This window comes from Accipiter gentilis, chromosome 28, assembly GCF_929443795.1.
Source record: "Accipiter gentilis chromosome 28, bAccGen1.1, whole genome shotgun sequence".
Lineage (NCBI taxonomy): Eukaryota > Metazoa > Chordata > Aves > Accipitriformes > Accipitridae > Astur > Astur gentilis.
The window spans coordinates 1052053-1193489 of record NC_064907.1 but is presented as its reverse complement, the minus strand read 5'-3'; the positions used below and the strand labels follow the sequence as shown (position 1 = coordinate 1193489).

At 44.1% G+C, this 141437-nt stretch overlaps 5 protein-coding genes across 14 annotated transcripts in view; 2 read left to right on the top strand and 3 right to left on the bottom strand.

Annotated features, from left to right (window-relative positions):
- RASGRP3 (RAS guanyl releasing protein 3) overlaps positions 1-36486 on the top strand; it is a 50254-nt gene extending 13768 nt beyond the window's left edge. The window contains exons 2-17 of one of the 3 annotated variants that reach the window (XM_049830822.1): positions 4712-4902; positions 6433-6535; positions 7184-7246; positions 8437-8568; positions 9848-9995; positions 12647-12820; positions 13239-13355; positions 13684-13959; positions 20708-20785; positions 24837-24953; positions 27244-27359; positions 28158-28305; positions 31797-31833; positions 34281-34406; positions 34937-35301; positions 35814-36486. In XM_049830822.1, the coding sequence (XP_049686779.1) occupies positions 4833-4902; positions 6433-6535; positions 7184-7246; positions 8437-8568; positions 9848-9995; positions 12647-12820; positions 13239-13355; positions 13684-13959; positions 20708-20785; positions 24837-24953; positions 27244-27359; positions 28158-28305; positions 31797-31833; positions 34281-34406; positions 34937-35301; positions 35814-35822 (2079 nt within the window). In that variant the 5' untranslated portion in view covers positions 4712-4832 and the 3' untranslated portion in view covers positions 35823-36486. Of the gene's footprint in view, positions 1-4711; positions 4903-6432; positions 6536-7183; positions 7247-8436; positions 8569-9847; positions 9996-12646; positions 12821-13238; positions 13356-13683; positions 13960-20707; positions 20786-24836; positions 24954-27243; positions 27360-28157; positions 28306-31796; positions 31834-34280; positions 34407-34936; positions 35302-35813 lie in introns of those variants that run through there. The other 2 variants (XM_049830819.1, XM_049830821.1) reach the window with 2 other exon arrangements.
- A 7216-nt stretch (positions 36487-43702) lies between these two features.
- FAM98A (family with sequence similarity 98 member A) lies at positions 43703-62321 on the bottom strand. 5 transcript variants are annotated; one of them, XM_049830929.1, is made up of 9 exons: positions 62212-62303; positions 61897-61975; positions 58727-58875; positions 56999-57133; positions 53937-54121; positions 51470-51550; positions 49983-50099; positions 47145-47312; positions 43703-45581 (listed from the first exon to the last, which is right to left on the bottom strand). In XM_049830929.1, exons 2-9 carry the CDS (start codon positions 61947-61949, stop codon positions 44820-44822), a joined length of 1650 nt encoding a protein of 549 aa, XP_049686886.1. In that variant the 5' UTR covers positions 61950-61975; positions 62212-62303; the 3' UTR covers positions 43703-44819. The 5 variants fall into 5 exon arrangements, with proteins under 5 accessions (XP_049686886.1, XP_049686885.1, XP_049686887.1 ...); XM_049830928.1 differs by having other exon boundaries at positions 62203-62296; XM_049830930.1 differs by lacking the exon at positions 62212-62303 and adding an exon at positions 62090-62156.
- A 10259-nt stretch (positions 62322-72580) lies between these two features.
- On the bottom strand, positions 72581-101588 carry ZNF318 (zinc finger protein 318). Of its 2 annotated transcripts, XR_007509875.1 has the most exons (11): positions 101115-101588; positions 94817-94962; positions 89282-89915; positions 86738-88162; positions 83632-83731; positions 82583-82869; positions 79475-79678; positions 78894-78993; positions 77738-77856; positions 73188-77290; positions 72581-73071 (listed from the first exon to the last, which is right to left on the bottom strand). XR_007509875.1 is itself a non-coding variant. In XM_049831599.1 (10 exons), the coding sequence occupies exons 1-10, from the start codon at positions 101478-101480 to the stop codon at positions 73862-73864; spliced, it is 6810 nt and encodes a 2269-aa protein (XP_049687556.1). In that variant the 5' UTR covers positions 101481-101588; the 3' UTR covers positions 72581-73861. The 2 variants fall into 2 exon arrangements, 1 of the variants encoding a protein (XP_049687556.1); XM_049831599.1 differs by having other exon boundaries at positions 72581-77290.
- Positions 101589-101649: 61 nt separating this feature from the next.
- ABCC10 (ATP binding cassette subfamily C member 10) lies at positions 101650-126349 on the top strand. 2 transcript variants are annotated; one of them, XM_049831600.1, is made up of 22 exons: positions 101653-101836; positions 109969-110165; positions 111145-112513; positions 113777-114004; positions 114215-114371; positions 115079-115218; positions 115700-115779; positions 115928-116099; positions 117104-117202; positions 117422-117611; positions 117999-118076; positions 118471-118662; positions 119094-119229; positions 119630-119825; positions 120619-120962; positions 121122-121291; positions 121600-121760; positions 122183-122436; positions 122764-122909; positions 123391-123488; positions 123686-123798; positions 125854-126349. In XM_049831600.1, the coding sequence occupies exons 1-22, from the start codon at positions 101711-101713 to the stop codon at positions 125987-125989; spliced, it is 4782 nt and encodes a 1593-aa protein (XP_049687557.1). In that variant the 5' UTR covers positions 101653-101710; the 3' UTR covers positions 125990-126349. The 2 variants fall into 2 exon arrangements, 1 of the variants encoding a protein (XP_049687557.1); XR_007509876.1 differs by lacking the exons at positions 122764-122909; positions 123391-123488; positions 123686-123798; positions 125854-126349 and having other exon boundaries at positions 101650-101836; positions 121122-121386; positions 122183-122322.
- Positions 126350-126909: 560 nt separating this feature from the next.
- On the bottom strand, positions 126910-140478 carry DLK2 (delta like non-canonical Notch ligand 2). 2 transcript variants are annotated; one of them, XM_049830900.1, is made up of 6 exons: positions 140376-140478; positions 135065-135166; positions 133388-133451; positions 130635-130765; positions 129816-129960; positions 126910-129313 (listed from the first exon to the last, which is right to left on the bottom strand). In XM_049830900.1, exons 1-6 carry the CDS (start codon positions 140446-140448, stop codon positions 128536-128538), a joined length of 1293 nt encoding a protein of 430 aa, XP_049686857.1. In that variant the 5' UTR covers positions 140449-140478; the 3' UTR covers positions 126910-128535. The 2 variants fall into 2 exon arrangements, with proteins under 2 accessions (XP_049686857.1, XP_049686858.1); XM_049830901.1 differs by lacking the exon at positions 140376-140478 and adding an exon at positions 137324-137377.
- Between the last annotated feature and the right edge of the window lie 959 nt (positions 140479-141437).

Here is a 141437-nt window from a genome sequence, read left to right as displayed (position 1 = left end):
TTCATTTAGTTAAATAAATATTACTCTGTATGTCAAATTTAATCCTATTTAAACCCAACTTATTGGTTTAGCTTGCACCTGTAACCAATATAACTTGCTTGAAATCCATGTGAAAGTGCACACGCAGGGATTTGTGCTGCCTTGACATTTTAATATTAGTTAAACTGCTGTAACTTGTAGGTGTGGACCTCCCCTTAGTAGCCTCCAGCAGTAAAAATGATGTCTTTTGGTTTTACTAACGACAGTAGCCAACACTGAAAACTTGACTGCATGCTGCCTCACTCTGTTCTCACCATTTAATTCTTTTGCATAAGACCACAAGTTTACTGGCAGGGTATCCAGTTTCTTTTAAAATCTAATGTATTACACCTGACCACATCTATCTCAGGAGCTCACAGTTTACACACTGGTTTTAAATACATCTATCAAGACAGTCCACAACAGCGCCATCTCAAGACTCCCAAAATGTTGAACACAAAATGCAATTACACTGCACAAGAGTGCTAAGGAAAGCCATCTGCTTAAAGTAACTGTGTGCATGTGGCTGTCAGAGTGAAAGCAAGACTTGGAAGAGACTCTGTGTCCTGTAGTTCAGTCCATCAGGGACTTCTTACCTCTGGGCACATCACTGCAGATGTTTCTGCTTTTCCCCTAAGTAGGAAGTGTGCATCCCATAATGGTAAAATGTCATGAAATAAAGCATGACATGCCTGATACCGTGACTTGGTTCATAGGAATATTATGGTTGTATCTGTTACCTAAATGAAGGGCTTTAGACAAAGCTGTAAGCTTTGAGGGAACACTAAGGCTTATATTGATCATTTTCCTCCCATCCTTCACCCATTCCTGACTATTGCCCTGAAGACCCTTCCCATCATGTGCCAGGTTCCCAGCAACACTCATAGTGGAGTCTGTCATTTCAAGTGACCTGATTAAGAAATGAGAATGGATAGCTGTGGAGGACTCTGTGTCTCCTGTGTCCTTAATGACCTCTGTTAACCACAGTAAACTCAATAGGATTTATAATTTCATTATAAGGCAAAAATACTTTTTTTTTTAGTTTCAGTGTAGTAGGCAGTCATTCACTAACTGTGTCATCTCATTGGGTGAGCTCTGTTTTTCTTATCCAGCTTTCCTGAATCCTGAAACAGCTGGATGGCAATGAGATGTCTCAGAGTTACATTAGGAAGCACCTGGGGGCAGAGATTCTCTAGGTTATCTTTATTTGGAAGTCCAACTGCACCTTTGGCAATCAATTTTTTGTAACCACTTCCTTCAAAGTTTTTAACTCTTTACATGTATTATATATGTGTATTATATACATATATGATACATTTTTATATACACATTATTATACACGTATATATAAATGTATTATTACATGTATGTTTTTTTGTGCTTCTCATTGAGCCATTGACTATCAAAATATAATTTATTGAAATTATGTAGACAAAATTCATAATTGTATTTTACTCATCCATCTCTAGAGGTGTTGGTGTGTTTGGATACCATTGTGGCATGATATAGACAAGACATTTATTGTTCTAGTAGAACAGCAGTGCTTAATGATGTAATGGTTGTGGTTGTTGGAGTCTGCAGTCAAGAGATGTGATATCAGGTTTTGGGTCAGCTGTGGATATGTGGTTTAGCCCCAGTCAGCCACTCCTTCCTCCAGTGGAAATGTTTTATTCTTCTTTTAAAAGCATTATGAGAATAAAGCCATTTAGTGGTCCGATAGGCTGTTTGGGCGGATGGTACTCTAACATCAGGATCTAGGTATCTACAGGTTAATTAGTGTCATGTAATTAAAAATAATCCTGCAATTTTACATGGAGAATTATTTATTGATTACTATATGGCTGCCTTAATTGTTGCCAACAGAAGATAGGAATGATACTCTCCTATGCTGTATATTATAGAGGATGGTAACACTAACAAAACTGAAAAGGTGGATCAAATCTCTTCCTCTCCTACATTTCATGCTTAGCAGTTTTCAATGGATAGGCAGAAAATGCAATAGCTTTTCTCAATTCTATATTTTAAAGAGCTGACTAAAAAATATTTTGAAATAGCCAGTGTAAAATTGATTTTATTTTTCTCCTCTTGAAAAAAAATACTAAGTCAGATGAAGTTGGAAGAACTAGATAGCTGGATCTGTAAAAAAACAAGCCAGTAATTTAAGCACTTAGGGAAGGACTTTGGGGTAGTCAAAAAGGACAAACATGCCCAAAGTGGGATTCTAGCAAAAGTTAGGTGCCAAAGTACAAAGTCATGATCTTGAAAAACACTGATCAGCTGCTGGCTAATTCTCAAAGCAAAGAAATCAAGCAAATGCTCTACTTTGGGTTTTTTTTCCTTTAAATACATAAACAGTCTTGGGAAGAAAGACTGAACCTGGGGTGACCCTGGCTCATGTGTGGCCTGACCAGCAGGTCAGAGAGCCACCTTACCTCCCTGTGTTCTCTCTCTGGTCCACTTCAGACAGCTTTGGTTTTTGTGCAATGACATAGCTATAGCAGGAAGGGTTGAGGCTACCCAGCCTAAACCCAGACCTAACTGTTAGGACGCCTTCTGCTACAATGCCAAGCGTGGGTTCAAAGCCAAGGACCACTGTGTACCCACCTTCCCATTTTTCTTAGGCGAGTGCTCTGACTGCTTACTGTTGTGTGAAAGGACTAGTTTTTCCCCAGTTCGTTGCAAATAGGAGCTCTCTTCGACTCCTGGAAAAACAGATGTGTGTGCCTTCAAGAGAGGGTTCTACACTACCAAACTCAGAGGAAAGTGCTTTCTTCCAGCTAGGAGGAAGGCACTGGCAGAGCAGGACTCACACTTGTATCTCTCTGCTCATGTTTCCTGTTGGCTGACCTGGGATGCTGCAGCATTGTGTCTGCACTGACATATAGAAACTCAGTGAGCTGTGCTTATTTCCTGCAGGCTTCTTCTCTCAGCTTCAGGGAAAAGTGTGTCATGTCTAAATCCTTTGTTGGCCGGGACTGGAAAGAACCTGGCTGTAGGCACCCATCTAAAAGTAATAGTATCTCTGGCTGAACGGTACATTTTGAAGGTCTTCCAAGCAAAACACTGCTGTATGCTTAAAGCAGCCTGGGGACCACAGGACTCCAAAGCCAGGTCTATAGAGAATTATCCAGTGCAGGACACTTTTCCAGGTGCTGGGATGCAATGCGCCTTGCTGCTAGAAGGTCCCTAACCAGTCAGTGGTCTCCTAAGTGGATCTGAGGTGCAGGTAGGAGGTAGCACAGGCCGGCAATGAGCAGCTTCCACATGCCAACTCTGGGAGGTTGAGAGACTTCACTGATGTAGATAACAGGCCAACCTCTGCTAGCTGGCCCTTGTACCTGGGAGCCGGTCTGGGCATGGTCAGTTCAGTAGTGCAGACCTAGCCTTTATTAGCAGCATTTTCTTTTCTTTCTAGGAAGCGGGAGTTGCGTCAGGATACATTGGCTTTGCATTTCGCTGAGAAAGGAGCATACCTGCCTGCGCCATGCATGTGAGCTGGCTGGCTGAGGTAGCACCAGCAGGGCCAGCAAAGCTGCCACTGCCTGGTGTCCCTTGGGTGGCTGGCCAACAGTGATGTCTGAAGGGCTGCAAGCTCACAGGGACCTGGCTCAGAGCACTCTTGTGCTCATTGTAACAGTGGCACTGGGGAGTGGGCCGGGGTGGGTTACTAAAAAGGGTGAAGGACGCCAGTCCCACCAGCACTGAGTGTGCAGTACAAGGTCTGTAATGTGGTAGGTTTGAAAAACATGGTATTTGTGGGTGAATTAAAGCAGGCATATATTTCATCAGAGCTTTGCATGACCAACATTGAAAGGTTATGTTACATGCAACAACTTCTGAAAATAAATTTCCCAAATTCCTGCATTGTTTTGCTTCAAGTATTGTTGTAGCTCTACTCTTGGCTTTTTTTCTAGAAAATTTGCTGGATGTACTTTGTTATTGTTTGTCACATTTCAAACACTTGTTATGGTCAGGCAGTAGTGGGGCTTAGTCACAGATAGAAAATAAAATACTGATTTCTTCTGTTCTTTAAATATAACCTGTAAAATTATTTCTGAAAGCTTGTAACAGGGTATTTTGTGCATCTTCCTGTAAATGGATGTTTGATAATTGAATGCATAGTAGATGTATGGTACAATTTAGAAGTTTCTCTATGTGTTCCGCTTTCTGTGAGTGTTCAGCTACTGTGAGAAGATTTAACTAACAAAGCTGTAGGGACTGATCTTAAGGTTCTCTGAAAAACTCCCTCCTAGTTTAACGTTTGCTATGAACTTAATTAAACATTTTATGTGGTCTGTGCCAATTAAGATCATTAGCATTACTATGAACTGGTAAGCTTAGGGAAAAAAAAATGGTTATGCTTAAAAACATAAAAGCAGGGTTATTAACAAAAAGTGACTTATCAAGTGTAAATAAAATGACCTGAACAAAATGTGCATCATTGTACGTGCATATCCTCATTTACCATCTGGTTTCTCTTTTATGACCCTAGCAGTGGATTTATTTTGTGCTGGTGGACAAACAATTAGACAACACTTAAAGACCCAAGCTGGAATATAGGGAAAGTCTTTCACAATCTTTTTATTGTGTGGTGAAAAAACAGTTTATAGAAAAGATGAGTTGAACTGTAACATTGCATCCTGGTAAGTCTTCCATATAGTCATATGATTATGATTTCTTTTACTTTCTTCAGATTTTTCCCTGAAGTCCAGCTAAGAATGCAACCAACAATAAAGTGAAAAACTGAGCAACTGAAGAAACATCCTTCTACATGGTGAAAATGTCTCTTATTTTTTGACAACGCTTAAAGGACAATGGGGTCAAACACACTTGGGAAGGCTGCAACATTAGATGAGCTTTTGAACACTTGTATTGAAATGTTTGGTATGTTTTTTCAATATTTTACTTTACTGTTCTTGAAATTCATCTTATAGTATAACCCCTGCTGTTCTCTGATTTAGCCAGTCTTTCCCTTGGCAAACAACATTTCTGCTCTGTAAAATTTTCCATGTTTCATTTTGGCCCAGAATCACACAGGCCAGAATTTTAATCACATGCATACCGTATTAAATTTTATTAATATAGATAATGCAAAATGGTGGGTATAGCGATTTTTAAAATGCTGGCCTTCACCAAGAGAAGTGTTTAGTTGAATTACTCAAGGAGTTATTTCTGGCATTGATCTTTGTCTTGAGTGGTTACACAGCTGCATTTCTGACCAGTCATTTTTTGGAAAGGTTTTCCAAATCATCATGCAATAATTGGCAAGAATATGACTTAAGGCTCATGTAATCTTTTTACTTTTATTAAAATGTGATATACCAGGTCTGAGGGAAAGAAGTGATGAAAGAGACTTTGATCCATAACACCATTAATCATGACGTGTGTCACATTGCAATCAGATGAGTTCATGGGTAGGCTTAAATGCTTTGAAATGGGGCCTTAATTCACAAAGCTACATTTCGATTCTCTTGAAATGGAGGACAGCTTTTGATTGGAATGAGGTATTAATTTTTTTTCCCTTGTGGAGACAAAAAAGTATCTAAAGGTGAGAGAGTATTAAATAAATAATTGAGGGACGGACGGATGTTGCTACTGACTGTAGTGAATCGCCATATATCCATTTCTGTAGACCACCATCAAACCTGTTGTTCTAAGACCTAATGAAAGTATTAGCAGAGCTAATTTGTTGTCTGTTGGAAATCATGCCTCTCTTCCTTGTATACACACTCTCTTGACAAGTGTAGTCCATGTGTCATTCCCGTTTCACACATGCATATCATCTACTGTCTTTTAAAAGAGTGACAGACAGAGAATAATCTAAGATTGAAGATGTTGAGGAAGACTGATGGGCAGCCAGCCTGCCATGGAATAACTCTTTCTGCAGTCTCAGCAGCTACATTGCAAACAGGTCTGTAAGGCAGCTGGAGATGGAACCCTGGGCACAGATGTGAGGTGTTGCTTTGACATTGAATTCCTTGAGGCAGATCCTTTTTTTTAACAATCTAATTGTTAACATAAAGCAATAAAGCTGCAATAAAACAAATATTGGCAATGGTCGTACATAAATCATCTCCCAGTCTTTTGGTGGACTAATTTTGGATTTGTTCTTTGGATTACTGGCAGTCTTTTTGTATAATGTTTAGCATAGTGCTGTCCATGCCCCATTCTTTTAGCTATGGCCCGTTATCTACACTGGTTTGGGGTTTTTTGCCTTTAAATACCTAGCACTGCAATCTAGCAATATTGTCGTTAAAGGAGCAGGTTTTGTGCTTTGGTTTTGTTTCCTACCTATTGGGTAGATAATGAGCCAATATTTCCACTTTTGATCCTTTCTATGTGACTCAGCTTGAAGAATAAAAGCTCCTCTCTGTTCATTAATAGTGTGGTTAACTCATTGTTTCTCTTTTGCAGATGACAAAGGAAATCGGTGCTCCAGCCATTTGCCAAGAACCTTTCTTTTAATGCACCGGTGGTATCTGCCTTCCACAGAGCTGGCTGGCAAGCTTCTGTCCACATATCCTTTCACAATGTCTTGCAAATTGACATTCAAAATCCAAAGCAGATTGTTTCTGTAACTGCATGTAAAAATGTGTCAATTAATTAGTGACAATCAAGGTTTAGAGGTGATTTTTTTTTCAACCTAAAAGATGGAATTCTGTGAGCTTCTTTATGCTACTGCTTGTGGAATTTTTTCCATATGTACAAGCGTACTGGGGCATACTTTGCATTAACTTTGAATAAGTGGAGGTATGTGGCCAAGGTAACTTTTCAAATGTATTACGGCAGGCTGGCCTTTGACTACTATGAACTTTCAGTGGTAGCTAAGCACCTACATGTCATTTATACCTCTTAAAGAATTCAGTAATCATAAGTATTATCATATTTGGTTAGCCAAAGCTGGCACGAAACTGTTCAGCAGAATATTCAGAATGGTATAATAGAGGCATTTTTGCTAGTGCAAAAAACAAATTGGCAGCCAGGAATTGGTCTTTGTCCCCTAAGATGCCGTGAAAGTCAGTGAAATATCAGAGCATACTGTGGTTACCTCTAGAAGAAAAGTTTGATACTGTTTTTTATTTAGCTGGTGCAGTGTCAGAGTCTTCTGTAGATAAAAACAACATTACTGAATCCAGGCACACAAAGCTTTCTTTAACTAGTATACGTATAGAGATGCCAATGGGGAGAACTGCAATGAATTCAGACTAAAAATCTGCTATTTCATGAGGTAAGCATGCTTCTGGTCCTCTAGAGTTTTGGTTTTATGCTTCTGAGAATACTATCAATGTAACTTTTTTTTTGTAAAGATTAAAACTAAACCATGGAAGTATAAAGTTTGGGGGTTTGTTTTTTGTTGTTTGTTTTTTTTTTTACTTGATCTCCAGTCCATAGTGGAATTTCTGTGCTTTGAAAACAATCGTTTAAGTTGAGCCATGCAGCATTTAAGACATTTAAATGCATTGAGCTAAAATGCTGATTGAAAACTTGTGCTATGATTTACCTGGTATTTGACATCTCTTAGAGGGAGACTAATTTGTTGCCACACAGAGGAGACACACATTTTGCTTCAAGATGTAATCTAGTGTGGTAGAGGAAGATTGTCTCTGGGCTGTCAGCTTCAGTTCATACAATCCCTACATAGTTTATGATGACAGCAATGTGTTAGTGATGCCAAAGCTATTACAGGTCAAGTATGTCTGATCCTTGCAACAACTGTCTCTTACCTTGTTTCTTGGGAAAGCTTTCATGTATTGGGCTGTGCTTCTGTAGGAACATCTCTCTGTAAAAGAGAAAGCATCAATTTTTAAGCTAACATGATATAACCCACTTCCCTCAGACAAACACTTTATCTTTCTTCCTCTGATTTAAGTAGTATCACTGTGAAGAAAGGGAGGGAGGTATTGAAAGCAGGACTTATAAAGCCTTTTCCGTACCCCTTTAAATAACAGAGGAGACATCTCATTTACATGGTTATCGTGGTAGAACTGCCATTCAAATTAAGATTTTAATTTTTCACTGAAAAATCTTTTCTGACCAGATAAAGTGTCTCACATAGGAAAGGGATAAGTGAAAGTGTCTTTTGGGTGTCCTGGCAGCATGAGTCAGGATGCATGTGTGTGCCTTTTGTGTGTGTCACCTGAGGCATCACTTTAATTTCACATTTCAATAGAATGCTGCTGTGTTGTGCTGTGGTGAGTTAACCAAAGGAAATTACACAATAAAGTGGTTTTTGCCACTTCAGTGTCGCAGATAATCACAGCAACAACAAGTTGGGTTAGTCCACCATCTCTGCCCAAAAGTCATTGGGTCTGAAATATTTATAAGTCCTATTGAATAAAATGTGAGGATATATATGCAGCCACTGAATGTTACACATGAATCCCTGATCATCTCTGAACCACTGTCTGTGGATTTCAGATACTGGATTTTAGAATTTCCTGCAGAGTTTAACTTGGATCTTGGGCTGATTCGTTTGACTGAAGAGTTTCGAGAAGTAGCCATGCAGCTTGGATATGAGGATCACATGCATCTCATTGATATCTCCAGCATGTAAGGATGTTACAAGCTTCAACATCTTTCTCTCTGTCTCTGTAACAGCAGAATTCTAGTTCTGTGCAAAATATGAAAATATTAAGGGCCATCTTGATCTTCAGACAGCAAAAAAGCAGTTACAAAAAGATTATATTGTCTTCTAAATTTGAAGTTACTAAAAATTTGAAATTCTAGTTGTAACGTCACAGTGAAGAGAAGATTCTTAGCTGTATGTAAGTTTTTAATATAAACAGAAAAGAAATAATTTTCCTGACAAAGCTAGTGCCAATTAAGTGATTAATATTACTTTCCTATGATTTTTCATATAGCATGACAAGCAATGCAGTGACTGGTATGTTGTGTAAATTTTGCATTTCCTCATGGAAGATTTTTTGTTCTTTCATCAGTAACCTGTTAATTTTATCTACTGGCTTTCTGTGTACTTCTTTTCTATGATTTAACTGGATAATCTCTAGCATTCATGTTTGTAGTTTTATTCTGTCAAAATGATTACACTACTATTTCCTTGACACTCTGAAATGAAAGTTACCTTTTAAACATCACCAGAGAGGCTCTTGTATCTCACCTGATATTGTAGATTTTCTTCTAAAATATGGCACATGCATAGTGACTTTTCCTTATTTAAAAATGTCATGGTAACCTGGAAGGACAGCACTACTAATCTCAGTGAAGGTTGCAAGACTTCCTGCAAGAACAGTACTAGTGGAATCATATGAATATTGTCTCTTAAATCTTCATTTTAAAATATTGTTAGCAACCTCTTTCTGCTCTCTGAAGTGCTTTTATGGTATATGGGTAGGAATTATTCCATTGCTTGCAAGCAGATGATTTGTCTTTTTGTCCACCCTTGTCTTACTGTTTTGTTAGCTGTTTAACTGTTTCTGCTGTCCCATTATTTCATGGAAATGTGGTCTTACAGAGTAAAAATTAACCCTTGATGTTATTCAAATATTTTTTAATTCTGTATCAGAATTTGGTGTGATCTGTTCTTCTTGTATTCCCAAGGCATTTTTTAAGTATGGCTTCTTCTATCACAGAGAACAGTACGTTGTCCTATTGTTTGGATACAAACCTGCTATTATTTATCATTTGCAGTAGCACCTCCAAAACTCTTCTGTTATGCATCTGAGTGGGTCTTACTCTGAGTGTTTACGTGCTGGATGTCACAGATCAGAAAACTCATAATCTGTCTCTTGCTACAAAACTGTGTGCAAACCTTGGGCTACACTTGCATGTACCCAAACAGAAATGAGTATTGTACCTTTTTCTGTTGCAGTCCTTCCTATGACTGGATGAGAAGAGTTACACAGAGGAAGAGGATTTCCAAGAAGGGAAAAGCCTGCCTGCTCTTTGACCATCTGGAGCCCATTGAGCTAGCTGAACATCTCACTTTTCTGGAGCATAAGTCTTTTAGGAGAATTTCTGTAAGAAGTCTACAACTTTGTCACTTGCAATTAGGAGCCTGTCAGTAAAGAGAATTCATATGGTTTAACATCTATGACTTTTTCCCCTCCATGTTTCAGTGTAGTAAATCTTTATAATCCTTCATATGATGTACATAGCCATGGCTGCACCAGCACTTCCTTGATCTTTTTCATGATTGATGCTTTTAGTCACAGAAGTTAATTCTGTGGAGAAATTCTAGGCAAAAATTACTGCTAAAAGCTACTGCAGCCATGTGTTGCAGCAATTGATTAAACTAATACTATTGTTCAAAATTTCCAGTTGTTTTTTTTCCTCTGAGGAAAATAGTTAATTACCTTTCAGGAAACATCACAGTCTTTACAATGAACAATTTTTGAAGAGACTGAAAAAGATATAGTCCTTCTGTAGTCTCTGTTCACTCCCAACCACCTCTTCAGAAACTGTGCTTTCATTTGCCAACTCAGGATCAGAAGATAATTCAGGTTGGAAGGGATCTCAGGAGGCCTCTAGGCCAACCCCCTGCCCAAAGCAGGTTCATCTGCAAGATAGATCATGTTCCACAGGGACTTAGCCAGCTGGGTCTTGAAAACCTCCAAGAGCAGAGACGGCACAACTTCTCTTTCCTCCTTCTCGCATATTAGCACTGAGGAAAATTTAGATACAATTGCTTCTTTTCACACAGGATTGCACATGAACAAGAGGCAAAAATGGACGAAAATGAAAGTAGAAGCTAAAGCAAAACAAATTAGTAACCCAAATACCAAAAAAAAAAGCTAATTTCACTGGCAAATGTCCATATGAAAAGGTCACATGATGCCACTGTATCTGGTGACAAATGGAAGCAGTAAGTTCTCAAGATGACAAGTTCTCTGAAGCAAAAAAATGAGACTTTAGGAGCATGAAAGAAATCAAACTCCAAAACTAAGAAAAATATATGAAGTTTTTTGTTTATTTCAAGAGGATAAGGAAAAAGAGATCAATGAGGAGCTGAGACCAGTCAAAATAGAATCACTTTTGACGTCATTTAATAACGTTCAAAGGTTTATTACTCTAGACTTCAAATCATGGGAAAACACCCTACCGTGATCTGTGCAATGCTAACCTCAAAGAGGGAGGGAGGGACAAGAAAAAAGGGATGTATTCGTAAATAGACTTAAGATGTATTTTAATGCCTTTGCGAATTCCAGAAAAAAACCCTCAGACCTGCAATGAATTTTATTTTTTTTCCTTGCTGTTTCTAATTTGTCTGTTAATTTGTTGGCTTGAATTTTGCTATATCTCAGATGTTTCTCTGCAGCCAGTTAGACTTAATTAATCTTATACTATCCTGTAATGCAATGAAGAGGTTTGAAAGATGTGTTGTTTGTTTATATGAGAATGGTAACCAAAAAGTTGTAAGAATGGTACATTTCCATGAAATAAAGTGAAGGGCACACCTCAAAACATAGCGATTGAGAAGGGAACCCAGGATCACTAATCTAATTTAAAGAACAATTGAGAAGTGCTACAGAGAAACAAGTAGCATTTATTTGAGATGTCAATGAGACCAGGTGATTTGCTATAAACTGTTCAGAAATGCAAGAGTCCCACTTATTTTTGCAAGGTAGACAAAAGTGTTATCTCAAAGATATGTAATTGTAAAAGATGATTAGCTTGAATCCTGTCTTTGGTTTTACCTATTTTAAAAAATGTGGGGGAGAAGGAAAGTCAGCGTTAATCACAACAGAAAATATTTCAAAGTGTCTGAACACTGAGATACTACTTATCTGCATCTCTGAAATGAGCATCTGCTGTGTGAGAGCATATGCCATCATATGGCCTTCTAGCAGGCAATTTTTGATCAGCTAAGACCAAGAAACCCATGTTGGCTGGTGTTGTTATCAACTCCCTGCACAAGCTAACGCTATGTCATAAGCTTCTGAAAATCCATCTTAAAGGGACAGGTCAAAAATGTTTTCCAAACATTTAGGAAAATCTAATTCTTGGGGGCAGTAGCTCTCCCATGTAGAATTATGTCCATGAACATACAAGGATTGAACAATAACATCAAAAGAAGCAAGATTTAGCAGAAGTAGGTCCTTGTGCTACAGAATTTTTTGACATAGGAGGAAGAAAATGGGTTCATGGTTAGCTTCTTGGGATGCAGTTTAAGCTCCTGTGAAGAGTGACAGAGCTCATATTGATTTCAGTGGGGCCAAGATTTCCCTCTTTACATCAACAATGCAGTTGGTCAGGATATTGGAGTGGGATGAAAGCTCTTATTTACATGCTTCTTGCTTGTAGCACTAGATAATTCCTATAAACTATCATGCCATGAGGGTGTCAAGTAAAACTACACAGAATTAAATGTTGTAAGTGTTAAGTAAATTATGGGAAAGATAACTCCCTGGAAGTAGTAACCATGCGCATCATGCATGCTGCTGTATTATCTAACACACAAACACTGAAGTTTTATGTTGACATTTAAGTAATAAAAACCCCCAACAACAACAAAATTTTAAGAAAGAACTGATGTGCAGCAGGGTCTGCTGACCCTGAGACTTGGTCACTTTCTAAACAAGAGGAGCTTTAAAAGGAAAAAAATTATCAAAGCTTCAATTTGATTCTTAAGTTGTCCACCATTTTACTGAAAATGCCTTTCCTCTGTTAGTTCACAGACTACCAAAGCTATGTGATCCATGGGTGCTTGGAGAACAATCCTACTTTGGAGAGATCTATTGCTTTATTTAATGGTATCTCCAAATGGGTCCAGCTCATGGTTCTCAGCAAACCAACACCTCAGCAAAGGGCAGAAGTAATCACAAAGTTTATCAATGTTGCACAGGTAAGTCTTGCATATGAGTCTTTTTCCTTCAGTGTAAAGCAATAATACAAATAGAGATTGCCATAAACAAATGAACTGGATGCTCTTTGTGCTGTTTCCTCAGTGAACAGCCTGTTCAACACCACTGCAGGTTATTTGTTCAGGTGTAGTATGTCTGTATTTTTTAACTAGCAGACATAACTATAAAATAATTTTTCTTTGTTGTGTTCTGGCTGACAACTGTCACTATTGCATGTTTCTTGTGGAGCTAAGCTAATTAAAAAAAGAAATGCTGAACCATTCTGTTATGTCCCCTGGTTTAGTGATTTCTGCTTTAGCAGTGATAGGTTGTCTCCTTTCACTTGTCATGTGTGACACTGGATAGCTGCCACATGTATTTCCTTGATTTTTAATTATGCATGATCAATCTCTCCTGCAGAAGCTCCTTCACCTCCAGAACTTCAACACACTGATGGCAGTTGTGGGAGGCCTAAGCCACAGCTCTATTTCTCGCCTGAAAGAAACTCATTCTCATCTGTCTTCAGAAGTCACAAAGGTATGGTGAGCTCCACAATATAGACGTGTTGAGCAGAACATCACCTCTTATGAAGATCTGATCATCTCTTATGAGGTCTGATGGGTTCTGCAGTGCAGGTGTCTCACCAGCACACTACTTGGATCATGGCAGGTCATCCTAAAAGGCACTTTGGTTGCATTCCTTTTGGTGAAGAAGGATCAGCTCATAGAGATCCTCTGCTTGATTGCCTGTGCCAGAGAGGAAATTAACACTGTCAACAGCCTGACATGAGTTATGCTCATTTAAAACAGATTAAGGAAATGTTATGAATGCTTTCACAGACGCTTGCTTCTCTGGCTATTTGTAGGACTGGAACGAAATGACAGAGCTGGTCTCTTCCAATGGAAACTACTGCAACTACCGCAAGGCTTTTGCTGACTGTGTTGGCTTCAAAATTCCTATTTTAGGAGTTCATTTGAAAGACTTGATTGCTGTCCATGTCATTTTTCCTGACTGGGTAGATGAGAACAAAGTTAACATAGTGAAAATGCAGCAGCTTTCCATCACCTTGAGTGAATTGGTTTCCCTGCAAACTGCCTCTCATCATTTAGAGCCTAATATGGATTTAATTAACCTTCTAACGGTAAGTATTGACCATGTTTCAATTCACTTCAATTATTCAGATGTTGAATGTCAGTAAGAATATTTATACCTATAGAGATAAGTGCATATTTTTATCCCAGTTTTGTAATAGAAAAGGGAGAGAATACAAAACGGAAACAAGTTCCCATGAAGCATGAATAAAGTCAAAGAGAATTTCATTACAGTAGCGTGTGATGGCTGGAAGCAGCAACAGGATTGTTTTCAATTAATTATTTTAAGGAAAACAGAAAGAGGGCTGTATCTGTGTTAGGAGAAGTGAAAATTAAGTTCTGACTGCTTAGAATTGAGGCTTACGTCTCCTGTGCAAAGATCAGGTAACGTGTTGACATGGACACACAAGTGAAATTCCAACTTGGCTGTCACTCTGTTCTTGCTCCCCTGTGCTTTGTGTGCAACACAGCACTCTTCCTATCCAGTAAATAAAAATGCTCCTGAACAGTTTTAAAGCGGCTCTGCAACCCCTACTCCTTTCCCTCCCCTTACTCCTTGGCAGTGGCTACATTTGGGGAGGTTTGAAACTTGCACACACAAATTACAGATAAGGATCTGAATGTCCCATTTCAAACCAAAGGAAAGTGAGATTTCAGAAAAACTGAATAAAACATTTTTTTAAAAAAGTTGCAACTGACAATGCTAACAGGAATTAATTTTCAGTCCCCTTTTTGATGTGTAGACAATGACTGTAATTTTAATAAACACTACACTTATTTCAAAACATACTGAAGTGTGGAGCCTGAACCATCAGGCCAAATCCTGTCCCTAGTGAAATTTAGTCATTTCAGCACTGATCTTAACTGCAGTAGTTTGGCCCAACAGCACAGTTTGTTCAAGTCACAGGCAAAACCAATGTCTTAGAATTAAAGATTGAACCTGTGAAACTTGGAAAAAAGGAATGTTGTTTGTTATAAACCGTTGATGTTGCAAGCAAGTAAAAGCCACCTACTCATCTGAGAGTAGTCTGAAATATGCCATGTTAGGTAAAGGACTCTCTTAATATGAAATCATTTTATGCTCTTCCTGTTCTTGTTATTTAACTTTGTCTTTCAGATCTCTAATCCAGACTGAAAGAGAATCTCTTTGCTCTCCTTAAATCAATAAAATTCTTTAAAAAATAAACTTAGAAGTAAGCAAAATCTGTGTGTAACTAGGGCAGATATCAGAATTTTTCCAGTGTTTATTTTGTTGGATAGCATGCACTTCTCAGAATTTACTCCCTGGGGAGGTGGGAACCAAATTCCAGATTTTCCTCAGTCAGGTCACAGACTTGAGATGACTCTCATTACCTAGCTCGTTCTAGGTAAATGCCTTAACTGGGGGGCTACTGGGCAAGAACTTTGGATTTTTTTCCTTTCGTGCTTTACTTTGAAATGCTCAAAAATGTGCATATCTAGAAATTAAGCAGAGGTGGTATTTTGTGTTGGATTTATTCTAGGACTGATCAGGTACAGGCTTTTACACTATGGAGGATGACAAATATGAGGCTAAGTTTGAAGCAACCAAGACAGTGTGGATATACCTGTGGCTTCACTGTAATGAGGAATGGGAAAGTTTGTGGAATTGGAGAACCATCTCCTATTGCACTTTGTGTGGAGCAATCCAGGAACAAGTCCTAATCACGTTTAGTGGGACAAGGAGGAGAAGGGACCGTGTATTGCCCACTGCAACACCCACCTAATTAAAAAATTAGACTATAAAGGCAGATATTTATTACCTTGTTTTGTTTTAGTAGGGATTGAGAGTTGCTTTCTTATCTTGTGCCACTCTTTCCCTCCCTGCTCATTTCTGAAAGTTCATAGTTTCTTACAAGCTTGGCTGTGACTAGGGGGAAGTGGAACCTCAGGTTTTAGAGAACTGAGCAATAAGAAACTGAGCCCAAAAGGGCAGAAATTAGACAATGTGAAGTGAGAGATGGAAGCTGAACCACTGCTGACATTTTCATTACCAGTTCTTCTCTCTTTTGGGTGACAGCCTGCTTTCCAAAAGGAGCAGAAAGCTTCAAATTTTTCTAAGACCTAGCAGGTTCATTCCCATTGTTGTATCAACCTGAGTTTATGTATTTTACCTGTTTTTCAAATTTTTTAATATTTTCCTTGTTTTGTTTGTTTTTAGCAAAATGATACGGATTTTATATATATCTACGTAATACTTCATTCAGTATATTTCATTTACCAGGAAAAGTAATTGAGTACATGACAAGTACTTTTTTGCTTACTATGTTCTGGTGTATTAACTCCTAATATAACTGTGTTGATTTTGGTTACAGCTGAGCCAATTTAATTGTAAATAAATGAAGCTGCATGCTGAAGTGTTGATTCCAGACCTGATCATGGGTTAAAATTGACTTGTGCTGCTTTTTACCTGTTAGAATGACTCCATGGTGGTACCTTTCAGTAATGATGGAGACAGCCATAAGCATGCTAGGTAGAGAGCTGTAGGTGTCCCAAAACCTTTTGAAGGTAATTCTATCTTCATAGTGGTCACTGGAAGTATAGTTGTGAGTCAAATAGGTTTGATAGTGTGGGAGTTTTGAAAAAGGTTTCGGAAAGGGCACAACCAAATTTCTACAAGAGGTTCCTGGACCTGAATTTTGGTACATCTCATAATATTACGAGTATTCTCACTTTTCTTCCAGTATGTAGGTTTTGTCCTCATTTGTACATATGAATACATTACAGTACTTTTTTTACAGTGGTCTCTTAAACAGTAGTAATGAGCTTATATAGTAGGTGAAATGTTTTTGTCAATCTTTTTGTTAATAAGAAAGCTTTAAATTTTAGGCTGGGGTCAGAGAAAGAGGAGAAGAAAGCTAGGATTGCAGCCCAAAGCTGACAAGAGCTGACTAAAAATAGTTGACCTTGCTACGTGCAAATGGTTTTTTAGCAGGTTTAGCCTCCCTTGCTGCCAAAGTCATCCTCAGTTTTCAGAACCTAAAGAAATAACTGTTCTATTTATTGCTAGGTCTTCCCTCTAATGTAAATGGTAAAAATTTTTGTTATCTTTAACTTACTTACAGAAACTCGCTTTCAAAACTAGTAAATGTATATAAACCTGTAAAGTGCTTTTCATCTGCGTGTGAATCAGCTGACCCAACTATTTGTTCACTTCTGCTGTTTTCCCATTAAGCCCCTTGAATCCAGGCAGGCTTTTAGTGGGTGTTTTGTCCTGATAAGCAATGTGTAAATCGCCTGGCCTCCATCCCTTGCAGTATTGTCTTTTACACCACACTTAGCAAATGCTAACAGCCTGGCCCGTACTTGCTTGACAAGTAAATCACTGGGTGCTGGTTTGCTAGTCCAACAACTTGCACAAAAAGATAAAAATGGGTATTTCATGGACTAAGTGGGCACGTGGGAATTTGCCCTGGTCTTTCTTTTCCTCCATGGTGGAGCCCTATCTGCTCTGGGGCAGCTAATACCTTTCAAGTGGTTTGGAAATTATGACCTTTGGGGAGACTGTTAAGAGCTATGAAGTGAGAGCTTGGCTTAAAAGTTGGGGCAAGAGCTTGGTAGTAAACTTCAGCCAACCTGGTCAAGGGACTTTATGGGCATATTTCAGATGTTCTTGTGTGTATGGACCTAAAGGGTGAATGAACAAGAGAACTTAAATCTCTGTGTTTTCAGTGTTAGCTGCTGAATGATCAGCATTTTGGGAACCTAGGGCTCTCTTTTGGTTCAGATGTCTGCACACAAACGTGGAAGTCTGCTTTCCGCCACCCCCCATCTTTTTGTCAGCATAAAAATTCAGCTTCCAGCTCACAGAATTTTAGCTTTGAACAAGTACCTGAAAGAAGCCAATATTTTGCATGGAAGTTAAAATGCCACAAATAAAGGAAAAGTTTGTTTTATGGAAGGCAGTGAGACAAATGCCAGGCCTGCTGGCATAGGAGACTGCAAAAGCTGAGGGAGAGCTTTAGTGATGCAAGTCCTCACCTGGTCATGTGTAAATGAGTCTGGGTTATATGGGCAAGAGAAGTAAATGTACCATGACTCACCAGCTGGTGAGGCAGAGCTTGTTACATGAAGATGGACTCGCACCTTAGTGCACGCTTACTTTTAGTCTGTGTGGTTCTTCCTCCTTTCCTGCCTTATTGACCACACTCAGTCCATATCCACTGACCCTGTACCTGGTTCTGTACCAGTCCCTGGCATCTGAAACCTGGAGCTAAGAAGTAGAAGTAGTAAAAAAGGACCTAGCATGAGCTTGGCAGTGCACCAGAGAGGAATAATAGCTGTAATGACATACTCATCATTAGAAAACTTAACATTTGGTAAGGATGCTTAAGGGATTTCCTTGCCTGTTGTGCAGTATTTCCACATTGTTTTTATTTCACAACGTGAATAAAAGCCTGTGGGTCAATGTTTCATCACTTTTTGTGGATTGGAAGAGGATCTCAGTCTCTCAACTAGTCTACAGTGTATTTATACCAACTGCATTAGAACTTATTTGGTGCCACCATTTTTCCCCCCACTATTTTTAGGTCTTGACAGCTATTTATCTAACCTGTTCTGAGACTGTATGCAAATGACTGGAAAGTCCCAGTCATTTGCACAGTCTAGTGAAGAGAATGAGAAATATCTAAACAACTAAATTGAAAGTCACCCTCCCTAACTTTGGTTCAGTAAGTTCCACTTACAAAAACAAAAAGCCCTACCTTTCTGATCCTTCCTCTACCCTCCTCAATCCCCTGCAAAATTGCTTGGAAAAACAGGGCAGAAATGAAAGTCAAATTAGAATGGAAACTGCTACCTGCTGTAAAGGTTGTCCTAGGAAAACTCTGATTACACTTTATCTGTCAGAGCAAAACTGTAAATAAAATATAAAATGAAAGCTTATGTAACTGCACAGTCATCATGCTTGTAATTTTTTTGCTAGTATTTGAAACTTCTGTACTAGATAATACCTTATCCACTCTGTGCTTACATATTGTGCCTCATGAAATTATAACTGCTTCTTACGATGATAAGGTCAGATAATTCAGGGAAGGGAGATACAAACTTGCTAAATACATACTAATGCATTTTCATCCCCAAATCCACACCCTGCTCATCTGGCCTGCTGAGAAAACTGTGCTTTTCAGTGGGAACGGGACAAGGCCTTCTGAACTAGCAATTCTGCTGTCAGTTCCAGCCTGACCTGATAATATAATTTGCTCGAGCTGAGTTCTGCTTGTTTTATACCACCATGGAACCAAAGAATACAGTCACTGAATAACTAAGCACATGAATGATATTGGTTACAGCAGTTACTGGATCTACATTATCTTTAGGACAGGTCCTTACATTCCTCTGTGACAGCAGCCTGTCAGCTGGGTGAAGGAACCTGCAGGATGCTCAGGCTTTCACTGGTGCCCATAACCAAATCACGAAGTACAAAAATCAGCATAGTGTTACAGCTAGACAAAATGAAAAATGCAAAATCCAGACACCTCCAAAGTTATGTGTTCGCTCTGGGATGCGTACCTGTCTTGAGAAAGGGCACGACTCATGTCTTACTCATTGTACAAAATTATGCCTACAAGAAGGTCGTTCCTAGAGGTGATTCTGCACTACGGTGTCACTGGTCCTGCTTGTTACTAATTCAGCACTTCAGGTTCTCTAAAAATAACCTTCTGTCACAGTCATTTAGTCAGTAGCAATTCTATCTGCCTGCTGGAAAACACCTTTTTAACTGAATCTTAGCTTAACTGGGGATTTGCAAGGTAGATGATAACTTCAAATCATGTCAATTACTCCAAAGCTAATTAAGGTAGGGACATGATCACAGGAAACATGCAATGTTCGTTTCCTCTCATTGCAAAACATTAGCCACAGTGTTGATTACTTTTCCCCTTCATCACTCCAGGCAACGAGGAATTTACTACAGACCTGCATCAGCACAAGACCAGAGCTGCCAAAGTAAAACCAAACAAATTCTTTTTACTTTAAGTGTATTTATGGCCCTTCTTTTCCCTCAATAAATCTTATACAGAAAAAAATAAGTACATGGAAGAAAAAATCTTTCATTTCTCTAAAACCAGAAGCTGAAAAGGAATTTACCTTACTTGGTGAGAGGGTATCGGGAACAGGCCAAGCTGGGCTAAAGTGACTGGGATTGCTCTCCATGGAGCAATTTGCTGCATCAACAGTGGCGCCAAACCTGGATTGCCTCTCCCCAGGCCTGTATCAGTAACCAGGGCTTTCCAGAGAGGATTTTGCTTCATGGGCTGATCTCTGTAGAAGAGCTACAGTGCCCTGACCCTTCTTAAGGAACAAAATTTGACCAGAACGCAATCTGAAGTCCTTCTAACCTAGTCCCTTTACAACTTCTTTCCTGCAGTTTTTGTATTCACCGGGTTATTCCTCTGAGATCTCTCATGACCATTGAGCTGCTGAAAGGAAGTGTTTTGCCTAAGGGTGGTCTTTGGTACCAATGTTCCTCTTCAGAGAAGGTCAACACACAGCCCCTTTCACTCATCATGCTGGGATGTAGGTTGTGACAGCCCTCAAGTACAGCACCTGCTCAGCTCAGTACAGGCGTGAACAACAGCATGTACTCACCAGCATGGGTTATGGTAGCTCTGGGAAAAGCTGCTTTCCCAGTAGCTGCAAGCAACTTTGGTGTATATGCTGAACTTGGAGTAGCAAAACTTTTTGTTTAGCTTCAGTGAGAGGTATATCTGTGCTTACAAGACTGTCATAACCAACCCAGTCTAATAAATATTACTGGTTTTCTCTCTTTCTTACACATAGCTGTCCCTGGACCTCTATCACACTGAGGATGATATCTACAAGCTCTCGCTGGTGCTGGAACCAAGGAACTCCAGATCTGTAGGTCATCTTTTACTGCATTTTCACATATTGCTTATTTTGACTGCATGCAATTAATTAAATTTTTAAATGACAGTTAATGAGTTTCATTATTCCTATTCACTTAAAGCCTTTTAATGTGTATGCTTGTATAGTAAACACACTCACTATTTATAGGTTTTAGTGCATATTGGGAGAAGTAAACAGTGAAAAATGCCAGGCTTCATTATTAATTATTTTTCTACAAAACCTCTCCAAGTCATGAAAAACATAGTTTGCTTTATGTGAAGATATCCTTTGTAAGTTTACATCAATTATTATTATGTGACCATTACTTAATTTTCTGGATGTTGTTGCAGTTGTATAACACAACACTGAGTCCAAAGATTTGTTTTAGGTAAGTCACAGCATTAGCTGTAGTATTTTAAATACTGTTTGCTTATGTAGAATTGGCTATATCTGGGCCTCTCAACCAATGTTTAAACAACTCGGAATAGATATTACTTTTTTTTTAGTATGTGCAACAGAAAAAATGCTGCATTTTTCATGATGCTTTGCAAGTCTGAGGATACAGATGAATCTCCTAATTAATATTTGAATTTCATTTAAAGCATTACTCTCTCTTCTGTTGCCAAAGTTTGGGGAGTCTTCTTCCCTATGAGCATTTCATCAGTGCAGTAATATCCTTACCACCTGTCCTATCCAGCATGTGATTCTCTCAGGCTGAGGCCTCTCAAGTCTGACACGAGCAGAAACTAAGGGTGGCTGGAAATGCTTAGCAGTGTGAGAGCAGAGTCCAGTAGTCTGAGGTGCTTCAATGCAGTGCTTTTTACGTTTCTGAAGTATTCTTAAAAGCAAGCAAGGAAGCAGAACCCCTTAATTTCCAAGTATAGGGCTTCTCTGGGTTTCAAGATAGTTCATCACTCTTGGAGACCAGTTTGAGGACTACGTGTGTGTGCTTTCAGTGGTGGATGATGAGCAGTAGTAAGGAATCTATTGAATAGTCAACACTAATTCAGTTTGAACACCTGTAATTTCATTAGAGTCTCCCGTCCATGTCAGATATGACTTGACAACAACAGGTCCCATTTATCGCAGTCATTCTGGCTCCCTCTTGCTCCCATTACTGCCAGCAAAGCCGATTTGTTACCGTTTTGTATTGTGGAAGGACTAATGGCTCACTGTTGTAACTGAAGAAAATTACCACATTGCTGCTTTGATCTCCAGCCTGAGCTTTAAGAAGGACAAAAAGCAATATAAACAGTGCTGTGAACTTTAATACTACCCAGCAATTGTGAGAGACTTCTGCGTAACAATCAATGAATAACCAGTGACATTGAGCTGTTGCAACACCCTGATGGGTAGAAAGCTACAGCTGAATCGACAGAAGCCAGACCATTTGAGCCATACTTCTCATTGATGGAGTGCCAAAGCACACAAGATATTTTAGAGGGGAAAATTTTTAGAGGTAGAGCTTTTGTATATGGAAAAATTTGTCAAAGGCAACATGATAGCACAGTTATATCATTCCAACTGCTCCTTGATTTATTGTTGTACGGGTACAACTCCCATGCAGGTGCACTGTGGAGGAAGTGCCTCAGGTTGCTGCAGTCGTTTTCGAGGCAAAAGTGGAGCTGATCTGCTAACATACGAGCCTGCTATCAACAGGGACTTGAGCAAGACTTTCATTCTGCTAAAACTGGGACGAGACTCTTCAGTCAATGTAGTAGCCTAAAAAAATACTGAAGACTGACCACCAGTTGTAGTAGAGCATCTCCCTGTCACACTGGGTTTTCCCTGAGCGTTAGTTATCTTCTTGTTGGGAGTTTTTGCAAGTACAGCTATTGGCTAGATGACAAGTTTGCCTGGTGCAGTGATGCCACTGAAGACACACATATTTTTTTTGCTTTTGAGTAGAATTTATTTCAACACCGAAATATGCAGATGTACGCATCCACCTGAAAATGCTTTTTCAGTCTACAATACCATTACCCCTGTGCTAGTGAAAAAGCCCAGAGATAAAGGCTGAATCACAAACAGAGTGATGAGATACACTGTTTCTGAATGTTCAGTAAATTCAGCTAGGTAGTCTCTGGACACTGGTTAGTACCTTTCCTCATAGCAAGCATTTCAAATACATAAGTAAATTTATGATTGTTCATACAAGTCTATGAGTGAAATAGAAGGAACCAACTTTTCCCTTTGGCTAGTGGGAACTAACATGAAGTTTTCATTGCAACTTGTCAAAAAACTATAAAAATTGAATAAGGCTTCAAATGAAATAGCCCAGAAGAAAGAGGAAGGCTTCAGTGGATCCTGTCTCTTTCTGCCATTTTGCACTCAGACCAGCAGGAGTTAAAAGCCCTCTGTGAGGACTTGGGAGTCTAGCACCACTCTGACACTTTGATACTGATGCTTTGAGTCCCTTCAGTCTAAGATTTTTTTTAAGAGAAGGCACATTTCAAATTTCTTCTCTGACCATAGCTGTAAGAATATCACAATACTGACACGTTACATGTTATCACGATATGTCATCTTTAAAAGGCTGCTACATTTCTGCATATTTTTAGAGCACAACCACTTGCCAGCATGTTGATCTATCACTGTGTGGTGACATTAATTTTAGGATTAAAACACTCTGTAAGTGCTTTTGGCATATAGAGCTGGATGTGCAGGTTCACTGTATTTCTTGTTGAAATTGAATTCTGTGGATATAGGGATTTTTTTCTTCCCAAACTTACTTGTGCGGATTTGTATGATGAGTCAAGAGCCACTGAGGAACTGACGAAAGCTGTTCTGACAATTGAATAAGAAAAAGCCAAATTAATAAAGCAACCCACTGACATAGTCTTCTTTTTTTTTCTCCTACTAAACCCAGTAGAGTGTGATCTTGTGACCATTTTTCATCTCAATGGCAAAGCCTACAACACCTTTGTTATACACAATAATAACTATAACATCTTTCCATGGCTTAATTATGTCCCTCTTAACTCACACCAATTTAAAGGGAGACGATGAGACCCAGGTTTCTTGCTCATCAGCTAATACAGGGGCCTTCCGAGGTTGTGGGCCATCTCCTTTCTGATCAAAACCATGCTGAATATTTTTCTGCTTGACACTGCTTCACCTGCTAGACGTCCGGTGGCAGATACAGGAGAAGGCAGGTATGCCTTGCAGCTTTTTTCGTGCTAACTGCTGATTTTTGAAGCTTTACCTGAAACTGTGTTCAGGTTTGTCCTGTATTTTCTACTTGAACAAGCTGAGCTGCGTGCCAGAGCTTCTCCCAAAGCACTGTAGTGGTGTGGAAGGAGTCGGGCTGCATACTCTGTGCATCAAGTGAGCTGTCAGCTACCATTTCATCAAGACCAAGCTGTTTTCAAAATAAAGTAGTCTGGCTGGTGTTGTCTGCAGAGCAAGTCAAAGGTTAACCCCTTTCTGCTCAGGCTGCCTAAATGAATTAAGCTGTGCATCCTGGCCCATCTCAGCTGGAAACCGGTGGGATTGCTGAGCACAATTCTGCCCCCACTTCTGCATCCTACCCTATTCTCGGTGCTGCACAGAGCAGGAGTGTTAACTTATTCAGGCTGGTGCAGTCCCTCTTGTGGCTCCTGGGCACGGTCCCTCCGTCAGGTAATTGGGGCCAGGGTGCACTGTGGTGGAGAGTTCCTCAGGGGCTTTACTGGGAAGGAGAAAAGCAGGTTTCTGGAGTTACCTATTTCTAATGCCTGCTGTGTCCTGAGACCCTCCTTCCTTCCCTCTTCCTCCAAGTCTCATTGCTGTTGAACCCTCTGGAGATGGCAGTGAGGAAACTCTGCCTTGGTTTGCTTCTGAGCTCACTGGGCACTGCTGCTGCCAGTGTAGCTGCAAGGTGCCACAGAGAGCCGAAATGAAGCTGTTAGTGGAGGCAAGCAATCCTTTAAAACCTTGTCTGATGTTTTGCTAAGCACGTTTTAACAGCACGGGGACTCCAGGAGTTTGTGGTTGTTGCTCTGACATATAGAGCTGCTTTTAACAGGAAATTCAACATCATAATTCAGATTTGAAAATTTTTGTGTTCTGATCCATCTCTCAGCAGCCTACCTCCCCAACAACCCCTAACAAGCCAGTAGTGCCACTGGAGTGGGCATCTGGAGTGGTACCAAAACCTGACCCTACAGTCATTAACAAGCATATACGAAAGCTGGTGGATGTAAGTATTTGGAAGAATATACTGGTCAAAGAGAATGATAGCTTTGATATTGTTATCATTATAATTAATTTCAAGCTTTTCATGATATTGTTATGATTGGGATGAATTTCAGACACCCAATAACAAATTTGAGCCTTTACTGATATGTCCAGAAATATTTATTTTATTCCTGCAATCAGTGATGGGATTAGTAAGCAGGTTTCTGGATGCAAAGGAGCAAACTTTCAGAAGCATCCAAAGCCTAGCTGCTGCTCAATAGATTTGATTAGCAAATATAAAATCAGAGGGCAAAGTTGAGTTTTTGCAGCTCTAGCCACCCAGTTCATGTCCGGTAACAGACAGCTAGAAACAAAAATACTCAGAAGCAAGGACTCACACATTACTGGGTCCAGAGGAGGTTTGCAGAAACTCTACTTCTGGTTTTCAACTTGCTGTCATTTGACTGTCCAGAGTATATTATGTATGGTAAAGATAGCACTGTCTTCATAACACTTTAAAAATGTGGGCATGAGGTCATAGGGAGTTATAGCTGGGATCTTCCATCTTCAGTTTGGAAGGTGATGTGTTAGGTAACGCAAGCAAAACTAAACACTGCCAGGTTCCTTTGGAGAGACTGAGCCCTGTTGTGTTGGTGTGTAAGGGAGTTTTAGTGATGTGGGCAGCATGCAGAGGAACCAGGAACGTGTTGTAGATAATGAAGCAAGATTTCCTTCTGCTTTTTACAAATTAATAATTAAGTCTGGGAGGAACTATTAAACTCTGACCTTTTCTGTGTTACAGGTCATTAATTGGGGTTATGTTGTTAAGATAACTTAAGCAAAGTCTTCAGTTCTCTCACTCAGCCTTCAAATGTATCTTCTGGTTTATATTTTGTACATGCTCTTTTTTTTAAAAAAAAATCATTTTGCTCTTAATGTGGGATGCCAGAACTGCCATGCTGTTCCTCTATTGCTTTTCTCAGTGCCATATGTGTTGACAAAAATCACTCCCCATCCAAACCTCTCTTTGATAGCTTGTTTAAATAGGAAGTCTGTCGCAACTCCTTAATCTTCCCAGAATGTGCTGGGAGGAGGGTTGTTTGTGTTCCTGTGGGTGGGAGAGATGCAGTCTCCCATTCCATAATTTTGGCCTGGTTCAGGATGTATGATCTTGAGTTTGACAGGATTAAAACATGGCTCAGAGCTGTTATGGATACAGCTTACCAAGAGGCCCACACCATTCTGTACAGTTGTCTTTGTTTTGCCAATCTTTGTCATTTACTAGCTGCTTTGAGTTGTGCTTTAAGGCATTGTTTTTATTACTAAGTGTTGAATACTACTTGGGTTTGCGTATTGGTTCCTCCTTGATGATGTATTTTTGAGATCTGCCAGTCATCAGTTATAGGTCATTTGACAGGTGCTTAGAAATTGGCTTCATCATGTTCTTGTTAAAATAAGGACAATGCAAACACCTCTCAGAGGTCTCAGTATATTAAATTCTTGTCTTTGTCAACCAAACGTTAATCTAATGAGAGAGTTTGTGCTTCAATATGTGTCTTTCAGATAGCCATGTTGACTCTGACACTCATGTTTTTCCCATCAGCATCACACATAGCTTTAACGCCCCTTGCACATCTCTGCAATCAGTAAGACAGAATATAGTAATTCCTTAGCAGCTAGGGAGGGCTTCCATCACTTTATGCAACCTTTTAAATTTGATCCCATGTCTGTTTTTACTTAGGGGTGAGCTGGGGTGGGTTGTTGGGAGGGAATGGTTGTTAGATACGAAGTGCTCATGTGTGATGTGGATGTCAAAGTATTAATAAACAAATCAAACAGAAACAGTACGGTGGCAGAACAAAGGTGACCAACTAAAAGAGAAGTGAAGCCAAAAACATCTGAAATACACATGGGAAAGCTGCTGTTAAGTTGTTTTTGTTTTATTTATTTTTTTGTGATTAAAAAGAATACTTAATGAAGCAAAGGGAATATGTCACGGGGCAGAATTTTAGTGACATTTCCAATAAAGAATAAAAATAAAGCAAGACTAATTATGTCTGAAGAGGTGTGTAGGACCATCACTAGATAATTACCGAGGTCAAGTTTTCTTCAAAAATTAGCCATTTTTTCCCCAACAGTCCAATAAATATGCATATTGAAGTACCAAGTAGGAATAAAGGGAATAAAACAAGGCAGCAAAGCATCTGATTAGTAATGTTGAACATTAAGTTACATGTAATTATAAAGTTGAAAAGCTGGTATAGATTCAGGATAGGCTGATATTAGGACAATAATTTCTTTCTTTTTCCCAGTCTGTCTTTAGGAACTATGATCATGACCATGATGGCTATATTTCTCAGGAAGACTTCGAAAGTATAGCTGCCAACTTCCCCTTTTTGGACTCTTTCTGTGTGCTGGACAAAGACCAGTAAGTTTGGAGATTTCTTTGTGGTTTTTTTCTTTTCCTCAATTTAAAAACTCATGAAACCAAGTATTGAAGAAACAGTGTCCCCAGGCTTCTTGTGTCTGACATCTTGCTTAAGGCACTGAAGATCACTGAAGGCTGAGTTCTGTTCTCATTTAACTTTTTATGCTGTAGTTGGTTCTATAAGCCCACCCAGGTTGGAGTCCTGTGTTACCTGGTACTTTAAATATCATTTATGTAAAAGCTTAATGAGGAATTCCTGCTGGGACTGAGTCAAAACCCCTACAGTCCCATCAAATTACAGTGGAGATGCTGTATCCAGACCAGGCATCAGCCTGATGAAACAAGTAAGTTGTGTGCGGGACAGGGGAAATTAGTGTATGTAGCAGAGAGAGGGTAACAGATATTCTAGGAAGTATATATAATATGTATTTCCTAGCCAGTTGGGCTTGATAATTCTTGTTGTCCAGAATCTCTTTGGCTGTCAAGGCTGGTGGTCAGCCGGGGGCATAACTGCTTGGTCTGTGGGAGCAGTAGGTCCAGAACCTTCACTTAATGGCGTGGTCTGTGCTCTGATACCATTAACAGGTGAGAAACCGAGGTCCGTGCTGCGAGTCCAGTGTTTGCTGTTTAATGAAGGATAAGAACCACAAAGACTCTAATTTTTTTTTCTGCCAGATCTGTTGCAGCCCTTTCAAAGAATGCATTTTGTGTGCTACATGCTTTTTGCAGTGAGAAAATCCTGCATTGTTCAGTGCTGTGCGTAGTGACAGATCTACTCTACTTTTTTTTCCCAAACAGAGATGGTCTTATAAGCAAAGAAGAAATGATGGCTTACTTTCTGAGAGCTAAATCACAGTTCCAGTGTAAAATGGGACCAGGGTTTATTCATAACTTTCAGGAGATGACCTATCTTAAACCAACTTTCTGCGAGCACTGTGCAGGATTTGTAAGTATGTTTTTAATAACAGTATATCTCAAACACAATTTTTTACCCTTTAACATAGACAGGGTGAAACTGGCTCCATGCATTGCTAAAGTCTCTTGGCCAAATATCTCATTGCATTCAGCAGCACAAAACATTTACTCATGTTGTAGCTCTGCTATCCAGTTTTGTTTTAGTGCTTCCTGAATACTGGCATTTGTAAGAATTACTGTTGCAGGGGGGAAAAAGTAAAATTATGTTAGATAAAGGATTAGAGTCTATATGAATGGCTTTAGTTGGTTTATCTTAAGTTCTTTAATGTGGCTTGATTTCCCATGTAAACAAGCTCAAGGGAAAATGGGTGTCTGGAACAGAGGATGTAGATGAAGCAAAAGCTGTTCTTTCTCAGGAAATTGCACATGGCAACATAGCTACATTCATAATTCTCTGAATGGCCATAATAGCCTTAATCCTTTCTCTATTGAATTAACAGATCTTCTAATTTGATCAAGAAATCAAAAGTGCTTCCAGCAGTTCTGTGCAATAAGAATTTTTAAAATTTATTTGTTGTTTTTTTTTTTTAATTTGCTTTTTCTCTCAGCCATAACTCATCAGATGCCACTTATTAGAGTGCTCTGTACATAGCTGGGAAATGATTGGTTTTGTGAATATTTACATTGCTTGCAAACCTCCTCCAACTTTTCCACTTCAGACCAAGTATAGTAAAGAAAATGGAATTACTCTGATTTAAAAGTTACTTTAATGCACACACTCTGCTGAAATCAGATTTCCACATTTAGACAACTAAAGCAATAAGGGCAGAAGGCCATGTCCTCGGCTTACGTGTGGCCCACATACAGGGTGTAAACTCAGATCATCATCCCTGCTCTCTCCAGTGCAGATCTGCCTCTGCTACCAGCAGCAAGACCTCCAGCTTCTACTACGTGAACTTTTCCACTAAGTAATGTTTCTTCGTGGTTGAAAGTAACAATAACAGCACTGCTAAGCTGAAAAACGTCCCTCCTTTCAGACCAGCTCTGGTGTTCCTGCTCTTGTCCATGCTCCCATCTTCAGGTCGCTTCTGTTGCGACACATCAGTCTTGTTCAGATGCTCATGGTCCCTATCATAACCACTGATCAAGGCCATGGGGAAGAAGGAATTGCACCTATTTCTGCTAGAACTGCAAAAACCTCGGAGGCGACATGGTCAATGCTGATTCAGGAGTGTGCTGGTGGGCTCTTGAGCTGACAGCTCCAGCAGAGTGATGGGGCAGGGGCAGTCACTGGCCTGAGCCTATTGTTTCAGCTGCCTGCAGCCTCAGGAAAATGTCATTGCGTTCGTGACACTCAGTTCATGTTTGGAAGGCTTCCATAGCAAAGCAGAGCCCAAGGACTGTCCTGCAATGTCCTCTCCACCAGATATTTTTCTCCTGCATCAATCTGCTACTTGGCCATTGTTGGATTTTTCACATCTCCCTGATTACATCCAGTGCAGGAATACAAACGAGTAAGGGGTTGTACAGGAAATGGAAATAAGGTCATTTTTCCTGTCAACTCACTGAAGTCATTGGCATTGTCCTGTGGATGAGTTGGGCTGATAGGACAGGAACCAATTACAAAATCTGCTGTGTATTTGTTCTGCATGTCAGTGCTGCTCATCCACGGGTGGAAACCTAATTTCAAACTGATGCACTGCTTCACAGTCAAAATAATGTGCATCAACAGTGCAGCAGGATGAATTGACATGACAGTGCAATGCATGCAGTATTCAATAAAATATCCATTATTAAAACAATACAAACTTTGAAGGTCAAGCTAAAACCTAATGCCATTAAGCAGCATGAAATTTATATGCCCATGGCCACTTACAGTTCCGTCCCACAGCTTGAGTTGCACCACATAGGAGGGTAGGTGACCAGCCATCCTGCCGAGCTTTATAGTCTGAATTTGCACAGATTCTCTTACCTTGGAGCTGGCTCAAGCCAGCTTTGCAGCAAAGCTGTGTTAGACACATGCAAAGCTTTAGGTGAGAATTCATGACAAGGCACTTCAGCTAAGCTTTCATGGCTGTGTGTAACCACAACAGTGATGCCAAATTTGAGTAGGAAGAAGGTACAGAGCTAAGAAGGTGAGGCAAAAGCTCTGCAGTGGGAACAGATTACAGCTTAAATGAAAGATATAACAATCCATGTCTCTTACAGTGATCCTGGCAAAGAAACCTTAGAAAAAAAGTCATTGCTGCTCTTCCAAGGGGGGGCTGGAGGGCTCCACTGTCACTGCTGGACCACAGCAACTACATTCACTGTGCATATATATATATACCACATTAGCAGGAAAAGAGCAAGCAGCAGGCTTTTTGTGGACCCTTCTTCCACTGTTGTCCCTTCTGGTTTTTTATTCACTGTTCTTCCACCTTGTCTAATCTATTTTGCTTTCTCCAAGCCCTCATTTTTCCTTGCAAAGTCTTTTGTGCAGTATATAGGATTTTTTCCCCCAGAACCTTCTTATTCTGTTTATTTTACTCTTTCTTTTGCATGCTGAATGTTGTCCAGCTCTTTCTTTTGAACATTTCTTTAATGACCATATTCAGCCCTTGCACACTGTGCATGGATTCTTATAAATATGGTGAGGAGCTACACTCACCCTCCCTGGTCATGTTTTGAATGAGCTCAGGATAAATAAACACTGGAGTCCCAGATTTTTTTACTTTAATGCTGGAGCTAGAAAAACTTTCCCTTCCTCTCTCTGCCTCTCAGAGTGAAAATGCTTGGTTTTTATAATGCCATGGCTGTAGATAGTTCTTCTGAGTGTATAGATAACAATTTGCTAGGGAATTTTCCTACTTCCAAGCAATCCTGCTCATGTTGCAGTGAAAGCTTCCCAAAAGTGGGACCACACACACTGCCTTCTGTAAATTTAACATTTGGTTGTCATGTGCATCACCAAGAACAGCTTCTGGGAGGAGGCAAATATGGAATTTAGTGGCTTTTCTCCCCCTTCCAGTCTTCAACATTTTTTTTAATGGAAAGAAGTGGACAAAACAGATTGCTGTGGCTAAGTGTGCTAGGGAACAGTATGGAAAGCAAGAACCTAATTTTTATCCCCAGTGGTGTTTTCTTCTGCTGTGTTTGAATGGCATGGGTCATTCAAGTATCTGGAGAATGGATGTACACTGGAAATTCCCCTGCAGATAACATTAAATGAGCCTATAAGCAGAATGTGCTCTGCTGGTTTCAGTAAGCTTGATATGATGGCAATTTTTCACCCATTCCTGGAAGCAAATGTCATCTGTGTCTCCTCTTCTCTGATCATCCCACTGTAAGTAGTAGAAAAAAGGGGGAAGCCACACAAGTCTTATCACAATTAGAGGGGGAAGTCTGCCTAACAGGAAGGGTGTTAAGAGCAGTTGTATCCTGTTTGTGCTTTTGTAGCCATTGGTACTTCCTCATTGTGACCTTGTTTTCCTTCCGGCTTTCTTTTCTAATTCCTTGACGTTCTTTTGTCTTTCTTTGCAGCTCTGGGGTATAATCAAACAAGGCTACAAATGCAAAGGTAAATAAACATTGCATGGATTTTTCAAGCTATAGGTGGTGGGGTTTAGCACAAGTAGGTCAACTGTGTTTTTTACTAAAATGGCATCTGTTCATGTAAACTTTGCTTCTATACTTGGTACCGTCCATGAACAGCGAGTGCTGGTATGCTATGAAGTCTCACTGCATTAGGGGATATAGCACTCAGTAGGAACACACAGGTTCTGTGAGCTAAAGGTCCAAAGCAGCCACTGACTCCATGAGGTGTCACTTTCTACTAGCAAAGACCTTGCATCTTGGAAAACTAAGTGTCCTCATCCTAACACCAAGACATCCTGAAGTATATCTTCTGAAACTTGGGGTCAGGAAAATGTCTGCTGGCAATGCTGTCTGCATGCCTGTAGTGAAGCCTAACTGGCCTTGCAATGCAATAGTGGCTGAGCTAGGAATAGAGAAATACTTAATTCCCAGACTGCCCAGCAGATCTCATTTCAAGATCTTCTCCAGACATTCAACTTAAAAAAAAAATACTAGACCTCTTACAGCCCCCTCTGTTGCTTTCATAAAATGTTTAATTTCTTATGCAGTACTTCTATCATATTGAGCAGGTCAGACCAAGAATGACATTGTAGTGGTCCTTATTGGCTTTAAAGTCCTGGACCTATTTATTTCTGCAGCAGCTCAGCTCTAGCTGAAGGGCACGGTTGATTTTCACAGTTGTAGTTACATCCCAGTTATTCACAGGGGAACATTCATGCTGGGGCTTCATAGTTCTATTTATATGCACTCTTCTCCCTTAGTCTTATACTGGCTCCCAGGAGAAGGGTGAAGAATTAGCAGTATTGTTTTTTAGGATACACCTTACTCCTGCCTCCCTCTGCACCTATGAACATCTCTTCCTTAGAGACAGGTGGGAAAAATGTCCATGACTAAACCATAGTATGTAATTCAGCTATTCCTGATTACTGTCATTTGAGCAGCTACAGAAGGGCTAGTTGTGGTCTATACATTTTCTGGTAGGATGAGGGAAGGAAGACAGGGTTTTGTCACAGCAGCCCTGTAAACTCAATTTGAGATCTAAAAGCTGAGCTCTCTCCTACATCATTGCTTGTAACAGTGGCCCAGTGGAGAAAGAGCAAAAGTGGTTCTGTAGAGTCAAAATCACAGGCAATGGAGCATGAGAGTAAGAGAGCAGAGCTGCTCACTCAGATCTTAAAGTGGTCAACGAGTGTAATTAGTGCCTGCCCTTTGTTGCAGCAGCTACCAGCTGCTCCATATGCCAGCATCACTAGAGTGCTGCACCTGTTATGGATGATTTCTGCCTTTGAGCACGGAGCTGTCACCTTCTGTTTTGAATCTCTGGCACTGCTAGCAGAGGGAGGGAGGGAGTTAATCTGTTCAGGTCTGCTGCTTAACCCAGCACTGTGTATAATGAGGTAAACTGTGTGGTCTACAAGTGATGAAAGAGGTTCTGCACTGCCAAGAGAGATCTTTATTGTATTGGGGGGGGCGGAGGGGGCAGAAATTACCTTTAGGGCAGACAAAACCACAGCTGGGCAGGTACTTCTGTGTTAGTCGTATGAACAAGGTGATGGGAGAGACCAGAACTCTCACCCATCATGCTAGAGCTGCTGCCCTGAGCAGAATGGTTCTTTTAGCAGAGAGATAAACACAATGTTTGACAATGGCTCACCTAGAACAAAATGATAGGTAATGGAGCAGCAACAGAGAAACAAGGGAGATGGAAATTTTCAAACAAGGGCAAGGGACACAGAGGAGAGAGAGCTGTGTTTGGGGCACACACCCTCCACCCTTTGGCCCTTTCTGGCACATAAGATCTGTACTGCAGACACACTTCAGATAAATGTATCTAGCGATGCAAAGCCCAGCAGAGGCTAGGTGTGCAGGCTCTCAGCCAGTTTCATCCAGGTGGATGATACATGTCCACAGAGCTTACTCTGTGCTGATGTTGCTTGCTGAGCTACTTAGACTAGTTTTAACCTACAGTGGTCTACACTGACTTCCAGCTGTCCTTCCAGAGGCTCAGGGTATGGATGCTCCAGTGTGTTTACTACAATGGGCTCAGCTGGGTCAAATGAAAAACAAACCAAAACACAACCCAAACTTTTTTTGGAGACTCAGGCAGTGGAGCAGAAGCTTTATGCATGGCATACACAGGATCATACCACTAATTGCAGGTCTCTTCCTTAAGACTAATTTCTGATGAATCTATCATTCCCCCTTTTCCTTTCTGCTGCCAGATTTCTATTAATGGCTGCCATGGAAATGATCCATTTTTTGTAATGCCCTTCACACCAAATGATCCATTTCTGTAACTCCCTTCACACTTTCTGTCAAAGTACTTGTTCCTTCAAAGTCCCTCTTGGTATCTGTCTGCTAATAACCCTGAGGGATTACCAGATAGTTGTGGCTTTCCATTTGGTGACTTAACAATTCCTTTCTTTACAGATTGTGGTGCCAACTGTCACAAGCAATGCAGAGACCTGCTTGTGCTGGCATGCAGGAAATTTTCCAGAGGGACCTCAGTAGGCAGCAACCATGGCTCTCTGCCTAGCAGTCCCTCCCTGCCTCCAGGTGAGAGCACTTTTGTTCCTATTTTAAACCATTTCTGGAATCCTCTCTAATGGCCAGTGTCCTTACCGCCATTTTTAATTTTTCCTTTTTATCAATGCACAGAGCAGCACATGTACTTTCCACTGCACTGTGGTTTGTGTTCAGTGCTCAGATTACAACATGCCTTTCTGCAGTGATGGCCTTAGTCTTTGCCTGAGGCTCCCTATCCTCTATACTGGCACCTCTATCTCAGCTGAAAAGAAATAAAATTTTAATTAGGGAAATCGTACTTTTCATTATAAGCCACTTAGGGGCAAGGGCTGGGAGACACAGGGCACAATTTTAGCTCTGTCTTAAGCCCTGAGCATGCAGATGGAGGGAGAGGGAAATGTGCACACACAAGGCCAGAATCAGTTTCCAAGCAGCATATGGATATTGCTAATTATATCACTGCTTCATATAGGGGGTTACCCTCCTCAGGCGTAAGTTTTCTTTTTGTAAAGGCCTTAAAGTAGAATATTTGAAATAAACAATTCCACCCTCTCTTTCAGTCCAAGATGAAGTATTTGAATTTCCCAGTGTTGCTGCAGAACACCAGGACCTTGATGGCAGAGCTATCACCCTCGTCACTGGCTCTTCGCGGAAAATTTCAGTGCGGCTGCAGAGGGCAACCACCAGCCAAGCAACACAGACGGAACCACTCTGGCATGAGCCAGGCTGGAATGATTCAGGTTCCCATACTTTCCCCAAAATGAAGTCCAAATTCCATGGCAAAGCTGGGAAGAGCAAAGGCTTTGCAAAATGGGAGAATGAAAAGCCCAACATGCAGGCTGACGTAGAGCTAGAAGCCGAGGCCCCACAACATATACAGGATCACATCAGAATAGAAACCCTCCCAGAAAGACAAGAATCTGAGGTGAGTTGCAGAAGCAGCCAAAACAGTTTAAAATCTGCTAGAGTCTGAGGTTTCATAAGGTTTATTTTATGAATTTCAGGATACTTTTTCATTCAAATTTGCCATTGCTTCTTGCACAAGAATTACTTTCAGAAGAATGCCAAATCATCCATACGTACCTATTTTCTACACTGTAGCATGCATTTACTGTAACACTGTAACTGTGGGTTTGGCTCTTGGTGTCAGTATGTGCTTTTAGGAGTTGGGCACTACTCTTTTTTGAAAATATTAAAATAGCCTGGTGGATATCTTACCAAATTCTGTGCTGCTTACCCTTGCAATGCACAGTTCAGGGCTTCATGTTAGATTCACAAGAACTAGCATTCTGAAAAATATACAAGTCCAGGCTAGGGCAGGATATTGGTCTGATTTCTGTTGCTGTCACCCATAAAGTCTATACTTCTAAAGCCTCATGCTTTTATTGACCATCTTTGCTAGCTAGCATGTAAGTGCTTATTTTCTTTTGGTTACAGGATAGCTGATTGCTGACCTTGAAGCACAGAAAAATGAAGATGAAAACTGTAATACAGCAAGTGTGGATGGACTGTCACAGACCACATTTGGCCATGAGAAGTTTTCCTGTACCTCGTACTTTTAAATTCAACCATTGCCCTGTTTTCTTAGCTGAAAGGTGTTATAAAGCACTATTTATTTTCTCACGAGTAAGCCATTTGGGTGAACATTGCACAGACACAGCAGAATGGATCTCTGCACCCAGTGTTTTCTTTTGTATGTCTTTTGTGGAAACTTCCTCTACATGCCAGTGAGGATATATTTGGCCTCCTTTAGATATACTGCATCATTTTGGTATGTCTGCCAGCAACAACAATGGTGAGGACAGAAGCCAAGCATCTGAGTTCGTTCAATAACACTCCTTTTCCAGAGGCTTGTAATGATCTTTTAAGGAAGAGGTAGGTGTGTATGTTGATTAAATCTCAAACAAAAACCTTTCACAAAGTCCTCTGTGCTGAAATTCTTTGCACACCTGGGGTTTTGAATTTTGGCCATGTTTACATTGCTACAGTGAGCATATTGGTGTTCAGCACAATGAAAGCAGCTCCCAGACTGGGGATCCTTCAAATAGGCAGCACGTGGCTGAGACTGAAGGAATTCCAAGACACTATGCGTTTGTCTGGTTACACCACAATGGAGAGGTGTCATCTCTGCCAGCACTGATTATGGTAAAATTAGCATGTAATAAACACCTTAGTTTTAAGTGTGTGTGTGTATATATATATGTGTACATGATATGTTTTTCTCTGGTAAGCAACCTGTACATGTTAAGACTGAATGTAATGAAGAGCAACATCCCAATTAGCAGTTTGCTAATGTAGGATCTACCACCTGAGAAGCAGGTTTGAAGTGGCATTTCTCAGAAGCATTAAGTTACTTAAGGAGCACAGCCCTCATCTGGAAAAAAAGAGAGAAAAAGAAAACAAAACAGCACAATGCTCAAACCTGAAATGTTGCATTCCAAATTGGCATACATGTATTGGTCTTTTTACCCCATCTCCCCACAAAAATAGGTGTGTTTGTGGAGCAACCACTCTGAATTAAAGCAACCCAATTATAAGATTTCCTACAAAATTCAAGTTATTACACCTTTCATCAAGTTATAAGCCCTCAAGACCAGAGAGTAATTTCATAGACTTCCCTAACCAAAACTGACAGCTGCACTCCTCTGTGGTAATTTGACTGTAATCTGTGCTGCGACTACATAACGCCTCCTCAGGTTTGCATCTTGAATCCTGCAAGTTTCCTTTGTTTTCCAACACAACTAGTAATGATGGTAAATCGGAGGGGCAGGGGGGGGGGGGGGGGGGGGAAGAACATGCTCTTACTGTTTTAAACTCAAGAGAAATAAGCACTGCAGAGAGCACTGATTTTCAAGCTAGGATGAGGGCCAGAAACATCCTTTACTGTTACTGCTGTGGGCAAAGAACAAGCATTAGCAAAAATATGGTCTTCATTTCCTGTGGTGGGTCAGGTGACAGGTCACAGCAGGCTGACCGCACAACTACCGTTACAGCATACGGCTTGCACACAATGAAAATTATGTGGTACAGAATTTCAGTCAAGAAATTTGGTTATGATCCAGGCTGTTGATGGATGTGTTGAGATAAGCTTTTTAGTACTTTATAAATGAAATGTTCATGTGCAACTTCACTCTTAATATCACGTAAGAGTCTGTAGACCTTAGCCCATTTCTTGCAGGCCTTTAGAAGTTAGTTGTAGCTCTTGCTCTGAAAGGTACCTGCTTTTCTATTTCTATCAGGCCCAGAAACCATGCCTGTCTTCATTTTGTTATTGGACAAGAATATTTCTCATACATAGTCTTATCTTCTCACTTACCTACGCCCCAAGATACTTAACAAGCTTCTTTCCTAAACTGTTTAAAAGGGTAGTTGCTCCATGTTCTTCACAGGAAGGCCATTTCAAGGACACATTTTTTTCCATGTATACTGTTATCAAGGCATAGACTAACATTTAAGTAAAAAAAGTGATGCCTTGTACAGAAACAGTTCCCACTTTGTGGGGGACTGTTCTGCTAGCAATTAGACTGCTTAATTTTCAACCCACTGTAGAGATTTCATCAATACATTGCTTGCAAGCCTCATAGCTTTGGTCAGTTAGGTGCTTACCTCAGCAGCAGTTGCAGATCAAGCATAGACTGCAGGCTTACACAGCTGATCCTTCTAAGCAAAATATTGCAGCATCCTGGCAGGAGAACTCATGCTAGGTGAAAAATTCAAGCACCTGCTTCTGCTGTAAACCCTTTGCTTTAGGCATTTCAAGAAGGGGAACATTGAGAGTGTGTGGCTGGCAGTAAGTGTTCATGGCCGTTGGAAAACTTGAAAAAAAAGACACCGGGTAGAAATACAGCCTTTTTTTACTCTCCCCGTCCCCAAAAAGGAACAGACTCATCAAAGGTAACATAATAATTAAAAAAAAAAAAAAAAGCATTAACAAGGTCTTTGCAGCAGAACACTGATCTTCCAGTTCTACAGCAAGCACCTGAACAGGGAGAGCTAACAGGGCATGAACAACCATTTTAAGAAGTTGGTATAAGATGAGATCTTTATCTTGGAGGAGGCCTGAATACATGAAATTATAAAAATCTTTTTCTCTCCTTCCTTCAAGTTGACATCTTTTTCTCAACAGGGGCAAGACTTTTCCTCACCTCACAAAAACAATTTTAGTTCCCCAATCTAGGCAAAGCAACAAAGAATTTCTTGTTCACCTCCACTGAGTTAACAAAAGGCAAAACGTATCAGCCATTTAAGTCCCTGACTGAGCTATGTGCTTCTGCTGGTCTTGATGGAATGCTGCCTGCTCTAAGTAGAGCAATTCCAGGAGAGTATCCAGGAGAAAAAGTGGCATCATGACAAAAGTATTGGATTAATGAAGTAGCTAAAGTGAGATACAATCCCAAATGATGCTGGATACTTCCACCACATCCATTCTTCCCTGTCTCAGGATCTTTTAAGAAACTGGGGGGAAAAGGAGGGGTTGTTTAAAAAAATAAAGTAAATCTGAACAAACAAAAAAACACTGCACAGTGGAAAAAACTAAGATTCTGTCAAACCTTATTTACAGCCTGATCTGCAAATGCCAAAGAATACAAGCAACAAGAGTAGGTGAAAAATGCAAGTGCTTGGATAGACCCTGTAAGAGAAGATTTGGCTGTTTGAGCCAAACCCACTAGGACTTTCTGTGCTTGTGTAAAACCTCTGCAAACCCTCATGTAGCAAATAAGGGAGCTTCAGCCTTGCTGTCAACTTTGTGGAGTTGCCCTGAGTGCTAGGCACTGTTGCTCAGGGACTCCTCTGTGGAAGCCAAAGTGAAAGCATGTCCTAATGCAACCCCCAAGGTCTTCCTCATGGGGAGCCCAGAAGCCTTTGGCCAAGGCAGCCTGAGCAGTCACAGGAGAGTCCTTGCAGCCTGGGACACTAGTTCCAGAAGCTTTAGGCATCTGTATGGGAAATAGCTGCATGTGAAGGATCCTGGACACGAGCAGAAAAAAAACCAGAGAACAAAGACAGATGGGGAGTAAGCGTAGAAAGAAGCATACTGGGGGAGCTCTCTGTCTCTACGTGACACCAAGAATTGAAGGGGATCCCAATGGAGACCAAGCAGAGGGGGAAGGAAGGAAGGAAGGAAGTTAGGAGATTTGAATACAGATTTCATGGAGACACAAGAGGCAGGAGAAACAAGGGCTTGTTGTTTCATGATTGTCATAGCCAAAAAAATCTAACCAAGGTTTGCTTCATTCAGCATCAGCCTGCTAACTGATGGGCCTCTATACAGCACAAAAAATAGCTCCAAGTACTTCTCAAGAGAGTCTTGACAACCAAGTTGGCCCACCCAGGGACACTGGAGAAACAGATGTAACTTTGGAACCTGTTTCTGAGTTATCAGCACTGATCTGAACTGCATTTTCAAAATAAGCATTGCAGCCAACAGGCTAAACTCATTGGAAAATCTGTGTGTTAAACTCTGAAGTGCTGTTTACAGTTGCTGACAATCTGGTACTAGGAGACAGAAAAGCCATCAACAAAAGGCTGCTGCTGGGGCCGTACGAAATTTAGCCAAAAAGTCTGCTTTTTCCATGAGTTAAGCTAATGCCGGAAAGTTTAAAGAGTCCTTATCACCTTCAGCTCTGCTTCATGTGTGAAAACGAGTTATGACCTTCCACCTGCCCACAGCACAGGCAGACTCTCTCTTTCTTTGGTTTTACAATAGCGTTTTCCTACTTTTTGTACTTGTTTTTCTCTCCTCTGTTGTGGGAAAGACCCACACGGACAAGAGGGGAAATTGCTGGACAATAAAGGGGAAACAATAACACTGACAGCACTCAGAGCTGTAAAAAGCACAAAGTAAACACAAAGGAAAAATATTTTTCCCTTCTACCCTTGTTTATTAAGCCATTAGAGGTATGACTTATTTTCAGCCAAACTGCGGAGAAGGCAATGTTTACAGCTGGTAATAGCACTTGCTTTTTCAGTTTGTGTCCCTTTGGAAAGGCATAACCTGAAACAAACAGCACATGAGTATTTTGAGAGCCTACACAGGGGGAAACAAGTTCATATCCGCTTCAGTGGACTGCTCTCTGATCACAACACTGGTATGACTCTAACCTAAGGGTATGCTAGCAGGCTGATAAAGCAAGCTTGCAGTTTAGTATGAGCCAGCTTGTTTGGGGCTGCTAAATCACACTCAACACCTTAAAAATGCATACATAGTTCTGTAGCATCCCTGTTGTCCAAGGAAAATTGAAAGTTCAGAGAAGAAGCAGGATCACAAGCCTGACAGTCTTTAGCAGCAACAACACTGAGACTCTCTACTGCAGTCCTAATTATGGCAGAACTAAGAATAAATCATATGTGATGAGTAGACAGTTGAGGACTTTGTGTGCTGGCCTTCATCAACCTAACAGGGAGTCAAATTAACTTCTAGTACTCCAAGAACCCACACAAGCCTTTTGGATGCCCAAAAGAGTCATCGGAGTGACCATCCTTAGTGAGGAACTCCCAGCTGAACTCTTCGCACTTCAGCACAATTTAATTTTCATTTCCCAGGTAACCTGTTATGGGGAATACTCATGCCACAGGACTTTTCAAGCTCCAGCCACTTTTCATAACTATCTGCTGACATGAATCTTGCTTCCCTTCTTCCCAGTTCTATCTTAGGTACTTGACTGGTAAGTGTCTAGTTTCTAATTAGGCCAGAGGTTGGTTGAGGCACCTGCCACTTTCATTAACTCAGATGCAAACAGCAGTTTAATGGAGACAGGTAGTCAAAAGCCCCACCATGTTAAAGGAGGTTACCCACATGCTCTGGCTGAGAAGTCTAACCCACAGCTAGAGGAGCCCCTCTGGAGGCCACCAGCAGTAATGGCATATCACCATGAAGCTGCACACTTCAGGGGTTTGACTAGAGAAGCAGAGGAATCTCAGCAAGCAAGCTAGGGATTACCAGCCAACTCCAATCCTAAAGATGATAAACTACTCGGGGAACAGCTACAAGCAAAAAGGCTTGCTGGGGTGAGTGATGCATGGTGAAAGCTCAGCTTGATGCCCTCTCCCTTGTTGGGTTACTGTTTTGCACACAGTAAGGAATAAATTTTTATCCATTCCTTAGACCTGCAAGGAAAACCCAGCTATGACCACAGTGCATATAGATCATGGTATTCTAACTCAGTACTAATGTACCTGATGTGGGAAGCAAGCGTGTCCCCTGCTCCCCATAGTTATTTTATAGCACAATGACAACACTTGAGAGAGTGTGATCCTAATAGATGGAAAGGCAATGCAAGCAAAGCCTTTAGGAAACAAAAATTGCTGGAGAAAGAAAGGCAGATGGAAAAACAGAACAAGATGTCTAAAGCTTGTGGAAGAGTGGCAAGAACAACCATGGTTAAAAAGGAAGAACACTGTTCCCCCGTAAAAATGGTTGCCTACTTAATTGACCTGCTAGCGTTCTGCTTTCAATTATGATGCGCAATGAAATCGAGTACGTATATCCAATCCACCACAAGCCTAATAATTCCAGTGCAGCAGGAATCATGTTTGGAAAACAGTAAATACCAGAGCATCATACAGACAATAACAAAGCAGTGGCTGTTTGCTTTCATTAATCAAAACTGCTCTCTCCACATATACAAAGCTTGTTTTCTCTGGAGAACAAAGAAGTCATAGCACACTAGGAGGAAACAATAGAGTAAGGAAAAACAACAACAGCTGGCAGAAGCAAAGTGTTTTCTTTCCTGTTGGAAGAGTAAAGCCTCTTGTTTTGCCACCTTCTGAATTCTTTTTAACTTTTTTTTTTTTTTTTTTTACTTTCCCCCTCAAACAGCAATGAAGTGGGACTCAGCCTACCCTAAGTCCTGGAAGAAGGAGGAGGAGAAGGAACATATTTTGAGGAGAAAAAGCTATTTGGAATACGGGGGAAGGGGAAGCGGAAGCTCTGTGTCCTATCCCACCACAGCATCATTTCACCATGTCACAGTGTGCAAAAGTGAGACTATCCACTGAAGCAACAGTCATAGCCTTGCAGAGAAACTGGCAGCTCTAGCACAGAAAGAAGTCTCTGAAGGTGCTGATGCAACTCAACCAGAAGCTATCTGAAGAGCCACCTGGGTTCCCTCTTGCTAGGAACAAGTTTGCAGCACTCTAATGCACTGACAGAAAACACATGCCTCTCTACAGTGAGGAGCAGCGTGAAGAAAAGCAGAAGGTGTCTGTCAACTTGAAGACATTACATTCCCAGCAAAAAGGCTCTTTAACTCTGTCAATCTCTCTACCTTTACCAGTACAGGACTGACCCAGTTGTAGGAATCTTAATTATTAAAAAACCCCACTAATTATTTTTCTGCGAACGCAGCTAGTCACCAGCTAATGCTCACAAGGTACTACTCTCTCACAAGGGAGACACCTTCTCTGGAGCATCCCGCTGCAAGAAACCACCAACACCTTTGTGAAGCAGCAACATTCATTTTTACACATAATTTGAACTGTATTATGCCGAGATAGATCTATATCGGTGATCCTCAAAGACCTAGATTCAATATAGGAAACTTTTCCCTCATCAGCCTTGTTAAATTTGTTTGAAACATTAAAAAAAGAGACACTAAGTCAGATTCCCAAGTGCCTTTCACAGAGACCTTCACTTCCAACCTATGAATCACTAGCAGCACCTAGTGGCCGCAATAAATTAAACAGGAGATTTTCAGGTTGATCATGGAATGAAATATAGGGAAATCAGTTCTAAACAACGTTTATCAGCTTCTTGACATGATTAGCTTGAATTACAGCAACACCAGCGTTACACAGATTCTCTTAAATGCTCATGTTATTTCTGTAATCCAAGGAACTCCTCCTGCTTGCATCAACCTGGATTCAGCCCCAACGGCATTTCAGGTAGCCAGAGACACTGCCATCAGCATAGCCTCTGCTACAGCGATCCGAGCACAGTAGCAGGAACCTATGTTTTCCACAAGGCTGGAGAGCATCAGAAGAGTTCCCAGAAGCATCATACCACGTTCACATGGCATGCAGGAGATGGGTGCTCACACAGCCTAAGAGTAACTCCACACAGCAACCCCCCCAGAGTACTACATGCTGCTACACCAGTTCCAAGGGAGGAACAGAACAAAACTCGGAGCAATTGAAGATCAATTCCTCCCATCCACTTCTCTTCTGACAGCTTGTCAGGGGGCAGAATGCATAGTACAGCTGGGACAACTACATCTAAAAGAGATTAAAATGTAAAATAAATGAAGCAGACAGAAATCCCCATGAATTTGCAGCTACAATAGCAACTGCTTTTTACTACCAAGAAGGAAAAGAAACTAAAGCAAAGGGAACATACAGATACTTTTATTGCTCACCTTTTATACAACAGCACACCTTCAGCCATTTTCTTTCACAGCTTGACAATGTTTATGTACACAAAAAACCCAGCAAGAAGCATTATGTGGCTTTCAGTAAAGAAAAAAACCAAAAACATTAGAACATCAAACTCAGCCAGGCTTTGTTTTCTGCAGCAATAATAAAAGGGCTTCCTCCAGGCAGGAACTAACCTTCCCAGGCCGTAGTGCATTTCTTTAAAAAGACAACCCCCAAAACAAATTGCCCTAGCTTTGCTGAGCCAGTGGTATTAACTTGCAAATAAAATAAATTTCAGTTTTTCATTTCTTCTAGCTGATTTCAAGTAAAAATTAGGTCTGGAGGAGGAGCAACTTGTTTTGGATGGAGGCAGGTCAGTTTGAATTGCTACACCTAACTACAGGCCTACACACACTATCGGTTCACAATTTAGCTTAGTTTTAAATGATCTTTGCAGATTTTGGCAGCAGTCAGTCTTCAGAGTTGAGCAGGTGCAAAAACTTTGTTTAGCAGGAGATAAGGCTACTGAACATGGCATCCACAGTAGAGCTCATATAATAGACAAAAAACCTGTTTGTCAGAGGGAGTGCACTGTGTATGCACACACGTGTGTACATCTTCATGACTAAAATGAGGCCAGCAAGCCAAAAAGCGATACTCAGAAGTCGGTTTAGAACATGTAATTGAACAATGATTAGGGGGGAAAATGCAGAAGTTCTATTGTGTATTATAATAGACAAATTTGACAGACAGGTCTTGATATTTCTCTAAATCAAAGTGGAAGGCAAAGACAGCAGGTAGCTTCAGAATAAAAGTGTTTTGAGTAGAGGGAACCAGTCCAACATCTAAAAAGCATGGCTATTAGTTGATTTTTAGGGTGCAGTGATGATATATTTAATTCAGACAGGTTGGGGGTGGGGTGTGGAGGAAAAGTGTACAGAAATTTGTACTTTGCTCAACACAAACATCCAACCCAAAGAGATTCAACCTGCCACATACAAACCTGTACCAATTCAAGCAGCAATTAAGCCAGGCCTCTGAAACCAGGTTTCTATTGCATGAGCTCTGACGAAGCAAAAGCTTTTAGCAACCTCAGCTCGTGAAGTGTCTTCCTTGTCCAAAGCCAGATTGATTATACTGATAACCTCCATGCTGGAAGTGCTGCTCAAACTGCCCCCCTTGATTAAAATTCTGTCCACCTCTACCCCCCCAGCCTCCTCCTTGACCTCCACGGCTACCCCTCCCGCCACGGCCACCCCTCCCTCCTCCACGCCCACCCCCTCGGTCACTGTGGGACCCACCATCTTGATATCTGTTGTCTTGCTGGTAGCTGCCACCACCACCCCCTTGGTAGCCACCTCCTGAATATGAAGATGACTGGTAGCCACCATAGCATCCTCCTCCTTGGTAGCCACCACCACCACCACCACCGTGGTAGCCACCCGCTTGAAAACCTGCATCTCTGTAGTTGCTCTCCCTGTAGCTGCCATCCTGGTAGCCACCACCTCCACCTTCAGTCCAACCTCCTTGAAGCTTGTTTCCTCTTCCGCCTCCTCTACCGCCATGATCATAACCACCACGTCCTCCTCGTCCTCCTCGATCATGGCTTCCTTGTTCATGACCTCCTCGCCCTCCATATGATGAGTCATAGCCTCCTCTTCCTCCTCGGTCATGACCCCCATGGTCATAACCTCCTCGCCCTCCATATGAGGATTCGTAGCCACCTCTTCCTCCTCTGCCACCACCTTGTTGCGGACCAGCCTCTGGTCTTTTCTGCCACGGTGGCATCTCAGGAGGTGGTGGTTCAATTTCATTGGGCCTTCCTCCTCTGTCAGGTACTCTGCCCATTAGCACCTGCAAAGGGAAAGGGAGAACTGCCATAGGAGTTGTAACACTTCACAGAAGAGTCACATTTACTGATACACACCACAAACAACAGCTGCTCAAGAGTTCTTACATCCAGAGGATTTCATCAAGACAAACTTTTGTCTGTTTGAATGTGACAGACCTTTGTCTCCAATTAATAAAAATTAAACAGAGATTTTCTAGTACTCCAAGCACTCCTAACAAAACAAGTCAGAAGACCTGGGTTTTCTGTTCAAACAGCAGGCACACCAGTAGAGGCAGCATCAATACAGTCTTTCACTAAACTGTTTACTAGTGCAGACTGCTAATCTCAAACAACCACAAGTACAGTGCAACACAGTCTCTCTCCTAACTAGCGCTCTGAATTGCTGTAGAAGCCATTGGCTTGGTAAACAAAGTGCAAAGATTTTTATTTTTCAGTAGGGACACACAAAAACTTACACACCAACAAACAGGTAGGTGTCAGACTGCGCTGATCAGAGTTGAGCAAGACTGTAGAGGTCTAGCTGTCTAAGAATGCTGTGACTTGAAGAATTTAGCAAGACTTAAAAATGTGACAGGACATTTGCATTGCTTCAAGTTTTAAAATGATATAACAGAAAAACTTCAATGCAAGCAGGTTACTTTGTTACTTTATGTTACTGTCTTGGAAAACATTTAATATTGATAATGGGAGATTAAGTTAACGGAATATGGATCATCAGCAGGGCAGTATTGCATTCCTAGTAAAACATACATACAGTCTGATGGTACAGTCACACCTGCCTTCCACTTAATTTCTTACATTCCACACTCCAACTACACTAAAAAGGTGCAAAAATTATTTGGGGTGGAGAGGGTGTGGTCAAATCAGCACACCACCATTCTATCGTAAATTACTTGGAACTTTACCTGAAATACAGTTGGTACCCAGAAGGCAGAAAGGCATGCATGTACACCCACAAGTTTTAACGTACCAAGTACACTGCTGTACATAGCTACTGAGCTTCAAGTTCAGCACGTGTACCTTTGTGAGCCTATTACTTCAGTAAAATCATAATTTTTGAAACAAGGTAAATAGCTTAGTCTAAATCATATTCTAAATCATACTCCTACTACGTCATTACTAAAACTACACACTTGACTATAATCTCTTGTGTACACAGGGGAATCTAACCTGCAAGAGCCTTGCTTTGTGATCTTAATACATTCTATTTACATAGATCAGAAACACAGTTATAATGTAGGTGTTACTTTAGACACAGTGACAGAATTTGGTAGCAGCAGTGTAATGACATCAGTAATTCTGATAAGACAGACCAGGCTTACTCCCACTGAAAGTAATCAAAGATATTTCAGCATTTTTTTACTGTCCCTAAGACAGGACACTCTGAACTTAAAACAGGTGAAATTGCAGTTACCATAATGCACCAATGCATAATCTGTAAACACCAAATTTCTTAACCTTTATTTCCAAATTCCACTTACAATGCTAAAAAAAGTAGGATTTATTATTACATTCAAATTACTTAAATATTCATAACAGAACAAGCCATTTGTCACCAAAGGTACCTTATTAATGGCACATGCAGTCTTCTCTCGGATGGACCCACTGCTTGTTCTCATAATCTTTGACAGATCCTGTCGAGCTGCCAAGAGATTTGCAATGGAAATAGTGCACTTAGTAGATAAGAGGGCACGTTTTGGCTGGTAGACTTTAGCCAGTTTTTCTGTTTGACTCTGTTGGAAAGGAGAAAAACAAAACCCCATCAGCTAAAGTAACAGGAAAGCAATGGGACACCTCACCAAAAGAATCAAATCAACATTGAAGAACAAGACACTACTGCAAATAGAACAAAAATTAATATAAAAACCAGTGAGAACCACTTTGTAACTAAGAATCACTGCAACAAAGCTAGCATTTGTCAAATTAAATTTCTGAAGTAATATAGAAAACACTATTCTGACTGAACTGTAAAGACACTGATCTGAAAATTTTAAGATTAATATATACATGCAGACCATATTACTTTCAGGCAGCCAAACACAGAACAGAATTGTGTCATAGTTATATGAATTACTGCTAATGTCTAAAAGATACTGAAAGTGAAACATATCTGTGTCCAGCCTCCAGACCTCCTTCTGTGCCTGCACCCTCACCCACACCCATTCCAGTTAGACTAGCATCACCCTATCTCCAGCACTGTATCAGCAGAAAAAAGCTGTGTTAACTCTTTCACACTCTTCATTCCAGTCAGCTTCTTCACAAAGGCAAACCATCAAGAGGTACTGGAAGAACTAAAGCTCTCAAGGACTTGTTCTAATTCAGTCCTTTGTCTCACATAAGTAGTGCCCAAGCTAGAAATGAGATCCTACAAGTCAGCTTTGCCTTGTAGGCACACTCTCTACTGCCTTTTGGCATTAACCATACCAGTTTCTTTGAACACCTCAAAAGTATGACAGCAGTTTTCCAACTGACAGACACAACAGAAATCTGTGCTACCAGCCATGAGTAATACATGAGTTACATCTTCAGTTATCAGCAGAGTATAACGTGTCATGCAGTTGGGATAAACCAGATTGCAATCTGCACATAGACAAAAGGGCCGCTTTTTGTCTGGACCCCAGATGACAGCAGTGGTGACAGGCAAACCAGGTTTTCCAACAAATCTCTTGAACGGGCAAGAACTTAGGAGCAAATTTTAAAATCCTATTTTCCACCTAAAGGCAGAAAACTGGAACTGGGAAAAATTGAGAGTATGTATTTCAAAATGACTCAGTGATTAATGTCTAGAACCAAAAGCTTCTGCTTTTATATTACAAGTTGAACAGAGTTTATTCAAAATTAAGGAAAACATGCACATCATTAACCTGATGCTGGCTAAAGACAAGAGAAGGAACAGTATTCACCAGAGCAGTAATATGTTTTTCCCTGGCAAGTTTGACTGAGCTCTGAGCACAGTATTTTGGTGCTATGATATTATTCTTTTAGGTAAAACTTGACATTTTTGAACTTAAAAAACCCCTAATAACAGACTATAAAGTTTTTACTGGTGTTGCTACTATCTGGAGAAGTAACTATTTAGTTATACTACTGTATTCTGTTACTTTTCAAATTTTTTTTTAAAAATTAGCATCATGTATTAAAGCACTGCTAAAAGTTACTGTTAAAACAAACTGTATTGAATGTATGGACTACTATAGCCACATTCTCCAATTTTGTGTTGTTATGGTCCTAAAAAAAATTAATTTGCATTTCAAGAGAAATAAAAATTATATACAATGTGTGAGTTTTGTGAAAGGATTTCACGTAGCCAGTCAAGTTCAAAAACATCCGAGAATTCTCCTAGGAAAAAAACCAAACGAACATGGATTTGGATGCCAAAGCTGTAACCAATTAGAAGTCCCTGGTTTATAACCTAATCCATACTTTTGCCTGTTTCAATTCACTATTAAAATATTCAATCAATCAGATAGTTCTTCAACCATCCACTAAAAAACCTGAAGAATACAACGTTTAAGAGATAGTACACCAGTAGAAGTCCTGCTCAGGTGATGAAAGAGAAAATGGGAGAGGTCACAGTTTATTATTAAAATACAGTTGCCTTTTTAATAAATAATTTATCAAGAAAAAAAAACACTTGATGATTCATGTGTCACAGTTTATCACTAATAACTCAGTCTCAAACACTACCAGCAGCATAATTAACAGCATGTTAACAGATCTGGTTTAGTCCTAGAAAATAAATTATATGTACTATTTTTTAAAACTTGCCATTCCTTTTTCACTATGAAATATCGGAAATAAGGAAACCATGTAATTATTTTTAAAAGTAGAATATGTATCATATACTCAGAGAGAACAGACGTCATGTCACAGCCATTTGCACGGTTCAAAGACAAAAGAAGCACATAAAATATTACCCTGTCTATGAGGTAAGAACAAGTAGTGCCTTAGCAGCTTTTCTCATGTGCATCTGTGGAGTTGTGCTTGCAGACACACTTTGAGTTAAGGAAATCTGATCACTGTGGACAGCACAAAGTAAGTTAAGGGATGGTCAACAGGAAGATGCGTTTCTACCATCACACAGACACAGCATTTAATGATTCACATTATGGTACTCTGAATGCAGTGGCCTATTTAACTGTGTGTTTTGGCTTTGGTGTATAGTTACACACAGTCTATCTTCTCATTTTACAGATTGTTTTAAAATCCAACAAATCAGTTTTCACTAAAATTTTTTTAGTCATCTTACATTGCCATAAACTTCTTCAGAAATTCAAACCAAAACCAGACAACTTCTGTCGTTATTTCTTACTCATGAAGGATGAAATAATGAAGCAGTTTTCCAGAGATACTTATTATAAAGCATTACCATCTACTAGAACTTCACAGCAAGTTGGTTGTACCTTAGCTCTATCTGACCAGCCAAAGGACTGCACAGTTACATCCAAACGTTTGACTAACAGTTTTCTTCGGACTTCGTATTCGTTGACTATGGCTTGATTAATTGCTTCAATTTTTTCCTGAAACACAAATTTGCAAACTTAACCTATAGATTATAGATAAAATGTTTCTACTTAAGATAAAAACTATGTGGATGGAAGAGAATAAGACACAGAGATATCGAGCAGGGCTTAAGCCTGCAATTATCTACCTTGTCAAATGGGCTCACAGCAAGTAAAGCTTGCTGACACTATTTTCCTGAAGGCTTCAAAGGCTCTGTTATCCTCACGTTCAGCCTTCTACTATTTCTAACAGCACAGCTGCCTGTTCTTCAGAAGGGACATAAAAACTGCACACACTGCTGAGGCATTTCTCAACACTCACCAGGACAGAGAAGCAAAAGTGGGAAAATACTACATGCATAAGCTGAAGGAGATGCAAGGACATATGTAAGTCCTAGGGACCAGGGTGTCCTTGCTTTCCTTAAAAAGCAGTAAGCTTAAAGACAAAGATAGAGCAAAGACAGAGGACTAAAAGTAAGTAAAGTGCTGTAAGAGGATCTTGATTAAAGCACAATCTGCATACAGACAAGACAACACAGTGCCCTACTGGAAAAAGCCATCACTAGAAACGCACCTGGTAGCAGACAGTGGTCTAGTCAGAGCAACAGTTGAGATATGCACCATTAAGGAAATTATTTATGTATTGACTGAAGCCTGGCTGGAGGGGGGCTGTGGGGCCCACTTTCAGCCTCAACAATACAAGCACTGAAGGGTTGGGAGCAGACTGTTGGGAGCAGAAGAGCTTCAACCTTAAGCAAGAGACACAAGAGAGACTCGCAGTCTCACAGCGGTAGCCATAGCTTTGTGCTGGTGCAGCAGCAGTATCTAACCCAGGCACCATCATTCTAGAACAGCAGGTGACAAAACCCAGCTGGAGATGATTGTGCCTCTGCCACCTGGGTGTACAGCCTCTTCCCCTTCCACCTGCACACTCACTGCTTCTTGGAGAAGAGGCTATGAAGGAAGCAGGCTACTCCAGCAGGACAGAAAGAGACGAGGAACCAATGGGGAGACCCACAGGTTAGCTGGAAAGAAGCCACAGGAGGGGATGTGACACCATCTCAGCAAGGCTAGGTCACACAGACAGTGCTGGCAAGGAGCAGGAGAGGAAGGCTTAAGCTACTGCACAAGCATGCAGGTCAGCACCACCACTGTAAATCTCCTTTATTTTCGAAAACTTTTGCCTGCATCTGGACATATAGATTAACGAAGATCTTATCAGTTGCTGAACACTTGTTGTACCACATATATGTAAAATACTGCAAGAAATTGTCTTATCTTCAGAAAGAGATGAGAAAAATAATTTTGCAACATTACACACAGAATCAAGATCAATACTTTATATACCTGAAAAAGGGAAACAGGCTCTAACACCTGCAACTACTTACCCAGTGAGCTGGTCCCAGTTGTTTCTTCAGTAAAGGTTTTCCAACATGATTAGGTGGAACCTTTGCTAGGGTTTCCTTCAGCTGTTAGGAGACATATCAAAATATAAGCATTGGCTAAAAAAAATAAGCTTTTCAAGATTCAAATTACAGAAGAGGACTCTTGGACGGTCACAGCCTTGACAGAGCAACCTCCAATATCAAGTTGTTTTCTCTGGGACAGAGAACCAAGCACACTTCTTTTGGAAGGCAAGTATTTTTATATTTCTGGTATTCTCAGTTATAATTATTTAAGAGAAGGGGCTATAGAATAGATCTACAGTTAAAATAGACAGATTCCATGAGGTACAGCTCCCCTTGAAGACAGCAGTATTATTCTACACATCATCTCTTTAGTTCAGAAGAACACCCCACACTTGTATCAAAAAGGTATTAAGACTATGTGAAATGTAACATAATCTAAAGAAGGACCCCACTTTACAATCAAAAGGAGAAAATCTTCAATATGAAAATTTAAATTTAACTTGCATTTTAAAAGTTTGGGCACAACTTAGGTTATCTTTCCCATCTTAAAATTTCTGAGGACTTCAGGGGGAAGAAATGGAGTAGCAGTGACAAAAGCTTGGATCAAAGCAGGTTGGAGTTATGAAACTTCACTTTTCCACTGCTGCAAACCACATTTTTCAACTTCCTTGGCTGTTCATTCCAGCAATTGATTTAACACATTCAGTGACTTGGTCTTCCAAAGGTGCTGAGCCCAATTTGTTTAACTTGAAGATTTTAAAACCAAGTGCTTTCAGAGTAACAGAGGTAGTAGTTCATTCAAGTATCAGCAGTTTCTTTTTTTAATGTCGTGGATCATTAACAGAGAGAGTAAATTACACAAAGATCCTACTCCAAACTGTACTATGTATATGTGAAGAAAAGAGGTAACTTGATTTTCACATGCTAGATGAGAATATCGCCATTCTAAGCCTCACTTTTTAAAAACAAGGAAACTTCAGGGTGATCTCTTGTTATAACTATCATCTTACAGTCAAGTAAAATTTTCACTCTGTGTTATTTTTCACATTTTGCTCAACTTTGTGATGTATTTTCATTTGCAAAGTAAAGTAAGTTTTTCAGTTGTCAGATTTTCTTTTTCCTTCTCAAATACTACCAACATCTGAAGTGTTCAGACTGTAAGCACCACAGCTATATATGACTTCTAAAAAACCCTGTAGGTTAGAAATTCCTGATGTATTTTATTAAGCTATAAGGACTGTTCAGGTGGGTTTTTTTAGTATAACCACCTATGGATATAAAGCAATGAGGTAACGGTAATTTAACCTTAACGATTTTGCAAGGTGTATGCAAATTCGACTTTAAAGCAAGACAGTGTAAAAGAAAAGTCAATTAGTAAAGCATAACAGAATTCCCAGATTAAAAAGATTTTGTTCTACTTTGTAGTCTGTATTTTTATAGAGTCTTTTTCACCAGCAAACCTTGCTAGCATTGTTCATTGTTATGAATATTTTCTACCTTTTCTAGAAAATGGAAGCACAGTTTTCTTATCTAACTATTTGATGCCCGTGACAATGCCAAAATCAGAAAACAAACTGCTTCCATTCTACACGTTGGACTTCTGATGGAAAACCATCATCTTCTTCTTAAACAAGACAATACAAATTGATTTCTTGCAAAGAAGTGAAGCACTATTTTCAGTTGCTTGGATTTATTTAAGTACAATGCAACTAAAAGGTTAGTCAAAAAAACTCTGAAATATTTTGGGGAGCTTTGTAATCATATCTGTTCTTTAAAGTCCACAAAGGTTCTCTTCTCTCTCCCCTATTCTGCAAGTTAACTTACTTAACTTAAAAACTTTCTGTCCTCCACCTTTGGTCTGTGCATTGGACAGTCCATTACACTTCAATTTTCTGTTTTATAAAAATTACTCAAACAGAAGTAAATTTCTTTTAAACACCGCCACAACAACCTGGAGAACACATACATGTAAAGGAACAAAAATAAACAGAACCAATGAAGCCTTAGGGAAAAGGTGTAAACTTGACTTCAGTTACAACAGCTGTTAACCTAAACATTTTTAAAACAGTAGGGTCCTGTAAAAATTTGTTTAGGTGTATTTCTTGGAATATGTTTCTCCTCAATGTTCTTCCTGAGGCTTAAGCTCAGCAGTTTCCATGTCTTCTGCAACAGGTGATGACATTAAAACCTACAGCAGAGTAAGAAATACCTCACCCCGTAAGGCAATGATAGCAGTAGTCCCTGACCTCGTGCCTTGGCATGGAAAAAGCCTTTAAATTCATTTTCAGGATCCTGACTCTTGGCATACTCAGTAAAACACGTTAACTCTCCTTCACAATTCAAACACTGGAGTTTCAGAAGAGGTAAATATCTCCCTGGTAGCAGAACTATTTCCATCAAAACAGTAACATCATAAATATTCTAGTTTTGTTCCTTTGGATCTTACTTTTTTTTCAATTCCACTGAAGAACTGGAACATCGTTATGTTGGCTGGAGGCTTGGACATGCCTAAAGCAATACATATGCCTTTTAGCTCCTGAAAGACTTCACTGCCACCTCCTTCCTGTGCTTTTTTAGGAGGGGCATTCACACACAGCATTCTGGCAGCTTCCAGTTCTGAGATGAGGTATGCTGGGTAAGAAAAATTAGATTTCAGCATCAGATATAGCCGAGTTAAAATTATTTTAGAATCAGTGAGAACTCAAGCGCTTACAACCAACGAATGTGCAAATGGACTGTTTCAGAAAGAGTTAGGGCTATAATTTTGGTATCCACAGAACACTCATATTTCTAACAAGCACTGAGCTCAATGCTAGAAACACAACAAACAGGGGAAAGGTTTAATACAACCAATTAAAGCCTGGAAAAAATCCCTATGATTCCAACCAGTATTAATCACAAAGTTCAACAGAGCACAGCTCTTTTCCTTCAGGCTTCGCCCAGCAAAGACAAGAGACTAGGAACATGGAAATAAGCAGGACGAGAGACTTGGATATGCACTTTAAGCTAGAAAAGCAAGCACTCCTTGAGGCTCTAGGAAACAAAACAAGGAAATGAGTAGAGAGAAGTGAAATTTTGGATGAATCTCCTCTACTTCCCCTGGCAAGATGCAGAGTGGAAAAAATCCCCCACTTTTAAAAGTACTGTTGAGAATTCAGGTTTATAATAATTCTGAAAGGAAGGCAGTAACTGATGAAATAAAAGCTAGAATGCTTGCAGTGCTCTTCAATACCAGAACTGCAAGAGCCTACCACCACATTAGAACTCCTTTATCAAACAAACAAAAAACATTAAAATGACAATTTCTGAACATGGTACACACTCAAAATTTCAGCATTAGGTGTTGGTTACAGTGATATATAAATTTAGCACACAGCCTTTGCTTGTGATTGTCACAACTTCAAGGTTTGAACTGAAAAAAATGCACAGGTTTAACAATACTTTTATCATGAATCATACTGTGTGACCATAACAGTAACGTAAATAATTATTTCTAAAAATAAGGATTGAAAAATAGATACTGCACTGATAAAGGCAGACTTGTGAGCAGGGCTATAAATCCATGGCTATACAAAAGCAGCTTACCACCTATGAAATTGGGACAGATCAAAAGATTAAGAAAAGAACAAAGCATTTTAATGATCTCTAGAATTTCTTCTAGATCTCTAGAATGTCTTCTGCTAAAGACACAGAACACCTTATGAATTATAACATTCTTAATATGCAAAGCAGTGAAGAATCCTTTGTAAGTTCTTTCAATGGTACTTTATATAGATTTTTCTTATATTCAACTTTCAATTATTTACACCCCATTAGGACCTCCTGAAAAAGAAACTAGCAGCAGAATTTTGTTTCAAGAATTCAGAGATTATATTCAAGCTACCTTCAACCTCCTCTGACAAAGACTAAAATTTTTAAGTGTATCACTGTAAGACATAGATGTTCTCCAGATAGTGATTCTTTTTTGCAGACCTTTTCTGAACCAACCTGAAACTCTTGTACTTTTTATTTTTGCAGATGCCAGTGCTTAATATTGTATTCTAGTGATGCTGAACACCAAGGCAATCTAACTATTTATGTTTATTTGGTGCTTTCCTCTCACAGCAATACTGTTACATCTTCCAACTGACATAAACTGTGCTGCATTTCGTTAAAATATAAAATAACCTGGCATTCAATTAAAGAGGGTTATTCTGTTTCTTCTGAAAAAAATCTGGGTTTATGGTTCCCATACAACAGGATACCTAATAAGTTAGCTTAATGTAGGTAAAGCAAGCTATGCAACTATCACAGTACACAAAAAAGGAGTTTGGCATCTATTTCAATTCCATATTTGACAGTAAACACAGTATTCCTGCCAGCTTCTGAACAAGGCCTTTTATTACCAAAATGTACATCACAGAGGACCTCTGGAATAAACTGTGTGCCACAGACAAGCCAAATTTACTAAATGGCTTGGCTTACATAGAATAAGCTGAAGGGCAGACTGTTTGAGCTACAAAATATTTTAAACGCAATTATTACCTCACTTCACCTGACATTTTTGAACATGCTATCAAAACAAATTCAGATTAAGTCTTACTACTCATCTTTCTCCTACTGTTGAAATACAAGAACCTACTCTGTAATTAATTTCTTACATCGCAGCTAAGGGCAGAACTAAATTTCTGTTTTGAAAAGTTAAAGAACTGGCAGCAACTGAGGAAGCAAATAAAACATTATGTTGAATTTAAGATCAGATTAAAATTAGTATTACAATTTCTAACTCCGACACTTGTAATTTATTTATTTTTTTTTTAAATGTGAATCAATTTCACACACTTTTTCCAAACTGAAGTATTATTTCTTCTCCTCTAACATTTCCTAAGCAGGAATAAAACCAATTTAGGTATTGAGATCTGCTGGGTGGAAAAGTAAAGGGAAGACATCACCATTGCTACTGCTAATTTATTTTCAATCAGCAGAAAGCAACATTGAAGCTATTTACTCAGGGAGATATCAAAAGAACTAGGAGCTGGGATAAAACATTTTCTCTTCTTCACAACAATTCCAATTGTTGTCAGAGTGTAGGAAAATGCAAGTCTTATTGCATCTTGCAAGTCGTCATGGTGGGGGCTCCAAAATGATGATGCATCTGGTGTTATGTTGTCATTTTTACAACCCTTCTAAACAAAGTTCAGTGGCTAAATCCTGGCAGAAGTCTTCAAATTATTCCCTCTTCAGAGTACCTCCTGAGAAGTAATAGGACAGGCCTGTTGCTAGTGAATGTGAAAAATGTTAATATTCATAGTATCTTCCATCATATACTGGCTACAGAATGACTGGTAAGTTTATTAGACCCAAAAGTATAACATTCTGACACTATAAGTTACAGGGGAAAATAATTCATCATTTTAGGTAACTGTTTATACGTTGTGGTAAACAAAACAGTATATCATTAAGTGTACAAAACAATACTATGATTCTTGCACAAAAACAGATTTGCTTGCAAGCACCCCTTTAACTTACTAAGCAGCAAGAGGCAGTTCTTTTGATTATGAAGGCGTTTTGTCACATCTCCTGATGTTAATGATGCATATGGACAGTTCATTTCAGACAGCAACCCACTCATTTCGAGTTGAAATTCTTCTGCTTCATTTGGACCTTAGAAGGAAAAGAATAGTAATTTCTTTACACCTAATACATATATCTCTGGCTGTGAGTAGAATGAATTGGATATTTAAAAAAAATAATAAAATTATGCTTTGCTCCAGTTACTATTTAACATTAAAACCCTGCTTTTAATGGAAGCCAAATGTGTTCTTTGAGTTTCTCAAAGACACAGCACAACCTACTTGGAGCCATGATATTCCTCATTATTGTAAAATTATGTTTCACTGACAGCTTTTCCCAGCTCCAACAGAGAGCCACTGGCAACTTCTACAATGAAGTGACATTAAAAACATCGCAAATTTTACAGGGGTATTTTAAGTATCAACTAACTTTTCCCACTACAAATGTATTAGATAGTTCTGACAAAGTCATGAATAACATGGTTTATGAGCTCTCACGCTTTTACCACTTCTCCCTGTAAGCTCACATTTGTCAAATGATCTTATTTCATACAAATATTCTTTAAAACTAATCAGGTCATGTAAATCAAAGCTTAGACTGATATTTGTGTCAGAAATTAGTGAAACTAATCTGAATTTGTTAAGCCAAGTTATGCAAAAAATAGCGATTAATGAGTGGTAACAGTTTTTCTTCATTTTAAAAGGGACTTCAACCCAAAATGTCTGTTATTTATAAACTCAAGTCCCACAAAATGAAGGTAGGGCTTGATGGTACTACAGATAACATGTTTCTATCACTGTGTTTAAAGAATTTGAAATAGGTGCTAGAGTACTTCTGGATTGTATTTTTACACAAAACATAGTAGGAACCTTATACTGCTAGAAGAGGTGAAATGCTGTATTGTTACAGAGCTAGGGAGTCAAATACACTCAAATAAGAAAGGATGGACATGTCAAAAACAGAGAGAAAGAGGAAAAGAACAGATATTGAGGTGAAATGCAGCAATCTTTGGCCATTGAGTAGACTGAAAGTTAAGTTCATAAAGGCATTACAAATTAATACATTAGATATTCAGAAGTACAGGTTATCATACCAATTTAATCTGTAGAATGTCATGACCAGTTGACCAAAAATAACATTTTTTGAAAACTAAGGTTTGCTTCCTCCACCAAAATAATAAACAAACAAACATTTTCAGGCTCCTTCTCCCAGAGTGTTTCATAAAGGGGGAAAAATACACAGTAATCGCAGAGTTAAGGTAACCAAAAATAAAAAGAAAATATCATTACTGTAGTCATGAGAACGTTTCCTTGAACAGTAGGTATTTCTTACATCAAAATTACAAACAGAAGCATTGAAATACAAGTATTCTCATGATCTAATTAAAAAAACCCAAAAAGCTGATGTTTTGTTAAATCCATCCAAGAATTTTAAAAAAAGTTCTATGGTTGAACAATTAAAAGAAAAAGCTAATTTCAGAACAAAGATTGTTTGAGCCTCACTATTATTTCAATCTCTACTGGCTGTTCATTAGGCAAGTTTCAGGTGGAAAATAGCCAAAATCTGACAGCACACAGACAGTGCTCCCTGGTACAACAAATTTGGCAACTGTCAGCCCAAATCTTTATGGCATGCAAGAACATACATTAAGTACACGTTTGTGCTAGAGTTATGGCTACTTACTGTTAGTTGCCTGCACATTTTCCTCTAGTTTACAGAATAGCCGTAACTCAGATACCAACCAAGCACAGAGTTTGGTGAATTCAGGGGAACTGGCTCCACGAGAGACTGCCTGACCCAGCGCTCCGTCATCTAACAATGGACCTTTGTAACTGACAAGTAAAACAAAAGCACAGTTTATTAACATTTGCCATGACTGATGTCCTGTGATAAGATTTACTTTATGCTGTGTGCATATTGAGAAACACACCCTCATCACATCTGCAATGCTGAACATCTAAACTGATAAGATTCCCGCACTGAACTGTAAGAAAAAGCACACTGAAAACATCTGAGTGAACTCAGCATTTCCATGCACATTAGCTTAGTGACAAAGAGACTGTGTCACAAAATATCATCATCAAAGGTTTCATCCTGGAGAATGTTACCACATGCGGTGGCAAATTCTCTGCCTCTATCTCCTTAATATGTTACTTACAATATAGCTATCTAGGGCAACTGCAGCTTCAAAGTATCATTCTTGAGCACTGCTTTACAGTACATTGAATAATTACTGCTGAACTAGTGCATCTTTTCTGTCTTTTCTTATCATGTATCAAAAGGTTGCCACACAAAACAAAGCCTTCGATACAAATGTTACAAAGTGATCTGCAAAACAATATCCTCTCTTGAAAAATTACCTTCTTAAGTGGGCACAAGAAAAATAAATAGAATTAGCTCTTTGTGTAAACAAGCCAAGATGAGGCCTAGTGTAAGAAAGCATGAGTCTACAGATCAGGTCTTAGAAGACATAGTTTTCAGGACATCTGTGTACTGATACTCTGTCAGGGGGAGGAGGAATAGTAGGGAGAAGGCTGCCTTATTAACCAGGTAGAAGCACAAAGTCAGAGCTTGCCAGAGTATTTAAGAAAAAATGCACAGTATTATTTTGATACACTGCACCCAAAACAGAAAGACATCCAAGAGCGAGCATAATCAACTGAACTCCCTCTTTTGAACTTCCAGGTATAGGCACCCGCTATGTCACAGCAACCCAGTCAGTCCAGTCAACTCTTGGCAAACCTCAGAATTAAAAAAAAAAAATTTTTTTTAAAAAATCTCTCAAAGAGCAAATTAATATGTTAATCCCCATACTTGGTTCTTGTGCTTAACATCACGTATAAAGAATTTGGTCTTTACTGTAACAGCCTGTTACTCCATCCAACCAAAATGAAGAAGCCACACTCCAAAATAACTTTTACCTCACAGAGCAGCTCAATTAGCCACACAGAGTTCATCTACTAGCAGCTGGTGGGAAACTGTAATTTGATGTATTACAACCCTACTATATTACCACAGTAGGCTAGACAAGTCCAACAGGCTAATTAGAGCAAGCCTAAGTCCTACCCCACAGATGTTTCAGACCTACACTTGCATAGGAGCATCTGGGACTCAGAATAGAAACATCCAGTTATAGATCAAAGTAGAAAGGAAGCGATGACAAGCCTTTTGCTTTGGCAGGATCTGGATTTAAGTCACTGGTCACATCAGAGGCCCCTTTTCTAGAATTTTTCTTTGACAGATATGATATCTTTACTGTGTTATCTCTCATAATTATGACTTCAGCTACACATCTACCTGGCCCGTAATCCAACTTGCAGATTCCTGACTGCAAGCAGCTTTTTCCTTCCATTCCTGCCAATGGCACATGTTCTAGAGCTACACTCCTCTTTTGGTAACATTATGATCTCCAGTTTGTTTACTTTTTCAATAGTTCAACAGACTGACTTACAAGGCAAGAGGCCACTATTTGAGCACCTCGAGCACAAATCCCAAAAGAAACAACCCTTTGATGTGCAATGGTATTAAAAAAAATAATCAAGTAATTTATTAGAAATGCCTTCAGTATCTGGTTAGAAAAAATAAGTTGAACTGCGAAGGACCATGGAGCTACTGCCAAAGATTAAAACCTCAAACACCCCAGTCTTTCCAGACACAAGGAAACAGAATTCATTTAGTCTCATGCAGTAGTTTTCCCAGTTGTTGCCAATACTGTTGAAGCCCCGTGTCTTTCTCCCTCCAAATCTGCTTTTCAATCACTGTTGCCAGTCTTGGCTGATATGACTTATTTTTTAATCTGCTTTCATTGTTCACTTTATTTATGTCAACAATCGACAGCAACACTTTCTGTCTACAATTACACAGATCAGGAGCACAAATCACAATCCCTTCAAGCCACTAATATCCTTTTAAACATATGGCAGAAGAAAGAAGCCAATCACGGTATGGGCATCATGGTAGACACCTTTTCACATTTCAGTTGGAGAAATACCTGCCAAAACAGAAACCTATTTTTCAAGCTTTGGAACCATCTTAGCCTTGAAATATAACCTTTATTGGAGCACAATGACTATAGCCACAAAGTGATTTATGGGAATGTGGCCAATGTGAATAAATACAGCTGTTTGCATAGAACCAGCAGCAGTAAAGTTGTAACTGCCTATTGTCTGAGCTCTCAACAGTTTACAGACAGACATGCAACCTTACAGTAGAGCACATTCTCCTTGCTCTCCCTTTCATGTTAATATAACCTTACTGACTCTGGCAAAGTAACAGGTTTAAACAACAAAAGCTTCCTGTGCTATATTATGTTAAAAAAAAAAAGGGGGGGAAAAATACTCTGTCATTTACAATTTTTTTGCTGTCTATTATTTTTCACCAGGTATGAAGCCGGAAAATTTTCTTCTCTGACTTCTCTTCTTAAAAGGTTTCCTTTTCCCCTTCCCCACCCTCAGCTGGGACCACTCTGTTGAACAGAGGGGTTACCGATGAGATGGCATCACAAGAATCAAGGAGATCAGCACGCAGGAAGAGACAAAATGTTTGCTAAGGCCGTACAGCTAAGAAACTGCCGTGGTGCTTTTCCCAAGCCCAACCGACACCGCCGCCAGCCCCGCTACGGGGGCGGGGGCGGCACCTCGGCTCTGATGAAAAGGGACCATTCCAGGGGCTGACCCTGGCGCAGCTCTGCCCTGGGCCGCAGACACACACACACACACCCCCCCATACACGCACACATACCGGGGCCTCCCTCCTGCCCCCGGCCCGCACCGGCCGCCCGACGACGCCACGGCCGCGCCAACAGCCGCCGAGAACCTCTGCCCCCCCGCCAGCGCCGGCCCCGGGGCACCTACCCCAGGTCCTCCAGCGACTCCAGCACGTCGCTCTCCAGCAGCTCGAACTCCATCCTGCGGCGGGGCACGGGGGACGAACCTGCGCGACAGCGGGACTCAGCGCCCCCGGTACCCGCAGCCCCCCACCGCCCGCCCCCAGCCCAGCCCAGCCCGGCCCGGCCCCGCGGGAGGGGGGGAGGCTCAACGGTCGCACCCCTCCCCGCGGGGGAAGCGCGGAGCCCTCGGCGCACGCCTGGTCCTGGTCCTGGTCCTGGTCCCGGTCCCGGTCCCGGTCCCCGTCCCCCCCGCCCCCGCGGCCCCACGTACGCCGCTCGCACGCTGCTGCGCCGCCGACTGCCGGCTTGGCATGTCAGGGCGGGGAGGGAGGGAGGAGCAGGTCCCCCGGCCTGACCCCTCACCCCGCTTCTCTCGGGCCGCCCCACCGCCACGCCTGATCGGTGCGGCCTCCTTCCGCGGCCGTCTCCGCCTACCCGTGGCGCCAAGGCAGAGTTGCTAAACGGAGACGCGGGTGCGAGGACGGACGCCGGGTGTTTGGGCGGGGAGGGAGCCCGGGACGAGGGAAGGATCCCACGTTTCTGTTCAGGCGATACTCGGGCAGCTCCGGAGGGAGGACCCCACCCCCTCCCCTCCGCGGAACCCACGCTGGAATGTGCCGCGGCGAGCAACAGACGGAGGGGGACGGAGCGGCAGAAGGGTCAAGCTGCGTCAGGGAGCGCGCGCTTCCCCGCCCAGGAGGACCCAGCGGCGCTGCCGGGACCACAAATCCCAGCATGGCCACGTGCCCGACGGGACCCTCGCGGCCGCCGTAGGGCCGCCTCCCGCCGCTGCTGGCGGATAAAATCAATAAATTGAATTCGCTGCTTCCGCAGGTCTCGTTTCTCCCTCGGCGGGTTTGCGCGAACCGGTGGGTGACGGCCTGTCCCTGTCGAGGCGGCGGGGGCCTGAGCCCCAGCGGGCAATGGTTGCGGCGGTGCCTCGGCGTCCCGCTGGTGATGTGGCTTTGGAGGGCGCTGAAGCAGTGCTGGCCATACCAGAGCCTGCCCGACTTTGTGCTGACGGTGAAACTCCTTCAGGCAATGCTCTGGCACCTTTTTAAAATTATTTTGAACTCTGGGGACAGGGGAGGGGCGTAACACCGTTCACTTCTTTCAGTTGCCAGCATCTTCAGAAGGAATGCCATGCATGTGGGTAAAGATGCATTGTTAATAATGGAAAACTCAATTAACAGGACCGTAGAAGCAATCCTGCAGAAAGCACATCAGTACTAAAAAGGAAGCATGCGTAAGAGAGCAGAGTATGTTGTAATGGCTAGGCTATGCCAGGGAAAGCCAAGAGCGCTTGTGCCAAAAATAATCCTGGTCCGTCACCAGCAGCAAGCTGACGCTCCGGCAGAGGAGTCCTGGCTGCCTGTACTTCATGAAATTGCCCTTGGCAGGCATAATGAGGAAAAGCAGCGGTCAAATAAGGAGGGATCTTAAAGCCTCAAGATAGGTAGGAGGACAAAGAAACAGTACCTCAAAGGGCTAGAAAGAAGAAATTCTTCACTAACAGACAGCTCAGTCACTGATTCTGCTATTAGAAAGAGGTCAATCTACACATTTAGGGGAAAATTGCCTCCTAAAGACTAAAAACTTAATGTGGAAGGAATAGTATGGGCATTTCTGTTTCTTTATGTCTTTGCTTCTACTTGTATAGTGGTTGGTAAAAGGTAACTGTGGGCTATTTACATTTTTTAAAAAACAAAACCAGATTAAGGCTCCTGGCAAGCTGCCTTATCGCTGCTGGGCTAAACTTGGCTGTAAGAATTCCCTGCTTTTCCTTTAGTCCGTTCATTCTGGGTTTATTCAAAGCATCTCAGGTGTTCTGCCTGGGAGCCTTGCCTGGGTGGGTAGTCCAAGTCAGGGTTTGGGGGATTCGGTTTTTTTCCTCCCAAATTCAACACTGCAGCTGAAAGCTTGTGACACTTGTTTGATATAACGGTTGGGTTCAGCTTGCTTGCACAGCTGGAAGTATACAAAGCAGGGCAGTATGTCCATAGTCTGCCCCTGCTCCTCAGTTGTTGCTGCTTCTGGTCACGATAACGTTTAGCCCTTATTTCTGAACCTGCATGTTTTCTTGCCCACAGACAAGGACTAAACATAGGATTTAAAAGCATTCATAGTAGCAAGCAGTACATGAAACAATCATTTTATATGGAGACTGTTTCTGTGTTCACTTGTGAATCCACACGTGTTGAGAAGCAAGGATTTTGTGCTAATAATTTCATGGAAATGCTGTCATCTACATTTACTGCAGGTAAACTCTATATTGACACTACTGAGATAAGCATACTTGGATAAGCATAGGCACAGGAGATGGGTTGTATTCATCTTGGTGCTCAGCTAACATCTGCCTTTTGTTTATTTTTCTCTGATTTAGTCATGGCAATATGGCAGGGAAGGGACAAGGTGGAAGGCATCCCCTCCAGTCTGTACCGCTCAGTTCCACAACTGCCTTATTTTCCTCTCTGTGCTGTGGGAACCAGCAGTTTCTTGAAAACCATATGGATCTTGTGGCTGGGGAGAAGAACAGTTGAAGATGTGATGCTAACCTGGAACAGGCAGTTACAATTTCCCCCAAGGACTGGGAAAAGGGCTTTGCTTTGTCATTCTGTGTCTTGTCAGTTGTGATTATTTTTTTCCTAGCTGTGTAGGGTTTTTCACCACCCTAATTTTAGAGGCATGGGAGGTGTGAATGGCAACTGTGCAGCATCCTGGCCCCTCTAGAAGAAATTCACTTGGACGCTGTACAGTTAGTTTTTGTTTTGCATGCAAGTGCTTCTCGAACAAACTAATCTTGTCCCAAGCAGTTTGCTGTTGCGCAATGAGATCCATGGCTTTGCAGACCAGTTACTTCTGGGAGTAGCAGCCACTTGGGCTGTCGGCTCACACCAGGGCTGTAACTGGGGTAGCTGATTTCCATGGGCTACCCAAGGCTCTGCAGAAGGCTTGTCAAGCTGCAGAACTGAGCTCAGCTCTCCTTATCTTTATTCTCTCCCTGGTTGGGTTTGCTACGGCTCCTTCCCTCCCCACCCGTGGTCCTCAGGCAGCTTCACTCCAGCATCCTGGCTTCAGCTGTACATGACTCCCTATGCTGTGTCAGCACTGGAAAAGCTGTGTAATACCAATTTCCCCTATGGGAAGAACCAAACCAGCCCAGACTGCTGCTGTCCTGTCTGTTGGACCCCTGTAAACCCCTTCTGGCCCCCTTAGTGCTGGAGAGATGTGGATGTGTATGGTGGATCTTGGTCAGGTGCTCTCAGGCTGCGAGATACAGGTTAAGAAAGTTGGCAGCCTTTGCATGGCCTGGGGCTGCACAGCGGCCAGAAATATTTATTCTGAGAGGTGTGAGGTGCTCTGCTGCTCTGCTGCCAGTTGTCATTTAACAAAGACAATTGGTTTCCTGTGTATTTGCCTTTTGTGATTGATTGGGTTTCGTGTCCAGGATGATGTGAGCTCTGACTGAAGATAAAGGACTTCCTCCTGAGCAGATTCTCTCACATCTAATAAAGTGTGAGCTGCTGTTGCAGCCCCTCCTTCAGCTTTGCACCAAAAGGACCTGCCACCAAAGTGGAGGAGGCTTGTTGACCTTTCCTGGAATGGGTCACAGAGTTTGAAGATATACACCCTGATGGTTTAAACCTCGCTTCCATAGGAAACCTGGCCAAAGACGACAACCTTAAGGCAGGCATTATTTAATTACAGCCAAATTATTTTCACAACATTTATACCACCCCAGCTCAGGTCTTGCCTGTTTGCTCTGTGGTTGTCAAAAATCCCCATGACAGAGGCATCCTGAAATCTGCACTTGTGCAACAGTATGAAACACATTTGAGCATTACAAGGTGCAGTGTGCATGTTAAAGTGCTGCTAATGACTTTTATATCAAAATCAATTTTTTTACTAATTTCTCCGAGGATGCTGCAGCTTTTCCAGAGTGCCTGGATGCAGCAGAATCCAGCCACTGTGTTGCAGATAAGAGCCCACTGGCTGCCAGACATATATCTGTATTTACCAGGTATCTAGGAACATCAGTTCTGGCTCAGACCATGCTCTGGTTAGCCGAATAGCCTGTTGATAGTATTAAATAAAACCAGATACCATAGGAAGATCAAAAGCAGGACAAGCACGTATGACACTTCCCCTAATACTCTTCCAGCTTCTGACTGCTTTCAGCTCTCCAGACTTTCTTCAGTCCTTACTGCTGTGCTGTCAGGTTCTGCCTGAGAGGATTAGAGATGAGAGGGCACCAGGGTCAGCTACAGGGTGGACTGCCTAAGGGCAGTTATTGAAGGGATCCATAGTCTGTGTGTGCCTGTGTTTGTGGATGCAAGGCGGTCCGAGTACCAGCAACCTGAGTGAGGCAGTGGGCCTTGGAGGTGTCTGCAGCTGGAGAGAACAAGGATCCAGGGCCAGCTACTAGATAAATGAGCATCTAAGGCCCGTTACTGGAGAGACCAATGTTGTATGTATGTCTGTATGTTTCACTAGGGACCTTCATTCCAGAGAGGGGAACAGAATGATGCTGTTGGTCCTGTTTCCACTTGCAGAAGCGCCATTTTCTGGTTTTATATGTGTTTACCTACATGGCTGGCCACATGTATACACGTACACGTGCTTGTGTGTGCGTACTGGGAGTACACACTCAGCCCTGCTACTGGGTGGACCTGGGGAGATGGAGCTGCAGGCAGCTTCACCTCTGTCAGGCTACCAGGTTTAGCAACTCCAACCAACACCTCTCTCCTACTGCAGGCAGGAGCTAATTTTTGCTAAAGAACAAGGTTAAAATGCAGCCTTTGAGTGGCAGCTAAGTTTTACACTAGCTATACTGTACCATGTTCCTGAATACCTTATCAGCAGAAATACATGCTTATTTTATTTTCTAGAGTAGCTGGATCTTTGCTACTCTGCTGCTTTGATTACTGAAGAAAGGGATGAAAGTACAGGCAGCCTCTTCTTGACAGGGTGTTCGAATCCATCCCTGGATTACACCTCTGTTAGCCAAAGGATGTCAGTGCTATGGTAATTAGTTTACTGGTCAGCCTCTGCAGTAGCAAATTAAGGACGGAGAAAGGGAAAGTTGGTGTATAACAATAGCAAGCTGAGAGCTGATAATTCAATACTTAAGAGTATACAGCTGGGTAAGACTTATCAAGCACTACTGCTAGGAAACACGTTAGCATTGTGTGGAGTTTGTGTGGGGAAAATAAATATTTCTAAAATGCTCTCCTTCCCTGAGCAGCAGCAACAAACTAGTTTGTGTTTTTTCATCACATATGAATCAGGATGAGCCTATCAACCTACTGTAAAGCAAACTCTTACACATCATTTTCTAGAATAATCAATGGCTGTGATAAATCTATGCAAAAAAGCAGGCTGTCTGTTGTTTGTCTTTATTATTTTACATGCTTGGTAGCTACTGTCAGGACATTTTTGTTGATGAAACATAGCACCATCTCCCTCAGGTGAAATAATTGCAAAAAGAGTTGACAAGGGACTTCTGTGAACATATGACAAAAATTTTGCATGAATAATTTAACATGGTAGCAGAGTTTAAAAATAGCCAGGTGTTTCCAGATTAAGTATAGAGATAGGAGTTTTAAAAAGCCTTTTTCCCTGCTTTAAGCAGCTCTTCCAACAGATGTAGAAACTACGTTACTGTAGGGCCGTAAAGGCCCTATGAATCAACAAGCTTCAGGATCTAGCACCCTCTCATACCACTACTAATACCCTGAAGTGCACTTTTTTAATCCTTTTTAGAGAATAATTTTTAAACAAACAGCACTCAGGATCCAGTGTTTTTTCATAAAAGTTTAATGTTTGTTGTCAAAATAATACTGTTTAATCAAGAGAAAGGAAGCACCCACACATATACACTCTTCTTGGATGCTGGCAAAGGAACTTAAATTACAGACAAACCCATGAACAGCATGTTTAACCATTAAGAATATAGAAAAAGCCTCACTGATTAATCACATTAATAATAATGAAAAGAATGTGCCCTCATACCAAAGAGAAGAGAAAGAGATACCATTCCAGTGATGCAAATCTGCACCCACGTTCCCAGAACAGGATTCCAGAAGTCCAGCAGTTCCAGATAACATTTTCTTAGCTCCTGTGGAAATTAACCAAAAGCCAGCAAAGAGAATGGGCTTGTTACAGCAAACTCAATGCTCATCCTAAAATCCTGCTTGCTGAGCATCTGCTGGGCTTGACTGTCACATTCCCAAATCTGAGGGCCTTTTAATTGTTTTCCCCTCTGCATCAAAAGCTTTCAATACCAAAAGCTTTTGATGTAGTCTGGAAGAAATCTGGCAAGCTTAATACAGAATGAAAACAGCTGTAGCTGAACATACTGTGAATGTAGGTAGTACACTAGAAGAGATTTGTAAGAACTAGGGTAACTAAAAGCTATGTATTTGATGCTTTTGTCTGGGATGCTAAGCTTATAAAGTAGAGGGTTCATGGTACAAACCTGAAATAAACTTTCAACTTGTAAGCCTTTCTTGCATTCTGAAACACAAATCCAACTCTCAGAGGAAGAATTACATTAGTAAGTTAATATCTTGGATGATCTCTCTTCTGTAGACATTGTAACCAGGTTGAAGCAGGCTATCCACACCTGTATCTTACTTATATCAAATGCCAGATAGATCAAATGTGAATTATAAAGTACTGTAGCAAATGCAGATATGGCATTCATCATGTCCCCCCCCACCCCATCCCTTGCATGAATTCATTGCACTGAATACATAAAATACAAGTGTGAATTACTTTTGTAATCCTATCTTGGACGATATAGCTAGAGACACAATCAAGGTATACTGGATTTGAACCTAACTGGCAGAGGACATGAAGTTTAAACAGTACCTGTAAAGCGCCGTATTTAAATGGGTTTAATTGCATTAAACCTTCAGTTCTTAGGAGAAAAAGCAGTGACCGATAGTCCTTTGCTAATAGACATTGTTGGTTTTTCCCCGCTAATCAAGCATTTCTAAATACCCATCTTTCAGATGCATAGCTACATGAGTCCTTCTCTCATCTAATTATCTGGCATTTACCTTTAATTTCTGGTTTTTTTGTACCTGACAGGAGATGAATACAGCCTAATGTGAGTACAGATGTGGCTATTATCCCTACCGTTTACCAGATAGCTGTTACAGGGCTTTTCCTATTTCTCACAGCTACCATTGCTCAAAAGCGTTACGTTGTTTCTACATTCATCTAAAGTTTGCAAGCAAATTAAACAGGGTGGTATCCCCAAGTGATCCCTACTGTTTCAGTTAGTGTTGCTTAGGCTCCGCCTAAAGCTCCCCCATAAAAGCAGTTTCTTGAAGAAAAAATTATATTAATTAAGAATTGAAAACGTTACCTTGCGTGTGTGCTTTCCTGTCCGTAAACTGAAGATTCTTCAGTCAGCCGACTGGTAAAAGGGAACATCGCTTTCCTTGAAGCAACTCTGATACGGGTTTTATCTTCTGCAGCTACTCAGCTCTACCACCTGCCTGAGCAATTCTGATGGCTCTGCTCCCTGCACCCTCGGTTGCTGGGAATTATTACAGCAGCTTGACTCATTTTACTAGAGCCTAAAACTGCTAACATATGGTAATCAGCCTTCTCATTGCAAGCAAAAAGACAGCCCAAGAAGAGGTGGAGGTGGGACTGCAAAACAAAACCCAGCAACTAATACTGAATATGGAGCCTCGGATTTCTGCTCTAAGGCAGAATGTAACACTCTGCAGCTGCATGATTTTGCTCAAGCTGGTTACAACCAGAAATACATGCATATTGTCTGAAAATAGCTAACAGAAAGGATGGTCTAGCAACCATAACCCGCACCTCTCTCTCCTTCTTCATGCTAGACAGATGCAGAGTCGTCAAGTAAAATCAGTGTTAAGGCTGCTTTATACTCCTACAGTAGTGGCACGTAGGCTGTTCGCACTTAGTCTGTGCAGCAGGCAGAAGAGGACTGAATTCTGTCTCAGAGAATTATTTTGCTCCCTTTACCTTTCTGTAATGTTCTGGGAGAGTAATACACCAACACAGTATTTCATGAAGTGCCACATAAAAACCTATCTCATGCAACTTTTCTTGCCCTTTGCACTAAAGAAATACAGTTTTATCATGCTTTGGGATGCACTAGTTTAGTGGATGGTTGTGGGTTTGTTTTTTTAGAGACTTCTGCCATCATCACTTACTTTCACTTGCTATGTCTGACAACTGTTTGGGGTTTACTAGGCTAAAAAAATAATCTGTCTTTGCCCACTTTTCCTGCTGTTTCCATGGGCAAAATTTAAGATCTTTATGCAGCTTCCCTTAGATAAGAATTAGTCATTTATTTTCACCCTTGGCAAGAATTAAGAAACAGCAGAGACCTTACATCTTAATCTACTACTTGTACTTTTTACCTCTAAGACACAAACATTTGGAAAAAATTAATAACAGAAGGCTGGTTGATACGTTTCTTCCCTGCTCACATGCCATTTAAAAGTCTAAAACAAAGAAACAATCCCCCCAAAAGCCTATCTGCTGCTTAGTTAAAACTTAGTCAAAGACAAGATTCCAGCAAACTAGAAGAAAGGTTTACCTGCCCAAGAGACTACCCCAGGAAAAAAAATTACTGTATTTTGTCTAAAACATTACCTTTGCTTTTAAAGTTTTCTGCAAAATGTAAACATTCGAAGGCTGCTTCTCCTTTCCAAATACAGCCACAGATGTTAAAAGAAACTGGAAGAAGTATTAAAAAATCACCTGGATGTACAATAGACTGACAGAACACCAGCAGCTTTTCCACGGTTCTTCTTCCACTGCCTCTTAAAAAAAGGTTGGTTTTGCAACAAACTTCATCCAGGAGAAAGGCCTTTCTACCAGCCTCCATCATGGCAAACTAAAGGTTGCAGAATCAAATAAAGGCTTAGAGTTAATCCATTGTCCTTTGAATTTACTAGGTATTTGTGCCTGGTTTGAAGTAGTGTAAAGAAAGCAACATTCAAACTAGGCTTATTTCCTCCCTATCTGCAGCTTTCTAAAAATCAGGAGAAAGGTAACTTCTTATACCTTATGTAGCTTTTAGGGAACTAGGTCGGGAAGGAGAGTTAATGCTGTATGGCACCATTCAAACACACAAGTAAATCCCCTCCATTAACTCACCCCTCCTCCTGAGGATCTGGAGTCAAGAGTCCAAGGCCAGCCTAGAACTTAAGGCTTCCCAGTCAGTGCACTATGCTACAGCTCTGCCAGCACAGGGGACCAGTACAGTGGATAAATCATTTACTGCATGCCTCTGGAAACCACAGCAAAAAAAAAAAAAAAAAAAAAAAAGAAAAAAAAGAATACATAAATAAAAATATATGCCATTTCATGAAATTGCAAGACAGTGTTAAAGCCTCTGTCTGCCAATCTGCCTAGATGTCATCACCTACATCATCTCTTTTGTTCTTGTCCATTCCAGCAGTTCGAGGAGTACATTTGGCCCTACCTCAAAAAAGACCAGATTAATCTTTCTTCCAGTGTGAATCAAGGGCATGAAGATAAGTGCTATTTAATTTGTACCATAGGAAGGTTCAGCTTCTGGAAAGCTGAAGACAAATATGGGATAAGGCTCATTTGCAAGGCTCTTGCTTTCCCTTGGTGCTAGCTGCTCTCCATTCATGGCCAGCCAGTTTCAGCACTGAACACCACCACTACTTGTAGAAGCAACTGTAGGAAAGCAGAAAACAGGGGTATTGGATTTATATTTATGTCCTTTCCCCCAAACTAAAGTTAATCAACAGTATGTCCCACACAGGTAACACAGCATTTAATAAGGTTGTCTGAAGAAGACGATTATCCAAATTATTCTGTTTGCCGTTGCATGCACCGAGACTTCATGAAAACCAATCTGGAAAAGGAAACTAACCAAAAAGCATGTCTGTATCCCAAAACAGCACCATCTAAAATGCAGAACTACGGAAAAATTAATCCTTCCCTTTAATATCTCCCTTCCCTGCACTGATATCCCTCAATACAAGGAGGCAAGAAAACCAGTTCCCCTCTTCCTCTGTGGATTTACAAGGGACCAAGCACTTCACTGAACAAATTGGAGAGAAAACGGGGTGGTGGTGGGGGGGGAATTTAGCTGTCAACTGTAAACAAATAAACTCATATATAATAAAAAAAAATAGAGAAGAAAACCAAGAAACAACTACAAAGGACTTTTTTATAAACCAGGATTTAAGCAATCTCTACTCATTACCCAACTGCATTTTAAAAGTATCGGAGCATGTCAAACCTTGCTCTCTTTGGTTTTGACAGCAAATGGTTATTTGAAGAAAGTAGGGCAATGATACTAACAAACACTTCTTATATTCAATGCAGTAACTGCTTACCATCATAAAAAAAGCTTAAAGAGCCTTTCTCAAACCCCTCTTCCCTTCTTAATTACCTTTTTTTGTGAAGACCATTTATACTCGTTTTCCAAATTCAGCTTAAATAGTTCTTACATTTCTAATATGAAAAACACCACAATGACTCTGAAAAATATTTCATAACTTCTTCACACACAGTCATGGAAACAGAAGAAAAAAAGGTGATTTCCCCCCCCCGCCCCCGGAGGTCCACATGCTGGTAGCGATTACAGAAATATGAACTCTCCTTAGGTTCCCCCACCCCAATGCCCCACCTCGAGATTTACATAGGGCTCAGGACTTCAAACAAACTTCCACTGATGATGTTGACGATAATTCTTCCATTGACTTCAGCTGGGAATAAATCATTTTTTTTACTGAGCAGGCTAACTGTTGAACATCATCATCTACAGTTTCTCAATTTTACCAGCTACTACAGGAGTTAGAAACTAATTTAAATAAAACAGTTTCCTTGAGTTAAGAAAAAAAAAGAAAATCAAGAAGAAAGTCTTGTTGACCACCATATGTTTATTTTTTAAACAATTTATAAATAAAAATGTTATATTTATCCAAGCAAACACATTTAATACTTCAGTCTTTAACAAGCTATACAAATGAGAACCATCACACTAGAGCTTTTGATAGCTCAAGGACCATTCAGGGTAGGCATGCATGTGTCTGTATCACATGAAGCGAGTCCAATTCCTGACACCAGGGTTCTGATCTTCTGCTTCTTCAGAGCTGGTCAGCTGCTAAATGATTTAACACAAATAGTTACTGGATCACAATACAATGAAAGAAAGCCCATTTCAAATCATGTAAGTGACCTCAATATGTCTGGTCCAGGTGTCAGGCCACAGAGCCTTACCGATTAGTCTTCTTCTCCAAAAGCCAGTCGGGCAGATTTTCTCCCCTTGCTTATTGATGTGGCATCCATACATGTGCTTATACAATACAATGAAACAGCTTAAGTACAGATGTAATACAATAATAATTACAAATCACAGAGACAGATAAACAAACAAAATCAACTCTAATCACATTCTTGCATTTCAAACAATGGAAGTAAACAAAACCATGCATTACAGTTTAAAGAAATTTTCAGTTTTAGCTCTTCTGCAAGTCTCCATTTCCTCAAATTTTAAATTGCTGTTCTTGAGCTTGTCCCAGTGGCTGGGCTACTCATGGTGCTACTGACACAAACAGGGTGAGCTGGAAATCATCCAAGAATGGTCAAAGAATAAAAGCCCCCAAAATAAACAACAAAGACGCACGCATTATAAATGAGAGATTCCATTTTAATAGAGAGTGTAGAAAATAAATTGGCAAAAAAATTCACATGAAAAAACATTTTACACAATTAATTATGTACAGAATAAAGTATGTGTCTGGTTTCCGATGATGTAAGTTTCACTTTAGTCAAGTCCTACCACAGGATGCAAAATACACCCAAACCCCTCAACTGGAACAAAAACCCAAACAAAAACCATATACATAATCCCAGCTCTGGCTCCTCAAATATTGGGACTGGCTGGGTTCACTTCAACCCACTGGGCTTTCTGCTAAGCTTTCAGCAATTCCTGAATTTGTTGTAGCTTCCAAACCATCAGCAGTTTCTGTTTGCTCAGTCTTCTTGCTCTGGATGGTGCGTACTCCCTTGCTTCCTGAGCCACCTTCATTTCCATGTGTTTCTTTGAGTTCAGGAAGGAAAGTTTCCATGCACCCAGAAGCCTGACTTTCTGCGTTGCCTCCGTCACAACTCAGTGACAGCATTTCAGCAGCTCCACCTTTGCTCTCCCTCTCTTGCAGAAGGATCTCGGACATGGGAGAAATGCGCTGCATTTCTAGAACTGGCATGACCACTTCTGTAGTGTCACTATTTGAGGACTGCAATCCAAGCTGTGGCATATCTTTTTGAGAAATCTGTGTGCAAAATTTATCTTCCTGACTACCAGAAGTCAATGTAGCAAAATCAGTAATCTCTGTTTCATCCACTGTTTTTTCAATGCCCAGCTTCTTAAGTTTATTGGACTCCAACCTAATGGATGCAACATTTTCTAGTTTTGAGACTTCTTCCGTATTCTTATTTAAATGTCCCGCTGTACGGATGCTGAAGCATTCATGTTTTACCTTAGTATCTCCCAAACTGAAATCAGTGCTTTTAAACTCGAGCTCTGCTTTCTGGAAGGGAGTCTCATTATGTTTCACATCTTCTGATGTCAAAGAAACTTTGTCATTATCCACACAAACATCTGCAGAGAGACTTTCAGATCGCTCAGTGTTCAATCCTGAGTGAGTGCTATTCACATGAAAGTCATTGGCTGCTGAGGTTCTTAAAACCTCATGCTTTGTTTCTTGGAAGTGGATAGCTTCTTCTGAAAGATGGTCCCTATGGAAATCTGCTGATAAACCAACTACTGACTCTCGGACAAGATCAGAGCAAGCCCTAGAAAAGCCTCCAGTCCCTACTTGTTTTGCATCTCTCTTGATAAAAACATTATCTAATGTTGCATCAGATCCGGTGTGTCCTAATGATTTTTTTTCAACTTCAACTACTAATTCTACACTGGATCTGAGTTCAACAATGTTCGCAGAGCAGGCGTTGACTAACCATGCAACTTCTTGCCTTTGGGTTTGGTTATCTAATACTGCATGGCCTGAAGGTTCAGATCGAACTTTTTCTTGACCTTTTAATACACTAATTCTAGTTCCTGTGTTGGCAAGACACGTGTCTGGCCATACCTCTGTCAATTCTGAAGCACTAACTTCATTAGAACCAGTTTTTATTTCTACATTTGGAGTATTTGGTAGATCCCAACCACTTTCAGAACAAGAGTGGGTTGTGATGACCTGTTCTCCATTACTACTTCTGGAAGTGTCCCATTCACCAGCACTTCTTGTCAATTCTGAAATCTTATTTTGGGTTTCTGAAATTCGGGGAGCTTCACCAAGGACTCCTGGCTGAGATACTTCCAAAGCTACACTTTTCAGTTTTACATCTTTTAAGGAGGCATCAATAGAATTCTGTTCTGTCATTACTGCTACTGAAGGTTTTTCTTTTGAGGTGTTTTGAGAATCACAGAGCAAGTCTGGACTATCAGTTTCTGAGTGAGTTCTACAGTTATCACTTAACTTTTCCTCTACCAAATGGGAATTTTCCAAATTTTTAATTTCATTCTGTGTTTCAGGTAACAACGTCTTTGGGTGTAAGCTAAGCTCAGTCTTTACCGCTTTTACTTCCCAGTCTTTCATCTCTGCATCTTTCTCCAGGGTACCAGGAACCTTTGTGTTAGTAATGGAAGTTTTATTTGCATCTTCCTGTCCAAGTTTCTCTTGGACCTCTGTTGTCTGCAGAACACAGAATTCCTGACTGCCTACCTGCTCTCTACCTCCTGTATCCACAGGTCCAATTTCTGCAGGCATCTGGATACCAGAAGCAGTTTTTGTTTCTGGCAATTCTGTGACTAACATTTCCGATAGCTGAGACTGAAGTGGTTTCTTGTTCATTTCAGCCTGATTCTCACTAAGAACCCAATTCCCTGTTACTTGATTATTACACTGTGAGGAATCTTCTTTCAATTTAGTCCGAACATCTGTTGAAAGAGGAAGCTGAATTTTTTTACTTACATCTTTCTGAATACCATTTTCAACATCAGGGCTCATCTCAATATGAAGTATTGAAGTCTCCTGAGTATCAGTTTTCTCCAGCTCTGAGCTTTGCTCAGCTGAGTAGACTTGGCTAACTTCAGCAGCCATGTTCTGAGAATCCTCCTTCACGGAAGATGAGCTATTATTTGTTCTAGGGTTTGCAGATAAGTCTGCAGGTTTTGTTAGGTTAGAGCTTTCTCCATTTGGAAGTGCAGAACTTGCAAGCTTGCTGTCAGCCGAACCCTTTCCACCACTACTGTAGAAAATATCATAGAGATCTTTAGCATTGGCTGTGGCCAAGCAAGAGTTTCGTTTCTCTACCTTTTTTGCCTGATCACTGAAAGCAGTTGAAGGTGGTGGTGGTGGAGGGGGTCTCACAGGCATTGCCAGCATTGTCTGTTCACTTTCAGACACACCTGGAGCTACTTCATCTGCAGGGATGACAGCTGCCTGCTGGACTGCTGGTGGAGGAGGGCATGAAGGTGGTATATCAGAAGTTTGAGAAGACTCACTTTTCTCTGCTGCTTTCAGATCCTCCTCTGCCCCTTTTAAAATTACTTCTTCTCCTCCAAAAGCTTTTGAGATGATATCCGGAGGCAGCAGCAGATCTGCATTGGTTTCTTTTACTACAGGCAGTGGTTTGGTGGTAGCTCCAGAGGATTTTATGGATAAAAAGGTGTTCAAAGGTGCTGGTTTGCTAACTGTTGCAGCAGTAGACTTCCTGAAAATCATGGTGGGGACTGGTAGATTAGGTAGAATTTTTGCTGGTGTTGATGTGAAAACAACTGGTGTCCATGGGCTAGTGTGTGGAATAACAGTTTTTCCAGACAGCTTGATTTCAATGGGCTTGACATGGAGTTTCCCAGACTGACACTTGCTCTCCTCTTTGTTTCCTTCTGTACTCTCCTCCTTTGGAATAGCTCCTCCCAGGGTTTTATCCTCTCTCTCAGTCTTTTTCCAGCTGAATTTCCCAAAGGAAGTCTGACTTGGTGATTCCTTTTTAGATTCCTCTTTCTTTTCTTCTTTTTTCTCCTCCTTCTTATCTTCCTTTTTCAGTTTAAGCTTGATACCCATTTTTCGCCCAGAAGAATCTATTTTGCCTTGAGTTTCACTAGTCCCTTCTCCAAGCTCCGGGATGCTCTTTGCTTCCTCTTTCTTTATTATTTTTGGTTTCTTCTCATCCTTCTCTTCTCTCTGTTTCTCAACTAGTTTCCGTTTCAGCTCACTCTGCCGCCTGCGCTCTGTTTCCAGAACTACAGCCAACCCAGCTTGACGGTCTAGATTTCTCCTCTCTTCATAGAGTGGGTTTTCATCTATGTATTTCTGTGGAAATAAATGGCACAATTTTAGCCACAGTTTCCATGAAAAAGAAATAAATAAATTCAGCTCTGTAAAAGTTTTGACTTGTTCAGGAAGTGCCATCTCAACACTAAGAGAGCAGAAAACTTCTTCCTACCAAGAAACCGCGATGCTACAAACACCACATTCTGTAATTTAATGTGAATTGAGTGGTGGCTTGCAGCAGTGCTGTCACTTTACAGAAGAGTTTGAAAATCAACACTGGGACTTAAACACCATTTCAACCTCATGCACATGAAAGATTAGTCTCTGTGTAGTGGGAAGTTCTGCTTATTTAGTTCAGTAGAATGTAGTGAAGATAACCAAATACATATACTCTGAGGAGTCAAATGTCATTCTTGAGGAAAGGAAGACAGAACAAGTAAAATCTAACACAAGGAATGACTCACTCCTGGTACACCAGTTACCAACCTTGTATTTCTCATTGTGGGGATGACTTTTCACATGCTGCTCTGCTGAGATTTGATCTCCAAAAAATTCATGACAGAGCTGGCAATAATATCCAGTAATGGGAATCAGAAACTCAGAGCCTGAAAAGGCCGAAGAAAATGATCAGAGAAACAAAACTTAATAAATGCCAAGCTCTTAACAAAGCCAGATAAACATATCAAAGAACAACAGCAAAACTTCCAGCCATGTTGCTTTTGGAACAGTTAATGCTGGTCTCCTTAAGCTTACAGTACGGGAAACACCACTACCAGGAGCAAACACGTAAACTGAAGAAGCTTGATTACTATGATTTAAAAAATTATTTTAGTGCTCTCCATCGTATTAAGGCTATCCCCTATTCAAGTAGGTTAATATTTCCTACAGTCTTAATCTATTTTCCATCTTTGTGGTATAGTCTGCTCAAATACTAAACACCTGGTTTATAAAAAGAATGCAAGTATTTTCATCAAAGTTCAGCAAGACTATATTCTTGTGCCTACAGAACCAGCTGCAGTTATCTAACACACTGCAGATTTTCCTTTAGTGGGCACTACTCAAAGTACGTTAACAGATTAATAAACTGAGACTGATCACTGGCAGGCCCATTTAGACGTTCACATTTTAAATCTTGTATTAATTTTCAAATCACTTGCAGCCCCTTCCACACAGCTTTCTCAGGTTCTCTGTATCCATGCTCTACCAAGTACTTATCAGTGACTTTTCAAGGACATGTCTACTAAAAATGTATTGAATGGAAGAGTCTGTTGCAAGACTGTGTGGAGTATTGCACAAGATCTGCCCAAACACTGTAAGCTCTTGTGGTCATGTTCTGAATTCTAATATGTTAGCAAAAATCACTTCAGAACTATACTGGAGAAAGAAAAAGTCACCTGGTATTCAAAAGAAAAAACTAAACTCTAGAAAGAAGGAACCACACTATGTTTTCCTGCATGCTTGCTTCATGACCTTTTTCCACAAGAACAACCAGGAAATTAAATTATTTGTCTTTTACCTAATAATACAGTATCTATATGTGCTCCTCTAACAAGGTAAAGTTTTGAAATTCCTTTCTCTGAGCAACTGGAACCTGCTGGAGGGCAAAGGGAGACAACACCCAAGCTAAAAAAAATTAACGTACCTTTGGCAGGAACAGTTATCTTATCGATGCGTTTTATGGAGTCTTGTTTGGTCTCACTCTGGGTCTTCGAAGCCCAAGGTCTGTTGTAAGGATCCAGGGTCTATTTGCACAGTGACAGAGGTATACAGGCTCATATGTTACACTAGCAAGGCAAGTACACTTGTCTTTTTCCTTTTTAACATCCTTTCAGAACACTGAACATTAAAATCAACTTGCAAATATTTACAGGAACTATGTTTTCCTCTCCTTCCCCTCCCATTTTGCAATTTATAATGAGAAAATAACCTGTGAAAAGGGTAAAATGTAAATGATAGCAAAGAACAGGTAAACATAAGAAACACAAATATCAAACGCTAGTTTCCAAGTGAACTCGACACAGGCCCCATTTACACTAGTCAGAACACACCGGTACCTGTACAAACTGCTCAATCCAACGTTAGGGAAAAAGAATTTGATAAGCAACTTCTTGGGTTCATTATTACTTCAGGTTCTCTTGTAAAATGTAGTTCTGTGATGTATGTTTTAGTGTTAACATTTATAGCAATATGAAATGCACTTACTGAAGGAAGCCTGCAACATACCTGTCTGTGTTTCTTATTATGCATATGTGTGAAAAAGTCAAACATGGTCCCGCAGATGGTATTGCAGTCTTTGCACCAGTGGTTCCCTGCATCATAATACTCATAAATATTGGCCAACTGGAAAGGATGTTTGGAGGACTGTGAAGAGGATTCTGCTGGCTTCGGGCTTCTACCTCTGGATTTTTCATTAGTAGTTTTTGATTCCTAAATTGAACAAAAGGAAACACTTCTCTAAGACAAGGCAGGACAGACATAATGCTCTAGAACTCAGAACCTGCCTCCAGCAGAAGCCACACACACACACACAAAAAAAAAATTTATCACCTGCTTTTCAGCGCCCAGGCTAATTCCACTGTTTCAGAGAGCTGGTATTGCCGACTAAAAGGCTGCATGGCCGCAGTGAAGAGCTTCCAACAAGGCTCCCAGATGTAATGGCTGGATGGTTGTAGGTAATCAAGGAACCAAATGAACAAATTCCCTATGGCATGCACCCTTCCCACTTTATGGGTTTCACATAAAGATCTGAATAGTTCCAATTTACCATACTAGCCAAACAGTGCCCAGAAGACCTAAACCGGTTCCCCTAGAAGCATTCAGAAATTACTGTAAAGTAGCTTAGATGAAAGCAGAATGAAAAAAAGAAGTAAGAATTAGGTGACTAAATGTATTTAACTCAATCAGCTTTATCAGATTATTTGAGAGTTCCTGAATTCTCCAGGAGACTCGTTGCTTAGCATTAATAGAAAGATGGTGTTTTGTTAACTACCTAAGTACATAAGGTGAAGCATCTTGTGATTTAAGCATGTGATATTTGCACTTACATTGAGTTGTACAGAAAGACATCATACATTTCAGGACTCTAGCCAAAATTAATACTATACTAACACTGCAGAGTAGCAAAACAAATAATCCCTGAAATAGATCATGAATGAGTCCTGCTAATTTAGATTACAATAGTACTAGATGTATTTTGAGTTTTGAGTTACATTTTCAATGGCTGAAAGCGCATTATGTTATCATTTCTAATCTGCATGGCAGTCTGGAAAGAATAGCATATTAACTTAGACCCGAGTTGGTTGCATGATTTCCAAGTTATTCACTATTGGTGTTGAACAAATTTACTTAAGCAGATTCAAAACTATTAAATAACATCTGCCTTATTTGAAATTCCATTTGATAATCAGGGATAGATTCTCTCCTATTAACACCAACCCACACAACATACATTGTAAATCAAACAATGAAGAGACACCCAGGCTACTATGCACCCCCCAGATAGCACTATCCCAATACAATCTAGTTCTTGACAGCAGAGTAGGAAGTGACCAAGTAAATACTTGCATATATTCTGTCTGCAAGAACACCACAAAGCTGACATTCTCTTAAACAATGAGAAGATCAACTTACGATCTGCAGGAAGTGCATGGAAGGATGTTCATGATGTCTGAGAAGTGTCACTGTTTGTGTTATTTACAGACATACACCCACCCAACATATCCTATAAAAATACTATCTCAATCAGAACTTTAAAAAGACAATGCTTCTCACATAGATAGGTGATAGCCAACTCTTAAACCCAGTTTGTGCTTAACCCCAGCTCAAAGATGCCTTTATAATTTGCTGCTCTTCAGAGCCCACAAGGGACAATCTGTCTGTTTAGTACAACAAGGCTCACCTCTGCAACGACTATGTAACTGCAATACACAGACACAAGTTCAGCAGCAAGGGACTACAAAGTAGCTTGCAAATCAGCAGAAAGGCATACGTTTCTGCCCTTAGGTTGGCAGTCAACCAATCTCAGTGTCAAAAGGCCCACACCATCTTTCTTTTCATTAAAAAAAAGTTAACAATCAGAATTACAAGGTGAATCTTAGAGACTAAAGGCAGTGTCCTATGTGTCTACAGATACCTGAAATTATTAAATGTTCTTGGCTAGAACTCAGAATTTTCCATGTTAAAATACAGAACTATGAAAAGGGGATCAAGTCATTATGGGCTTAGACAATACAAACAATGAAAGTTAAAATAATGAAGAACATATTCACACATGCCATATCGCAAGAAAAGAAAGCAATATAACAATGCAATGTAGGATTTAACAGACATTGTTACCTACTTTAGCTTTACAATGTGGTGACTGAAGCAAATGATTTGTAAAATTAAGTGGATACTAAACTTCAGTGATGTTTCAAGAAACAACAAAAACAAAACACAAAAGCAAGTCTTAAAATGAACGGCATCTAATGAGTTCTCTGAGCCAGACCAGGATGAAGCATAAGGAAAAGTTTACAGGATACACTGATCCGAGTGACCTTGTAGTTTATACCTCTTATCCTACTAACATTTCACTCTGCAAAAAAATATACAGTAAGGTCTACACAAAAAGCATCTACCATCTCCCATCTCCCATCAGCTATTTCTGTTAAATATTTGAATAAACATCTGAAAAGCAGGATAATTAATCTTCTGAATACAAGCATAACCTTTCAGACATTACTATCATATACTACTTCCAAACCAAAAACTATCTTCTGGAATGCAATAAACCTGCTTTAGTATATCCAGCACTCAGCAGTATAGACCACGTCAGAGAGACCATACTAATGCATACCGACATTTCTTAAGAGAAAACACATAGCATGTACATAATAATCATTTTAAGCTTACAATCATATATAAGTGTTGCAATTTGTTAGTATATTCACCCAGTGAGAAGACCAACATGCTCCAAACTTGCAGAGAGCTTTGCTGCTACAAACATTCCTCCTTGACAGGCCATGCCAGAAATGTTGTAGAGAAAAAAAGTCTGTCCTCCTGGTATGGCACTGAGACCAAACAGCTACAAACACTCATGATACTGTTCAATCCAACACCTCAGCAAAACCAAGATCAAAACCAGTAAGTGGTATTGAACTGCACAAACCCTGAGGGAAATTATAAGCACAGATGCATTGACTCTCACCTGCATGCACAATCAAAACCAGCATATGAAATGTGATAACAAATGACATCAAATGATCTTCTAGTAAAGGTTTGGGGGCAGCTGCCTCCCCAGTGCCCTCTTCTCTTAGTGGGAAAATCATTAGCATAGAAGCCAGAAGACTTTACCTTGTTGGAGGAAGATGTTTTCTCCAGACCTTTTGCATTTTCTGACTTGCTGTTCTTTTCCAAGGAATCTTTTGTTTCCACGGATGGTTTCCGGGGTTTTTCAAATATGTTAATCCCCAGGATTTGTGCCACTTTGTCAAGCTCAGACTGCTTCTTGTCAGCTGCATCAGATTCTTTATGCAGCTCTGAAATCTCCTTCATAATATTTTCTTGTAATCTGTTCACCTCAACCAGTAAGGGGTCTTTGTGTCCATCCTTCTCACGACGTTTTTTCCTCAACATCTCTCCTGAGCCAATCAAGGAAGTAGAAGAGTTGGAAATGCAACAGGAAAATTGTCTTAAGATCTGTACAACTATTCCAGCAACAAGTAAAATACTAATATAAAATATTACAGCTAAATCTTGACTAGGGAGTTGTAAAGACAGACCTGACTCTCAGGTACAGCATCACTAAATCTGCACGATCCACCTCTATAAGGATTGCCTTAATATACACCCCTAACAGAGGCACCATAATCCTCAAGAGAGAGAATCAATTTAATAATCACTATTTCCCTGTGTGACCAAACAAGCAAAAGTTAATCGTACATTCTACCCTGAAAGTATCACTTTCCAAAGGTGAGGGAAATTAGTATTTACTTGGACCAAACAGAAGTTTTAAAAATAAAAAAAGTTAGCTCTGTCTAGAGAGGACTTTTCCTTCTCCAAATAAGATTCATGAAAAATTGAAAGGCACGATGACTTGTCTTCAGTCACTATTTCTCACTTCTTCGAAAGAAGTGCTAAAACACATTAAGTACAATTCATTTAACTTATCAAGCTGTCGAAGAAGATGCAAAAGCAACTATTTGCTCCAGCCAAATTTTGACATAGTTAATTTTAATATAGTAATTAGGTCACTGCTTTCTCAAGAGTTCTGCATTGCCCGGAGTATGAAAATATTAAACTATAGACTATCATTAATATTTTGGTCTTCACTTCTCCTAGCAGGTACTAGGACTTGAGACACACCCCAGTGGAAAAAAAAAAGCAGGGGGGATGCACTGTACCTTGCTGTTTACGAAGCCTGTCCAACTCAGTCTTGAGATAGTAAAGCTTCTTCTGCCGTGCTTCTCGTTCATTCTTCAGTTTTTCTCTCTCTTCTATCACCTAAACAGATTGGAAGGGGACGAGATTTTCTTCTCTTCCCAACACAAGATAATCAGTCTTGCAAGAATGACAGCAAGACCTCAATTTGCCAGTCACAGAACACTGCTCACTGTTCTCAAAATGTTCTTGAGTATTTTAACACAACAAATACACCTCATCCTCTGCATCTGTACATAACTATATCATGTGCTCACACTTCAACCCTACAAGGTGATTTTTTTCTTTTGGGCAGTGTATTCCCCAAAACTGTCTTGTTTGTTGCACCATTTCCCAAGGCACTTACACTGAGCCGATTATCTTCTACAGGGGTGAGCAAGATCAAGGCTAAATGGGTCTTCAGAGCTCATGCAGTACCTCTACAGCTAGCATGTTCCATCAGGGACAGAAGACTTCACAGCCCTTTTCCTTGCCTCCTGCTTTGACTCTGGCCAATTTCAGCTATTATTTAGACTTCTGCTTCAATCTGATCATAACTGTATCACCAAATATATTTTGCAGGCATAATGTCTGAAATGAAACACCTGGATGAAGTTTGTTTCTTGCTCAATAAAGTAAACTCTGGCACGAGGAGCTCACAAATCCAGTTTTCACTGATTTTCATTGATTCTCACAGAAGGAAACCAGGCAATATGCTAAAATGAAACCTGAAAAGTTCTTTCAATTTCCTTTCCAGCTTCATTTTTCAAGAGACAAATCCCAAATTTTTACTTTCACAATGCTCCTAAAGCTTACTACTGACTCCTCCCTTGAACAAACAACAACTGACCCAAGGCCTTGTCTTCCCTAGAGAATGACTACTACTGTGGCAATGTAAACGTTGACAGGATCCCTAGATCCTGCCTGGAATAAGCCCTGAAGGGGATCTACCAACAGAGTTAGGCGACATCTTAAATGCCACAAGTTTTTTGGGGTTTTTGTGTTGTTTTTAATAACCACCAAAACACCATCCTTTCATTCTGGGTTTTCTGCCAGCAGAGGGGCATCAACTGGAACATGCCAGATTTTATACTGCAAGCCATCACAGCAAAAAAATGGTGGACTAAGCCCAAGCCAATGACATCTATAGTACAGACAAAGCCCTAGAAGTTCTGCCAAGATGCACAGGTGAGCTACCACGGTATGTCATGGCAGGAGAAAACCACACACCTTCAGTCAACAGAACTTTTCCAGAAGTGCCAAATTTCATTAAAAACAAAATTTCAACCACGTCAGATGAAGAAATTAATCCTGCAAGCTGTGAAATCTCACTTATCTGCTGATGTAGCACTTTGTGTAAGTACTCCTCTCTAACTCACTTCAAACAGAAAGCAAAGAGGTTATCTTAGGCCAAAAATTTTAAGTGACTTCTTCTGAGCCTCTCTTGGATTCAGTGGTCCGTCCTTTCATGGCCTGATTTGTTCTGAGGAGTATGATGTAATTGAATAGGTGAAAAGCTTCCAGCCTCTGCCATGTGCTGCTCTTCTACTAGCTGATCTACCAACACAATGTATCATTAGCACAGCTACAATGGAAGAATGTCTCTAATGCAGATACACATATGTAGATGAAAAATTAGATATGAACCAGCAATGTGCACTTGCAGCTTAGAAATCAAATTGTATTCTGGGCTGCACAAAAACTATGGCTAGCAGGCCCAGGGAGGTGATTCTCCACCTCTACAGTGTTCTCATGAGACCCCACCTGGAATACCACTCTGGAGTCCCCAGCACAAGAAAGACATGGACCTGTTTGGGCCATGAAAATGATTAGAGGGCTGGGACACCTCTCTTATGAAGAAAGACTGAGAGAGTTGGGGTTGCTCAGCCTGGGAAGCTGGGAAGGGAAGGCTGGTCTGGGAAGACCTTATTGCAGCCTTTCAATATATAAAGGGGGCTTATAAGACAGAGAGAGACTTCTTCCCAAGGCCTGTAGTGACAGGACAATGTGCAGTCATTTTAAAATAAACGAGGGTAGATTTAAATCGGACATAAGGAAGAAATTTTTTACAGTGAGGGTGGTGAGACACTGGAACAGGTTTCCTAGAGAGGCTGTGGATGCCCCATCCTTGGAAGTGTTCAAGACCAGGTTGGATGGAGCTTTGAGCAACCTGGTCTAGTGAAAGATGTCCCTGCTCACAGCAGAGGGGTTGGAACTATATGATTTTTAAAGGTCCCTTCCAACCCAAATCATTCTATGGTTCTATGCCCTTATTTTAACAACAAAGATTGAGTGGACACCAGTTTGAAAACCCAAACAACTTTCAGGAATCTTCCAGTCCTTTGATGGTTATACAACTACAGTTTCCTATTTTAAAATATGTTCTTCACCACTACTCTCTAATTATCATACAAACCAAGGTAACTAGAAGAGGAAAACATTAATACCCATAACCTAATCTGGTGTCAGATGCACAAAGTAAAGAACAGTTTTCCTTAAGTTCTTCTGATTTTGTGATTCTTATAAGAGATAATTAATACAAATGTAGAGGGAAAATTGTATGCAACTGTGAATGATGACATCCTTTAGTATATATTTAAGAATGTCTAACATAGGTATAACCATGGTATTATTGTACCAGGTACCATGTTCACACGGAGCCTCCTGTGTTTCAGTTTGTGCCCACTGCCTTTTGTCCTGCCACTGTACACCACTAAAAAAAGCCCAGCTCCATCTTCTTTATACCGCCACTTCAGGTATTTATAGATTTAGATTCTTCAGGTATTTTAATATCTAAAACTCAGCAGAACAAAGCCAAGCTGTGGCCACCAGGTGTTTTTTCTGTAAGATTTTGGCTGGCCCCAAGAACTATGGGCATACAACTCTGGGGAATTTTAAACACATTTTTTTAAATTGTCACAGAGTGATACAAACAAATGCCTAGAAATCTTTAACAAAAGCAAATTTATTCCAACTGCTTTTAAACTGGAGCCACTCAGGAAAAAAAAAGGTGCAGCTGAAGAGGAAAAGCCTCTACCCCAGAAATCAAGCAGTCCAACATATTTTCATGTATCAGAACAGATAACATACCTTCTGCTTTTGAGCTGCCCGATTTTTTTCATCTGACATCTTTTCTGTGGTATTTTTGAGAGGGTGTGAAGACAGACGAAGGGGCACTTTGGAATGAGCAGGAGTGGTAGGGACATGAACGAGCACAGAAGCATCTCTTTTTAAATCAGGGACATCCTTTCCCATAGAGACTGTCTCAATCACCCGGAGGTTGGGACGTGTGGGGTTCGCTGACATGGCCATAGTAAGAAGACCATGAGCTTCTGGCAGTGTAGGATTAGGCTGCTGGGCAGGAGGGTACATGGTCCAGCCAGGGGCTGCATATGCCATATAGTGCCCATATGCATCGTATCCTGGAGGAGCCATTGTGGGAGGTGGATAGTTTTGGGGCATTTGAGTGGCAGTGAACTGGGAATAACTGGGAATTTGGTACTGGGAAACAGAAGTAGGTGTAGGCGGCAAACTAGCAGGAGCTGGTGGAACTGAGGGAATGAGAGACACAGAAGGAAGAGGCTGTTCTGGTGCACGTGGAGGTATATCATGTCCCACTGGCTTGTTCTTAGTATATTCTGATTTCTGAAGAGAGGGTGCGTCTTTAGACTGCTGGAAACAGACTGGAGGTGATGCTGAGTGCTGCTGGCCTGACTCAGGAGAACGAGTATCACTCCGGCTGCGACGCAAGTCCCAGGGGTCCAGTCTGCGAGGATCTGAAGAGCGACGATCAGGAGAACGAGATGCTAACTTTTTGCCATGAAGACGTTCCTGGGTGCGAACAGCCAGTTTTCCAATTTCAGCAACGCCAATGTCAAGTCCAATGGTTTTGAGTAAGTCATGGATCTTCGCATACTCAGCATTAGGTTCTTCTAAAGGATCCAGCTTGACAGCTGGAGCAGAAGAAGGAGGTGGGCTCACTTTCTGGTTTATTATCTCATTGCAACAACTCACTGGAGGCTTCTGAATAGGGAGAGATTCAGTTTTGGTGTCTTCATCCTCATCACCGTAAAGAAATTTCTCTTCATCCTCTATGTCAGGAAAACTACGCCTCCTCTTCTCCTGAGCACTGACAGAATCAGCCATCATGCCTAGAATTCGGGAAAAACCACTGCCATCCTGACTGGCCCTCTCGTGAGGCAGCAGGAAGTCAGAGTGGCGATCAGCAGGCTCTGACTTGGGTTCTAACTTTTCCTTGTGACTTAAGAAGCTTCCAAACTTCTCTTCAAACGTGAAAGCATCTTTGGGAGCCCCAGAAAACGGGCTCCACTCATATAAACCATCGTGCAACTCCTTGTTTGCAGACTCCACAACAGAGTCTTTGTTAAACCGTTTGAGAAAGTTCTCCACTTCAGAGGCAAAAGGAGCCGTGTTGTTGCTCTGGGGCAAAGATGAGTGACTAGAAAGAAGAGGAAGATCCTTGCTGGGAGCTGAACTGCTTGAAAAGCCCTCAGGCTGAAAGAGAGAGAAGTTACTACTTATTACAGCACCTTCTGAGGTGACTATGCGCTTCACAGAACAAACACGAACATGTTAATTTCTCCTTGAGTTCACAGCTGAAGAAAAGAGTTAGAAAAAACAACATACAGTTGAAAGAGAACACAGAAGATTAGAAAACAAGTTGCCTAATGATTCCAGAATGTCACGTCCAGCAATGAACGCTTATCTCAGAGAATACACAAAATCACAATTATATTTCATTAATTTTTTGCAAGCATAAGAACTGAAACTTTTAAATTGAAACCCCGTAACATAATTTTGGCTATGCTTTTAGTTTAATCACAGACAAATAGGATTTCAACACCTTAAGACAGGTAAAAACAACTGCACTGGGGTTATCCCCAGTCACTTCTTCAGATATGCATAATTAATGTCATGTTAAATAGGATTTCCAATAATAGGTATAGAATGGGATCCTCAGTATTGGAGCATCTCCTGAGATAAACATGTCACTGTCAAACCAACACTGATGAGTACCACAGGCAGATCAAAAGTGATGGACTAAAACATGCGAAAAGTCAATTTATCACAGTGGTCGCAACCACTTATCTTTCCATTGCTCTAATTTTGAGACTCAATTGGTATAGCTTGGTAAAAATTAAGTAGCGTTGATCCCAGCCTACAGCCCAAAGGGAAAAAATTAAGGAAGCTTGAAGATGTTTTCAGCCAGAGGTACTGATGATACATTAGGCAGTTCTCTAAGTCTATAAAGACAAGAAAGAGGCACTGTGACAGGCAGAGAGCTTTGATCAATGTCCTGCCTGCCTGCAGTACGAAAAGACTCAGCTTTTCTATAAAAGCTGGCCCAGATCTCAGCATCCTCGGCTGAATTTCAACAAGGACATTTTATTCTGCCTCAGATTTTATATATGTATGATTCTTGATTAAATGCCTTCACCAATTAAAGTTTCTAATGCAATCCTAACTGCAAAGCTGTAAAAAGATACCTGTCCTCTCAAAGACAGGAAAATGTAAAGATTTGGCTTTTCCATTTTTGAAATCAAACTAACATTCTGTATCATGAAGTAACAAATTTGGAAAGCAGAAACATATAGACAGAGACATAGATCAAACCTGAATAGGAGACTCTACTTCCATCTCCACTCGTTTCTTCAAAATAGATTTTTTGGGCATGGATGGGATTTCCTCAGGCCTATACATATACCGAGGCTCAGAAGTCTGTAGTGTGTTAGTCAAGCCGGGGATCACATAACCACTGCCTGAAACATCGTGACTCAAGTTTCTACTACGCTCTTCTTCTTCTCTTTTCCTCCTTGCACGGTCAAGCTCTCGGAATTCTTCATTCAGGTATGATGGGCTTGGGCTTCTACTGCGGCTGTGGCTTCGTCTGCGATAGTTTCGTGCTCCTGATGAGAAACCCTGATGCTCTCCACTCACACCATGCATCTTCTCATCCTTTTCGTACCTCAGGCGCTTTATTTCTCGTCCCCTCTCTTCTGGCCTCGATGGGTAGGAGGATTTCCTGAGTTTGTCACCATCTCTGTCAGATCCACGAGACAGCTCTTCTCGACGACCATAATGCGGACTATAATCTGAACGATGGACGAAAACATCCCGGTTGCGGTAATCTTCATCATGTCTCATGATGAAGGGACTTGAAGGTTGATCTTCATGCGATGGGTATCTCTCAAGGCCTCGAGGACATGAGAGGCCTCTAGTGAATATTGGGCCATCAGCCATATCATCCCTGTGTAAGAGAAGCATAGAATAAACATAAGTATTTGAGTCAGAGTAAACAGTCTTACTTGTACTTCAAGAGTAAGAAATTTCCAAATCAGTTTCAGAATAACATCTCCATCACTAACCAGAAGCAACATTTTATGGACTTAAAGGACAGGGGAGAGAGGGAGTCTTATTTTTAATGGTACTACACATCCCTCCTAGGAAGTCACCTGCAAACACAGTGACATGAACAATTCAACTCATACTGCAGAAGGAGAGCCTTGAAAAATTGATAGTATGGATTTATTTCTGTGAAGGAGAAAGACTAGACGTTTTAAAAAAAACTTACTATCGTATTTCAGACCACAATCCCTTTCCTCACCTCTCCCAGCAAGATGCTAAGGTCACATTTCATATGAATTATTCAAGGTATAATTCAGTTTCACATTGGCAAATGCAACAAGATCTTCTTTTTCTCTTCAGCTGTAGACAAGGACCACAAATTCTAGCAACATTTTCTATTGCAACCAATCTGTAGACAGGACTGTCACTAATCACATGAGCAGCTATGCCCAAACAGAAGCACAGTTTTTCATAATATATCTATGAACCAGGGATAGTAAGCGTAATAGTACCATTCCTTTGTGTCAGCCCCTCCATTATTACACACGCAGTGGGCGTGCAACTAGCACACCACCAGAATAACTACATCTCTTGGAGTATCTTCTTTTGGACCAATTCCTTCACACACGTCCAATTAAGAGTACTGTTTCAACTAAGGCCTTTTTCCCCACCCCTAAAAACTTTTCTGGGACTGTTCTTTAGATCAGGCAGAAACAAACCAAACCAAATGTTTAAAATTATAAGCTGCTGGTTTTACTCACAGGTATTCCAAAAATCTAGCAAGATCCTCCAAGAATGGGAAGGAAATGTGCTCCTTAAGTGAAATCAATGGGACAGAAAACACAGAGAAATGTCTTTCCTGAGCAATCAAAACATCGACTTGAGCTAAACTATGTATGATTGTCTCAATCCTCAAAAATCACCTCGTCCTACTCAGAAAAGTCCCTCCATAGATCTGAGAAGGGAGAAGTCAAGTCATGCCAGATGACATCTTCAAAAAAATTTGCGATAAATTACAGCCCCAGTTTTTAAAGTCACTAGGCTAAAGAATAACAGACATAAACAGACAAGGTCTTTTTCTTGAGTATTTTCATAGTTTACACATGCATACTTAAGAACAAAACCAGCACAAAACATCACTTTATCTCTAACCTGAATTACTGCAAAGCATTTCATATGTTATTAGATGCTTTATCAGTCCAACACTTCTTATAAGGCAAATATGGCATACATCAGGACCCACAGTATTAGATGGTATCTTCCCAGTTTCCAGCAAACTATACACATCCACCCCCTCCAAAAGCACAAAAATATCTAAAAAGTAGCTAGAATTAGATTTCATATAGGTAAATTTCATAAAGGTACGTCTATCTCCAGTATCACCTTTTCTCAGAGCCTGCTAAACCTATACAAGCTGCATGAACGCATCTGATGGAGTAACAGATGTATTTCACCACACACCTTCAGCTGATTTTTGTGCAAATAATTTGCATGCATGCTTGTCAGGTGTCACCTACAATTCAAGTGCTCTGACCGCAGTGACAAAGCAGAAGGAATATTTAAGCATACTTTGGAAAGAAAGAAACAGCAAACCTACTATTTTTACAATTAGAAAGATGTTCCAAATACACTCTGAACAGCTAAGATGCAAATTTAAACCCCGAAGATTAAATTCAGGTGTGAGGAAAAGGATTACTTGCCTTACAGAAACCATGACCCTTTGAACTATGTTTTCTGTGAATACAGTCCAACAGAGATATGTCCCTCTTAACTAGTTTGGGTGCTTTTAGCCAGCAATGTCCACTGCAGGCTATTGCATCCCTGAGAGAAGATAAAAGGTGGTACCACTGTGACCATCCCAATTCCTTCACGAACACAGAATCCATGAATTACTGGAATCTGCAGTTTCAGAGAAGGAGAACAGACCACAGACTACATAGACATGATGCTTCAGAGAACTACAACTAGTGTAAAGTAAGTTTACTTTTTGGTATACTTATTCACATACACAGAAACAGAAATAATGGTATTCTGCTGTCAGCAACCAATAGGACTCCACCTTAACACATAGTCTTTGAACAGGAAGTCAGATGAGCTGTTCATACTCAAGCCAACTGTCACTCTCGACATTATGCCAAAAAAAAAAGCTATTTCAGAGCACAGCTTAACACAGACCAAGTCTCTGCAAGGATACAGTCTTATCTTTTGAATTAACCTCAGATGAAAGAATTGGTGGGATGCTCTGTGTAGTTTATGCCAGCTCAGATAGTAGTAGAATGTCTTAAAAATACTGACAGAGGGAGAGATGGAAGGCAGGGAGAGGGATAAGATATATTCTTCACTTTGACAGACTGAGATTCTGGAAGACAAAAAAATACTAATCTGTTGAAGTAGAAGACTGAAGCTGCTTAGGTGACCTTGAAGTCACTGGCCAGCAGCATTCAGTATGCTTACTTAGACATGTGCAGGAGGCCAGCTGCCCTAGAAACTTGGGGCAAGTTCTTACAGATGTTTCAGGACTGACCTGCACGTGGACACGCACCCTTAGAAATTCTCCTAGGGCATCCTGAAAATACACTGCTGCAGGAGAATCCAAAAGCATCCCTGATTTCCATCCTTTGGTATTTTGTTTCTTTTATAGGCTAATGAACCTCTCTACCATCCCAAGGCCCTGCAAATTACAGAAAATAATTTTTAAAAGTGATTGCTGGAAATCTCTAAGTAGAGTAGTTAGCAAAAATATCTAAGAATAACTAAATTCAGGATTATTTGCTCCAATTACTTCAAAATTTGAAAAGACATCTTCAGAAAACACTCCTTTTTTTTTTCCTTTTTTTTTAAATAAGAATGAGAACATACTACATGCCAAATAATAATGTGGTATGCCCAGTATTAAACCCAATGATTCACAATAAGGGCTACTTTAAAGCCCAGTGATAGATACAAGGTCAGTGTCCCAGTACCAGGGTAGCCTCTCAGGGGGGAAAAAAACATACATGATGAAAAAATACATGACGAACAATGTCCTTAACCAAACACAAAGTGTCTTTTAAAAACAACTAAAATGGTTAAACATTGAAGAAATTTGGAAGTCAGAAACAGTACCTAGAAGATTTAGGAAAAGCTAAGGGATGACTAGGCTGTCACACACTTTAAGCTTCTAGACAGTGGGCACTGCTTAGACAAGTGCAGCCAGCACAAACAGATTGGAGGGGAAAAAAAAAAAAAGTAAATGTAACCACATGGAGTTCTTGCATACCTACGCTACAAATATATGGGAAATCACTTAAAAACTGAGATCTACACAGTCTCACTTTCTCTTATTCTCATTCTGATTCATCTGTCACTTTTATACCTTCTCAGGAGTCTATTTTGACCTTTTTTTTACATCTATGGGTCCTGTAACAGAGATAAAGTGAAAGTTCTTCGTCATTTTCACTCTTAACGTTAAAATAAACTCCACTGTACCTGATTTTACTTCTAACCATGCACCCTAACCACAAAACAGGTCAAATATAAAATCTCACAGGAGAAAAGGAAGCAATGGGACAAACACGCACCCCCGCCCGGCATGTTCTTAATTTGCCAGAGCAATGCCAGTTCTCCTACATAACATTTCCTGCTCCTTCCAACCACTGTACTCTCCCTGCAGGCTGCACAGGAGATTTACAAATTGAACACTGATCCCAGGAGAACTGAGGTAAAGGCATAAAAATGACAGCACTGAAAACTAAACTCTCACTGGGTTTTCCACACCTGCTGAAACTGAACCTTACACTTGAGAAAGACAGGAATTCACTTATTCTGCTCAGTTCCCTCTTTTCCTCTCTCTCTCTCTCTTCTCTTTCTTTCTTTCTTTTTTTTTTTTTTTTTTTTAAACAGTTGGGGATATTTGTATCAAAAATGGAAGTTACAATGCTTTTTTTGTTCTGGATGCTTATCCCTGACCTGAAACTGCAATTGTGTGTTCTGGGGCACAAACTATGCCATCTTTAACTTTGCAATTCAAGACAAAAAAACAATTTTATTTGCACAGAGTCTTCTGATTTTACTTCTTTTGCCAGATTCTACCTGTTCTCCTACTGAAGGCAAGGATTTCCAAACAGTATCTACTAATATTTATACTTCACTGTTCACAGCAGTTCTTTGAACATAAAAGATGTCTCTTCATTAACTATGTTTCTCTCCAATTCCAGTCAAGGGACCCTAAGAATTCTAACACTTATTTTATCACGTATGAGACTGTCTGGCTACGTTCACCTCTCTTCCACAGCATTTTTAAAGTCAAAATAATAAATTTTCTTTAAGCTACACTAGAACTTTCTTTTGGACTATTCTCAAAAATCAGGAAAGTAGATTATTCCTCCCAATAAATGAGGAAGTTGAAGCTTTACACTATCCATAAACAAGCTTCCTTTCAGTCAGACTAGGTAGGTTCATAAGAAACAGAAGGCAGTGGCCGAAGCTATGAAAGGTCAAACGAAGCAGCTCCCTCCTGCAATATACTCTGGGCACTTTTAGTTTATATGGGTTTTAGAAGCAGTTGACAAAAATCAGAGAAGAAATATCTGTTTATAGAATCACTATGAACACAGGCAGAGACTTTTGTTCAGGAATCCCCTGCACCACAACTTGCTGGAGGCTGGAGGAGTATTCCAGGGAAGCATCACTACATGCTTGCCCTTTTACCCTCATTCCCTAGGCATTCACTGGGCTAATTAGATGTTTGGTCTCACCCAGTACAGCCATTCCCACGTTCTTACTGTTTCAAACACTTGAATCCCCATCTACAGAGGACCATACCTGTCACTCAGGTTATCAATTGGTGAGCCCAGTCTATCAGGCAGCCTCCTTCGCTCTGGTGTGCCAATGCAATACCGGTCATTACCAACAGTAATCCGCAAACTCTGTTCCAGTGAAGACTCAGAGCGGAGACTCGGTGAACGTCTCTGTAAATTGAAGAAAGAGTGCAAGCCCATCAATCAGGGAATTTTAATCTCAGCTACAGAAAGGCAAGTGACTCTGCTCTGCTTAACATATGAGACTTGGGGTGGATGGATCAATTAAAAAAATCAAACTAGAAGAACAATTGTTCCAAATATTTCAATTCTTTTTAGTTACTAAAGAAACGGGAGGGTATTGACTGCATTTAATTTCTCATCCCAGCTGCCAATAACACACTCTATAGTTACATTATCTGGAAGGGAAATTTTCAACTCAAAAATACATTTCATAAAGCACTATTTTGGAAGGTGGAAAAACAGAGAGAAGTTCAAGAAATCCCAGATTTGCTGCTGTCCTCCTTTCTTTGTAGAGGAAAAGCAGCTAAACAAACACTGCATAAAAAACAGTGCCAGGCATTTCTTAATAAAAGTGTCTGGATTTCTGGCCCTTTCCAACTTTAGTAACGACATGAACCAAAGTATAAACCAGTGTAAACAAAGATTTTCCCAGCAGTGATGTTTTCAACAGTTTCCTCACCTCATGCTGCTTTCAGCAGATAAACGCAACGTAACAGTAAAAATGCCAGTGACTATAGAAACACCTTCCATAATAGAATTCCCATTATCATTATTTGTTACTGGTAGAGCTAAACCAGAGCTAATTAAAGTTGCCTTTGAAGAACTACAGCAGTGAAGGCCTGAGCTGACTGCCTCTGCACAGACATTCCTTTGGACACATACTCAATACAGAAAATGTCATTACTGGTAAGTTATGCTTAACTAGTTATGCCTCGTATCATTCTAGAATATGGCACTAGAACACAGGAATGATCAAAGTAAGGGGAGTTCCATAAGAAACAGGTGAGACTGACTGAAGACAGAGATACTTGATTTGCTTTTTTAAACCAACATGGTTTAGATTCTACTTAACAGGAAGCAATGAACCAGCTTCAGTTCTGCCAAACCAGTCATGCACTGTATATCGCTTTCACCACCAAAAATTGCAGTAGCAAGCAGCAGGTGCATTATGTTGTGTGCAGGTGCATTATATTGTCTGCATCCACCCTGAGAAGATGCAGCAGAAGAACGGTATTTAATCTCCAATAAGAAAGCAAAAGAATTCCCTCACAAATTTGCCTGAACAAAATTTACTTGCAGTACAAATCTGCACTAGAATCCATTGTGCACATAACCTTGTCCTAAGGTAACATATTAGTGATTTCTGTTTTGCTCCTTTAATCCAAACCCCAGCATTTATCAGAACACATTTTAATTACTTTCTAAGACCAACGGTGTTGTATAGCACAATACAATCCTGCAACAGCCTGGCTGAGATACAACATATACAATGTGCATGTGTCTCATACAAACACACTCTGAAGGCTCACATCTGCCCAGTATAACACTGAATTTCGAGGGCTGCCTCAAGAAGTGATTATCTTGAAGGGCATCTTCTTGCCATCGAGGCTGTTGGCAAGTTGGGCACATACATGACAACCATCTCCAGGAACGGGAGACAGAGAAGTGACGATTACACCTCAGAACACTTCTGCAGAACGGAAAGAAATAGCTTACATTTAGAAAGTTTGGGATGTTAGGATTGCCTATGACTGCCACACAGATTGCCCATTGCCATATTATTGCACAGGTTGCATACCAGCTCTTCATTCCTTCTTTTTCTGTTGACCCAACATATTCCAGTCCTCTAATTTCAGCCAATTTTCTTACAAGAAAACAAAGAAGCTGAGAGAAACTATAAAAAGAACAAGCATGCAGGTCAGCAGGGACAAATAAAAGCAGCATGTGTCAGCCTTGCAAGAATAAAGTCCACCAAAATCTCTCATTGTATAGCCCTGACCTTCCTCTCCTCCCTTACATTTTTCAATACTCACCCCAAACCTTTGCTGTCACTCCATGCTCTTCCAATTTCCACAAAGTTTTCCCCAGCTACTAAGGAATTAACAACATCCATAATTACAGTGTGCAACACACAGCTCCACTGGCAGTCAGCATCCCAATTATGCATGAGAAAATGGGCAGCAATGCTGATAACCTAGGAATGCAGGCACTCCATCTCAAAAAAAAAACCCCTCAAAACCAAAACTCAAACCAACTCCCAGAATCAAGAAAAGGGAATAAGTAATCTCTAAGGCTCCTCCTTCCATACTCCAATTCGCATGAAAGGTAGGGACAATAACCTGGAGCTTGTACTCAAAACTTTTCTGCACTTCAACCCCATTACCCCATCAGTGTCCTCATTCCACATGCTACATCTTCCACCCTTATGCATATATTCCCGTCTTCTAAGTCCTCCTTCCTTGTTGCAGCTTAAATTCCTCTTCCTCAGTCTTCTGTCCGAGTTCATCTCCTTTCAGTGACAGCTCCAAAATGCCACTTACTAACACATTTGTGTAACTCTCCACATTTCCACACTTTGTATCCTCAAACTTCTGGAGAGGAGGTCTTAAATTATATAAATCTGAAAACTTTATTAAAACTTTACCCAATCATGCTGACCAAATGTATCTGCTGTCTGCTTTGTTTTGATCACACTTAGTTCCACTGTTTGGAAAACATCAGCTAATCCCAGCTTTATCTTTAATGAGTGCTAATTTTGTAAACAGTACTTCTAAAAAGTAAAATCAACCTGTGTATGTATTTTATGCTTTATAACATCACTTTTAAAGAAGTAGTAGTGTTGGTCAAACACCTTTTGGTGGAATTTCCATGGAAAAAATGTGCCCAATATACTCTCCAAGAATTACTTACACTTACACATTAGCATATGCAAGAGATGGCAAAATACAGGGTAAAGAGCTACATTTAATTGTCTCAATATCCCTCTTACTGTGAGAGCTGCTTCCGAGAGAAAAGTTTTCCTTAAATGCAGTAATATTCCTGTAAATAAACAAAAAATCTATTTGACTCAACAGTTCAGCACTAGCTAACTTGCTAAAGCCTAAATTCTAGGATGAATAATTTTTCAATCCTTCTCTGAAATTAGAATAGGCATGAAAACATCAAGAATCTGCAACAATTTGCTGAGATGACTACTGTAACTTGAACCAGAACGGTGCAAAATAACACTGGAAGAATAGCGTTTATCAAGAATAATGTTTGTGTACAGTGGGGTGTTTTGGTGGCTTTTTTCTTTCTCCCAAAGGGGGATTGGGAGGCTCCCAGTCAAAAACTCCTAGTTCAAATTTCTCCAGGTCTGAACCACCAACACATTTGGCATTGGAAGTTTTGATACAGCTGGCACAGGTTCACAACCTATCATGGATACAGTGAAATGGCAGACTGAGTGATGGTGAAGTCAGTTTAAGAAAGTTCTGCTCCTGTATATTGGGTTTGTGTGGCAAGGTTTTGGTAGCTGGGGGGGTGGTTACAGGGGCGGCTTCCGTGAGAAGCTGCTAGAAGCTTCCCCTGTGTCCGACAGAGCCAATACCAGCCAGCAATAAGACAGACCCGCCGCTGGCCAAGGCCGAGCCCATCAGCGATAGTGGTAGTGCCTCTGTGAGAACATATTTAAGAAAGGAAAAAAGTTGCAGCAGGGACAGAAACGGCAGCCGGAGAGAGAAGGGAGAACATGTAAGAGAAACAACCCTGCAGACCCCAAGGTCAGTAAAGAAGGAGGGGGAGGAGGTGCTCCAGGTGCCGGAGCAGAGATTCCCCTGCAGCCTGTGGGGAAGACCATGGTGAGGCAGGCTGTCCCCCTGCAGCCCAGGGAGGTCCACAGTGGAGCAGATATCCACCTGCAGCCCAGGGAGGACCCCACACCACAGCAGGTAGATGCCCAAAGGAGGCTGTGACCCCATGGGAAGCCTGCGCTGGAGCAGGCTCCTGGCAGGACCTGCGGATCTGTGGAGAGAAGAGCCCATGGAACAGATTTTCTGGCAGGACTTGTGGCCCTGCAGGGGACCCACACTGGAGCAGTGTGCTCCTGAAAGACTGCACCCCGTGGAAGGGACCCATGCTGGAGCAGTTCGTGAAACACGACAGCCCATGGGAAGGACCCGCATTGGAGAAGTTCATGGAGGACTGTCTCCCGTGGGAGAGACCCCATGCTGAAGCGGGGGAAGAGTGTGAGGAGTCCTGCCCCTGAAGAGGATGAAGCAGCAGAGACAACCTGTGATGAACTGACTGTAACCCCCATTCCCCGCCCCCCCCCTCCCCCCCCCGTGACACTAGGGGGGGGGTAGGTAGAGAATCCAGGAGTGAAGCTGTGCCTGGGAAGAAGGGAAGGGGTGGAGGAAGGGTGTTTTGAGATTTGGTTTTATTTCTCGTTACCCTACTCTGGTTGATTTGCAATAAGTTAAGTTAATTTTCCCAAGTTGATGGTAATTGGTTGAGTGATCTCTCCCCGTCCTGATCTCAACCCATGAGCCCTTTGTTATATTTTCTCTACCCTGTCCAGCTGAGGGGGGGGGGAGTGATAGAACAGCTTTAGTGGGCTCCTGGTGTCCAGCCAGGACTAACCCACCACATCCTGTATCCCAGTTTGTCATCGCCGCACTATGACCATGCAACTGTCCATCAAGCCACAACACAAATTGACATGAATCAGATTAAAAATTATCTCCTTTTAAAAAATTACTTATTTTCAACCTGGGTTTCACTAGCAATGCAGTTTGCAGGGCTACCCCACAGACAACTTACAGGACTGAGATAACTGTGCACAGACAACTTACAGCACTGAGATAACTGTGAAATACAGCCTAAAAACAAATAGCCAGAGGCAAGCTTCTCAGCCCGGTTTGGCTTAACTGTCAAATACAACATTATCTTCCTATACCTTCAGGACAGCTCACCTTTGCATAACAAATAGCAGGAACAGCTGAATTTTAACTCCTCTACAATCATCTGTGATCTCTTCTATGGCAACAGCTCAAAATAAATCCAGTAAGAACCTGTACCACCATCAGAAAGGGCAATCCCCATTCTCTCTCGGGGTCTCATCATGCAATGAATTGTAGCAGACAGTACATTTTTATTGGATTGACTTTCAGCCACATCGTTTTCTCAAATCAGCTCACTCTGCAACTTCACAAGTACAAGTGTGAGCACTAGGGACGGGGACAGAATATACTGCAGAGCAAGAGGAAAAAGTGAGTGTACTGTTCTTTTTAACTGTGCACGTGCTAGATTGAGTGACCATGGAACCATAGCCTAAAATATTCCAGTACGAAAATCTCTTCTTACAATACAAAAGTGGAGTGAACCTACTACATACCACAGGTAACAGCTACCAGACAAGACAATCATTGCACCGAGGAGTAACAAGAGAAAACCTAAGTGAGTGAATGCCACTCGGTCAAAAAAAAAGTTAGGCTATACACTTTGGTTTAGTACGAAGACATCTGCATCCAAAATGGGATCACTTCAGATCACAAACCAGAGTTTCACATGGCCAAATCAGATTTTGCCAAGACTGAGCGAGAAGACTGGAACACCTTGTGCACAGCTCCAAGTACAAAGCACTGCCTATCAAAGAATACCTCTCAAAGATGTAAATCTGTTAACAGTCTCCTTTGTACACCCATGACAGCAGGAAGAACTCAAAGTACTCATTCAACATCCTATTAAAAAAGTTATCTTCCCATAAATTAAACTATATTTATACAGTAACACAAACTGGTGTTAAATGGAGGAAAGCGACCAGTTACATCCTTTGCGTTAGCAAAAGATAGCATCACCTTTGAGCCTTATCTAAAATGGCTCTAGCCGATAAAAGAGAAATAAAAATGTAACGGAAATTAAAGGAAAAACATTACTTAAAATGGAAATCGATGATTTTTTTTTTTCCATTGGGTTCTCTAATAAATAGGGGGGGAAATCGCCCTTTTCCCTCAGCACAGGGAAAGCCCGGGACCGGTGGAATTTTGCAAAGACCCCGCCGCGCCAAGTTTGGGGCCCTGGCCCCGCTGCCCCTGCTCCCGCCCTTCCGCCGGCGGCGACACGGTCTGACCCCAGCGCACGGCCAGGCTACCGCTGAGGGGAGGCCGATGCCCGGTGAGACACCCCCCGCCAAGCCGCGGGGGACGGTGGCCGCCATCTCCGGGGGCCGCGGAGGCGGCGGGGACACCCCGCGGCCTGACAGCCCCTGAGAGAAGGGGCAAGCCCCGCACCGAGACACCTCAGCGCACGGCGGTAGTTACCCGGCTGCTGCTGCCGTCTCCGTGCTCGCTCCCCCGGCGGCCCCGGGTCCCCCCGGGCCCCGGTCCTCCCGGCGGCGATGGCAACCTCCTGCTGCGGTGCGGCGACGGGGATCGGCGAGAGGCGCCGCGGTGGCCCGACGGGGAGCGGTGGCGGCGCGGCGGGGGACGGGGTGAAGCGGAGCGCGGTGGCGAGGCAGAAGCGGCGGCGGCGGCGGCGGGCGGCGGCGGGGGAGGCCGGCCGCGGCCTGGCCCCGGCCCCGATGTGCCGGAGCGGGAGGCGCGGGACCCCGACGAGCTGCCCTCTTTCAGCCGGTGGGAGGAAGACGAGGACGAGGGGCCGGAGCGGCCGCTGCTGGAGCGGTACATGATGGCGCCGGCGGCCCGGGGGTCCCGGCGGCCTGCGCGGGCGCCCCAACTCCTCTGACCCGGCCCCCCGCCCCGGCTGCCCGCCCCCCCCACCGCCGCGCGTGCGCGCCGCCGGCCGCCCTGCGCGCGCTCCCGAGCCAGGCACCCCCGAGACCGGCGGGGGGGGAGGGGGCGGGGTGAGCCGGACCGGGGAGGGGGCGGGAGGCGTTCCTTGGGGACGGCCGCACAAAATGGCGGCCGCCCGGCCTTGGTCACGTGTGGTGGGCGGTCTGGAGCCCGGTGGGAGGTGGATGCTGCTGCTGTCGTCGTGCTCGGTGGTGCGGGACGCCGCTTCCTCTCCCCGCTGCTGCTCCCCGGTAGGCGTGAGGGGGACACGCTCGGGTGCGCGCAGGCGGCTGTTCAGTCCTCTTTGCCTCTCCTCTGGGGCTTCCCGATGCGCCGCACCCCTCAGCGGGAGCCCTCCTGATCGGGAGAGCGGGTGGGGGGCGAAGGCGGTGGGGAGGGCGAGAGGGAGCTTTGCCTGGGCGCCCTCTCCCTCACGGACGCTGAGGGGAGACGCTGAGGGTGGGCCGGGAGGCGATGGGCTTCGGCCGGGCCTTGCTGCAGCTTTGTGTGCCTGGGGTGATAGTAGCTTCTAGGTTGAAGCTAAAAGCAAAAGGGTTTGGTTTTTTTGGTGGGTTTTTCTTTTTTGCTTTTTCTCCCCCTACACTGTGCTGTGGAGTTTGTTGGTGTGGGTGTTGTCCTTAAGCAGGAGTGTGTTCAAGAACAATCTTTGGCGGCTAGATGTAATGTGCAGCCTGAGCCTCTAGCTTAGAAAATTTCTGAACAAATTTCCTTGCTGTGACTGCCAGGAGCTGAGATGACATGACAGGGAGGAATTGCTTCTTGCCTCCTCCCTCCCCTCACCTGAGTACCTGCTACCAACCATGCTTAGTGCAGGCAAGTGAGTATGACAGTTTTGATTCTCTGAGTGAAGCATGAAATGTTTTTTGGTTCATGCTGGGGGCTGTCCCTGGTGAGGAGGAGGAAGTGTTTTCAATTAAGTGAAGTAGGCTACCAGTAGAAAGAAATGAATGCAGAGAAATGAATGTCCTGATAAAATTATCCATTTCCCAAATTCCTGAGCCTTCATACCTTGTTTAGAAACTGGGAGAAGTTTTGTGTGTTAGGTTTGTATCTTATTATTATCTAGATGACATGTGAGGGCTTGTATTTGAAGACCCAATCAATTTTTGCAGACTCAGATGAAACTTTGCCTGTGTTTTTGGGGAATGTATTTGCTAGACCATAACATACCATTTGAAGCATACTACTTATAGCAGCAGCAACAAAGAGCAGCAGGCTTATGGGTGGGGGGTCTGTCTGATGGTATAATAAGGTATTTCTGCTGGGAGTGGTTGGGTACAATTGTGTATTAAAACTAACTGCCCTACCTTGGCATTTTCTGAGTGAGCACACCACTACACAGGCTCAGGAAATATGCTCATATACCAATCGTCAAAATAAGCATGAGCTATATAAAGACTATCTTATTTTCCATTTCCATTGTGTACTCCTCCCCCGTCTCTCCTAAGGTTGGTAATGTTCATCAATGACCTTAATTCAATTAGAAGTATCCTGGGATAACAATTTCATCTTTGAAGATGCCCAGCAGACTGTGGATCTGCTTCTGGTGGGAGCAAAATGCAATGACGGTGGAGGCAATGGATGCTCGCTCAACCTGTTGCAACTAACTACCCTAAGCAGCAGACTTGGTGACACTGCAGGAGGCACAGAGCTGTGCTTTATGGTAACTACAAAACTCATGTGAGTAGGAATTTCCCCTGTAGTTTTGTATTGTAGATCGCATCCAAGTAGTTTATAAGGAATATACTATTATTCCAAATGTATTCTGTTTTTTCATTAAAAGGAAAACCACATTTTCATGCATTAGTGTCAGGTGTCTCTATCAAGTGCTTAGTTTCACCAATTGAAATAAGTAAAAACAGCATAGCAAGAGAGAGAAAATGGACTTGTTTGGTTTTGGACATCTCTTCAATGTTGTTGCTTTCTTTAAATCAGTTTTAAAAAACAGTTTTAAACCACAGTTTGGTATCAAAATAGTCAAGAGTAAAAAGCCACAAACCCAAGAAACCCAGAAAATTCTTTTTTTTTCTGTCAGTTTTATATAGTTATGCATACAATATCTAAAAGCTTTGCAGAATGCCAGAACATGAAAATATTTTCTAATTTTTTTGCCTTGTATCCAAAGGAGGTCTATAGGAGATGTCCTGGTGGTTTCTGGTGATAGATTTCAGTGGCATTTGGAAGGTGAAGGAATCCAGATACCAATAACTATTCAGAAAGTTCATTAAAATATCTGTCTGCACACCAGTAAGTAAACTGCTCGAGGGAGGAATGGTAAAAAGAAAGCGAACAGCCTACATGTTGTGGTGTTAAAAGAGTTCATAAGAGGAAAAATTCCACTTGTTGGAGAAAAATACTTGACTGACCAGTGCTTGTTAGCATTTTGTAGCATTCTGTCATCTTACTGAGCATCACTTTACAATTTATAAACTCATTCTGTCCTAGCTGTAGTGTCATCTTTCAATCACAAGCCTTACTAAGTTAAGTTTTTAAAGGGACCAAACACCCATAGTGGGATTCAGTTAAATTATTCCTAAAATCAGTACTGAAATTTGGGGCCAGTGGTGCACAGCAAGTTGAGTTTTCACGTCTTTGCAGGAGCAAGTGCTACAGTTTATCTTAGGGATTGAAAAAGTCAGACAAGGTCCTTACCTGCTTTGCAGAGGTCTTTGTAATACTCCTGCGACTGATGCTCCAGAGTCTCACTGGACAAAGGAGGTGCCACTCAGTCTCCCAAACTCTTCTTTGGAATTCCAAAGCTCATCTTTGAACTTGCAGTTAGCTGCTGCTTGGAGAAATTTTAGCTAATTGGATGCTGAAGGCAATGTTGGGGTAATGAGGTAACCCAATTCTCATTAGGCCTCAAATAAGAAAGTCACAGAGCAAACAACATTGAGAAAGAAAAGAACAGAATGAGGAAAGTTAGCAGTAGCTCAGTATAAACAACTAAACAGAAATCAGAATTGAAGTTAATTTGGGTTGGATCATTAGGTTAAAAAGCAGTACCATCACGGAGAAAAACGCAAGACCCTAATTATAATTTTTTACCTTCTTGCATCTGAGTTGAGACTAGATCCAGGGGCATGAGATGACCATGCAGTACTCCCTCTAATGTTAAATGGCTAGGCTACTAATAAGAACAAAGGCAATTTCTGTGTTTTTATGACACAATGAGTGTCCCTGTGAGAAGGTGCAGTGGAAGATACTCCTCTGTCTTATGAACTTTGCATTAATTTTTCCCCTGGAAAAAGGGCAAAATATGTATGTTGTGTCTTCAGGTCCAGGCAAAGCAGCCTGTTCATGAAAAGTTTTGGATTGAGCCAAGTAATCAAGCTCATGGTCATGATGTCATGGAATTTGAGTATGGTTCAGCTGATGGCAGAGCCCTGGCTGGGAGCACAGAAAATGCATCCAAACAGACAATTGCTTTCAGAGGTTTTACATCTATAATTACAAGGCTGATATTTATGAATTTAAGGCTTGTCTAGTCTGGCTTCTGTTTTGGCTCAATATTTACTTTTAGCTGGGAAGTGGAATGGGTATGCAGCCTACACTCATTCCCTGACTGGTAAGTCCTGGGAAGGGTATTAAGTAATCTTTTACAAAATAAACTGGTAAGAGAAGGGGGGGGGGGGGGGGGGGGCAGTCTCCCTTTGCTGGGTAGCTCTTCCTCACTGTGAGTATATCTGTCTAGAGCATTAAAAAACTGAATAATAGACAATGAATAAACTCTGGCCTGCATTGGCCTGTGGGTGTGGATTAAATTAAACCTGATGTTGGGGGTTTTATTCCATTTTGAATGCTCTGATTTTTTTTTGATAAATGTCGGGTGTATGATTGTAGTGCACAAGGTACTTTAAGTAATATACTGACAAGCCTGTCCTCCATGTGGCGCACATCTTAAATCAGTCAAATGCGTATCAGTAAATGTCACAGGCAGCAATATTCAGGAAGAGGGGAAATAGCCAAAAGGAGGAACAGCTATTTAGATTCTTGCTGTGCTCCCATTTAAATGTACTTATGCAGAACAGGCACCAGTGATTTCAGATCAGTTAGGGTGGATTGGTATTCTCCTACGGTTTCTTTTTGTGAGTATCCTTTATGTTTGTTTTCCCATGAGTATAGATAATGCTGTCTGGAGCAAAAAGGGATCCTTGGCATCTGAAAGCTGTCCATCTTTCAGTTGAAGTGGAAAGTTCATGGTTTTAAATGTGAAGAGGTTAGGAGAGATGAGCAAGCAGAATGCAGCACATGAAAAAGAACACTAGAATGCTATGTGGCTGAAATGGAAGAGCTCTTGGAATGATTAGCTCAAGAAAGAGAGGATGGTCTTTGTCCTCACATCTGAGAACAACTTCTCTGGTATCCTAAGTCAGGGTAAGTGTGTGGGTGGTTGTTTTGTTGTTGTTGGTTGTTTTTTTGGGGGGGGGGGGGGGGGATTGGAGGTTTGGGGGTTTTTTGGAGGGTGGAATAAATAAGACATCAGAACCACAAAATCTGAAAGTTTCACTTGTGTACTACTTCACATGTAGCTCATGCTCCAGCTTCACACATTCCTTATTTGCTGTCTTGAGAGTTTGCTGTTTTCACAACATTTTTTTTGAAGGGAAGCTTCATTGAGCAGAGAGGACATAAAACTTATTATCAAGGTCTCTACAGGCAAGGTTATTCTAGAAACCTTTGGACAACCTGTGGGAGAAAGAGCAGACTGGCCAAATACACACAGTGTATGGTATTATTGTCCCAAAAGTGGATTTGTTACCTGGTGTGCAATAGGCCAATCTCACTCTTGGGAGAGCTGGTGCTTTTTGTTCAGGCCTGGGTGCTCAGTGGACTTAGCACAAATCAACCACACCACATTCATCAGGTGTACTGTATAACAGTAACACTTGCATATGATTTATTAAACTATTCCTACCTAGTACATATTCAAACTATCTAATGCATAGGATTATATAGCCATGACACATCACATGCCTTCTCCACATGTCTGGGGATCTCAGGTGGTCTTCCGTGGTTGTTTGGGGAGGTACCCCTTCCTCACTTTGACTGCTAGCTCAGTCTGCTGTGGTCAGTGGTTTGTTTTTGTGCCTAGAAGGATGTATCATCAATCAGGAAAGAATAGAAAGGATCAGAATGATCTTGGTTACTTCTCTAGCTATTATTAGAATTGTTTGAAGTAGAAAATGATTAACTTAGTCTAAAACAGGATTTTCTATATCTGACATCAGAAGCTAGCTTGGTTGTGAAAAGGCAGCCTTGCAACTCTGACACACAGGCAAAGATTACTTTCAGGGCTGTGAGAAATCAGCATCCTCAGAGACAACAAGTAAACAAGGAAATAGATATATAGGTGTCATGGTTTAACCCCAGCCAGCACCAAAGTACCACGCAGCTGCTTGCTCACTTCCCCCCCATGCAGTGGGATGGGGGAGAGCACTGGGGAGGGGGGGAGTAAAACTTGTGGGTTGAGGTAAGAACAGTTTAATAGGACAGAAAGGAAGAAAATAATAACAAAGTGAAAATAATAATGAAAGAATTGGAATATATGAAACAAGTAGCATACAACGCAATTGCTCACCACTTGCCAACTGATGCCCAGTTAGTTCCTGAGTAGCAATCTGCCCCACAGGCCAACTTCTTCCACTTTATATACTGGACATGATGTCCTGTGGTATGGACCATCCCTTTGGCCAGTTTGGGTCAGCTGCCCTGGCTGTGTACCCTCCCAGCTTCTCGTGTTCCTCCAGCCTTCTCAGTGGCTGGGCATGAGAAGCTGGAAAATCTTTGACTTAGTGTAAACATTACTTAGCAACAACTGAAAACATCAATGTTATCAACATTCCCATACTGAATCCAAAACATAACACTGTACCAGCTACTAGAAAGAAAATTATCCCAGCCAAAACCAGGACAATAGGAGATACAGATATATAGGTGTATATATAGGTTTAGGAAAACAGCACTTGCCTCCTTTCACAGAAACTAGGAGTAGAGGGTACTGTGGCCTCCAAGCTCTCGCTCTTATCTCTGCTGTTCACACTGCCTCAGCCAGATCACTCTGTTTTCTCAGACAGGAATGTTACTGATACTTTTCTGGCTCAGCACCCCACTGATAACACTTCTAAGCTCAGAGAATGCTTTATTGTATCTCTGATGAGCTGCAGGTTGAAAGTAAAGTTTGCTGCCTGTGATGAATTATTTACAGGGATACACTAATTTTCTCTGGGAAGAGAGTACTGAGGGAGGGTTTAGGAAAGTGAAGCATCCAGAGCACCTGCTATAAAAGTCACCAGCAGTAGCTAAAATTGCCAGATGGTGTGGTGGTGACATTTACTTCATGCTCCTGTTAGTGTATGATAAGGCTGGATGTCCTCTTGGGTTTGTTTTCTCTCAGCTGGAAAGTTGAGCATCTAGTCACTCCCCAATGCAACGTGCTCTTGTAGTAACTGAGCATCGTATTTGGGGACGCTGCTTGCATGTGTGTTTATGCTCCAGACATAGTGACCAAGCACAATACAGGTAAAACTGAGTAGTTTTGTATAGCTTATGTTATTCACATGATTGTTATGGTTAACATAATAATCTCGCTTGGCTATTGCTCACTAGGAGAGCTCTGCCACTTTGGGTATAGTGATGTATTGTTGGCAAAGTGCTCGCATTAATGTCATCTGCTACGAGCAAAGAACGCTGTACCTATAAAAGCACATTTATACCCATGAAAGTACTGCCTGGGCCATACCTGCTGGTGCTGACTTCTGGATGCACAGCAGTGCATAACTATTCCTGTGCTGGTTGACACGGTTACGCTCCAAGTCTGCAATGTGTGTCCTGGTGGGTGTGGGTGTGAAAACATTCAGGGAGTGCCAGACACTGTATGACAGGAGAAGGAGGGGAGAAATAAATAAGATCACCGGGAAGGAACTAGAAGAATTTTGGGGAAAATCACGTTTGTTCGTGACAGCAGACTGATTTTTAGTTTGTTCTTAACTGCAGGACAGAAGTCTGAACGTGTTTAATTTGTTCGCTTCTCCTCCTTATCTTGCCCTCACGCTTTTGACTGAACCCCTGAACTCCCTTGGGTTTGCCACCTACCCGGCGGCTGCACGGCACGGCACTTCAAAGGCAGTTCAGCTGGAGCTGCTTGGGAAGAGATGACAACCGGTCCCAAGCCCAGGGCCCGTCCGGGTCGCTTCCCCGGCTGCCTGCGGCCGGGCCTCGGGCCTGGGCCGCCGCCGGGGCCTGGCGCCCCCGCCTCCCAGCGCCCTCCCTGAGCCTGATCGCCCGGTTTGACTCGGGCCCTCATTCCGCCGCCTGGTACTTGGCTCCTCCCTGGGCCCCTTGGCACCCGCGCTGCCAGGCCGCGCCCGCTCCGCCCCGACCGGTGCCAAGGCTGCAGCGCGTCCTCCCGCCCCCCAGGGGGCGCACGGGGCGGTCCTGCGCCCTCTCCTTCCCCCTGCGGTGAGGGCGGTAGGCGGGGGCTGGGGGTGGAAGTTGGGCGTGCGGCGGGAGAGTGGGGAGGGGGTGGTGGCGCCGGTGCCCGTCGGCCCGCTGGGAGCGGCCGGGGGGGTTCCCCGGAGGGTCCCGCCCGCTGCAGGCCACGTGCCAGCATCTCCGCCTGCCCCTTGGCCCAGCGAGGCGGTCGCCAGGTTGGGCCTTCGCCAGGGCTGTAGCGGCGCAGGCCGGGAGGGCCGCCATGAGAGGGCCCCGTCTGCTGGCTGTGGTGCTGCGGTGCCCCGTTCCTGCGTGCTGGGCCTGTGGGTCTCAGCCGGTTCCAGGCTGGAGGTGGGACCAGCTGTAAAGCCGGCAAGGATAAAGTCCTGCTGGTTCCCCTGTCCTGTGTAGCTTGCAGGTACCGCCTGCTTTTCTGGATGGACACCCGTGTCCTCCTCCCCTGCGATCTGGTGGATGCTAGCTGTTACACGCTGTCTTAAGCAGGACCGTGTAATTCCCCCCGTGTTTTGCAGATGGATATAAAATCGGTACATTATTGTTTAAGCAGCTCAAAATATTTTTCAAAGTGATCAGTAGAAAGGCAAAGGCTTCCTGGTGTTAGTTTCAAAGGATGAACTGGCTGTGGGAAAAAATCAGCCTGGAAATAAGCAGAAAGCTTCAAATTCCCAGAGCACTGAGGTCCCGGAATGACCTAAGGGGACAAACAACATAATTTATTCTGAGTTGGAGCTTGATGATTTTGTAAAGTAGATGATACAATAGCAAGTGCCCAATAGCAGGGCCTGGGCTGTGTCACCCAGGAAGCTGCTTCTAGACCTATGTTCATTTCTTATCTCAGTCTGCCTGGGACTGGGGCTGTACTTTTTTCATTTTGTACCTCGTGCTATTTTTTTCTTTTCTACCCTAGGAACTCCTGTATCTCACATTGAATTCCCAACAAAGGATGGAGAACATCCTGGCTGGTTTGTGTGGGACCAGCCCAGAAGATCCACTCCCTGTGTGGGTTCATGGCAGCATTGGCCATTGCTTTAATCAGCTGACATTAAATGTGATTCCTCATGTGATCCTTGCAGTGGTCAGTGCCTGCTTCCTTGGCACTCCAAGGTATGACAGCTAACTTGTCTAGCTCTTGATTATTATGCAGGACTAGAGGTGGGGTGGAAAGGCTGGAAATTAGATCTCCCTATAATGTGCTGAATATGTAATTAGAGAAGGACACAATATTGTAATGCTATTATATTTGTCAGCATCTGTCCTAATTCAGAGTATGGTGTACAGCTCTGGTCCCTCCATTGCAGAAAGAAATCCAGAAAGAATAGAGAAAGTAGTGAGCATAAAATCACAGCAAATAATTCAAAAGAATTTCAGTGAATGGGGACTGGGGAAACTGGGAGTTTTCTGGGAGGGGATATAAATCCAAGGTGGCATGGAAGATGTCTATGAGGTAATAAGGGGTTCAGAGAAACCAAAAATTGTTTTTCTGTTTGTCCTCTTCTGAAATTCCTAAACATGGCAACATTCACTGATCTTGAAAGGCCACAAATGATAATGAATCAAGTGATAATGAAATATTTTGTTGGGCAATAGATTATGGACTTTACATACACAGCATCACTGAAACCAGCAATGATAAAAATAATGTTTCTAGACAAAGTATCACAAAGACAAGAGAAATTAAGGATCAGAGATGTAACACAGATAATTTGATCATCCAGAATTTGTGTTAAAGAGGTTAAATATACTTTTTTTTGTTAATCCTCAAGGATTGGAGTCTGATTTGACCACAAAATATCACAGTTTGCAAACAAATATCTGTACAGAAATGCTATTCTGTGGTAGCATCTGAATCTCTGGTATTGATCAGATACTGGGCTGTATTGATCAGATACTGGGCTATATTGACCTGATGTAGTTTAGCAGTCCCTACAGTCTGAAAAAGTTACAAATCAAGGGAGGTGAATCCTGGAGGTTAAGTAAGAGTGAACGGATAAAAGGGGGAAGAGGAGAGAAAGCAAGGAGAGTACTGACTGAGAGGTGATGGAATTTCAACTGTAAATTTTTTCTCTGCTCTTTCCTCCTCTAGATCTGGCTCCAGGGTCCCTTGCAAGCCAGGCTGGGGGTGCAGAATTGCTGCCTCCTCCGTACTTGCTGGCCTATTCCTTGCTGATACCATCCTAGCCACTGTCTCTCAGCAGGAGCTTGGCCCTGTGTACCTGGAAGTGCTGGCCAATGGCACTGCCACCCTGACATGGCTCACGCATGGCCTTGCTCTTCTCATGCTCTGCAGGTCCATTCACGGCTCTACCAGGGGCCCTGTGGCCCTGGCTCTCCTCACTCTCCTACCTCTACCTTCCTTCATCATCACGCTGGTGTGGTACTATCAAAGCAGGACTGTTTGGTCCCCTCCCCACCCTGCTGCCTCCTCCAGGTTCGCCATTCTCTGTCTGCAGCTGGCCTCTCTGCTTGTGTATGTGATCAGCTACCTCTTTCCCACCGCTGGCAGGCAAGACTTCCTCTCCATCAATCACTCCTGCCAACAAGACCAGCTCATCTCAGAGCCAGGGATCCCAGTGCCTGATCAGCAGAGAGTGGCAGAAGATGGTGAGAGCTGGCTCTCACGCTTCTTTTATGTTTGGATGAACCCTCTTATGAAATGTGGCTATCAGTGGAAGCTGAACCAGCCACAGGATGTCTATGTGCTTCCTCGCCAGCTCCAGGCTGCCAGGGTGTGTGATCACTTCTACTCTTGCTGGCAGAAGGCAGCAGCTCCGCACCAAGTACAGGAGATGACAGCGTCTCTTACTAGCCCAATCATTGCTGGAGGCGATGGGAGTAGAGATGCCCTGGACAGCTCTCACCATGCCCAGGAGGCTGTGAAACTCTTCTCAGTCCTTCATGCAGCCTTTGGGCTTCGTTTCTACTCCCTTGGACTTCTCAAGCTGGCCAGCAATCTGCTGGGTTTCTCGGGTCCTCTCCTTCTGAACCTGCTGGTGAACTTCATGGAGTCACGGCAGGAGCCTCTGAGCCATGGGGTTCTCTATGCCCTTGGGCTCTTTGCTGGCTCCTTCCTGGGCGCGCTCTTGCGGAACCAGTTCAGCTACGAGGTAAACAAGGTGACGCTGATGGTGCGGGCTGCCATTGTCTCTGCCATCTACCGCAAGGCTCTTTGTGTTGGCAGCACCAGCCTTACCCGCTTCACTGTGGGGGAAATTGTCAACTTCATGAGCACGGACACTGGTAGGTTGGTCAACTTCTGCCTCAGCTTCCATGAGGTGTGGAGCCTGCCTTTCCAGTTTGTCATTACCCTCTACCTCCTCTACCAGCAAGTGGGGGTAGCTTTTCTGGGAGGCTTAGCTCTGGCACTGCTGCTTGTGCCCATCAACAAGGTCATAGCTAACCGCATCATGATGAACAACAAGGAGATGCTGAAACACAAGGATACACGGGTCAAGGTGAGTGAAAGCTGGTGGCTCTCTGAGTTTGTTGATATTTTTTCTTCCCAGTTGTCCCTAGAACGTTGGCTTTTTGGCCACTTGTCATGATCCAAAGCAGATTAATTGAATCACAGCTGTTGGGAAAAATGCTAGAGGAGGCATGCGCACACACACACTTGGTTCAAAAGTGTTTCAGGGTGATGCAGTTTCACCACCCACAAAACAGTGAACCTCTAATGCTTGTCTTGCCCCCTGGGTTAATTAAGGTTCCCTTGCAGATTTCTTTTCTGTGTGTAGTAGTTAAGGTAGGACTCCTGGTTGCTTCCTCTAGAGATGCTTCCATCCTATTGCTCCAGTAATGCTATCAATGGTGAGGTGGCTTGCAGTCTGGACAAAGGCAATGATCACAGATGTAGTGGTTTTACATAGCTCCAAGCTTGGCACCCTCAGTCATCTTTTCCACTGCTTTTTGCATATTTGCAGTGCCATCTCTATCCTTGACACATGTCAAACATGTGATTCCCTCCTTTCAGCCTTGTATCTCTAATGTGAGGAGACAGCACTTCACTTTCCATTTCCATTCCATGGAAGCATGAAACATAAGTCAACTCCATGTCAGAACTGGTGGGAGCTTTAAAAATATTTCTTTTCCCAACAGAATGTGCATCTAGTTATATGGGGTATGCTGGACTTTCTCCAATTATTGTAAGACTGGTTTGCTGAGTGAACTCTCTCTTGTTAGTTTTCTTTCATGTTGTGTACAGACACATCTCAGCTTGCTCTGCACATGCTGACCTGAGAGCAGGAATGAGAGGATAGCATGCTGCAGGGGCCGCTGAGCTGCTGGATGTGAGCCAGCCAGGCTCTGGACACAGACTAGCTGTGTCATGACAGCAGTGGGCCTAAGAGTTGGCTGTTACTGCCTCAAGGCGCTGTCAGGCCAAAGTAGGTAAATGGCACTGAGGCTGGAGCTGGTAATTCCACACATCCCGTCACCTGTGTTACACGTCCTTCAATTGGGAAGTAGTGTAATATTTTGCCTTTTCCTGAGCTGTACACAGCACAGGTGGCTGAGGAAGCTGGTGGAATGAGTGAGAACAAAGTTCCCAGTAGCTGCCACTTGATTTTATGTCTTTGTTAGCAATAAATGGTTCCTGGTATCTCTAGCCTGGCCCTTAGCAGGAGGCAACTGCAAACCTGGCCACAGCCAAAATGCCTAGCTGGCATTTGGTGCATTAGGCAGGCACTGGTTGCTCTATGTGCTTTTCCTCTTTCCTGCAGCTTATGACAGAGTTCCTGTGTGGCATTCGTGTGATCAAGTTTTATGCCTGGGAGAAGCACTTCAGCACTAGAATAAATGCCTGCCGGGCTAAAGAGCTGCAGAAGTTAGGAGCCATCAAGTACTTGGATGCTGTGTGCGTATATCTGTGGGCAGCACTGCCTGTTGTTGTCTCCATTGCCATCTTCATCACCTATGTCCTGTTGGGTCACCAGCTCACTGCCACAAAGGTGAGTAGGTAGTAGGGAAAGCTCCAACCTTGTCTCGTGGAGAGGATAGTCTACAGTGGGGCTGCAGTCCTGAGACATCTTCTCTGGGAAATAAACCCAGCCTGTGTCTCCCCACAGCTCTCCAGGCTCTCACTGGTGAAGCTGTTTGGATGATACAGGATGTAAGGGAGGTACTGCCTCCAACTCATGGTTGTTTCCTTACCCATGCAGGTGTTCACAGCACTGGCCCTTGTCGGGATGCTTATTCTCCCTCTCAATAGCTTCCCATGGGTGTTGAATGGGACCTTGGAAGCCAAAGTTTCCCTGGATCGAATCCAGCGTTTCCTTGAACTCGCAGACCAGGACATGGAAGCTTATTATGCCCTAGGTAATAGCGAAGGACACTGCCGGGCTTGGGACTGTGGACAGGGGGCATTTGGAGCAGAGAGCTGAAGTGTGAGGCCCAGGGGCAGTACTGGAGGGCAGCTGGCTGTCACCCCATGATTCAAGACGTTTGGTTGTCAGAGGCAGAATGAAGGCACTCCATTTCTGTGGAAAATGGAAAACAAGGCTAGAACACTCCTCTTTACCAAACCTAGGCCATTGCTTGTCCCTGCAGGGCCCGGCTGTTAGTGTCCCTTTAGAACATGCTGCTCCCTCCTCTGTCCAAAGCTCTGACACTGAAGCCATCAACAGCCTCGACTTTGCCTGGCAGAAAGGCTTGAGTAGATGCCCCTCTCCTGAGCCATCTTAGCTCCCTTTCTCTCCTTCCTTGCTTTTTGCCATCTCCCTGCCATTCTTTTACATTCAACAATAATAAAACCAGGTTATCCTTAGTGTCTCCCTGACAGCCAGCAGGTTACCCTGTGTGTCTGATGGGAGCTGGAGACAGGAGGGTTGGAGGGAGTTGTAAGTTCAAGGACAATTCAGTAGGCAAGCGTCTCATTCTGTGGTTGGGTCAAGGTCATCATGGCAGTGCCCTGTCCATGGTCTTATGCATTTGGGAACAAAGCTGATAATATTTGTGGTGCTGGGTGCCTTTCATTTTCTGGCCTTCTCATAGTAGTGCAATGCTGTGCTGCTTTTCTTTTGCAGATAGCCCTTCAGGTACTGCTACTGCCATGGAGATGCGATGTGCAGCCTTCTCATGGACACCAGCTGAGGAGGAAAGCACCAGGCAGCCCTCTTCCATAGGCACTCTGCAACTGCACATTGAGAACCTGTCAGTGAGAAAGGTGAGCAAGGATGCAGGAGGTAACAGAGAAGGATAGCACTAGAGAAGCCAAATAATGGAGCAGGGGTGGCATGTTTTCATATTTTCCTGGTCTTATGAGCTGTGCATCAAAATCTTCTCTTGGTCAAGAGGCACAGGACACATATCACATCTCTCAGAGCTGAAGGGTGCTGGAGGAGATCCCAGCATGGCTTACAGACAAGAGATGAACCAGTTCCCTCTGCTTTCTACCACTGCTGCAGGAGAGGACTGGGCAGGGAACAGCTGAGCTGCAGAGTTAACACTCCTTGCAGATTTGTGTCCTGCCATATCAAGAGTCCGGTTTACCCAAAAACTATACCTAGCTCTGCTGCTGAACCTGTGAGATAGCCCCAGTTTAAGACAGCAGTCAGCTTTCTTACAGGCCACGTGTGGCTCAAGAAATCTGGACAAGCCACCCTGTATTAGCACATCAGGTTGCTCCTTTTCATTTCCCTTTGCAGGGGATGCTCCTGGGGGTTGTTGGGAAGGTCGGCTCTGGCAAAAGCTCTCTGCTTGCAGCCATCACTGGAGAGCTCATTAAGTAAGTAGCCTAAAGACTTCTTCCTGCCTGGTCCCTCCATGCCACGGCAGGCAGGGACTATCCAGCACTATCCCTGTTTGTAGGCCATTTTGATCTGCCAACAGCTGTCCTTTGTTGCCCTTTCCACCTACTTCTGGTGTGCTTGCAGACAAGGTGGACAAGTGTATGTTTGTGACCTGGAGCAAGGATTTGGTCTGGCTACACAGGAGCCTTGGATACAGTTTACCACTGTCCGTGAGAACATTCTTTTTGGGCGGGCATATGATGCCAGGCTGTACGAGGAGGTGGTGGAGGCCTGTGCCCTCTCCGAGGACCTGAATGTGAGTGCCTAAACTGTAAACCCACCTGGGCCTTCTTGGCCAGCTTTTGCATCCAGCCTGAGCCTCACTGGGAGCAGTTCTTATTCTTTCAGGCTATAGACTGCTTTTCCAATGTCCCAATCACATAGCGTTACTCTGATTACCGATACCAGATCATACCTTGCCCCACAGTTCTTTAAGGTATGAAGTCACGCTCATAGCATTTTGGATGGTTTCTTCCTCTGCTGAGCCAAAAGCTCTTGATCCTGGGGAAAGGAGATGTTCTTGCAGAGCTGATGACTGCCAGGTTTTTCAGGCAGAACCTGTTAGCAGCTGATGCTTTTTTGGATCAGAAGGAACTTCCCTGGGATCTGGAAGGGCTAAGTCTGTGGTCTTCCTGTGTCAGTAATACACATATTCTAGGTTTGAGGCTTATGGCTGTATTAGCCAGTAAACCTGCCTGTTATATATGGTAGGAAGCTAGCCTTCTCCTCCCGGTTTATAACCTGATGCCTGATTTTCTGAAGTGCCAAGCACTAGAGCTCCTGTTTGCTTTGGCAGGAGCTATGAATAGTCTGTAAAGGCAAGATATTTATTTGAGAAGTCGTAGACTATGCCTATGCTCCAAATGAAGAGGAAACTGTCTCCAGCTACAGAAACTCTTGTAGTTTTTACTGCTAAACTGTTTGGATGGGCCCTAGCATGATTTTGGTGCAGGCACAGCTCTCTCTGTCCCAGAAAATTCCCAGGCACAATTTCAGAGTTATCTCAGACCAGAAGTTACTCTCAATGGGTAGTTCAGATGTAGCCACACTATTCTGGAGTGTAAGAGAGTTTAGTTGCATAAATCCCAAGCTTGCCAGTTGTCTGCAGAACCAGTGTGTAGACTGTTGCATTGTTTAATTTTTGGTAAGGTGTCACCCTAAGGAATTACTGCCAGAGACAGGAGAGGGACCTCAGTGTTCTGGTTTTGAGTTCCCAGTAGTTTCCTGTCCATTCTAAATGGATTTTCTTGAATGTTTCAGATTTTACCAGCAGGTGACCAGACAGAGGTGGGTGAAAATGGTGTGACACTCAGTGGGGGACAGAAGGCTCGAATAGCCCTTGCCAGAGCTGTTTACCAGGTAAATAGCAAAGGAGTCATGCTGTGGCAGATTGTGCCCAGTGACAAGTTAGATGTAAGGAAGCTGGAAGCACCCAACTGTACAATGTGGTCTGGCAGCAGGTCTTAAACCACATTGTGCTGGCAGTATGCCACACAGAGGTACTTGCACTTTTCTCTACAGCACTGCCTGCTCCGGCAGGGCCAGCAGCTGTATCCTTGTCTTTTGTCTCCCTCTCAGGAGAAAGAGCTTTACCTCCTTGATGATCCCCTGGCTGCTGTTGATGCAGACGTAGCAAACCATCTTATGCAGAAATGCATTCTCGGAGTTCTCAAACACAAGACCAGGATCCTTTGCACCCACAGGACGGAGTTTTTGGAGAAGGCCGATGCCTTGTTGTTGATAGACAATGGCAGAATAGCTAAGACAGGTACACTGGCTGTCTTCTCAGGCATTCACTTGTGCCTGTGTGCCAGCCTCAGAATGGCTTGAGAAAAGATGGACATAAGGGAGTAGGATTAACTAGTGGGGAACCCAATGATAAAGAGTTTGAGGACACTGCACGTGGGCAAGGATGAGGTGGAAGGGAATCTGCAGATGCACAGATAGAACAGGACAGCCCTAGAGGTGGGGAGCTGATAACGCAGAAGGCCATAGCAGGTTATATGGAGCAGGGCCTTCAAGGGCCTGCAGGTGGTGTGGGAGAAGATAGGGAATGTTATGAGAGAACAAAACTGGGCCATTTCATAGCAAGAGGCAGTGAGTAGCTGGCATCTGTTCCTTGCAGACTCTAAAGAATTTGCATGTCTCTTTGCAGGTACACCAGCTGATATCCTGCCACTCGTGGAAGCCTTCCCCAAGTTCAAGGATATCGACAAGAGGCAGAAGGATAGAGGTCTATACCTGGCGAGCTTAAGGGTGGCTGGGGCAACACAGCTCAGCTGACCACCCAGACAGAACCTGTACCTGATGGCTGCTGACCTTAGAGCAGAGCTCCCACCACTTTGCTCTGCTGTGGCAGTGCTGATCTGTGGGTAGTGTGTGCATAAAGGGCAAGGATGCCCACATATCATTGGGTATTGGTCTGGAGCAGTATTTGAATCTGTTGTTCCACTTGTGGTTCAGTTTTGCATGAAGGTCTGCCAGGATTGGTGCACCTGTCTTGAAAGAGGAGAGAGGAGGGAAGAAAAGTCTTCCTCATAGCCTAGGCTTGCTCTCTTCACAGCAATAAGCAGCTGCAGGAGGAACTTACATCACACTAACCTTTGCTTTCGTCACCATTCCCACAGCCCCTGATGAACAGGTCCAAGAAGAGGCCATAGAGACAGAGGCAGAAGAATCAACCCAAAACTATCACCTCATCCACAAGGAGGAAGAGAAGAAAGAAGGGGCTGTGGCTTTTCAGGTGTACAAGGCATATTGGCTGGCAGTGGGCAGCTGCTTGGCATTATCCATCCTCTTCTCGCTGCTCCTGATGCAAGGTGAGACAGTGGCCCAGCAGCACATCTCTCATTAGACATTCCTCTCCTCTCATTCCTGGGTTGTGTGGAGTCCAAGGAAGAAAAGAGGCCAGGGGTTTAATCACTCTCCCTGCAGCAGGAAGATCCCTTTTCTCTTCCCCAAACTAAAGTAGCGTGGTTAGGAGGGGGCATATGTGGGAACAGGATCTTATGTCTCACTGCTGCAGTTACATGTCTGCTGCTCTAGCAGTGACCTGTCGCTGCTGCAGCTCAAGGCTGTTCCCTTGCTTCTGCTCTACTACTAACAGTGGAGAATGAAGGCAGGGGAAGACTAGACTGGGCAGTGAGACAATAACAGAAGTTGTCCAGCAGCTTCCCCTCCAGCTTTTCTGCTTCATATTTGCTGTTTCGAAGGTTGAATCCCTCTTTATGCTGTCTGTCTTTCTCTGTAGCATCCAGAAATATCTCAGATTGGTGGCTATCACACTGGATCTCCAGCATATCCCAGACAGCAAATACCTCTGTGATGGTCTGCTCAGCTTCCCCACCTTCCCCAGAGCTGCTTCTCTTCTCCATTGTTGGGCTTGTGTAAGTGAATCTGGTCAGGAGACACCAAAGGAAGCTGGAAACACACTCCCATTTTGCCCTTAAGTGCGTTTCCTGTGAAGATCCTTGTTGAGAGCAGGGATAAACTGACCACCCCACTGCAGGGGATCTGTGTGGCTGCTTTGACAAAGAAAGAGAATCAAAATCTCTGACCTGATGAGGTGCTCAAAGGGCTTCTGCCTGGGGCTGATGGAAGACCCTTAGCTGCATAGTAATCAGAGTGTTTGTCCCACCATGCCAAAGGAGTGGTCTCTCACAGGAGTATCAGGTTGAAGTACCCTGGTTTACCCTCGAGTGTGCTCCTGGGTTCTCATGCCTTGTCTGTGAAATTACTGTCAGGGGACCTTGGCAGATTCATAATCTTTCTCCTTCTGTGTTCCAGCTCACCCATTCAAGCTCTGGACACCACCCCAGTCCCTTCCAATGGCTCCCTGGATGTGAATTTCTACCTGATAGTTTATGGGAGCATTGCAGGGGCCAACTCCCTCTTCACCATTCTTCGGGCCTTCCTCTTTGCTTATGGCACTATCCATGCTGCCTCTGTCATTCACAACCGACTGCTCCAGAGGGCTCTAAAGGTAATGGTCAGAAAGTCCAAGGCAGGCTGGGGCTCCTGCAAGTCACTCTGCCCTATGTTCTTCTCATAGTTGGGAGTAAGGGTTTGGGACATGGATTGGGGTTTCTGCTGGTGTTAGCTGATGAGCTCCCTGTCGGACTATATCCTAAAAGGGCTGCACCACAGCCAGCACAAGGGCCAGTGAGCTGGGGTTCACAATGTGTCCTGTAAGGCTTGTTCCATTCCATGGAGGGGTGTTTTAAGGCTGCCACCTGCATCTGTTCACTCATTAGACTTATATAGCCAAGATGAGGGCCAATTGAATCAAAGTAGCTTTTGCAGGATCATGAGCTCAGGTTCAGGTGAGACTGGAAGGAGTCATTAAGCAAGATGTAGGGATGATGCTGGTATCTGCCAGTTAACTTTCTTTAGGATTTGGGCTTCCCTGGATCCTTGGGCTAGAGTTAGAATTAGAGGATTGGAAGGTAGGATTAGAGGATTGTCTCACTGGCTACTGGTGGGCCAGTACGGGATCTGAGTGACTGCTATCTTGGTAGCTGTCTGCCATTCACCACAGAAGGGCTCCTTCCTTTTACCGTGTGAACAGCATGAACAGCATGAGTTGTTTGGCTGCGAGTGGATGCTGGCTTTGGAGTCTGAGATTTCTTCTCCAGCTGAGGAAAGGAAGGGGGCTCCAGTGGCCACCCCTCTGTGGCCTTATCTGCTTCCCTTGGTGCTGCTCTCCTGGGTGCTGTTCTGTGGCTGGATCTCACTGCAGCTGACTGGCTCTTACTTTCTGGTTCCCTTTGTGCCAGGCCACAGTCACCTTCTTTGACACCACACCAACAGGCCAGATCCTGAACCGCTTCTCCTCAGACCTGTACTGCGTGGATGACAGCCTGCCATTTATCCTTAACATCTTCCTGGCCAACATGTATGGGCTCTTGGGCATGCTGGTGATAATCACCTATGGCCTCCCTTGGATTGGTCTGGTCTTACTCCCTCTAGCTGCCCTCTACTTCTCCATCCAGCGCTATTACCGGCACACATCCCGGGAACTCAAGCGCCTTTACAGTGTCACCCTGTCTCCCATTTACACTCACTTCTCAGAGACCCTCTCGGGCCTGAGCAGCATCAGAGCCATGCGGGCAACACAGAGGTGAGTGGAAAGAAAAGGCAGCCAGAGAACCAGAGCTTTGGCTTTATTCACCAGGTCCTTCCTGATGTGGGGCTGGTTATAGGGTGGCAGGAACGCCTCTAGTCTGGGGCAGCAGGAATGGAGGTTGAGTGGTGCGAACCTCTGTTGTGTGCTTGCCAGGTTTGAGTTGGAGAATCAGATGCATCTGGAGCAGAACCAGCGCTGCCTCTTTGCCAGCAACACAGCAATGCAGTGGCTGGACATCCGCTTGCAGGTGATTGGGGTCGCTGTTGTTACCACTATTGCAGGAATTGCCATCATCCAGCACCAGAAGCAACTTGGAAATCCAGGTAGGCTGCCAGGGATTCTTCTATGCACACCGCTAGGCTGTGGCCCACGGGTTCCTCCTCTCCTAGCCCAGAGCTGCACATCTTCCTACACTGGGGTAAGATCCAGAGCTCCTACTCCCTGCCCCTCTACAGGTCACCCACAATGTACTGCTTCAGCTCCTGTCCCTCCCTCCTCCTGTGTGTCCCCATCCTTGAGTGGGATCCCAGGCTCCAGAATGCTGACTTCTGCCTTGTTTCTTTGTCCTGCCACCAAGATCCCAGCTCCTTCCCTGCCAGTAACATTCTTGCTTATGCTTTTTTCCTCACAGGACTTGTGGGCTTGGCACTCTCATATGCCCTGTCTGTCACAAATCTGCTCTCAGGCCTCATTTCCAGCTTCACTCTGACCGAGACCATGATGGTGAGTGTGGAGCGGACAGAAGAATACACCACAGACATCCCCACAGAGCCCCATGATAAAGTGGTTCAGGTAAAAGCTCAAATATGTTCTCAGTGACTGGCCCATCTTCTGGCTCTGTGCCCTGCACTTGCCTTCTGGGGAAATCACAGAGTTCCAGTGAATGGGTGGAGGGCCCTCACCCACAGAAACTACCTTGATCACTCATCCTTTACCAGTACATCCCCTGGGGGGGTGGTGAATCTCTGGCAGAAGTTGGTGAAGGCTGGCATGATGGGAAGGGGTATGAGACCAGAATGTGTGCTAGATCTCAGCTGTGAGGGAAAAACAAGCCTGGGAAGGGGGCTGGAATTGAAGCTGGGCTGTGCATTGAGTCTGCTCAGAAGCCAAGCTACCATCCAAAAGGACGGGTGGGGCTTGGCCTGTGGGGACGTGAGGCTGAAGATGACAGTGGGTCACAGTCATACCCTGTCTCACCTGGGTATCCCTCTTAGGTTGCTGCTGACTGGCCAAGCCAGGGGCTTGTGGAGTTCCAGCAAGTAGTCCTGGCCTACCGAGCAGGCTTGCCTAATGCACTTGATGGTGTGAGCTTCACCATTTACCCTGGAGAAAAGGTGGGGATTGTGGGTCGCACAGGATCTGGAAAATCCACCCTTTTCTTGGCCCTTTTCCGTATGCTGGAGCTGAAATCAGGCCGGATTCTCCTGGATGGTGTTGACAGCCAGCTGGTGGGCTTGGAAGAGCTGAGGTATGGAAGGCTGAGCAGAGTGGAGGGTACCTGGTGGGGCCTGGAGGCTGAGAGTTGTCAGTGGTTGGATGCCAAATGGAAGAGTGAGGAGCAAAGGACTTACTGTCATGGCACCCTCTTGTCAGATTGTGGCAGCTTCTTATGAGTTGCTCTGTTGTTTCTGAACAGCTGTGCTAAGGAAACAGGCTAAATATGTGACCCATGTCTCTGTGCCTCTAAGATATGCAGCAAGCCAAGACACCCCACCCCAGAAAAAAAAACAAAAAACAGGCCTTTGCTTTTCTGTTGAACCCACCCCATGAGCCCTCAGCTCTCATTTGCTTGCAGATCTAGGCTGGCCGTCATCCCCCAAGATCCATTTTTGTTCAGTGGCTCAATCCGACAGAACCTGGACCCCCAGGGAAAACGGACAGATGCTGAGCTCCATGAGGTGCTAGAGCAGTGCCACCTGTGGGATGCTGTTACTCAGATGGGTGAGTCTGAACCCAGCAAGAAGCAGCTGGTTAGCCCTGGTGCTGGAAGAGGGGAAAAGGCCTCAGCTCAGTCAGGGAGCTGAGGAAAAGCGGCCAGGTGGATGCAGTAGGGAATTGGTTAGGTGAGGCCACACTAGGACCAGGGTGGGAACCGGTCAGTGGGACCCAGTGGTATTCTCTGAGATTTAGTGGCAAGGGACTGGCAGGTGATGGGTTGGGTGGCAGGATCTTGCTGATGAGACCAGGCCCCAGTGGGTGTTAGAGCAGAGCCTGAAGGATAAGCTAACCCCTAGTTCTAGGGGAGTGTGGCATCTCCATGCCAGATGTTATTTGAGTCCAAGTGTAAAGGCTCTGGTTCCCAAGGTCTGGGCCCAACCAGGATTGGGATTTTGAGTGCTACTGGGAAAACCCCAGACTGGGGGAGCCGTTTGGGGCCCTGTGCAGAGCCTGGTGGGGTGACTGCTGAGCTTGACCCCTGCAGGTGGATTGGACAGCGAGCTGGGAGAAAGGGGTAAGAGTCTGTCCCTGGGACAGAGGCAGCTGGTGTGTCTGGCAAGAGCCCTCCTGACACAAGCCAAGGTGAGTGCCCTGCCTCCATCGGAGCAAGGGGGAGGGTGAGCTGCTGATGGCTGTATGGGGACAGCAGAGCGGAGTGCTCCAGAGTTGGGGGTGTGACGGGAACAGATGTCCTGTGCTACCTTCTCAGGCTGTCTCTGGGCGGGGATTGGGGTCTCCCCTGTGGCGCTTGGGAGCTCCCTTCACTCTGTCCCTGGCAGGTACTGTGCATCGATGAGGCCACAGCCAGTGTGGATCAGAAGACAGACCAGCTGCTGCAGCAGACCATCCGCCAGCGCTTTGCTGACAAAACTGTTTTGACGATTGCTCACAGGTATGGAGGAAGCAGCACTCTGCACCTAAATTCATCCTACCACTCCCAGGGAGTTGTGGCTGTACCTCCCATGCCCGGACCTTGAGCTGAGCAGGCAGATCTCCATAATGAGGCTTTTCAAGTGCAAAAGGCTGGACCTTGCCTATTCACCTTTTCTGCTTTATTAGCCCCTGTGTGCTGGGAGAAACTGGATGTGAAAACGTTGTACCCAGAAATTGGGGGACAGCAAAGGGCAAAACGCCACATCATATGGCAGATGGCTTTTCCTGGGCACTGCCTACTGGGACCGGGGGAGTGAATCGGACCTTGTGGTTCTGCCAAATTAGGGCAAGGGGCAATGGTGAGCTATCCTACAGAAATGAGCAGCGTGGAGACCCGGGAGGAGCAAGTGCCTCTGGCTCAGTAGAGGGCACTGCAGGGCAGGCGGCACCAAGGACTTCAGGCAGCTCCTGGCCAGGGGAGACAGAACGCTGGGTAGTTGTTTCCCAAAACCCTGAGTTTTGGTCCCAGCCTGCACCCAGTGCGGGCAAGGTAGACACTGCCTGGGTAGGACAGGGCAACAGTGCTTGCCCCAAAGTTGACAGATTTAGTGTAAGAGTAGGGGCAGTAGATGGTTGCAGACAGAGGGAGGAGGGCAAAACATGTATACCATAGAATACCGAGAAGGGATGGGTCTGCATTAGGCAGTGCTCTTACTCTTGCCAAGTAGAGGAGAATTTGGAGGAGGGTTATGCAGTTGTATGGAGGGCGTTTTCAAAGCACATAGGTTACCACAAAAATAAAAATCAAATGAGCAGGTAGCAGGGGCTGGTGTTATGCTGCACAGAAGTAGGAGTGATAGATGACAGGCAGGGTGGGCTGGGCTGGCAAGTGAATCGAGTGGATCTTGTTAAATACATCAGACAGGAGGAAGGCAGGAGGTACGTGAAGGGAACATGGTTCCTACACTAGGGATATTATACATAAATAGAGTAGAAAAGTAAGGGCACCGTGGGCTGAGGTGTATGTTTGGGTTGGGTGGGGAGAGGCCACTTCAGATGGAAGAGTAATTGGAGAGGAGAACCCGCAGAGGAAGGAGTGGCAGAAGGCTAGGCAGCAAGACTAGGTTGAAGATGGCCCCAGCCCCTCTTCCACTGGGATGAAAGGAGATGGGGGAGAGCAGTAAGGAGGGAGAGGTGGTGATGGGGTTGTTTTGTACCCATGGTTCTCCCATGCCATTCAGCTTCAGGTGAACCGTTGATTAAATGGGTGAAATCTAGGATGGGAGGTGACTCAGTACTTGTCCCTTGCCCCTCCAGGTCACTTCCAGTGCTGCAGCCTGGCACTCTTTGGGGTATGAATGTGTAACCAGAGTCCTGAACTCCATAATGCTTTTTACCTGCTCAAATTCTGTGCAGCATCTTCCTTGTGACTTGCAGCTTTGTCAGGCTGTAGTTTTGCACTGAACAGTGCACAACTGTACAAAGGCATTCCTGCTGCCCTGTCTTCCCTTCCCAGGGCCAGAGGTTGCTGTCCTGCCAGCAGTCTGGGCAGAACTGGGTGCATACGTGTGCTGCCCATGCTGTGGTTGGCAGTCTGGCAACTACAAATCCACTGGTAGTGGCAGCGTAAGTAAAGGTGCCAGACTGCTGGGGAATGGCAGCTGATGCACAAGCCCATTTCTGCTGCTCTTAGGAGGTGGTAGGTGAGGAAATGTAGGGGCAAACAGAAGCAACTCAATAACTCCTCTGTAGGAATGGAGACATCTTGTGCAACCCCAGAATCAGGCATGCCCTGAGCTCTCCCTCCACAGAGCTTCCCTCTCCGCTCCTGGTGCTCTGCCATGCCCAGCAACTGACAGGCATCACTGTGCTCTCTTAAGAGGTGGTGCGTTTCAGCAGTCTGCAGAGGCTCTCTGGAGAGCTGGACTGCAGTGTGTCGCTGCGTGCACAGGGAGATGCTCCACAGATCCTGATGTTGGGCGTGTCTTGGGCCACCCCTTGACAGCAGGGGAAGCAGTATCCAGGGTTTCTCCTCAGATCCACCAACGTGTGTCCTGATGTTTGCTGTCCACAGACTGAACACCATCTTGGACTCAGACCGTGTGCTGGTGATGCAAGCTGGGAGAGTGGCAGAGCTGGATTCACCCACCCGCCTAAGCCAGAAAGATGGCTCCTTGTTCCAGCGACTCCTGCACAGCGGGCAGCAGTGACCTTCCTCCTGGTCTGAGCCCAGGCAGCCCTCCTGGCTCTGTGCCTGGCTTTCCTCTTGCCTCAGCCCCTCCCCCCGTCCCTGCACTGAGGTGAGGGAAGGGGTTATTCCTGCCTGCAGACAGTGATTGTGTGTCCTCAAGGATGGGAGGGCGCATGGCACTGCGGCCTTTCCTTTAGTAGGGAAGATGGGACCTGGTGATTAGGGCCATGCAAGCCTGGCTGGTGGGATACTGCTCCACTCCAAGGCTCCCCTTTGAGATTACAGAGGGATTTTCTGCTTACTGAAGAATCAGCGACTCCTAGTCTGAAACTTAGTCTCACACAAGCAATTTAAAATAAAATGGAAACATCCTTGTGAAGCTCCATTGTTTAGGTCCCTGTGTCGTTTTTGCCCCAGACACAGACTTCCTTTTGAAATACAGGAGTGGTGCCCTCTCTGCATGGACAACCCTACCTGGTCCCAGCTGCTTTCAGAGGACACTGACCTTTCCAAGCCCAGAAGGTTGCACCCAGGGACTTGGCTGCTCTTCCTCTAGTTCACAGTGGAGACGGCCTTCCCCTGAAGAGCCAGAATGTGATTACATTAAAGGCCTCTAAGGCTAGTTTATTTCAAGACCACTTTTCCAAGGGAAATTCCCTATCTCTCCTGCCCTGCTCCTAGCTGCCCAAATCCACAGCTGCTTTCAGTTTTAGGATCAGATTGCTCTTCCCATTGGCACCCTCGGACTCAGTCTTGGGTTTTCCCCTTCTCTCCAACACTCTTAAGGCAATGTCTAGCAGGTACACACCTTTGCTACACTGTCCTGAGGCTGCAGGAGCCATTTCCACTGCTGCAGCGAGAGCATGGGGCAGGACAACTCCTGTGCCACAATCTGGGTTTGCATTCTTGGGGGAAGTGATGGAGATGTTCATCCAGAAAAGTAGCTGAGCAACCTGATCTAATTGGATCTGCTGAGAGCAGGAGGTTGGTGTCCAGATGTCCCTTGCAACCTAAATTATTTTATGATTCTCTGATACACTGTTTCTGGGCTTGTAGTTGTTTTATTTGATAAAGGTACATCATCCATTCATGTATTACAAAAATAATATTTCTGATGAAGCCCCAGTCCCCTCTCTCAGGTCTCCTTCCTGGCTGAGTGTTCACTCCTCTGCTCTCTTCACACCATCTTGAACCCAGCTCTGCAACCCTACAGGCCAGTAGTAGGGTTTGGGTTGAGGGGTTTTTTTACCCCACTGCTTAGCCCTCCATGCCCATGAGGAGGCACAGAAAACCCTGGCCCTGACAGAGAGATGCTGGTTGCTGCACACTGGACCAGCACAGGCAGGAGCAGACCTAGTACACAGGCTAAGTGACCTGGCCACCTACTGCCTCTTAGCCATGCTTTAGCAATGGTGGAGAAGGCAGTATCATATCTGCTTCCTATGGTCATCCCAGGCTCAGTAGCCTGTCCTCGCATCCACTGTGGGGACCTTAGCCTTCGTTGTATCAAGAAACGCTACAATGTCTGATTTGAGGTTAGTGCCAGCTGCCTGCCGAGTGACTGGGAAAGGAAAGGAGGATCTGGATCTTGTATTGCTGCTGAACCAGCCACAGCACATCTCCAGCCTTGTCCACCTCCAGTTTCACCTGCAAGGGCATATGGGAAGGACCATCTCAGGCCCAGAGGGCCCCAGAGGGGAGCAGGCCATGCTCCTCCTTGTCAGCAAACAGCGAGGCAGAAGTGCACAATGGAGAGGGGAAGAAGCTTGGTCGTTTGTGGCCAGAGCAGAAAGGACGGTTTGGTAAGTGGGGGAGAAGATCCCTGTATCATCAGGAGGAAAGTACAGAATGTGTTTGTAACCCCAAGTCTGACAGCAAGAAGAGGGGTCATCACCCAGGGCAGAAGAAGGGCACGAGGAGACCCCAAGTGATCTCCAGAGTCTCTTTGAACTGGCTCACAGAACCACAAGGCCAGGGAGTAAGGGTGTTTGCTTGCTCTCTAGGGACATGGCATCTGAAATGACAGCCTCCAGAAACAGCCAGGAGCCACCCCAACCAGTACTGGGTCAGGGAGGCCCATGTGGCCATGACTGTCCCAAAGGCCCCAGAAGAAACTTCCCAACATCAGTGGAAACAAGGACAAAGCCCCTTCCAGTAGTCACAGAGAGGAGTTACAAAGGGCCTGGCAGTCTGGGCTTGCAAGTAGGCTGTGCCCTCCTCAGCACTACCTGCCCTGTTTCTGAGAGCTCATGTTGGACAATACTGGCACTGCATGGCGTGGGCTGCTGCAAGTGGCATGTCGCCGCTTCCCTGCAGGGCTGGCCCAACACAGCCCAGCTTTCAGATGCCCATGGGTGCCTGCTGTGCCAGCCAGGTGGGAGACAGCTCAGACCCAGGTGGGGCCATCACACCAATGCTTGAGGCCCAGGGGTTGTGTTGACACATTCACTGCCCTGGGATCCCTTCCCTGCTGCCCAGCTTGTGCCGGCGTGGCTCCCCAGGGTGCAGTTCAAGGTGTTTGCCTGCATGACAGCCTGCCAGGGCCCAGCTCAGAGTCCTTGCAGCTCACAGCTCTGTCGTCTTCCTGGGCTCGATCAGGACAGTGTTGAGCATGCCCACCTGACACTCCTGGTCTTGGAGCTTCCTTGCAGCCTGAGAAGGGCTTTGGCACCAGTTTGACCTCTGACGGCCCCTCTGCCAGTTCCTCAGCATTAGCAGGACCGTGATGAGGACCAGCACTGCCGTCAGCACCCCGAACACCAGCACTGTCACCAGCTGGCCTTCACTCAGCCCTGAGTCCCTTTGGGTCACCACCTCCTTCACAGAGATTTTCAACAACCCTCCCCCCAGCTCCTTCTCGCTGTGGTTGGCCACACGCCGCCCTGTGACCACAGTCCTGACAGGCTCCGCCTGCGTCACACCTGGCATCTCACTGGTGGTGCTTTTCACGCCCACACCATTCTCAAGGTTCACAGGGTGGTACGGGGGAGCCCAGGTGGGCTCTGGGATGGAGATCTCACAGGTTTTGCCAGTGAAACGGTCGGGACACAAGCAGTCATAGTCATTAATGCGGTCGTAGCACTTTGCCCCATTTTTGCACGGCTGGCTTGCGCAGTCGTTGATGTTGATGGTGCAGAAACGCCCTTCGAAGCCCACCTGGCACTGGCAGGAGAAGCGGTTGATCCCGTCATGGCAGGTGGCACCATTGGCACAGGGACGCATCAGGCAGTCATCTACATCGTTCTCACAGAGATCCCCCACAAAGCCAGCGAGGCACCGGCAGGTGAAGTTGCTAGCAAAGCCGTTTTCATCTTGACACTGCCCCCCGTTCTTGCACGGAGACCTGCGTGGAGAGAGCAAGGATGGGTCATGGCCCTGGAGAGCAAGCAGCTTCCCCTGCCCCAGGGAGGTAAACACACACAGCTGCTTGCATGGCCACTGGGTCTAGCACTGGGTCTCTTCATGGGGGCAGCTATCTCAAGGAGAAGACTAGGCAGGCATTTCCACCTCCCTGAGTGAGAGGCTGTGGGACCCCCTCAAAGGCTGTGGCTGTGCACAGGCCCACCATCCACCAGGGAGGGTCTTCAGCCAAATTATCTGAAGAAGAAATGTGCCCTCCTGATGCTCCCCAAAGGCATGATGGGTGTCAGCTCATCAACAAAGACCTTGCCCCGGTGAGACCATGTGGTGCACACAGCTAAACCAAAGCCAAAGATTGTTTTGGCTTAACTCCATTAGTGCATGGAAATCCACAGATAACAAGCCAAGCTGGGCCACCGCTTGGCAGTGTGTGACCTGAAGTTAATGCTGTCTGTAATCTTGCTGCCCTCACTGCTGTGTCTCACCCTGCCTTCTCACATGGCCCTGTCTTCATCTCACAGTCCTTCCCGTGGAAGCCTTCTGGACACAGGCAGGAATATTCCCCATCTCGATCATAGATGCACTGAGCCCCGTTCTGGCATGGGGACTGGTGTTCGCAGATGTGTATGTCTGAGAGGAAAGAAAAAGGTAGGAATTAGTGAGAAAAGAGGGGCAATGTGGCCAATTCAGTTCCAACACAACCCATCAAACTCAGTGGGGATGAGAAATTGTAGGAGCTTCTCCCACTTCTCCTCCAATGGGCACCTCCAGCAATAGAAGTGCAGTGTCTACGTGGTGCCTCCCAGCTACAGTCTGCAAAATGCAAAGGCTTAGGGGTGCAGAGAAAGCAAATCATCCTGCAGTTCTGCACAATGTGAAGACGCTTGCATGCCATCTGGCTGGCCAGGGCAGATCCCATGGCACACAGGAGCCTCTGAGGCCAGAGGAAGGGAGTCCACCAGCCACCTGCCAAAGGCAGGAAGCCCCAGGGGAAGAAGGACGTGCTGTCTGGAGCCCAGCCACTGCATGGGAAAGGCAATGAGTTCATCTGCTCCATTTCCTGAGGCTGGCCGGTGTTGTGGCAGCTCTTGCCATGCAGCCAGGGAGCAGGTGCCGGTAGCCTGACCTCTTCTGCAGGAAGGGGATGGTCCCAGCTGTGGCAGCCAGGCAACATCCCATCTCCCGGGCAGCCCAAGCGGCATCACCCGGGTGGCTTCTGGCTATGCTGGCTCACCTGTCCATGCAGGGTGTGCTGGGCTTCTGCCCTCACCACCAGAGGTTGGGATGTCCCACCCACGACTCACCTTTGTCACAGAACTTGCCAGCCCAGCCGGTGTGACAGATGCACTGCCAAGGCTGGTGGCACGTCCCATGGAGACACCCCGGCATACGCACGCACTCCTCGCAGTACTCGCCCTCCCAGCCTGGATCACACCTGCAGGAGGACAGGGCATGGCAGCATGATAAAACCCAAGCAGGGGCTGCAGAAAAGCTGGCTGCTTGCCATGCAGGGTTCCCACAGATATGGCAGTGCTGGGAAACCCTCCCAAAGCCCTCCATGAACCTGCTGGCTCCCTCCTCCAGAGGAGGTCAGAACTGGCATCTCATCTTTCCATGGAAGCAAGCAGACAGAGCAGGAGCAGACTCACCCTCTGCAGCCAGGGAGGGTGAGGGGGCAGAAACAGAGCTCAGCAGCTCCACTTTTAATGCCCATGTCCCACTGCTGTCCTCCAGCCAACTGCTCTGTATACACCTCTGCATTAGCTGAGCAATTCCTGCACCTCCCTCATTGCACAGCCAGTCTGGCAGTTGGAGAAAAGCCCCATCCTTAACCCTGAACTCCCTGAGGGAAAGGGACCAGAGGCCCCTGAGGCCTGCATGTTTCATTGCATCCCTTTGCATTATAATGTGTCATTTCGTCTGAAATGCACCATAATCTAGCTGCAAAACTTTGCTTGCTATGGCTTATGTGGAATAGACTTACCAGCCAGCTCACAAGGGCAGTATGATGGGAAAACCTGCAGAACACAACAAGCCACCTGGCCCTAGAAGAGCAGGGCAGTGGTGCTGGCTAAGTAAAGCCAAGCTGAGTTGCTCCAGTGGCTTCCCTCAGACCTGCCAGCTCCAAGGGGGAAAGCAAGTGGTAACAAGATGAGAGCTGAGTGGAGGTGGCACCAGCTGCCACAAAAGCTATACTCAAAACAGCACAAAAGTAAAGCTAACAAAACCAATGCAGTCTCCAGAGTAACCAGGGGTGTTCATTTTCATGGCTGGGGCTCATTTCAGCACAATGTGCAGTTGCCAGGCTGGTCCGAGGCTCCACTTTCACACCTGAACTGGCTATTGTCACTGCAGGTTGTTCCAAAGAGATGAGGAAGGTTAAAAAAATAAATATATATGTTAATTAGAGGCTTTTTTATGGGAACAGAGGTGTTACTGTGTGTCTGACAGAGTCTGGGGCGATGCATTCATACCTAGACAGCCATGAGCTTACAGAGGGCTGTGAGCACCCCTACCACCTAGCACCCACAGGGAGCAGGCACTATCAAGTCTTCCCCTTCCCTAAAAGGGAGATGGCCAACATAAAAATTGCCAGGGAGGGGGCCAGGTAAGCAGCCAAGTCTCCCTGAGTTTGGGGTGATTTCAATGGGATACTGCCCATTTTCAATGGGTTCAGCAAATGCTCTGGAGGCCTGAAATCTGAAGCAGCAACTCATGTGTGGCTCCACCAAAAAGACCTACAGCTGGGCCACTGCCACATGGAGATGTGCGGTGTCTCTGCCTGGGGCTTCGCAGCACCGAGCTCCCCTGACCAGCTACAGCCACCGAAAGGGCTCAGGGAGGAGCGAGCTCTTTGCAGCTGCAACAAGGGACCCAGCAAAACCAGAGCTGGACGCTCCCTGATGCAGCTGTCAGCGTGGCTATGGTCACCATCAGGCCACATCTGCTCCGTTAGGCGAGAACAAGTGGCCCGGGTGTGGTGTGACATTGGGGGCTGTGTTGCGAAAGGGCATGCCCCGGTGAGAACGGAGTGGCAGTAGGCAGTCTGTGCCCTTGCAGCACAAGTGTCTGGGCCAGCCCGAAGCAGCCTGCTCCTCCCGGGGCTGCTCTACAGGATGGGGGCTCCAGGTGGTCCTACAGTGGGATGAGAGGCAGTGTCCAAGGCCAGGGCAGCCCAGGGCAGCCACGTGGTTGCTTCCCAGGCTGAAGTGCAGGGTCAAGCTCTGAGCTTTGCCCCTGCAGGATCTGGGCGCCAACTGGAGCTGGGATGTCAGGGATCATACATGCACTTCTGCTGCAGTAGCCCCCAGCTTGCTGGTGAGCCCTTTATGAAAACACTCATAGAATCATAGAATCGTTTAGGTTGGGAAAGACTTTCAAGATCATCCAGTCCAACCATCAACCATGCCCACTAAACCATGTCCTGAAGTACCCCGTCTACTCGCTTTTTTAATACCTCCAGGGATGGTGACTCAACCACTTCCCTGGGCAGCCTATTCCATTGTCTGACTGGGAGATCCCCACCACAGCCCATGTTTCTGAGAGGGGACTCCTGATGACCTCGGACATTTATGTGCACACTGGCAGCTCTTCTCTTCCATGCCCCCAGGGAGAGCATCCCCATCGTAAACAGTGAAGAGGTCAAGTAAGCTGGCTGACACCCAAGCCTGCCCTGCTGCCTGATGACTTTCCCCATTGTATCTGAGCCTGAAGGCTGCCTCCCATCACCCAGGCATGGCTGGGCTGTCCTAAGCTCCTGTCTAGACAAAAAGGGCTCAGCAGAATGACATCCGTCAGTGTGTAGCGGGGGGGAACCTGGAAGCACTGGAGCAAAGGCTGCAGGGGACCAGCAAGAGGTTGAGGCATCAAAATCTCCCACTCCAGAGGGTGTCAGGAAAAAAGAGAGCAGAATTGTCAATTCCAGGCATGGGTGAGCAGCGGAGGAGGCGCTTCAACTCGGGTCAGGGGTGTAGGCAACAAGGACACAGCATCAAGGGAGGGAGAGCAGTTACACTCAGGGAGGCAGCAGGAGCGGAGAGCCAAGGACAAGCTGTACCTGCACTTCCCATCCTGGTCACAGCAGCCATGGGCAAGATTACAGCGCTTGCTGCAGTCATCGCCTACAAGGGAGGAGACAAGTGGAGTTATGATAACAGAGACCATAGATGACTCCAGATCTGCCCATAGCCCTGCTGGCTTACAGCTTTTTAGTTCCTTCCTAAGCACTCAGCGTGCCCTTCCCCAGAACTGTAAGGTGGGAGACCTTCCTTTCAATGGCTGGATGCCACATGAGAGATAAGGATTTTGCAGTCACCCAAGCAGCAATAACACTGCCTTTATTGAGAAATGGGACCCTGCTTCAAAACTACTTGGTCTCTGATCATCTTCCCTACCCTCTCTCTGCTGCCTCCCTTAGACTTCAGGCCATTCTGGGCAAGACCTGGCATTGCCTGGGCATTAAGGCAACCTGTGTAATAAGGCCTGACCCATCTGGGACCTTGGTCCCACAGTCATGCAGCAAGTATGGTGGGAAAGCTCAGGGCCAGGTACTGCGAGGGGCACAAAGGGACCGAGGATGGAAATGGAAAGCACGGGTCCTCTTTATCTCCCAGGATAAAGGGACAGCTATTGGCATGGAACAGTCTGGTCGGGGCTTCTGCCCTCCACCAGGACCCAGCTGCCAGTACTCCCCCTCTGGCATGGGGAAGCAGCACTGGGCATCACATGGGGCTGGTTATCCAGTTCTGTTTATTTATTTAAAGGCCACAGAAGCTGTAACTGAGCCATGGCCTCACCTCGACACTTCTCATCCTCTGCTCAGCACTGGCCTGCTTTCTGCAGCCAGGTGTCCCCTTTCATCTCCACCTTCCCCTCTCCCCCATCACTTGCTTGCATCTTAGCCCCACAGGGAGCTGGCTCGCACCAGCTCCACAAGCAGGAGAGCTAAAGCAAATGTCAGGAGGCAGGGGGTTTCTCCAGGAGCCCAGCATGATCCCAGGCCAGGCCCAGGAGATGAACACCCTTACCTGATTGAGCCCCTCCATCCTGGACTGGGCCAGGTTAAAGCCCCCATACCAGGAGGCACGCTCAGGCTTTCCCCAAGCCATGTGATGTGCTGCCTAGAAAGCAAGCAGGGGAAGATATCCCTCATGCATGTGTGTTTGCTGCAGTGAGGCAGCATGTCCCACTGCTCAGGATAAGAGCCTCCCAAAATAAGCCACCGTGGAGCTGGAGCAGCATCCTGGGACTGCTCAGCCCAAGCCTGGGTATTGTCACCTTTCCTATTTGTAACCATCTCTCCTGGCAGGTGGCTTTGGGAAATCATTGCTTATCCGGAGCAGGGAGAGAGCAAACTAACCTTTGGGAAGGGATTTTGTCTCACGGGATCCAGGATTAGCTGTTCAGTTTTGGGATCTTCTTTCCCCTTTGCCCTGCCTCTCTGAACAGGCTCATCGGTTCAGGGACACGTTCATCCTAACTAAGAGAGGCAGAGCAGCGGGACCTCTCACTCCTGGTCTGCTCAGGCACTGTGACCCCCATGGGCACCAGAGTGAGGGTCTCTACAGTTGCCACCAGTCACACCCCAGGTGCTGGATGACTGAGCAGCATTTTCTGTCTTCTAGGCCAGGCCAGCTCTATTTTGCATGGAAAACTGAGGAGACTTCAGCAATGCCAAGGACAGGTTTGGAAAGATGGATATAAAAGAGAAGGACCCATGTCTACAGAGACTCACCTTGGGCAAGCTGGTGATGGGCCAAGAGGATCCAAACCAAGGACATGAGCTGGAGACAGAAGCTCCTGAGCATGGTCAGTGTGGCCCCACCGAGATGAACACCTATAGGAAGAAAAAGAGCAAGCTCAGAAAAAATCCCCTGGCTTACATGGCAGCTTCACGTCACGCATCCCTTCTGCTCTGCTACCTGGGAGTTTTGAGTTAAAACATCCAGTTTTGTACAGACTTGTCACTGCACTCCTCTGTCCTTCCAGACTCCTTCCTCTAAGGCAATGTTGGAGCAGTAAGAATCAAAAAGCCTTTTAAAAGGTGTGTACAGGAGAACTGAGTGTGCACACTCAATCCTAAGCGTGTAATAGCTCAGGCTGTTACACCACATCTTGGATCACCTGCCCCTGCTAGCTGCTGTCAAGAGAGCAGAAGTCTCCAGAAATACTAGTCCCGCTGTGGGAACCTTCATCTTTCCTCCCTAGGTTTAGGAGGCTCCTGTGCATGTTCAAATGAATAGAAGAGCTGAGTCTTTTTACAGCGCCCAGGCTGCTTTTCAAGCCCTTCAGGAGGGCAGGGAGTCAAGTAGATCTAGCAGACAAGTGGGCAGTAAACAGCAGCCCTATTTCATTTTCCAAGCAAGGGTGTGAAGCAATATGCACTAGACCTGGGCTGCAGCCCCAGGTAGGAAAGGCAAACACACAACTCTTGCTAGTTGTGGTCCTTTTCCTGAGCTGTCCTGCAGAGAGCCCTGTCAGCCCAGGGTTCCTGCACCCATCTATTTTCTGACTGCCTCCTGCCCTCTTGAAGTAACATTAAATACTTTCCAAAAATGCTTCATTCCCTCCCAGCCTTCTGGGGTTGTTAAGGGCAGGAAATTTGAGGGTGATATCATAAATATATTACTATAATGAGATGGGAGGGGTTAAACAGTTCTGCTAGGAGAGTGGTGAAGGTATGGAGCAGACTCCATCCAGCTGCGTGGGTGTGATGGACAGGGGCCATTCCACTTTCAGCTTGACTCTTTAGCTCAGGAAGGTTGCGTTGGGTTGATAGTTGCATGAAAGACTTCTCAGATGGGGACAGAAGTCCTCCCACCCATCCACACGTACACATGCATTGCAGGAAGAGGTTTTGGGGTCCCTGCTAAGGGCTTCACCAGCCTGGACCAGGCAAAATAGCCCACAAAAGCAATGATGTTGCTCAAGGCATCTCTCCAGCAAACAAACCATCACCGACGAAGGATGCAGCATTTTCAGAGGTGCTACAGGATGTTACTGTCACTGCCCCAGCCAAATCCCAGGGTAGACCACTGCGTCCTCCCTCTCCATGGTCCCCTTTTCACCATGCTCGCAGGACCCTCCTTCACCTTCTGCCCCAAAACGCTGGGCGGTGGCAAACAGCTGCTGCATTTCAGGGGAGGGTGAAGCAATTCCTGCGAAACTTATAAAATAATTTAGGGCTGAACAGTTGGTATCCTGTTCCTTCAGGGCTGTGAGGAGCTCAACCTCTGACCACATGTCATTGCAAGGGTCGTTTCCCCATGGCTCCCCACAGCCTCCCCATTCGACACGCAGTCTCTCAGACCTCTTGATGGGTGCTGCTCCCAGCTCCCACCCAGGGGCCGTTGCGGACCCCGGCGAGGTGGCGGAGGCATCCTGGGAGGCAGCCGGTGCCCGAGGGAGGTGTGAGCAGCACCCGGGCAGGCCTGGCTTTGGGTCGCAGGGACACAGGGGAGGGAGCTCTCTCCTCTGCTACCGCCTGGGCGGCTTGGGGGCTACCAGCCCCCCAGGGGCTGCGGGCTATTAGGGACGCCCCCGGGGGCTATTAACCTCCCCTTCAGGGGTATTAGGGACCTCCTTACGGTTGGCGGCTACCAGGGATAACCCCAGGAGGGGGGCTATCAGACACTGCCCCTAGCCTGGGGGCTATCAGGGACGCCTCCGGGCTGGGGGTCCGGGGGCAGGGGTGGGAACCCGGAGGATGGCGCGCCGCTGCGGCTCGCCGCTCCTGCCACCCACCCCCACCCCCGCGGCTTTGGGACCACCCAAGCCCACAGAGCCCCCCCGGAGAGGCATAGCCACTGGGGTGCCCGCCTTCGCCCCCCGCCCCCGGCCGGCCGGCCGGAGGGGACGCTCCGCGGAGCCCCGCACCGCCCCGGCCCCGCCGGTCCCGCTGCGGCCGGGGCGGCGGCGGGGGGTGGGGTGGGGGGGGAGGGCCGAGGGGGGCTGCCGGTCCCCGCTGCGCGCTGCCCACCGCCCCCCTGCTCACCTCGGCGACGCGGCGGGTCGTGGGGCTATCGCGGGGTGCGGCAGCGGGGGGCGGCCATGCCCGGCGCGGCGAGGCGGCGGCGGCGGGGCTGAGGAGGCGCGGGGCTGCGGAGGGAGCTGCCGCCGCGTGTGCCGCGCCGCTCCGCCCGCCGCCGCCGCCGCCGCCGCCGCCGCCGCCGTGCAGCCCCGGCCGCCTGCCAGCGGCTGCGTGTGCCTGCACATCCCCGCTCCCTCCCCGGGACATCCCGCCTCCCGCCGCCCCAAACCGCAGGCAGCCCCCGGCCCGGCCCGCCCTGCCCGCTCACCCCTGCCCTGCTCCCGCCGCCGGGGGTGGGGGGGCCCGGCCCGGCCCCACGCGGGGCCGCCCTAGTGGGGGGGCTGCGTCTGCAAGGGGTCACAGCTCCCGTCCCCCAGGACCGGCGCGCAGAGGATGGAGGGGTTGCCCTGGGCTGGGGGCGCCCCCCTGGGGCGCGGCCTGCTTCGGAGACCCCCGCCCGGGGCTCGGGGGGCTGCAGCGCTCGCCCCCTTGGCGGTTGCAGACACACGCTTGGGTAGGGGCTTTGGCCCGCTGCTGCCGGCCTCCCGCGGGGCACCCGCGCCTCGCAGCCTGGTTCCTCTCTCAGAAATAGGTGCGGGATGATCTGAGCCCTCATTTCGCTCAGATTACCCAAAATAAGCAAAAACGCTTCCTGCAGCCCCTCCCTGCCGGCTTCAGGGGCCACTAACACACCTTCACTGGCAAACCGTAAGGTTAAGAAGCCCCGTCCTTAAAGTAGAGGTGCAACCTGGAGTGGTCACCCCATAAGAAATAAGTCATCTGGTGAAGCTGCACTTCTCTCGCTGCTGCTCGCAAGCCATGGACACCCGCGCCTCGGTGAACAGTAAGAGAATCACATCTTTAGGAGGAACAGCTGCCCGCTCTCCTTGTCACCTTGCATGGCCTTTCTGCTACTTGACAAGCAATCCTTAATTAGATTACAGGTTCACTTCAGCCAGACCTCTTCTACCCCTGCAGCCTGTGAGTTTTGCTATTTTCCACCAGGAAGGAAGAAGAACCATGTCCTACTGGCACTTATGTGGATGCTTCCACATCCCATCTCATCTCACCAGACAAATCTCACCCCACTCCTGTTCTCACCTTCTCCAGTCCCCCTGGCCCTCTGCAGTTCCTGACAGCCCCATCAGCACCACGCACCCTGCAGCAGCCGTGGGTGGCACTGCGGGCCCCAGCGCCCCGGGACGGCCCGAGACCCAGCAGCCCCGTCAAAGACCAGCTCTCTGCTGGCTCTGACTGTGGACCCCTGCTTGCTCCATCCTTGGCAGGTCTGGACATCACAACCAGTGATTGCTCAGTAGGAGCAATAACATGGGAGCCTCCCACCCTGCCCACTGCCGCAGGAGCTGCCTCCTTCCTGCCTCTTCCCTGCTCTCCTGTCCCCCAGGAGCACTTCCGTCCCTTGCCTGCCTCCTCCTGTTTCCATCACCCCACCTAACTGCTCCAAGGTCCCCGAGGGCCAGAGAGGTCCAAACCTCCTGCTGCTCAGGCTGCTCCATCAGTTCCTTGGGTATTTATGGGACAGGTATGCACCAGCTCTGTTCTGAGATGCTACCTGTGGTTCTCCACCCATTCTCATCCCCTGATCCTTCACTTCCAGCTCAGCTTGCTTCTGAGTCCTGGTTCACAAGGTATCTAGGGCTTACAGCAAAAGGGAGAGGGGGAGGCTGAGGGCAAAGCACAGCTCCTGGTACTTTGTTACGAACCAGACAGCCTCTTCTTCAGTCACTGCTGCTCTAGGACCTGGGAGGATCCACCTTTCTCCTATAACCCCTGCAACACCCTGCCTTGCACTGTTTGCTCTGCCAGTCATGGTTGGAGGCCAAGTTTTTACTGGTGGCACCTCCAACATTGAGTGTAGGCTGCTCAGCCTCACCCTCACCTCCTACTTGAAATCCTACTGCCTACACCAACTGTCTCAGATACGACACCACCTCCCACAACATCCTCACCTGCTCTCGCACTCCTCTGAGGGGATCTGCCCTGGTCCTGACTGCACTGCACTGCAACGCCATTACACAACCGTGCCTGGGTGCTCTTAAACCTCACTTAGTTAAATGCACCTAAGAAAACTCGCTGGACACCATGTGTGCATTTGAACAGGCAGGTAGGAGGGTGCTTGCGGAGGGGTCCCTGCACACGTTGATATCTGTAGATATCTGTGTCCACAACACAAGTGCTGTGGGGGAGGGAGATGGGGTTGGGTTGCAGTCAGCAGAGCTAGACATGTGGCTTTCCCTGTGCTGCTTCTCCTGGAGGTGAGAACCATGGCACGGAGTGAGGGCCATCCAGGCTGAGGAGGTAAAGTTCGTTGCTGGACATCTCAATGCCAAGGCAGGGGAATGGAGAACAGAAACCAGGGTGGGTGGGATTTCATAGAGGGGGAAATGGGTGTATTTCAGTAAATGGGGTTTGGGGTTTGAGGGTTTGGGTTTGCGTGTGAGTATCACAGACAGAAGCAGGCAGGGATGAGTGGGGATAAAAAAGGTGAGTACAGAGGAGGGGGAAGGGACCAGAAGGGAACCCCAAGTACCATGGATCTTGGGTGTGCTCCTTCCTCAGCACTAAAGGGCTCCTGTCCCATCCCCAGGCACACTCCCAAGTCCCAGGCTTGCTCTGGCAGTCCCTGGGCTGCCCAGCGTGATTCAAGCAGAGCAGGTCTATTTGCAGACCCAAGAAAAGGGTGCTGAGGAGGGGATGCCTGTGCTTGGCTTAGACCCTGCTCTACTAGGCTCTGATCCCTGCCATGCCATCCCTAGAGGCGTCTCAGATGGAACAGCTGCTGGGTCAGAATTAGGAAGGATTTTTTCCTAGCCATAAGAGTCCCTCTGCTGCTTTTCCCTCCGGTGCAGGAAATCTCACAAAGCAGGGACCTGGAGTGGGAACGGGAACAACCTGTCACCACAGTCTCCCCCTCCAATGCATGCCAGCTGCAGGCTCCCTCCCCTGCCGTTCTTCCAATGCACCATCACTGCTCCCAGACAGAGGGAGGAATTACCTGTCAAAACCAGCTGGAGCTGCTTCCCTTTCTTCCAGTGTCTGGAACCTGCACCTTGGAGGCAGCTGGACATCAGGGGCGAGGAGCAGATGCTGGGCTGAGGGAACGGGTTATGTCTCTTCTTCTCCTCCACCGAGCAGCCTTCTCCGGAGCAAGGAGAGAAAGAAACTCTTCCCTGTGCAGAAGTCTGGAGAAACTCACCCCTTCCTGCCCACTCTAATCCCTCAAGGGAGGCAGAGGAGCGGCACAAACCAGCTGGAGAAAGACCACAAACACCTCCAAGCTGCCAACTCAAATGATCATCCTCTCCCACAGCTCTCACTCCGGGTCACCCTCTCTGCCTTACACACGGCACCAGCCCGGGGTCTCTGGGTTAAAACAAATGTTCTCCCCCAGCTCACCCCCCTTGCTTTTCCCATTCCACCCCAGCCCACAACAAACATCAGCAGCTCGCTGGCCCTGCAGCCATGTAACCCAACCCCAGCCATTGTTCCCCCTTCCCCAAGGTCTATATTTGACTCTGCAGCAGCACTGTGGCTGTGCGTGTGTGTGAGCGCGCGTGTGTGTGCGCGCTCACTGCACACGCACGCTCCGATATTTGTTCAGAGCCTCATTCCCCAGATGCCCGAGATTACTTAGAAATAGCTTCCATGGGCAGTAGGTGTTTGTGCCTGCAGCAGGGAAGTGGAGGGAGCAGGTGAAAGAGAAGCAGGGAAAGGGTGAAGGTCGAAGGTGGAAAACCTCCTGGCTCTTCCCTTCCAATTTGCATCATCTCAATGATCTGCTGCTCTGCGGAGCATGGCTGGGTTGACAGATGACAATGCATACACTCAACAGAGGGACTGGCAGCAGGTCTGGGGAATGATGAGAAAAGGCCAAGCTGTGGTCTTGGTGACTCCATCCTCTGTGGCCCTGCCCTCAGTTTTGCTCTCTGGTGGCAAAAGTGCAGCTCAGCCTCCAAAAGCCCTTAAAACCTTCCTAGGTCTGGTGGCTGAGGCCACCACAAATGGCCCTGGGGAGGGAAGTACCTAATTCCCTTAGCCTGGTGGCTCTGCAAGGGGT

Excerpts from the sequence above, each read along its gene's own strand:
- ZNF318 (XM_049831599.1), bottom strand. The coding sequence starts at position 101,480 with ATGTACCGCTCCAGCAGCGGCCGCTCCGGCCCCTCGTCCTCGTCTTCC. Across the intron at positions 94,963-101,114 it reads GAGACGGCAGCAGCAGCCGG|AGACGTTCACCGAGTCTCCG; the intron begins GTAACTACCGCC and ends TTCAATTTACAG. Across the intron at positions 82,870-83,631 it reads CAGGCTTCGTAAACAGCAAG|GAGAGATGTTGAGGAAAAAA; the intron begins GTACAGTGCATC and ends TGATTGGCTCAG.
- FAM98A (XM_049830929.1), bottom strand. The coding sequence starts at position 61,949 with ATGGAGTTCGAGCTGCTGGAGAGCGACGTGCTGGAGTCGCTGGAGGAC. Across the intron at positions 57,134-58,726 it reads AAATGTGCAGGCAACTAACA|GTCCAAATGAAGCAGAAGAA; the intron begins GTAAGTAGCCAT and ends TTTCCTTCTAAG. Across the intron at positions 54,122-56,998 it reads GAACTGCCTCTTGCTGCTTA|CATACCTCATCTCAGAACTG; the intron begins GTAAGTTAAAGG and ends TTTCTTACCCAG.
- ABCC10 (XM_049831600.1), top strand. The coding sequence starts at position 101,711 with ATGGCGGCCGCCCGGCCTTGGTCACGTGTGGTGGGCGGTCTGGAGCCC. Across the intron at positions 115,219-115,699 it reads AGAACCTGTCAGTGAGAAAG|GGGATGCTCCTGGGGGTTGT; the intron begins GTGAGCAAGGAT and ends TTCCCTTTGCAG. Across the intron at positions 118,663-119,093 it reads CTCGCTGCTCCTGATGCAAG|CATCCAGAAATATCTCAGAT; the intron begins GTGAGACAGTGG and ends CTTTCTCTGTAG.
- DLK2 (XM_049830900.1), bottom strand. The coding sequence starts at position 140,448 with ATGTCCAGCTGCCTCCAAGGTGCAGGTTCCAGACACTGGAAGAAAGGG. Across the intron at positions 129,961-130,634 it reads TGGCAAGTTCTGTGACAAAG|ACATACACATCTGCGAACAC; the intron begins GTGAGTCGTGGG and ends CTTTCCTCTCAG. Across the intron at positions 129,314-129,815 it reads GGGCCATGTGAGAAGGCAGG|GTCTCCGTGCAAGAACGGGG; the intron begins GTGAGACACAGC and ends CTCTCCACGCAG.